At 40.0% G+C, this 144,179-nt stretch overlaps 1 protein-coding gene across 6 annotated transcripts; it reads right to left on the bottom strand.

The window, feature by feature from the left end:
* Positions 1–54,687: 54,687 nt before the first annotated feature.
* ZDHHC21 (zinc finger DHHC-type palmitoyltransferase 21) lies at positions 54,688–143,891 on the bottom strand. Of its 6 annotated transcripts, none has more exons than XM_058672432.1 (10): positions 143,753–143,889; positions 136,651–136,778; positions 132,715–132,803; positions 128,650–128,848; positions 127,033–127,131; positions 119,817–119,928; positions 116,791–116,929; positions 98,774–98,890; positions 89,365–89,408; positions 88,578–88,830 (listed from the first exon to the last, which is right to left on the bottom strand). In XM_058672432.1, the coding sequence occupies exons 4-10, from the start codon at positions 128,801–128,803 to the stop codon at positions 88,698–88,700; spliced, it is 798 nt and encodes a 265-aa protein (XP_058528415.1). In that variant the 5' UTR covers positions 128,804–128,848; positions 132,715–132,803; positions 136,651–136,778; positions 143,753–143,889; the 3' UTR covers positions 88,578–88,697. The 6 variants fall into 6 exon arrangements, with proteins under 6 accessions (XP_058528419.1, XP_058528415.1, XP_058528417.1 ...); XM_058672434.1 differs by lacking the exon at positions 132,715–132,803 and adding an exon at positions 139,676–139,725 and having other exon boundaries at positions 143,753–143,865; XM_058672436.1 differs by lacking the exons at positions 88,578–88,830; positions 132,715–132,803 and adding an exon at positions 54,688–54,916 and having other exon boundaries at positions 143,753–143,891.
* Between the last annotated feature and the right edge of the window lie 288 nt (positions 143,892–144,179).

Below are 144,179 nucleotides of genomic sequence, written 5' to 3'. Positions count from 1 at the left end.
AGAGCAAAACCTATGTGACCCACATCTGTGTCAGAGGATTTTTAAAAAATTCTTCTTGTTGGGACTAGTATACTAGTCTAGTGGCTGAAATCCTCACTTTGCATGTGCCAGGATCCATCGATTTGTGTCCTGGCTGCTCCACTTCCCATCCAACTCCCTGCTTGTGGCCAGGGAAAGCAGTAGAGAACAGCCCAAAGCCTTGGAACCCTGTACCCATGTGGGAGACATAAAAAGGGGCTCCTGACTCCTGGATTCAAATCAGCTCAGCTCCAGCCATTGTGGCCACTTGGGGAGTGAACCAGCAGATGAAGGATCTTTCTCTGTCTCTCCTTCTCTCTGTAAATCTGCCTTTCCAATATAAATAAATAAATCTTTAAAATATATATTTACAAATTTATTTTCTTTTTTTTAAAGATTTATTTATTTCATTACAAAGTCATATATACAGAGAGGAGAGACAGAGAGGAAGATCTTCCATCCGATGATTCACTCCCCAAGTGAGCCGCAACGGGCCGGTGCGCGCCAATCCGAAGCCAGGAACCTGGAACCTCTTCCAGGTCTCCCATGTGGGTGCAGTGTCCCAAAGCTTTGGGCCGTCCTCGACTGCTTTCCCAGGCCACAAGCAGGGAGCTGGATGGGAAGTGGGAGCTGGCGGGATTAGAACCGGCGCCCATATGGGATCCCGTGGCTTTCAAGGCGAGGACTTTAGCTGCTAGGCCATGCCGCCGGGCCCTACAAATTTATTTTCAAATCTTGATTTACAATAAAACGTTTCTCCTAAGTTCACCCCTTGCCTCTCCATACTTCAAAAAAAAAATCTTTCTAAAAACACCTTTTTATTTTTGGTACTTTTGAAATTTTTACTTTTGTAAAACATTTCATTATTTGAAACTCATAATTACACAGAGAGAGACACAGTTTTCCATCTGTTGAGTTACTCCCCAGATGGCTACAATAACCAGCACTGGACCAGGTTAAAGACACGGTACAGAGCCAAATGGCTGCAGGGCTTCCAAACACTTGGGCCATCCTCCATTGCTTTCCTAGACCATTAACAGGATGCTGGATTAAAGCAAAACAGGTAGGATGTGAACCAACAGCCATATGGGATGTCAGTCTTAAATGTGGTGACTTTACCTGCTACACACCACTGGCCTGTGAGGGGGTACTTTCGTGCCTGATTGAAAGCCTGAGGGGTGAGGACAGGATGGTAGAGGTAGACAGGGAGTTAGAATTGAGCCCACAGAGAATAGAAGGTGGGGACCATGGCCTCTCCTCCTTCCCCAGGGGGGCACCTCACGATGTGGCTCACCCTGATTTGAATTTGGTATTCAATTGGAGCCTGGTAAAGCCACAAGAGCAGGGCACAGGCAGGAGTCAGTCCTTCTGAGCTACTGACTAGTTGCTCACACTGTACACTGCTTTACAGATCACAGCAATGGTTTGCATGGATATTATTTTACATATCTCAGCAGCAACTCTGAGAGGCAGTTGGTGGTTGTTATTTTTGCCATGTGGAAAATGAGCCTTACGGAGTAAACTGACTTACGCTTGTGCAGCCTAAAGTATGGCAGGTATGGGAGTTAGTTGAGCTTCAGCCTTTTCAGGTAAAATTCAAGCCTTCCATTTAACTGTGTCGTTATTCCCACTCTTGCCTGGGAGGCTCTGCCATGGCAAGTGGCTAAGATCAAGAGTCACGGGCCAAGAGCTACCCAGGTGAAGCCACTGCTGAACACAGCGTGTCCCACGAGCCCGAAAGAAGTACAACTCCTTTTCCTCACCTAATAATTGAGTAAGTTGAACACTTTCTTGGAAACAAGAGGTTACACTGAAGCTGTATGAAGTTGCCATGCAGTGACAGTCATATCATAGGCAATCATCACTGTCCAGTCCAGATTTGTACCTGGCCGGCCTCACTCCTCAGTCATACTGTTGTGCTTTACATACCTCCGACTGAGGCCTCCTTTGTGGCACACTGGGTTAAGTCACCACTTGGGATGCTGGCATGTCATCTCAAAATAAAAACTCAAATCCAAGTTGCTCTGTTTCTTATCCAACTTCATGTTAATGTGCCTGGGAAGGCAGCAGATAACGGTTCAAGTATTTGGCTTACTGCCACCCACATGGAAGGCCCAAATGAATTTCCTGGCTCCTGGTTTTGTCCTGCCCCAGTCCTAGCTATCATTGGCATTTTTTGAGTAAACTGTTGGGTAGAAAGTCTATCTTCTGTGTCACTTTGCCTTTGAGATAAAATAAATAAATATTAAAAAAAAAAACCCTCCCCAGAATGTTCCTACAGGTACTAGCAAGGTCATGGTACCACAGATGTGGAAACGGAGGCATAGAGAGGTTAGGTAACATGCACAAGGTCATGCAGGGTTAGGAGGACAGGGAGAAGGCCTGGCTCTGTCTGCTGTGTTCCCACCCACATGTCCCCAAAGCATTAAAGGCGTGAGTAGAACAAAATACCAGTTAGAGCAAGAACAAGCATTCATCCAACAATGTTGTTACAAGATTTGTCTCAATCAATCTATCTGAAATAACTGGAAAATGGATGATTCATTAACAGCCAACATTACCATTCATCACACAGGGTTCATGACTACTGTAAGTTATTCAGAGAGACCTCATTCCTACTTTGTAGATAAGTTCTCTTGTTACACTTTCTTATAAAACCTCATACTGGCAAATGCAGTTTATAATTATACTCTCATTTATGATGTACTTAACATTTCATTTTTTTTTTCCACGTCCCAGCACCCTGCCCTGGAAAAAACAAACAGAAACCCCAACTCAATTAAGTCTTTCTTGAATGAATGGATGAGTGAATGAAGCATTCCTTGCCGCCCTGGAGCCCTGCATTTTTTTCTCCTCTTGGTGGGAGGAGAACATTCTTCTTTGTTTCTCCTCATGCCATCTTAGGACTCTCACGCATTTCCCACAGCTAATCTGCATGATGTTTACAGGTGCTTCTGAAATCCGCCTACTCCTGAGCTTCTAAACTCAGCTGAGCTATGTCTCTGAAATGTCAGCCTCTCCCGTTAAGTCCCGTTCTCAAAAGAAGTGAGACATTCAGACAAGGAAAGTTTTCAGTTCCTCTCTTTGTCGTGCCAATTGCATAATGAATCTGTGGGATTTAGTTTATTTCCAAATTTAAACCCTCTCTGAGTACAATGGAGGCTTCTAAACTCATCCCAGGGGATCTCAAACCCACTACTGACTTTTAAAGATTACAGATTTTTCTGAGTTTTGATGAGTGGTTGAGTGGGAACAGAAAGCTCCAGAAGACACATCGTGCAGTTTCTGCTCATCATAATCATTTTTCTTCCTTTTGTCTAAATGTAGTTCTTTAGAATTAGTACTTTCTTTCTCCTCCTCTGATCATACTCTTCAGAGACAAATGTTTTTCCAGCTTGTCAAAGTAGTTATTTTATTTCACGTTGCTCATAAAAGAGGCACAATTCCCTTAAATCCATCTTTTCTGGCTTCCTTGGTGCACAGATTTCCTTAATAGTCTCCTGTGTTCTTTGCTTCCTTAACCTTAGTATTTTAATTTGCTTCCTTTTGAAATTACCTTATTCATTAGTATGAACAAATTTGAGTCTTAATCCATATTGGCTATGCTAACTTAATTTTTTTTAATCTGAAAAAATGGACTACATACCTCTCAATCTAAGTAGTTGGGCTGGATCCTGCAGGCAGGATTTGTCCCACTGTCCTGTGCCCTAGGCCTCACTTCCCCCTGCAAGGGATACAACAAGAGCATGTGCAGGGAGAACCTCAAAGAAGAACCACATGTAGCCAAAAGCCAGTAAAATGGATCCCAACTGGAGTAGCTCTATTCATTCCTCAGTCTCTTTCCTACCCTTGCAGGTGCTGGAGGCTGTTTTAGGAGAAGAAGGTAAGAAGCAACTCAAGATGCAGAGAAAGTGACAGGTAGGCTGCTTCTGCCAGCTCCCCACACTGCTCCACAGAATGCATACACCAAACCTAATACTGGCCAGACAGAAAGGCTTCAAACTGGATGAGAAACTGAAGCTTCGATATTAAAATGAACAATTCAAGCTAGGTTCTCAATTTGTTATTCAACAATGGGGCCAGACCGATGTCAGCATTCAAGACATTTTTGATTTTTAGAAAGGGCATATGGCACAAATTCTGTCTTCAGTGGCATAAGGCAGCACCCTGTAATCAAATATATTTGCAATAACATATATTGGTATTCACACCAGATACATGAATGGCCACAAAGGGCTTCACATCAGTTTGGAATTGCCGTTCATTAAAACAAACTTCAAAAAAGTTTCAACTTCTAGAGCCCTGCAGACTTCAGTAGTGCACATAAGGGATCGAGGAAAGACTCCTGACAGTAAGAGTGCTTATTGATGCCTGAGAGGGAGCTGAGAAGATAAAGAATCTCCCACCACATCATCTGAGGACAGGAAATCTAACAGAATGGGCTGGAAGGAAGGAATGTGGTACAAAATGCTTTCTGCTTCAACCAAGTCACACAACTCTTCTGGTTAGTTGCATAGATAAATGAGCTTTATGTCACCTGTGCTTTTTCTTTTTGGACACAAGGTGACACATAAATGTTAGCTGTCTTCCCATTTCCACCAAGTCCTTCTGCTTTTTCATAAACACTAGCAGATGTGCAGACAAAGGGCGCTTGCTCCCCCAGAGGGAAGCTTATTGAAGCTTAAGCTTTAGCACCTCACTTTGCTGGGGTCTTTCCCAAGGATGCAGAAAGGAAGCAGTAACTGGAGTCTTGAGCCTGTGCAAGGAGCACTGCCATTGCCCAGCTTTCACCCTCTGAGAACTGGAGACAAGGGACTGTGGCTGGGGCAGAGGGAAAACACAGTCACCAACCCATGCTGCGTACAGGTATCACCTTCCCCTCATGGGGCTCTTCCTTCATGTAGACTCTGCATTTGACCCCGAGGAAAACTTGGAACTTCAAATCTCTCCCTATGAAACCCACTTACACTGCCTTTGGGACTTCATGGGGAGAACAGTAGGACTTGGGAGGAGGATCAAGGGCAGAAAGGGTATGGCATAGCTAGTCCAACTTTGGCAGCCTCCATAGGTCCCTGTTTTGGGATTAAAGGGCCAGAATTCTTTAAGGGTTTGGATGCCTCCAAGGAGTACCACCGGAGCAAGAATCTACAGAGAAAATTACAGATGCATCCTTACTAAAACAAGGCATGATTCAAAACTCCTCTATATGGCAAATAACATCTTTGTTGAGACAAAAATTATCTACTAACTCTATAGAATTGTAAGGGCAAGGATTTAACCTAGCAGTTAGGACACCATTTGGGATACACAACATCACAAATAAGAATGCTTGGGTTTGAGTCTTGGCTCTCAGCTCCACCCCCAATTCCAATTCCCTAGTAATGTTACACCTAAGGGAATGCCAGATGATGGCTCAGAGTTGGGTCCCTGCCAACCATGAGGGAGACCCAGATTGAATGCTCCTCTACTAGCTCTGTGTGACCCAACTATGATGCTGTGGGCATTTGGGAATAAATCCAAAAAATCAAAGATTTCTCCTTCCTTCTCTTTGTATATCTCACATAAGTAAAATAAATTGACAAAAATAAAAAGGGAGCAATGTGTATTTTAAAAAAAGAGATTATGTTACAAAATTGCTGTCATACAGAGACACAATAAAAATTATGATGCCAAGTATGAAGAAAAACAGTATTACAGAAACATGTCAAGACACACCTAAAGTCGGTTATCGCTCTGGATTTTGTGAGGTTTGTGGCACATACCAACAAAAAGAGTGAATTTTGCTGCATTTTCTTATTCAAAGTAACTATTCATGTGCATATTAATTCTGCATTTGTAATGTTTTGCTGTATAGTGAACACTGTATCATTTCTTCAAAGAGGATCCTAAATTGTGTGAGTCTCATATCTCACAAACTCTGAATATGTCCAATTTCCCAATTTTTATAATCATTCACATACTATTGCATTTTAATTCTCTCACCTTTGCTGGTTAAGGGAGAAAAGATTGCCCAACAGGCAGCTGTTTCAGAGGACAATCCATTTTGTAAAATGCAAGGCCCTGCTGTCACCATGGACAGCTTCCATGCACACCAGGGTGAAGGAGATGTTCAGGAGACTGGGAAAGGTTGCCAGAGCTCATTGCTTCAGAAGAGCCCCTTGTAGCTCAGAGAGCAAGGAACCATACTTCTCCTGATTTTTGGAGAAGAAATAAATAAGGTAAGAATTCCAGAAACAGTAAAAATGAATATCCCACAAAGATAATGAAACATGAAATTAAAAATTAGGAAGGATTTCTTTGGGGGCAACTGTGAAGGTAAATAAACATGGACACATGTGGGAAGCATGGGTCAATCAAACTTGAATATGTAGAATGGAGTCTTGGTTGCCTATCCTTACTTTTTCTTTATTCTCTCCCTTTATACTACCCTCACAATGAAAAATGGTTCAACATCAGCATAAGTTTTTAGCTGTATTTTTAGTATTTTATATTTTATTTATTTTATTTTAGTATTTAATTTTAGTATTTATATTTTATATTATATTTATATTTTAGTATTTTTCTGTAAATGGGGATAGAGCTAGGGAGTATTTCACTGAACAGGGAGAACTTTCTGAAATGGTTGGTTTTGGTGGAGATAGCTGTTGATGGGAAAGATGGGTGTAATAGGTTTTCTAAGGATAGACAAGAAAGAAAGAAGAACGGAGACTCATTCCTTGATTGGAAATAAAAAAAAAAAGGGGGTGGAGTATTGGTACAACAGTCAAGGATAGTTCATCTTAACAGACAGATGCTCCAAGGAGGAGATGGATAATGGACAGGATTTTCCTGAAGTTGTCTTTGTACAAAATGGACAGGTGGCAACACTACCTCTCTGCTGTGACACAGGTTAAGCACATGATCCAGTTTGGCTCATGTGAGTAATGTTTATGTAGAAAAAGCAATGATAACTCCCAAGTTATCATGGGGCAACAGCTGAGAATGCAGGACATTTATGGGGTTAACTGCTCAGAGCCTTCCTCACATTCTCATGAAAGTTTCCTTTGGTAGATGTCATCATTTTACAGCAACTCCTCTTGCTGGAAATTGTTGGCTAGTGGAGGAGTGAAGACATAACCAAGTCAATCTGAACAGAATTGTTCCTGACAATTTAAACTCTAAAACCAACTTTGGGAGTTTGTTTCCTATGGCAAGTACTGTTACGATATAAATTCCAGCAGCCGTGTTCCTGCATCCCATCGTGTACAGTCCACCTGCAGTGAGTGGGAATGAAGTCAAACACTCAGTCGCTAGGATATGAGCACAAACGACAAGTGATGTTTGACCTCTGGGTCCAACACGTTTGGCTTACAAGTCTCTCACTCCTACACATTGTGTTTTACATTTTTAAAAAAGATTTACTTATTTTACTGGGAAGGTATATTAGATACACAGAGAGGAGAGACAGAGGAAGATCTATCTGCTGGTTCACTCCCCAAATGGCCACAATGGCTGGAGCTGTGCTGATCCGAAGCCAGGAGCCAGGAACTTCTTTTGGGTCTCCCACCTGGATGCAGAGTCCCAAGGCTTAGGGCTGTTCTCTACTGCTTTCCCAGGCTACAAGTAGGGAGCTGGAAGGGAAGTGGAGTAGCCAGGACATAAAACAGTGCTCATATAGAATCCTGGCACTTGGCAAGGCAATGATTTAGCTATTGAGCCATTGTACTAGGTTCCATTTTTTGTTCCATGAATTAATAAAGGCATACCTTTGCCTATACAAAAAACCAAACTAGTTCAAGCCGGTTTTGGACTTGTTAGCAAAAAAAAAAAATCCTGTTTATTCTGCAATCTTATTAAGATATCTAATTAACGGATCATCCAAACTTCTTTACCTAATCCTTTTTTATAAACTAAGACTTATTTTTTTGGTATCTTGTCTTGGAAAATGGAATACACTGAATATAATGCTTACTAATTTTTTCATAGCCAACAATTCACATATCAGTTATTGAGAGAAGTGAGAAGGTAAAAAAAATCGCAGGCACAGTGACCCAAGAAAAGAGAATAGTTATTGTAGAAACCGAACACATGAACTAAGTCATTTCACTTAGTAGGCTTTCCTTGAGGGCTAACTCTGCTTCAGGCCTGAGCATGGTGCTAGGATTATGAGACCCTAAGACAAGGGACCCAGATCCCTGCCCCTGACCAGGTTAACCCCCTACAGGAGTAAGTCAGACCCTCTGAGAATAATTTAGCGTGCCAGTGTGAGCCAATTAATGTGGAAGCTTAGGCATCTTTTTCTTTAGCTAACCACATATGTTCTGCAGGAGGTAAATGGTGCTCTCCCTCCACTAGCCCCACCCAATATAATACAGCAAAAATTAGTTCCTTAAGTTCACCAACAAAGAACACCCTATCATACTATTTCTTGCTTCTGTCAAATTTGGCTCCATTTCGTTTAAAAAAAATTTGATGGTAAAATTTGTGAAGTTCCACTTCCTTTTCTCTCCAGTTCAAGTAGTCTCTCATACTACTATGACAGGCTGGTATAACCCAGCAAATTTCAAATATAGCCTGTCCCATGTGAGGAGTAACTGCACCAGCTGTACTCTCTGCTGCTCTTCCTTCCTTGGGTTGAAATCTGGAAGCTATTCTGTTTGTCAAAGGCAGTAATGATGAAACAACACCCTCTCATCCCAAACACCAGGAGGAAGATGGAGAGGGAGAGAAGGAGTCAGAACACAGAATGACAAGAAATGGCCCCACAGTACAAATGGCTCCTCATGGTTAAAATCTAGCAGGTCTGGGCAGTTTTCAGAGCTTTCTTTGTGGAAGCAGCTTCCCTTTCACAGTGGAGTTCTTGCAAATTTATTTTAAATCACTGTTATGATTGGTTGGAGTTAAAGACGGAATTATTTGCAATTAGCAATAAAATTCCTGACACAAGACAGTAACATCTTAGAGCAGACAGACATGCAATGGGAACAAAAAAAAAAATGGGGAAATGGACAAGAGGAGAGAAGGTGTGCAGTGAGATACTAGAAATGCAGCCCACACTGAAAGTTTCCTCAGGTAGTCTGGAGTAAAGTGTGTCTTTGTGATATAGTTTTATTTAAAACCAGAATCTTAAAGAATGCTATCAGACTCCCATGCATATCATCTACAGGTTTTTACACTCTAACATGTATCTCAGTTGCAGAGAACACTATAGATTTTGCCCTGTAGATTCAACTATTCTTGGTTTTGCCTTCATACCAATTTTAAAGTATTTTTTCATTTTTTTATTACGTTGCATTATGTGACACAGTTTCATAGGCTCTGGGACTCCTCCAACCCCTCCTCGCGCCCTCCCCCCATGGTGGATTCCTTCACCTTGTTGTAGTATTACAGATCAACTTAAATCCAGATTCTTTCTTTGCAAACATATACCAAGCATAGAGTCCAGCATAGCATTTTTTTTTCTTTTAAAAGACATGCATTTTCATTGTTTTCTCACTGCATAAAATTGGAAAATCTACAGAAGCACTAAAAACACTGCAAATCATATGTTTAGGCATCAGCCATTCTTGTCCTATTGTTGAGTAATAACTGCTCTCTAGAGTGTTGCCCTTCCGTTACACCTTTGGTTCACGTCTTTCCAGCCCTGGTTTCTAGGTGCTGGTGCTGCTTCCTGTGATCCCAGTAGTACTGAATCTGCCTTTCGGTCTTACTGATTGCTAGCCCATCATGAAGTTGTCCCCCACAGAACTCGTATTTCAGGTGATTCCAGTTCTGGGGATGCTGCTTCAGTTCTTTATAATCAAACCTGTGCCCCACATTCAGGAGGATTTCCTTATTAACTTGTGAAGTCCACAGATATGCCAACTTCCAGATTTTTAAAAATAAATATTGTCCATTGGATCTTCAAAGGGTTTGTGTTGTACCTACCAATGTATACTACTACCAGCAAGGTTTCAAAGTACCTGTTAGTCCTTCCCTTCAAATCACCAATTATTTAAGGATTTTTAAAAGAAAAATGTCACTCGTTAAATTTGAATTCCACTGAATGTAAGTAATATTTTTCTATGAGTTCATGGTTCCTTTGTATTTCTTTTCTTGAGTATATTTATCGCTCCTTTCATTTTTTTCCATCTTTGGAATTGATGCCTTTATTCAGGACTCTTTATAATATGTATTATTATACAAATTTTCCATTTTCTTTAAATTTGGTTATATATATACATATATACATATTTTTTCATGTAAGTCAATGTATTGATTTTCCCATAAAAATCATGATAAATATTTACTGAGTGCTTATTACAAATCAATTTCAACATTTTAAAATTTTCGAAGAGAAAGAGATAAAAAGCTGTCTCATTTGCTGAATCACTCCCTGCAGATGCCTGCAGTAGTGTGGGCTAGACCAGACGAAATCCAGGAATTCAGTCTGGGCTTCCCATATGGGTGGAAGGGATACAAGCATTTGAGCCATCACCTGGGAAGCTGGGATGCAGAGCAAAACCAGAGCTTGAATCCAGGCACTGCAGACACAGGATGCAGGTATTTCAAGGGGCACTTTAGCCACTAGGCCAAACACCTGCCCTTTACTGCTTGTGGTAAACATTGTCTCTCCACTTTAATTCCATGAATCTAGTACTATGGTGATTTCCACTTTCATACTGATGTTTCGAGAGGCTAAGGGATTTGCCCAAGATGACACAACCAGTAAGAGGCAGAACTGTATTCCTTAGTGGTTGTACTAGCCTACCTCGCACTGACAGTAAAATATATGTTCATAAAGCAAACTTCATGCAAAATACAAGATCAACAGCCCTTTCAATACTATTTCTGCTACATCTCATGGGTGTTGATACTTATGTTTTCATTTTCATTTCTTCAAAAAAAGTTTTTGCTTAGCAATTTCTTCACTGATTCATAGGTCATAGAGTAGCATCATTTTCTTTAAGAAGAGTTTTTTCTTTTTTCATTTCTTCAGCAACACACTGGCCATTCTGTAGCATGTTATTAACTTTGTTGTAAATTTTCTATTTTTCTTCCTGTTGTTGATTTTGTATTATAGCTTTTCATTTAAGGGAATGTATAGTAACTGTAATATTCCAATATGAAGATACAATGCAGTGTGCATCTCTACTTCCAAATCAAAGATGAACTCCAGATGAAACTGTTAAATATAACTTGACAATAGGATGCTGGACTCTCTGCCATTTCCCATACATATAGTGTCAGGATGCACTTAAATAGAAGAATGATGGTCTTCTGACTGCGTTTGAGGACTATACTATTGTAATAATATAGTGGAAAATAGTGGGGGGAGGGATTTTGGCAAAGGCGAAAGGAAAATCCCAGAGCCTATGGAACTATATCGTAAAATAATAAAATAAAAAATGTTTAAATAACCTTAAGAAAAGACGCAGCACTGTGATTAAAACCCACTAGCTAGTGCTGCGGAGCTCACACAGTACTTTAAGTATACTATAAGTGCTTATTAGTGCTTTGGTTTTGCCTCTGATATATGTTCTATCACTTGATGGGATTTTTTACACTATAGCCAGATTATTTTAATTATAAACCTATAACAATTTTGGTAAGTCAGTGTATTTACTCATTTTTCTTGGATCTTCTCAGCTAACTTTTACCATATAAACTTTGGAATCATTTCGTTAAGTTGGTGGCGAAAGGTCTCTTGGGTTCAATATATACAATACATAAGTTAATTTTGGAGAATATTTTTCTACAATTAAACTTCTACCTAGTACTAAAGAAGGATATTCTCTGCATTTATGTCTTTTTGGAGAGTCTCAGAAAAGTGCATTATCACACAAACCCTGCATATTGCTTGGCTGTATTTTCTTGCCCAATACTTCCCCTGATGGCCTCTGAGCCATTCCAGACCCAAGCAAGACTCTGGAGAAAGGAATCAACGATTTACACAATTAGGGAACACTTCTCAACTCCTTTGTACAAGGGCTAATGGTCGTCCAGTAGATGTCATAGTATAAAATGTTGCCCAAGTTTGGTGTAGAAATTTAAAAAGCATTTTTAGATTTTAGAGGACCTACTACTTTATAAATGATGTATGAGGAAAAATGTGTTCAACTCTCATTTGTATCAATTTTGCCTTTTTTAATAGGCATTGATCATTATATTATAAAAGCACATTCTTATTTCAAGGCATGTATTTGTGGGCATGTAACTAGATGATATATTTTTACCTTTTGAATTGTTGATACAATGAATTAAACAGAAATTTTAACAGTAAAATAACCCAATATTCCTACATAAATAACTATATGACCCATTGATTTATTATGCTGTTAATACAGTGCTTTGCTCCATGTATTAATATTTCTTAGCTTATTAATATCTCTATTTATTCTTTAAGTCAGAGTAAATATCCTTTCTTCTGTTTTTTTCTTTCCAGTCTCCCTTTCTGTTTCTCCATTCATTCCTTCCTTTTCTTTTTCAGTCATGTTTTAAAATAGGAGTTAAACTAATATTAAGAAGTGAGTAATTGAATCATTTGTCATGTTTTCTATGCTACACATATAGATTCTTCAAAATTATGTGAATTTTTTATAACATAACTGTTACAAAGTTTTAAGAACTAGAGAAAACCCTGTCAACTTTTACAAGCATTTTGATAAAATAAGTACATAGGTTTATTGGTAGCTTACATATCCTTTACAAAACGTCAACTCTAATTAGATTTTCAAATACGTCCATTCCGAAATATATATTCTTTCGTTATTAAAAACACCTGCTACTCATTTCTGTTTTATATATTCATTTGCTCTTCTCTTATTGTTCTTCCAAAAAAAAAAAAAAACATCTCTTCATTGTCAATTCCATTTCTTTGTAGATCATTAGTGGTGTTTTTGTGGATGTTTTTTAGTTTTGTTTGTTAAAGGGAGAGGGAGAGCTATCACCTGAAGTTCATATAGGTGGCAGTTATTGTACTGTATGCTCCACTTCCAATCCAGCTTTCTGCTAACAGCCTGGAAAAGAGGACGGCCTAGATACCTGGGGCCCCTGTCACCCCAGTGGGAGATGCAGAAGAGGCTCCTGGCCCCTGCCTGCAGTCTGATCCAGCCCAGACTATTTTGGCCATCTAAGAAGTGAATCATGGGGTGGGATGCTCTCTCTTCCCACCTCTGATTTTCAAATAAATAAATCGATCTCTCTTTTTTTTTCTTTTTTGTAAAGTAAGAGGCTTGTTTCCACTCCCTTTAGGTTTGTACTTTATCCCTCTTGTCTCATATACAGGCTTACTTTTCTTAAGTTCTTTTCAAATAAAAATAAAAGCTAAAAAACAATGAAATGTTTTTTTGTTGTTGTTTTTTTTTTTTTTTAAGATTTTATTATTGGAAAGCCGGATATACAGAGAGGAGGAGAGACAGAGAGGAAGATCTTCCATCCGATGATTCACTCCCCAAGTGAGCCGCAACGGGCCGGTACGCGCCGATCCGAAGCCGGGAACCAGGAACCTCTTCCAGGTCTCCCATGCGGGTGCAGTGTCCCAAAGCTTTGGGCCGTCCTCGACTGCTTTCCCAGGCCACAAGCAGGGAGCTGGATAGGAAGTGGAGCTGCCGGGATTAGAACCGGTGCCCATATGGGATCCCGGGGCTTTCAAGGCGAGGACTTTAGCCGCTAAGCCACGCCGCCGGGCCCTGAAATGTTTTTTTATTTGATTATATTTCTGGCCAAATATCCTAAGTTTGGATTCTAAATATAGCTTAAGGGTGAAAACTGCAAGCTTGGCAGATTACTTGATCTCAAATCCAGTTTCATCATTGACTCATTGTGTGACCTTGAGCAAGTCACTTGACCTTGTTATGTGTGCTTTAGTTTAAGTGTGAAAATAAGATAATAAGAGAGTCCACTTTTGGATTTCATAAGGGGATTCAATGAAATAATACATACGAAAATAATTACAGCTGTGATTGTTATGAAGGGCTAAAGTAAATGTATTTATACCATTTTACAATTTTATATCCATGTAGCTTTCCTACTGCCTCAGTTATTAGGTCCTTAATGATTTCTACTACTTGTTATATTGCTTGTAGAGCAGTTCAAGGATTTGGCTTGGGCCTGGTATGATGACTCAGCAGCTAAATCCTTGCCTAGTGTGTGCCAGGATCCTATACGGGTGCCATTTCATGTGCCACTGCTCCACTTACCATCCCACATCCTACTTATGGCCTGGAAAAGCAATCAAGGATGACCCAAAACCTTGGGACCCTGCATTCACATGGGAGACCCAAAAGAAGCTCCTGGTTCCTGGCTTTGGATTGGCTCAGCTCCAGCTGTTGTGACCATTTGGGGAATGAACCAGTGGATGGAAGATCTTTTTCTCTGTCTCTCCTCTCTGTAAATCTGCCTTTCCAATAAAAATAAATAACTCATTAACAAAACGTTTTGCTCATAAAATTTGTAGCAATGTAGCCTTTAAATGTATGAGGAGAGGAATGATACTCAATAAAAATTACTAGGCCGTGTGTGTGTGTGTGTGTGAGTGTGATCACAGCTTTCCAATTAGAGCATAGGAATCTGATGCTTGTTTCTCTCTTATCCAATCCTGCATTGTTTCAATTCTATGCTGTCCTAACATTTCTTAGGATGCATTTTATCTTTGGAACACATACAGAGTTCCACCACTTTTCTGATCTTCAACACCTGCTTGGCACTCCTCCAAAAAGCAGTTTACTAAAGACAGGAAGAAGACACTGTGGAATTCCTTAGGTCCTAAACAGGGATTCTAGCATATTCACAGATGCATTTTTTTTGAGAGAGAGGAAATTTTTTTTTCTTTAGGGTTGTTAACAGTTTCACAAAAGGAATCTTTCCTCTGAAACTTCTGCTGAGATGCATTTCTGATGAAAAACTTCACAAACAGCTGAAGAACCAAACAACATATGGCTGAGTGTTGACCAACCAGTTCATTTAAGAGATAGCTGAAGTGGCCGAGTCTGAATTTTCTCAGCTAAAATACCTTTCTTCTTGGTCTCCTTCTTTTCTTATGTTAAGGGCTTTGTTCTGAATTTTGGCCATTCACTTTTAACCACATGGGGAATTCTAAAACGTGTCAATGTCATGTCTCATCACAGCCAAATGAATCACTACTTTGTTAGATTTGGGGGACTGTAGCTTTAGATGATGGTAGCATGGAGTTATCTAGTTGAGAACCATCTGGTGAAGGCATTATATCCTCAAAGCCCCTACAGAAATGACATATTTCAACCATTTTCTGTAACCTGCTCTGAGAGCTCTGACACATCTTCTGGTATCACAGGGAACAGAGAGATGGAAAGAATAGGCTCATAGAAAGAGATATTTCTGGGAAGGCTGAGGGAAACCTTGGAGTTTGGAGAATTGGCCAAGTGCGAGTGTAAGGGTCACAGGGCAGCTGCTGCTAAGGTGAGAACTTTGGGGAGCACAAGGCAGGCTGTGGATATGGAAACACAAAGGAGCCAGAAGAAGCAGATGCATGGCAATGGAGAAGATGGACAGGGAAATAATGTTGGCCAGGACCTAACATGCATATGACACTGTACTCATGCCTTTTGCAGTCCTGAGCTCACCCAGATCTCCCAACAAACCTCTGAAGCAGGAGCTGCTGCCATCATGTTAAAATGACAAGCTCAGAGCCTGGTCTCAGACTTGCCACTAACTCAGCAGGCAAGGTAGCCTGGAGTCCATGCCTGTTCCTCTGACCAGGAGTTTCTCAGCGTGGTGCCAGGAACCTTTGCATGAGGGTCACCTGCCCCACATCTCCCGCAACTGAGCCTTGGCCTGAGTAATGTGAAAGGTAGCAAATTCTTGGCAAGATACATCCTGGAGCTCATAAGGAATGCAGACTCTGCCTCAATGGGCCTGACAGGATGCACTGCTGACAAGCTAGCTGATGAAACCAAAGCTGTGGCTTCAGTAACATCTTCAGAGTAACAAGTTCCTGCACTCTGCTACCCAGAACCTTGCCCCTACTAAGACTGCAGCCTGAATCCCAGACAGTCAGGGTTCTGTGAGCAGCTAGACTGGTCTGGACTTCCAAAGGCTGGGACTGCTCATGGCTGCTCAGTTGGCTTCCCTCCAGCGCTTGCTCGGCTGTCAGAGGGAGAAGCCAAAGCCATTGGCGAGCACCTGCTCAGAGCCCTCAGGAAGCCAGTGCTGAATTTAGCCCCACAGCAGCCGAGCTGCCGAGAGACAGGATTTACAGACAATTGCCTGCAACCACAGTCAGGCACAGGCCCCAGCACCCGGCCTGTAACCAATTCCATTTATGCCAAATGACTGGGCCTGGGAAATTGCAAGGAAAATAGCTAACCACCAGGAGGTGAGGGGAGGGAGTGATGGCTGAATCTTTTTATTATTATTATTTTTAATCAGCACGACATTTGGGATCTATTACTGTGAATTTTAGGTTTGCCCAGTGTGTGGGCTTTATGGGATTTCCCCCTCATTTGGTAGTATTTTAGATTTAGGACCTTAATTCTGTTATCTCCTTTCCCTGATCACAAGAACAAAGGCACTGACCGATAACTTATTACTCCATGTGGGAAAGAAATTGTGTCCCTCTGTTATCTCAAAATAAGGCTTGGTGCTTCCCGAAAAATTAATCACCCTATCTTTTACACATTTAAGCTCCTTGGCGTTGCATAGGAAACGATCTATTCCATGCTGGAACCAAGCAAAAGCAAGTCTATATGCCCAGCTCTTAATCTCTTTTAGTTTTCTTCCAATTAGATGCAATCTTTTTCCAATACTCTAATTAATACTTTCACATTAAATATTAGGCCTTGTAAGAGAAAAATCATCTGTAATATAGTCATATCAAGCCAAACAGGATTTTCAAGCTCTTGCCCTTAATCTTTCAATTTTCTGCCATTTAGAAACAATTTTTTCCCCCAACACGCTAATGAATGCAAATGATATTCGTGATTAGTTAGTATTATGCTAATCTGAGCCTGGAATTTACCTAAATCTGCATGGTGTTGTCTGAGCACCAGATTGCTTTGGGTTTCTGAGGAAAATTACATTAGCCTGCCAGATGTACAAAACATGATAGAGTAGAAATCTGAGCAAATAATCAAGATTACATTAGTTTTGTTTCTTAATGAACAACTGTTGGCATTAGGGATTACAGACAAATTACGGTTTCCCTCTCTGAGCTCCAGCAGCTAAGCAGCTGTTGTGAAGGTCCCCTTTTCCTGACTACCCCTAAATAGATTGGGAGCCACTAGGGCAGGGGGAAAGCATCTAAAATTTCACATAATTTAATTTGTTCCATTACAAAGTAATCATCACTCCAAGGCCCACATCTAACCTCCAAATTTCCCCCCACTGAGCTCTCTCTGGAATGTGGGAGCAATTCAAGTGAGTATCTGGGGGCAGAAACGGCGGCGTGTTTTTCTTCTCTCCAGACTTGGAGGGACATGGGTTACATGCCTCCAGGGCATACCTGCTTTCCGTACCGTGTGGGCCACTTTCCAGAAGGGTGCCTGCCTAATTCCTGCGACTAGGGTGACACAGATGGAATGCTGCTGATAAGGATTATGTAGGTAACACAGTACATCTGGCTACACTCTAATAGGCTGGGTAAACCAGAAACTTGCACAAACAGCAGCCATCTGAGCTTAAATCCTTGTCCTATGTTATTTGATCTATGTCTGTGAAGTCTCACTATAATGAAATCCTTGTCCTGCAGTGGACGTCTGGTGTGTGGAACGTGGTCATGTTGATGGTGCTGGTGGTGCTGGTGTGTGTGTGTGTGTGTGTGTGTGTGTGTGTGTACGCACAGGCGGGTAGGTAGATAGGTATGGTTTAACAGTAGATGACCCTGTTCCTCAACACCTTTCCTTGACATCAATCAGTAAAATAGCTGGGTTGCTGGTTTGAATTCCTGAGCTTGAGTACCATCACTTGTAGCATGATGCCTTCTTATGTGTGCTACTTCCAAGACTAGGGCTGTGCTTTTCCTGATACCAGGCCTTTGTGCATGTCGATGCCTATGCCTGTGCCCAGGAATCAATCCGCTCCTCTTATTCACATCTGGAGAAACTGCACCACCTTCAGGTTGAATCATGTGGCCCTGCTGTATTTCCAAGAGAGCCAAGACCTAACCCAGCAGGGACTTACTGCATAGCATTCCATACCAGATGCAAACTCCATGAAGAAGCAAGCTGGTTCTCCTTTGTTCACACAGCATTTGTTGTGACTACCTTAGAAGGATTTGTTGTCAGAATAGATTATATGTTTTCACACACTACTGATAAGAAAAGATTTGAGCCATATAGCCTTGGCAAGGTGTATGTTTTAACCAATAAGATATGAACATCAAGATCATCACAAAGGCACTGTTGTATAAACGCTAAAGCCTCAATCCGTGACCTTATGTTCTGGGGCAAGAAAGGCAGTTCACGGACATAGACCGTTCCTGACTTGCTCTAGCTAGCTGAGAAAGGCTGCCTTAAGAATTGAACTCCTTTTCCTGTCTCCAATCCCCATGCCCATGACCACTCCCCATATGTATGCCAATTAATGGCAAGAGTCTTACTCATCACCAATAGCCATTATTTCACTGAAAAGCTCAGGTTCCCCAGCTCTCATCATGTTCTCATGTCCAGCGGTGAGACTGGAGATGGACTTTGGGATAAAAAGAAGAGCACAAACACATGGAAGTAAAGAGGAAAAGAGAGCAGGTAGATGCCTGCAGTTTCTGGGCTCAAAAAAACTATAAAGAAACTCAAATTTGAGAAACTCAAGATTGAGAGCATGAAAAAATAAGTGATAGAATGAGGAAAGCAACAGAGGCACTCTTCCTCCTCCATCCCTGCCAACAATGGGAACATAAAAGAGAAATGAACCAAGCAGGAATAAAGAAGGAGTGGATGCTCCCTCATCTCCTACCCCCTTTGCACTCTCCAAGAGCCCCAGGCCAATTTCCCAGTTCTTGATCCCCCTGCCTAGATGAGACAGTGGAGTCAATGCCCAGTTTCTCAGAGGTGGGGGATTTTTACACTGCTAGAAATGGCTGTGGGGTGCAGAGGGGGAGCAGAAACTGCTGTTCTCCTGGTCCTGGTAGTCGCGAGTTATTACAGCACCTGTGTACTGTGAGTGAAATTATCTTTGACTTGTCATTTGAGGATCTACTGCACAGGTAACAAATGTATAATGAATGCCTTATAGTGAGCTTTCAGAATACAACTTTTTTGTAAACTTTATGTAAGCAGGGATGCTTCTATGTCATTCAGGAAAGACGTTTTACAAATTGTTCCTAGACTCTCAGGGCACTAATGATGGGCTAAGAGCCTGGATGTGAAGAGCGGCTCAATGTCATTCAATAAGTTTCATGCAATGATACCCTGTACCAGAGTGCAGGGAGCTCGGAAGGAAAGTTTCAAAGAAAATACAAGGCTAGGTGAGGTCAATTTCTGTTCTGCTCAAGTTTACTACTGAATAGAAGAAGCAAATGAAATAAATAACATTGGTAGCAAACAAACTGAAACAGTAGCTCAGACCAGAAATGACTTGGTGAGAACAAACGATTTGTGGTACACAATGACAGCTGGTTGTTCATTGCCCCCAAAGCAGCTGATTGCTCAAAATCATTTCCCCAAAAGGTTGTTTCAACTACCTTTTCAGTGACATAGTGACAGCTGATGTTGTTTTCAGCCTTTTTAATCTCATTCGTATATTTCCTTATTTGCATATATTATTTATGGTACAACATTTTATTGCAAACCATGATGATTCAAGGTTTAGTGTGGAAACATTAGCAAAAAGCATGTTTTTCTACAAAGTTACAGACTTTTTTCTTAGCAACTGATGGTTTTTGCCAAGAGGCTGTGATATTATTGTCCTATTCTATGGTTAGGAAAATGGTTTTGACCAAAAACCTCTGAATGCTCAACAAGTACTACTCATTTTATACATTAACACTTCTGTGGCTCTAAAAGTCTAATGAATTGTTCATCAATATGTAGGCAACAGTAATCTATATCCATGTGATTGTTTGAAATTCCCTATGGGAGTTTCAGATAAACTCAGTGTGACACAAGTGAATGTTCTCAAAGCACCTAAAAAGAAAGGCCCCTATGAGGAAACAGAAACATCCCAGCCCAGCAAACGCAGCTCTGCTGCTGGGTCTGAGCTGATTGATTGATTTCTTAATTAATTTATGATGGCGCAACAAGAATTACAAACTACTGTTTGTCAGCCAAATCACTTGTGATGAAGTCAAAGGTTCACATCTGTGCGAAGGTCCCAAGGATCGATGCATCAAATTAGCTCTGTTGGCTTTTTTCCCACTAAAAGCTAACATGTGTCATTAATATTCCAGCATTTGTGTGTGTAAACTAATTGATTGAACATTCATGCTACATAAACATGCGGTTTGTATTATGTGGGGTTCCATTTATAAACATCTTTGGTGCCAATAAAATGAATAGCCCCACATAAGATAATGAATATCTTATTAGAAAAATAAAATGGCAATTCAGTGTTACTCCTTCTATGTGTGGACAAAGAAAAGCACTGCCGTCTCTTCTAAAGTCTTGGTCGTTGTTGCTTTATTCAGTATTCTTTAAGCTTATCGCAGAGCAAACCAGAGGAAAACGGACACTAAGGTAAAACCAGTATGTTCAGGCCTCTCACTGATAGCAAGCTCCCTCTGATTCTGGAAAACTGCAGTAACTACTGTCCCCCTGCAGTGCACGTGACAGCACACGCCGTGTGTACTTTCAGTCTCCTATCCTCCCACCCTAATCTGCCCAAAGTCCCAATTGGAGAAACGCAAATTTCTTTGCCTCTGCATAATTCCCATCGGATGGGCTGTCAGCGACATCACTGAACCTTCACACTTGGTGGGAACTGTTGGAGATACCTGGAAGGCAAAGCACAGGCTGCTTATCTTGGAGTCCCAGCTCCTTGCCTGCTCCTTCAAGCCAGAGGCTCCGCTCTAGAAGGGAGAACAGTGCTTCTGGTTGGAACTGGGATGAAGTGCTTGGCAGTACGAGGACTAGCCGCATTAAAACGGCTGAAAACAAGCATGAGCATAGTGATGTTAGCAAAGGTTTCTGCTGGAAGTAGGACCTTGACTGTAGGGGGGATGATGAGTGTCTGAGGGAGACCAGCCATTTTTTTTTCCAGAGACCTCCAGCATACTCCCCTAAATCGACTTTGAAAGTGCTCCAAGTGGAGACTGAGGAGCAGGGTAGCTGGATTCCCTGGCTCTGATTTGGGTGGCAGAGGTAACCATGCATAAGCACACTGAGCTGGCTGGGAAACTCTAGGCTTGCAAACACTGACCAGGATAGTCCCAGCAGGGCTGCTACTGACAGCTCTCAGGATGACAGAGAGGCCCAGAGTTCTTCACAGGGACTTCTGTGCCATCTTTCTCACTTTCTTAAAGAACCATGCCTCTGCATCTTCTATCCTTTTCAGGTTTCAGCTATTCTAAGAACATTACCCTGAGCCCTTTCCCAAGTACTGAATGGTTACAGTGTCATTCAACAAGGGCCTTTCCAACACTACAATAAAGATAACAAACATGGACAAATAACTGAAACTAAAATGTTAAAGGGAAAAATTCTCATTCCCCTAAATACACCTTATTTCAATTAAAAAAAATGACAAAGAAGCTCATTTATCCCAAAGACACCTCAGCTGAGCCATCCATCTCTAAAAATATCCTAGCCTTTTTATTTTTTAACCTTTTCTATATGCTTCACTTTGAAACTCCAGAAAGGCTCACTCACTTTGATAAACAGGTAGAGTTGAGAAAAGCAGGGCTGACGGCAGCTCAGGGGCACTTTATTCGCCCACGATCTCACATTTAGAAATAGCCAAGAACTTGTCTGCTTGGAGCGAAATCAGATTCTAGTGGTTTTGCTCCTGTACGTTCTTGCTACTCTTTCCTTCAGTTTTGAAAATCAGGCTACTCTTGTCATCAGAATCCAGCATGTCTCCAGCCCACTTTAGTTTCCGGTTATGAAAAACAGTGGTGTAATCCTGGCTCACAGATCTGAACCCATCAACCTCCAGCCCCTGACAACATGGGTGCTCGTCGGGAGCCCCATCCCCATCAGTACAAAGGGACAGCCACATTAATGATGCAATTGAGCAGCGTTTACTAGTGGCCCTTTGTGTCCAGGATGCCATGGAGGACTGGGAAATAAGTCTTGGGTCCCCACACTCTCAGGGCTTTTGATCTTGATTGCATCCCTAAACAGCGAGACAAGTCTTATGTCCACATAAAATAAGTGCCATATAGTAAAGTAAGCTGGCATATTTTACCCTTAACAGTTGCTATGACGTTGTTATCTCCAACAGTCCCAAAAACAAGAGGGGAAAAAAGAAACTTCATTTGTAATACAACATAATGTGCTGTCCATTACATGCTGCGCTAAATCTTTCCCATTCTAATATATGTTGAATTAAGAAATTTCACTGAAGAATGATCATGGCTGTTTTGCGGTACAAAGAAAAGAGCAAAGATACCATAAAAATTTAAGAGTTGAACTGCAAGATTATAATTTGAAGATTTTACTTTATACCTTCCAATTAAATGTAAAAAATTAGAAGTTGGGGTGAACAAGTTGTTATCGTTGCTGTCGCCTGGGATGCTGGTGAACTAGTGATACATTGTTATCCAAAAACTAATCTTTTGGAATTGAGCAATAAAATTTACATCATACAATGTGTTAGACAGTCAGCATTTTCTTTGCTGCCTAGCAGAAATTTATCATTGTATCATACTGCAGAACAATGGGAAAATTCTGAAAGCTTTTCTTCACCCACCAACATCTAACACTACCAGATAATCACATGTATACTTTTGATTTGTTTTGCATCTTACAGTTTTCAAGTTGTTTACCACATCTTATCTCATCGGAGCCTCACAAGAGCTCCATGAGGTAAACAGATATCATCAAAACCTGAAAATGGAAATGTTTTACTTGCCAATTTCTTTCCAAAAGATTTCCCCCAGATGGCTTATGACTATAGCGAGTCTAATTGTCTCGAGGAAAGATGAAGGGAATCACATTTCCTAAGAATTCAGCCACCTCCGAGCTCAGAGTTTTACAAGTCTCAGACACAGCTCTAAAGTGAGTGTCCTGGCCCATTTGACACACAGGGAGGGCTGAGCCTCAAAAATAGGCAAGAAGTGAAGCTGGCAGGGCAGGCAGATGCAAAGCCGTGAGGGTAACACTCTCACCATGGTCACAGAGAATTAGTCACACAACTCAGCGGGAAGAAAGAACCGACAATGGGTTCTGGGGTAGGTACAGACCAACATGGGACTTTTGTCTCACTCTCCTGCCACATTGCTCTCTCCTTGCTGTCCAAAGTATTTCAAGTTGCCTACCCTCAGAGTGCAGTAACCCTCCTCTGTGGAGTAGGGTTGTGCTAGTATTTATTGTGCTATGCCCAATAATTTATATGAGTTATACAAGTTGCTTTCCAAAGCATCTAACACCTGGCAGATAGGACACCTTTAATAACTGTTTTTTTTTTTCTTAACCCTTAAAATCATAGTAGCTAATTGTAGAGTTAAGCTAATGGGCAACATTAGTCACTAAAGTATACAAAAATATTTCACAAGTTTCTGCTTTTAAAACATCTGCTGTAATTTGAAGTGGAAAATACTAAATTTTTATGTTTCATTTAATGTGTGTTGTATCCACAGAAATGTCTGAGTTCAGGAAAAGTTCATGTGATTATAAACACCCCACAGAAAATGTTAGCATTCCATTGAACTAACCTATTCTGTATTTTTTGAGCACCTATTAAGTGCCCAGAACTCCACCTGTGAGAATATTAATCCCTTGAATTTGTGTCATGAAACTTGTCTTTGCATGGTAATCTCCAGGTGCTTTAATACGTCCGTCTCATTCATCCTCAGGACAGGCTGGACGGACAAGTAAGGAGTGTGACTATCTGTACTTCACAGCTGGCTTTATCAGCCGTGAGAAGAACAAATTCATTTGCCAAAGGTCACTAAATCTACATTTCCCAGGATTTGGTCTTGTGCTTATAAACATATCTATTATGTTATAACCTAAGCAAATGCACTTGATCTTAGCCAAAAAGCCAAGAAGTAACAATAACATGAAAAAATACACACAGTATGTGAGAAGTTTTTTTTTTTTTTAAAAAAAAAAGCTTTCCGAATGAAGTCCTTTTCTAAAGGTATTGCATTAAAATTTGTTAGAACAATAAGAAAGGAAAATTGCCATCAAAGCTGTCCATTATGTGATGTTACATTTGTCTCACTACAGAGGATGCTTCGTGAGTTACAATAATGCTAATAATCACAACAAATATTCATTCCATAGCTTCCATTCTCTTGGCTCTTTGCTAGGAATTTGAAATGCAGTAACACTAAAAATTCTTCAAGTTAATGAAGTATTGTAGGATAGCTACTTCTTGTGAATAGAACTTCTCCATGGAACATCTCCGTCTTAACTATTTTGATAATTAAGGGTAAACAGGAGAAAATAACTTTCTTTCCTGTCCTGGTCATATTTTTACCTGTATCTGAGTATACTTTCTCAACTGCTCAGAAGGACATATATCATATGTTGTAGCAAAGAAACATACCTCACAAAATAATAATCCCAGAGAGAAATCAAACTGCCTAAAGGTTATTATTCAGCCACATTACAGAAATATGCAACAGTTCCAACGACGTTGTGAGCATCAAATAGCTCTTTTTGTTGACCAGTCTCTAAGCTGGAAAATCAACACCAGCTTTCCCATAGATAGGAGAGATAACACTCCTTGGGAACATGAACCCTTGCTTCCCAAAAAGAACTGAAAAAGAGGACAGGCAGGCATTTTTGCTTCCTTACTATCTGATTAAATTAATGACCATCTAATCACTGTTTAACAACATAGAATACAAAGGATACTTTTTCTGACCCAGAGCTTACACGTGGTATTTGGTATACCGGCACATAAGCAAGAATGAATCATGGAAAATGAAATACAAGTTCTCACAAACAAGAAAGTATCTTCGAAGAATATTAATGTAGTTTAGCCCATTTCTCCTACAGTTCACTTGTACTTAAAGATATTAAAGTGGCATGTATCTTTAAGGAATACTACAGGCCTTCAAAAAATTTGCAGAAAAGTCACAAAAATCTATGCGTGGATTCCAGCTTTTCACAAAGTAAATGCATCTTTTAATGCCATTATTTGCCATGACATTTTGAAGTACTCTCATATAGATATGGAAGATAGGTTGAGAATCATAATCTGTTTATAACAAATTTTATATAATAAAACCTACTAATATTATTTGTAGACCTTAAAATCATTTACTCAGACATCATCATCATCATCATCATATCACTGTGGTGGTTATTTTACTCTGAAACTGCTATCCAGAAAGTTAGAATCAACTAACTATTCTTTATCCATGTCTTTAAATGTACAGGAGACAACTTAAGAGTAATGGTAATGTTAACATTCACCTGTGGGTCCAAGCACATTACAAAGATGTGCTAACCACATTCCACGACACATGGCAAACCTGCAAATGTAGTATCTATGTATTCCTCAGCATGTTAGAGAAAACAGAAGTGACTCTGAAGCTTTTGTTAACATTACCGGTGTTCCCTTCGCACAGCAACAGGTCACAAGCTTGAGTCCAGAAAAAATACAGGCATGCTCTCCCTTGTACCTAGAAAGGGGACTGGCATATAGCAAGTTCTTCACAAACACTTGTTAAGTGAAACCTAAACTTTGTCATTTCTAATTCTACCAGTAGTTTCTATTTACAGACACAGTATGTATGATGTTCACAAGTTTCAACCATATTTCTCTAGTCAATCATATTTTTTAAAATAGAATTAGAAATTAATTAAATAATGAGTTTTGATTTTCAGATCTATTTGTGCATCACACCGTAGGAACTTGAATGCAGATACTAAGTTAGGCAGAAGTTTTCTCATAAGTGTTTTTAGAAATTCTTGCTTATAGTAAAATAAAAGACTGTCACATATACAATTTTACACTATTTCCAAGAAGACACATTGACTGTAGTACTGTCAGACTCCCAGCTCACCTCAGCTTCTCAAGGACTCTGCAGAAGCACTAGTTGTGACAACAGTATCTTCAACAGGATCATATGCATTCTGTGATTTGTAGCCAAAGCATTTCATTAACATTGACATTGAGAGTGACATTTGATTTTAAAGCAGTCAAGCAAGGGATATATTTTCACTGTATTAATATTGTCCTAAACTGATAAAATTACAGATAATCAAGATACAGTATTTTAACACACTGACATCTCAGAAAAAAAGTTTTTTTTTCTTTCAAGAAAAATAAAAGGTAGACTACCATTGAGTAGATTAGTTGGTGTTCAACCAAGAATGATCTCTGTGCCTCGGATCACTGAAGATCTGGTTCTGGTTTTGCGTTTTTGTGCCCATTTACCTTGATTAGTGTTTGCCAGGACTATGAAAATTCCAAGTCACATAGAGTAGTGTTTTGTTACTCACTTTAATTTTATGGATTAATATTTAAATAATTTCCTTCTATGATTAAGGTAACCTTACAAATGTTCTGGCTGGTTCTGAGGGGGATCAAAGGATTAGACTTAGGAAATTTAGAGAAGCAAACACTGTCTGGAGCCAACCCGCCCCTCCGCAGTTCCCGACAGCTAACAAAGAAGTTCTAGGAAGTCTCACAGAGAGCTTTAAGTAAGTCCAGCCGAACAGAAGGGAAGACCACCACTTGTTTGTGTTAGCTTTATTTATCGAGGCCTTCAAAAGCAGCATATAGCATCAACAATAAGCATTAACGGAATAGTGCTATTCACGAGATATGTCTTTAATACATTCCACGTGGTATTTTTAAATAATGTGAAAGGTCATCAACAGAACTCTAAATATAGCCAACCAAGTGCAATTTAAACTGCCTACATGATTTTTCTCCCTGAAAGGAGAAGTGAGACCTATGGGGGCAAAAACTGCACGTATGTAGATGACATGTAACACACACTCACACAAGCATATAAGTTTACTTTTCTTGTACTTGTTTATTTTTAGCTGTCTCAATAAAACGTTTTTCCTCCCTCTGTTTTACTAAAACATGCCTATCTAGGAAGGAAAACAGATGTAGAATTGGACAACTATGTCTTGTTTAGGCTTTTTCCTTGTCAAATAGAATCTATGATCATTGTCACACAATGGGAGAATCTAAGTGAAACAGACAATAAGTCAGGAACCAATTGCCGGGATCTTTTCACCCTGTAGCTTTGGAATTCAGGATTTGGTTACCAAAATTTCATTTGCTTAAGCCAAATAAGGATACAATATCCTTTTTTTTCCCACAAAAAACCCAGAGTAATTACATAAAAAAAATCAGTGACACGATCAGAGAAAAATCACAATAAACTAGTTTGTAAGAACTGTAAAATACCTATAAAAATATGTCTTAAACTCCCAAACAGGATAATCATGTTAAAGCAGCCCCAAATACTTTCTTCTGTCTTTATTATATTACCAAAAATAAACAACAAGTTAGCTGCATGAATTAGGTGTTCCAAAGGCATCTGTTATCCACGTTTTCAATGACACATTAAATAATCATCTCCTCAGCACTTTGGTCCCAAATGAACAAAGTTTATTAACACAGAGCTGCCACCATCCGGAAACCTGCACAATTTTCAGCTATCTTAATAAAGATTCAATAATTCTGGAAAACATTTAACTTACTTTTTCACCTCTAAACCTGTCCCTGCACACACCCTGCATATCCTCAGGAACAGAACCTTTTGCAAACGACCAACCAGCTCTTTGAAAGCAGCATCTCCAAGAAACGGCAGACAACGAGATCTCTTAGGAAGACACAACCTCTCTTTAAAGAAGTCGAATGATGAAACTCAGTGACAAAGAGTTTATCAGAGTTTATGGTGATTAGCCCACACTAGCCACATGAATGCTGACCTTTCAGCATAATTTCTTGGTTAGCCTTTTGACTTTTTCCCCAACAGAAAACATTCGCATTGGTAAAAGCACTGATTTTTCAAACTTCTTAGAATATCTTAACAGTTAAGAGGCAGGGTAATTCTAAAGCCCACACTAACAAGTGCTGCTGTAGTTACACCAAACAAATCTTTTTTGAACATTTTGCAACATATTTCCCCCAAATAACTGCCAGTTATTTTGAGTAGACTGCACAGAGTCAGGCGCAAGAGGGAAGTTTAATGAAAGAAAGAGAATAGTCCCTGGTAAAAACCCTCCACTGCAGTTTCTGTCACTCATAACCACCTCCAACTGCAATGAAAAAGGAGAGAGAGAGTAAAAAGAAAGACAGAGAGAGACGTTTCTATCTCCTGGAGGAACTGGTTTTCATTTCTGAAGCGGACTACTGGAAACAGCAACAAGTAGCAGCGGCAGAAGTTTCCTCCAGGCGTCCACAACTCGCCCTAATGAGAGAGCGCACGGAGCACGACAGCTCACAGTGAGCACTGTGTGAACTCCATGTGTGTGAACTCCGTGCACACTGAGCTCCTAGGAGGTGCCTAGGTGCCACAGCCCCCCATCCACCTTTCAGGAAAGTCCAACGTGCCCAGTGAAAGCATTCTGGGCTAGCAGTACCAGAGCCAGGACTCACAGGAAACCATGCCCACAGGCTGGGCACTGCGGACACACTGACCACCAGGGCCAGCCGCACCCCTCCCCACCTAGCATAGAGTGCCCATTGTCTGCCGCTGTGCTAATTGTGAAAATACAGCCCTTGCTGTCTGCGTAGTCATTAGGAAACAAGCAGGCAAAAAAAAAAAAAAAAAAAAAAATCAAAACATAAATGAAAGGGGCCAAAAAGGAGAAAACAAAATGACAAAAGAAAGCAAATAAATGCTCAGATGAATTAACACAAAGGTAAATTTAACAGTCGTATTAACCGCTTGCCTGTGGAAGGTTTCACCATTCTTGTCACGACTATTTCATACAACAGACCATTGTCCATGCAACAGAACTCTGAATCTTGAAATTTATTATGGAGCATGTTTTGAAGTGCAAGGTTTTCTTTCCCCAAACGAGCATTCTGACTAACAAAAGTTAGGACTGCACTTCTCCCAATATGATTGTTACAGCTGAATCACAGGATTCAGCGATGTCCTGAATTTTTTATGCTTTTTTTCCCCTCTCTCTTCCCCACATTTGCAGCTGGACAAATACGAGGGGGGAACAAGACAGCACCAACAAACCCACACACATTTGCCTGAGCAAAGAAAAATAATGAACTGAATATGCATATCCTCATTAACTAAATTTAATTACACTGAGTGGCATAGTAATCAGTGGTTGCTCCAGTTACAGTATTCATTGAAAGGGAGGTGGATTCCAAATTAAGGCAAGGCGCGGGGGACAGTCGCATACTGATGAGGGAGCCGCACACAACGTGATACAATACACTATCTAAATCATTATTCAGAGAAGCTGCAGAAAGGAGTACATTGCTGTGTTTTAAGGCCAACGCAAGAACAATTAGCCAAGGAGGCTCCAGTCCCCTATGGACTACCCCACCTCAATATATTTCATAGCAACCAGCCTGGGACTGTCCGTACCATTTGCATTTTTTTAAAGTGAACAAAAACTCACGCTGCCTTTTTAAAAAGAAGGCCTAATGCCCCTGGCCACAATAGCAGGGAAATCCTATCTAGCACACTAGTGAACAGAGGCACCCCGTGCTCCCACAACTTGAGCTGGAACTTTCTGCAGGCAGCGAACTTTTATAACATGTGCATGGAACAATAAAGGAGGAGCTCAAAAGAAAGAAGCCGGCGGGGGGGGGGGTGTTGGGAAAGTTTTGGGGGTGGGTGAAAAAAATGTTATCACGCCAAACTTACCATCCACCAGGTCCTGGCTGACATGTCATAACAGAGCTGCCATTTGATGGAGCTGTCCGACGTTTTCCCAGCCATTATGCTGTCAGCAACCTTCATCAGATGCAGCTCAATGGAAGATAAGACACCTAATCAAGAAATCATCAGTGGTGCCTTGCTGGACTACAGGGAGGCCAATCCTTATCACACTGCATCATGGGAAAAAGCTCCTTTATTACCAGGAGGAGCTGCAACCTCACAGATAGAAAGACAAGGATCAGTTCTTTTGCCTTTTTTTTTTTTTTTGGTCTAAAGGGATTGGTGAAAGTAGCTAGCGTTCTTTGTGTATCATGTGTACAAGAGTTAAGTATCTTGCAAGTGGGCGGCTAACTGCTTTGCTGGGCAAGGCAGACTAAAGTTTATTTGCATTCTTCTCTGTTGTATATTGTTTGACATGGTCCATGGTCCTTGCTGAGCAGATGAAGGGAGGGGCGGGGGGTGGGAGGGAGTGAAGGGAGAGGGAGCTGTAATTGCTCAGAAGTAATATTCCCCCCAACAAAGACATAACAGTTTCATTGACACAGTCGGAACGTGGTTCAGATGTCACTGCATACGCAGGCGTGTGAGAGTGCGTTCAAGCACACGCACACACACACACACACACAGTGGAACACACAGGTAGCAGCTGCAGCTGGATTCAGCTGAGGTTGCCAAAGGGTACAAACCCCATTCTCATGCTGGGCATATGGAAACAGTTTAACTCTTTGAAATCACTGCTCAAGAACAGCCTGCATCCTGAAGGAGAAACCAGCCCCGAGAACAGTGTCTGAGGCAGGAGGCAGCGCCCGCTACCCACGGACTCTCTGAAGGCGGCCCACAAGCAGGACTGCCGTCACCCTGGGCAGCCCGGAGTCCAAGGGGATGGGGAAGGCAGGGTTTCTGTGCTGACTCTCCAAGGGAGGAGGAGGAGTGTCCTCAGACTTTCTCCTGTTCTTGGAAGTGGGCTCATTTGCTCTCCTGCACTGACCATATCTGCTTTCTCCTGGTCTTTGAAACAGTTCTTCCCAGTAAGCCAGAGGGCAGGCACAAACATTCTTTGGTACCGCATCTGTTCCGCACAGCCTTTATTTTTCTCCAAAAACATGTGAGTACGGAGGGAGTAACTTACAGAATCCTGCCACCGCGATGAGAGACCCCAGCCCTCTGCTCTTCCTTTGAAACCCAGAAAGGCAAGCACATTTCGACACAAGGTGCTGTGGGTTTGCAGGGCCCCATACCACACCGTCTGCCCAAGCCTGGCCACCCCTTTCTGTCTCAGCATTTTGTCACTCTGTCCTCCTGTGTGCCCTTTTAGCCCTCTCGAAATGACCTGGAGACGAACGGCTAACATCTGCTGCACACCACCTAAAAGGACAGACTCCGGGTGGACTGAGTGAAAAATCAAGGGAAAAAAAAAAAAGATAATGGCAGCTTTACCCATGTTCTTTCTCCTCTGCATGCAGTGTTTGTGAGGTTGCGAGGGCAGCCTGCTCCTGCCCGTGAACTTGGAGCCGTCCTTCGGGTATTTTTATATTCACCTGGGCAGACATGTCAGCCACAGTCTCAGACAGGACCAGAGCTTAAGGTGACCTGACTCGGAGCTGCCAGCTGAAGAACTTGGCCTTTGCTCAGCCAGCTTATCCTCCCATGCCTGGGGATTCCTCTCTTTCTGCCTCCTGGTTACGTTACGTTACGTTACGTTACGTTACGTTACGTTGCGTTACGTTACGTTACGTTACGTTATGTTATTTGATTTGATTTATTTTTTAAATTCTCAGGCAGGAGGGGTGGGGGGATTTAGAATGCCCCACGCAGGCCCTCTGCTTCTGAAATACCCCCAAGATCCTGATGCCTTCTTTTTTTCTCTCTCTCTCACCCCTTTTTTAAGTGTTTTTCTCCTGAGCAATGATGGGGTAACCACAGTTCTCCGTGTTGGCAGTACTGAATGCCTACTGCGTGCCAAGAATCACAGTCCACGTGGGGGCCGAAAGGATAAGAGATAGTGTCTGGCTCTCACTGTTCTCGTCAGCGTGTCCATCCCGTGGTCGTGGGAGGCAGTGGCCGAGGGAGGGAAGAGACGGGCAGCATGGTCTCCCTCTTGGGTACTTCCAGGGCGCTCCGCTGGAGCGACTCCCGCGTCTGGAGGTGAGGCCAGCATGGCGTCCTGGCTTCCTCCCACTCCCTGACTCGGCGGGGCCTGCGGGACCTGCCGCTCTGAGGAGCTCTAAAGGCAGAGAGGACCCCCACTTACCTTTCTCGGCTGCGGTCCCTCTCAGTCCTTCTCAAACTCGGGGCGAACTGGGCAGTCAGTCCGCTGGGGGGGCTGTCCCAAGAGGTCATGACCCTCATGAGCCCGCGAGCGCCACCCTGCGGGAGGAGTAGGCAACATTTCCACACAAGGGAGTGAAGCCTCCGGAAACCGAGACAGGGAGGAAATGGAGAAAATCTGGGTTGTTTCTCATGGGAGCTGGGATTCGCCAGAAGACGAGGCACTGGCTGGCACTGACAATGGTTTAAAAAAAAAGAAATGCAGCAAATTCAGAATGGGTGCTGCACCTCCCAGGAGGCCCTCCCTTGCCCAGCGCCTCCCTCTGGGGTCCTTGGGGGAGGATGGGGCCCTTTCCACTGACAGTGGAACTTTCCAGTTGTCAAACTGTTTTCAGCCCAGGCAGATCTGCCCAGCCCCACGCACCGGAAGAAGTCGGCTCCGAGGAGCTATTCAACAACTAAACTCACCTGGTACAAATCAAATGGCTACATTCATGCGTCCAACTCCAATAGCATTCTGAGGCCTTGCTTTACTGATACCCTGGGAGGCAATTCCATCCCACCTCACGTTTAATGCCGCCATTACCCAATTCCCCAAACCCCAGCTCTTTTCTCCAAACCCCCATCCTCGGCAGCATCTGCCCTTGCCTGGAGTTTTCCTTCTCCACTCTCCTGGGCGCACCTGGCCAGCCACTGACCGCCAGCTGTACACACTTCACTCAAGCGGAACAGAAGCTAGGAGTGCGGGAGCGCTTCTGCTCCAGCAGTCTCTGATGGTGACTCGGGTTGCCCTGGTTCCTGTCCTGACAGGAAAGCGAGCTTCAGGTCAACCTAGGGCTGCATTTGGGACTGGGAAGGTTTGCTGAGAGGCCTGAGTTCCCATTGCTTCCCAGCATTCAGCCACCCCCTCTTTTTTTTTTATTATTAAATTTATTCATTAATTACATTGTGTTGTAATTACATAGAATCTGGGATTCTCCCCCCCACCCTCCCCCCATGGTGGGTTCCTCCACCCCGCTGCATAACCATAGTTCAAGTTTAGTTGAAATTCCCTCCCTGCAAGAATTTGCCAAGCATAGAGTCCAACATCCCCATAGTCCAGACAAGTCCAACTACTTATTGGGAAGACCCTCTCTGGTCTGAGGGCAGAGTCAGCAGAGTATCTTCCCAGTCAAATAAAAGCACTAATATACTATCTGCAACAATTAACATCATTATGGATTTAATTGACACGATATTGAGCAGTCAACATGTTAAAAATAAATGCTATTTCTTAACCACTTTCTGTGACCCCCCATTCACAGTTCAATTTTAGTTCATATACTACAAATGACATAATATCCATAACATAACATGATATGCTTAACATCATATCATATTAAATTAAGGCAAACATGTGGTATCTAACCTTTTGGGATTGGTTCATTTCCCTTAGCATTATGGTTTCCAGTTTGGCCCATTTGGCCACAAAGAACTGCATTTTGTTTTTTTTAATAGCTGAGTAGTATTCCATGGAGTAGATGAACCATAGCTTTCTTATCCAATCCTCTGCTGATGGGCATTTTTCAGCCACCCCCTCTTGCAGCACGGAACGTGAGCCAAGAACAGCGAGCAGGCAACTGCCAGTCTCAGAGTTGTTACCTACTAGCTATGTGACTTCCACAGGTCTTTATTCTCTGTGCCCACCATTTGCCCCCAGACTGGAAAAAGAAGAAAGCTGAGAAGGAAAGGTTGCAAGGCTGGATGAGGGGAATGTTTCACTTCTCTTTTTTGAAAAAAAAAAAAACAAACCAACAAGATGGGTGTGATATAATCAGAGAAAAAGAGACGGAGAATGCAGATAAAGACAAAGGGAGAAGGAAAAGGAGAGGAGGGTGGGAAGAAAGTGAGCATGAAGTCACTTCACAGGGTGTGGGTTGAGGCCCCGGTCCCTCCAACCTCCCCACCTTTTTATTTCTGTCTCCGTTTTTCTCTCTCTCTCTCTCTCTCTCTCTCTCTCCCTCTCTCTTTTTATTGCACTTTCCTCGATTCTAGCCTGCTACTTGCTAGCATGTGAGCCTCACTTAGCCTCAGCTTCCTTGCCTATCAAAGGGGACTACAGGTCATGGTATTCTTGGGGTTTCTGTGTGGATTGGCTAAGATCACGCATGGATACATTTATGGCCTCTGTGATGGAGATGGTTTCTTCTTTCCAAATTCATCAAGTTCTATCCATTAAATACATATAGCTTTTTGTATATTAATCGTGCCTCAACAAAGTTTGCTGTCTTAAAAATCAAAAGCCTCCATCAGGCTGACATCACAAACGTTTTCTACATCTTGGGCCTCCTCCCCAGCACCTGAGGCTACCACACACCCAGCAACAGTCCCAGGCTCCACCCTCACTGGCTCATCTTGATGAGGCTGTCTGGAGGCAGTCAGCAGGCACTTGATTGCTGCTTTGGCCAAAGCCTGGGCTGAGTTGATCTGCATTGGGGTGAACTCAGAAGAGTTCACCTCCCACTGCCTCGCCCAAGGGCTCCCCCAGTCCATCCTCATCTTCAGTGATCTCCCGCATCCTTAACGGCTCCAAAAGGGAGGCTCAGAGCTATGTCTAGCTTGAGACCTGTAGCCGGTTTTCTACCTGCCTAAGTAGGAGATCAAGCAAGAAAGGCAGGGAGACAGCTCTTACAGTGGCTTAACACGCACTGGTACCAATTGGATCCGCCTCCAACACTTCTTGAGGTGTTTGTTTACAGCTAGGGATAATTTAAAATCAGCACACAGCCTGAGTTTGTTGTTTTGTATTGTTTTGTTTTGTTTTATTTTATTTTATTTGTTTAATGTTTTTTTGAGAAAGGATCTGGAACTGAAATGTGCTCTCCCTTTTTTCTTTTTAAAGATTTATTTATTTTTATTACAAAGTCAGATATACAGAGAGGAGGAGAGACAGAGAGGAAGATCTTCCATCCGATGATTCACTCCCCAAGTGAGCCGCAACGGCCGGTACTGTGCCAGTCCGAAGCCGGGAACCAGGAACCTCTTCCGGGTCTCTCACACGGGTGCAGGGTCCCAAAGACTTGGGCCGTCCTCCACTGCTTTCCCAGGTCACAAGCAGGGAGCTGGATGGGAAGTGGAGCTACCGGGATTAGAACCGGCGCTCATATGGGTTCCCGGGGCTTTCAAGGCGGGGACTTTAGCCGCTAGGCCAAGCCGCCAGGCCTGTGCTCTTTCTTAACTAGCAGTATTGACTGGAAAATTTTTAAAACTGCCTTACTTTCTGAAGTAAGTTTTAAAGCCTTTTCTCACTAGTTGTGTGGCTGCTTACCAGAATGTATGGCAGCCGTGCGTGCTGACACTTACTTCAGTAGAAAAGATGGCTGAATAACATGATTCCGTTTATGGGAAGAAGATGTTGGGACATAGGCTCAATTATTTCGAGGAGAAACACTCACTTTCACACTCTGACATTTTGTTATATTTATGCATTTATCAATAAGAACAAAAAGTAAGAGAAAAACACATAGAATCTCCCTGCATGGATTTTTGTTTTTGCATTTCCTATAAATCACAACTACAGACGGTCGCTGAGGTATGAGGATTTTAGTTAAAAATCTCTTGTTGCATAGAATGTTAAACTACTGTGATGCCAGCATCTCGGGCTCACGTCCTGGCTAGCCCATTTCTGATCTAGCTCCCTGCTAATACACCTGGAAAGGCAGGAGAGGATGGCCCAACTACTTGAGCCTCTGCCACCATATAGGAGACTCAAATGGGATTCCTGGTTCCTGGCCCTTGCGGCCATTTGGGATGTGAACCTGTGGAAGGATGATCTTGGTGTATATGTGCGTGTGTTAGTGGTTAGTGTATTAGTGACTATGCCTTTTAAATAAATACTTTTAGACAAGATTTCTTGACTTTATGATGGGATAAAAGCAATTCAGTTTCAATAGAAACCATAACTCCAGTTTTGCATTTTGTCCTTTCCCTATGCTCACGATATGTGGCAGGATGCATTTTGAGTGATGTCAGTGGCGGCCGTAGCTGCACCTGCCCATGAGCCAGGTCATCCTAAGCACGATCAATCCCTGCTGTGTCATATGCTGCTGAGCTGTGACATCCAGTAGGCTCAGCATCCATGCTGTGTGGTGTGCTGCTAAGCTATGAAGTCTGGTAAGCTCAGTGTATCAAATGGATTTTTGACTTAGGATATTTTCAGCTTTTGATGGGTTTAATTGTGGGACACTGGAAGTCAAACAGCATAAGTGTTTCAATTTTTTTTTAAGGGAATTAAGTACATTTTCTCTCCTAATTTTAAAGTTCTGCATGCTAAAATCAGCGAAAGGCTCTCTAACAGACTACCTGGTGCTAATAATACCCTTTGGTCATAACAGTATTCTCCCACCATGCTTTCAGAGCACAAAGGATGAGATAAAAACATGAAAGCTGTGGAGCCGGCAGAGTAACACTATACAGCCATGTTGCCACTTTCTGACAAGGCAAATCTTGCCAAAAGATAGGCACGTTTTACAAATAAGGATCCTGAAACCACTCAGGGAGACTGGTGCAAGTTCAACATGTGAGTAACACAGATAAACATGAAACCCCCAAGAGCTGATGGTGAGTAGAGATAGGTGGCCTGGAGTGCCCTCCAGTGTATAAGTTCTTAGGAATCAACAAAGACACTGCAGATTTCCTAATGACTGTGCCAAGTCTCCTACTGTCGGGTTGCTTAAGGGCAGGGTTATCTCCTAGAGGCCATTAAGAGCCCAAATCTCCCCGTGTGCTAAGAACAATCCCTCCCGTGCCCTCATGCCTCTTCTCTAATCTTTCACCACACATAGGTAGTACTATAACAAAGATTCAGCACCAACCACCCCAGAGAAATGACAAAAGGGAGGAAATACCAAAAGTAACCTGGGCTATATATGTGGGTGTGTGCGTGTGTCTGCATGTAGCTGCAATGAGAGAAGGGAGGCAAGGTGGTGAGCAGTTTTATGGTTTCCTTTGTTTTGCTCAAGTGGGAAAGCAAGTGATTACAATAAAAAATGACATTCATCAAGTAGTCATCACTTTCGCAGCAACTATTTATGGCCTATTTGCCTTGTACTGTGTCCTCAGTATGCACTGGTAAGCAAAAATCCACATGTTTCTAATGTTCCCCCAGCCTGGAGTAACTTATAGTGTAGTAGGGGCCGAGAGGGGTGTGGAATGGCATGAGTGACAGATCTGCACAAGTAAAAACAAACTTTCTCAGGTTCGGGTGCTTTGCAGGAGAAGCACCATGAAAATGTGCAACTGGGAAGGCAGCTGGCCTGTAAGGAAAACGGGGAGATTCGCCTGCACAGATGCAGCGACTGATGCAGAAAGCTCAGTACCATTCCCTCACAAAAATACATTCAAGGCATGCAAGATTCTCTTCATTTTACAAAACCAGAAGTCAAGACTCAGGAGAGTGTCAGAGCTCAGAACGAAAACAAAAGGCTGTCAGTGTCCCAAAGCAATGATTGAAACTGGAGGTGACGGTTTTCATCTCAAGAACCAGTTTCTGTCTTAGCTGCTGGATTTTCTTAGTACAAGCAATAAAGTGCTCGTCTGCTGGCGCTGGGAGAAGACAACAGAATAGTCCCACACCACCACATTCTAAAGACAGTTCTGCCTCAAGAAAATGAAGACCAGTTCTGGAAGTTTCCGCTAAGGGCCTTTCAATGCTACTTGCTTTACAATGTGCTGAAGAGGCCATTACCTGTAAGTATAGGGTTCCTGTTGCCAGGTAGATGATCTCAATAGCTTTTATTGAAGCATGGCTTATTCATAGTGTCCTGGGCACATCTTAAATTTACCCACTATTGTAATACTCACCCTTACTAAGATGCAGAACACCTTGAAAATCCTGAATGACTCCCTGTTGCCCACTCCAGGTACATTCTGTCCCACCCACCAGAGGCCAGCCACACTCACTGTTCTGATGTCCATCCATGAATAAGGTACCTTGCCTAGGAACTGACAACAGTACCTGTCCGTTTGTGTCTGGCTTCTTCACTCCACATACAGCTTTTGATATTTCTCCATATTACTGTATGTTAGTAGTTCCTTCATTGTTATTGCTGAGTCACATTCTCTGATATGATTATACATACTTTGTTTACCCATTCTCCTGTTAATAAGACATTTGGGTTGCTTCCAAGTTTATGTGATTATGAGTAAAGCTGTGAACATTCACAGACAAATCTTTTTGTGGGCCTCATTTTATTTCTCTTGGGGAAAATACCTAGCGGTGGGGTTGTTGGCCATAAGACAGATGTATAATTAGCTTACTAACAAGCTCCCACTTAGGCTTCCTGAGCATTCAGACCACTTTACACGCCGGTGAGGACCGCAGGAACATTCTGTTTGTGCAGCTCGTGGTGTTCTCCATCTGTTTGACTGTGGCCTTTCTGTTGAGTATGGAAAGATGTCTCATTGAGGTGTAGCACGCATTTACCTGACAACTAATAATATAGAGTCCTTTTCTTGTTCTCATTGGTAATTTAAATTTTCTCTTTCGTGGAGTGTCTATTTAAGTCTAATTTCCCTTTTTAGGTTGATTTCTCCATCATACTATTTAGGTATAGAAGTTCTTTATAAATCTTGAATGCAAGTTAGATGCCCATGTGGTGAATGTTTCTATAGGTTATACTTCTTACTCATATTCCTTATACTATTTTTAATTTTGTGAAATCCAATTTATCAGCTTTTGACTTATGGTTATTGCTTTCTGTTTGCTATCTAAAAAATTCTTGTTTACTTGAAGAGTGTAAAAATTCTTCTAGGCTCTCTTCTAGAAGCTGTATAATTCTAATTTTCATGATTGTATTTAAGTTTGTTAGCCATCCCTAATTTGGGGTAGAATATGAGGTAGGGATTAGTGCCAATTTTTTCTTTCAAAAGGACAGCCTTATTGTTCAAATAATATTTATGGAAAATAATTTACATTCCTTATTTCATTGTTTTTGTACATTTGACAAAAATTAGTTGGCTTTATACCTGGGATCAATATCTGGGCTCCATGTTTGTTTGTTTGTTTCCATTGCTAGATTTGACTAACCTTAAATCAACACTGTCTTGAAAATTAAATAGTATAAGTCTATCAATTTTATTTTTTTCTCAAAAAATGTTTTGAGCATTTCAGATCCTTTGCATTTCTGCTTTTGTTTTCATTGTGATTGCACTGACTTCAGATTACATCAGAGGCAACTGACATGTTTCCAATTAATGAATAGAGAAAATATTAATATTTATTTAAATTTTTTTCAGTAATGCTTTGTATTTTCCTTGTAGAAATGTTTGTAGAAAGCCTTGTTTTGTAGCATTCCATGTAGAGATCTGGGGTTCAATTTAAACCTCCACATACTTCATCTTTTTGTTTTTTTTATTGCAAATTAAACTTTATATTTTTTATTTTCCAATGTTACTGTTCAACTGCATAAAGGCAATGCTTATATACTGATTTCCCACTTCCAACTACCTTATAAAATTTGCTCATTAATAATATAGTTTTAGTTTAATTTTGATTTGTGGTAGACTCCACTATATTTCCTTTTGTACACATCATGTTATTTGTGAAGAAAATTACGCTTCTTCCTTTCCTAGATGTATGCTTTTATTTCTTATCACTTACTTGTTTCAGTAGCTATAAGCTGCACAGAAAATACTGAGTAAGAGTGGTGAGAAGTATACTCTTACTTTTTCCCATGATGGGTGGAAAATTTTAAGTATTTCATAATTAAGAATGATGTTAACTACAGATTTCTTATAGTTATTTAGATTTAAGGAATTTTATTTCTAGTTTATTTTGTTTTTTATGTTTAAAGTCATGAATGTAAGTTCAGCTTTGTCAAACCTTTTTCTACATGTGCAAGATAATAAAAGGCTTTCTCTCTTTTAGCCTGCAAAGGATTAATAACTCATTTTTGGAATATCAAACACCAATCTTGCACTCTTCTGATAAACTCCACTTCGTGAAATATTATCCATTTGTATACACTGTCTGATTTGATTTGCTATTATTTTATTAAGGATTTTGTACCTTATACGCGCAGTGATATTTATCTGTAATTTTCTCTTCTTTGTAAGATTTATTTATTTTTATTGGAAAGGCAGATCGGATTTATTGAAGAAAGAGAGGTAGAAAGAAATATCCTCCATCCATGGGTTCACTCCCCCCAAGTGGCCACAATAATGATTGGAGCCAGGAGCCAGGAGCTTTTTCCGTATCTCAAAGCTTTGGCCCAGCCCATACTGCTTTCCCAGGTCACAATTAGAGAACTGCAAGGGAAGTGGAATGACTTGAATATAAACTGGTGCCCATATGGGATCCTGGAGCTTTGAAAGGTCAGGAGTTAGTTATTGGGCCATTGAGCTGCACCCTAAAATTTTCTTTGCTTTGAATAGTGTTTTCTGGTTTTGGTATCAATGTAATGCTGGCCTCTTTAAATGAATATTCACTCCCTTTCTACTTTCTGAGAAGTGGTATGTGGAAGTGTTGTTATTTCTTTCTAACAGGAATCACAGAACTCACCAGTGAAGTTATCTGAGTCTGGAATTTCTTTCTAGAAGGGTCATAGTAATAAATTCAATGTCAAATAATAATAATAATAATAATAATAATAATAATAATAATAATAAATTCTATGTCCTTAAGAGCTATAGGCTACTTAGATTTTTGATATCTTATTGTGTCAGTTTTATAAAATTCTAGAGAAATTTGTCATATTATTTTGTCAGATTAAGCAACAAATTGTTTATAGTATATCATTATTGTTTAATACTGTAGATCTGTCATAATGACTCTTCTCTCATTATTAAAATTGGTAACTTCTTTTTTATCCTTGATCAAAATAACTAAAGTTTTATCAACTTTAGAGATCTCTTCAGACAGCTAACTTCTTTCTTTGTTGGTTTTCTCTATTGCACTTACATTATTTCTTTTTATTTTATTTCTTTTCATGTCTATTTCTATTTATTTTATAATTTCCTTTTCTTAAAAATTAACTTTGGATTTAATGTGCTCTTAATTCTACAAGATAATTATTTTATTTGAGAAGCAGAAAGAAATCTTCCATCTGCTAGTTCACTCCACAGAGAGCCACAACAGCTGAGTCTGTGCAGGCCACAGCCAGGAACCCTACCAGGTGAGCTACCACCTGCAGTTTACCTGGGGATACCTCCAGGGGTCATGGAGCAAGTGCAAAGGACTCTCATCAAAGAACTCCGAAGTTTGACCAAAGAAGGACCTTTCTGGTTTTCTGCTTCACACATTTGCCACAAATTCTGCAATCAAATAACACTTGAAAGGGGAAAAACCCCAAAACTTTTCCTCCTGTGCCCTGTCCCCCTAAACCAAAGGCATTCATCAGACTAATCTGGGCCTTCAACACCCTTTCCCCATTAACTGTTAAGATCAGTGTTTCTGAGGGAATTAACCTTCTCACCCCATCTCACCCCCAATCCAAGCCAATGGTGGAGGAGACGGATGGCTCAGTACAACCTGGTTTTCAGCGCTTTGGAGGCCTGTTTTGCATGGCCTTCATCTTAGCATTTGTGACTTGACATGGAACATCTTGTCCCTAATCCTACTCTACTGTCTTTTGTCTTTTTTCCACTATCTGCTTTCGCCCACCTCTGTTTTGCCCTTCACAGACCATATTCACTGGGAAAGAATAAAAACTTCCCACCCCACAAGAGACATCTCGTCTTTACAAGTACAAAGCGAAGGTGTTTTGTTGTTTTTGCAAAAGCAGCACAGCCCAGTCAGAACCTAAAAGATGCCAGAAACAGGCTGACTACAAAGTGTTTTCTGCTTCCTAGGGGCCATTGGATAATAGAAAACGCTAGAGCCGAGCCATAAAGCCCTGCTTGCTCAAACAGCTGGAGACCCAGGTTTCTAGACTTCACCCCTGTGGGCGCCCATCCAGGCACTTCCTCTACAAGTGAGCATGGTGAGCCACAGTATGATAATGCTGATGGCTATCACATAATTAGTACTTTCTAGATATGAAACTTTCTCCATGAGTGACCTCACTAGTATTACTACATCTCTACCAATAAGGACGCAAAGGTTGAGTGTGATCGAAGGAGTCTGCCCAAGCACACGGGTCGAGTGTTCTGCTGGAGTGAGGGTCACGTCCAGGTCTGCTCCAGTGCCTGGCTAGGAGGCTTTTGTGTCTGTCAGCACGGCTTCCCTGAGGACCCCGTGACCTGCTCCTGACTCATCAACTAGCGACACGCTGGCTGCACACGCCTGCTTTCCTCCCTGCTCTCCACGTATCTCATTGCAACACTGCTCTGCCAACCTGCTAGTGTCTCCAGTTACACTCCAGTCAGGGCCTAGAGCATATTTCTATGGCAACTCCCACCTCCTCCACCCAAAGCTTCAAACTTCTCTTACAGGGAGAGGAGGGGAAGAAGTGGAAATGCCCAAAGCCCTGAGCCTTTCCTGTTCTCTGATTTAAAATGGGTGTTTAGCTCAGACAACGCTCTGTTAGGTTGGCAGTCACGACTGTGTTCGTTCAATATATTTGGACCCCACTGTGATGTTGTAAATACAAACAGCCAGAAAAACACATGGCCCAATAAGATGTGGATTCCCAATGAAGGACAGAGAGCTATGTACACATTTTAGAGGGTACATTTAAGAGAAGAATGAATATATACAGCTTTGAGGAATTTATATCCTTATTGCATCCTGTTTAAGAACCCCAACTACATAAATCGCTGGTAACTCCAAGAAAGTGGTTCCACTGTAATTATGGATTAACACACACTCATAATTAGTAGTTGCTTCAGTTCAGGATCTGTGCAACTATTTCCACTGATAATATATTAAACACTAGTGTTTCTTATTCCTGGGCACAGTGAATAACTACCAGGGCAGGATTACCTTCCACTAAGTAGATTGCATAGCTTGAAGCTTCTAATCATTTGTAACCATTAGGGAAAACATGAAACTGAACCAATTAAAAAACTAAAAACTATCCTGAAGCTCACAAAATCACATAATGGCATTGCATCACTTAGCATTTTGATTGCTAGCTTGGAAAAACGGACACAAATGTTCTGAAACTGCCTCCAAATGCCTCAGAAACATGGTGATGTGCCCACTGGTACTTGCTTAGATATTTCTGTACCATGATAAGTACACAAGGAAAGATGCATACATTGAGACAGACACAGGTAGGAAGGTAGGCAAATACGATTGCTATCTACCCAATCTAAATCCATCAACTGTTGCTTTTTATTTCTTATTCTTTTTACTTTTAAAGATGTATTTTTATTTAAAAAATTATTTTTGTTTTTCAGAGCTTACACAGAGAGAAGGAAAAACACACAAAGAGATATCTTCCATGCACTGGTTCACTCTCCAAATGACACGGTGGCCACAGATGAGCTGATCCAAGTCCAGGAACCAGGAGCTTCCTCCAGGTTTCCGACATGGGTGCAAGGGCCCAAGGACTTGGGCCATCCTCTGCTGACTTCTCAGGCTATAAGCAGGAAGCTGGATAGAAGTGAAGCAGCCGGGACTAGAACTGGTGCCCCTATGGTCACATAGGATACTGGTGTCACGGATGGAACCTCAGCCTATGACGCCATGGCACTAAGCTCTAACTGTTGTTTTTAACTCATGTCTTAAATACACAGTTTCTTATTCTAATTTAGTTTATGTTTTAACAATTCTATTTTATTTATTTGAAAGGCAGAATCACAGAGAAAGAGAAGAGAAAGAAGGAGAGGATCTTTCACTGGCTCTTTCACTCCCCAAAGGTCCATAATAGGCAGTTCTGGGCAAGGTTGAAGCCAGGAGCCTGGAACTGCCTCCAAGGTTCCCATTTTGGGGTGTGGGGATGGGCATCTCCTGCTGCTCTCTTAGCCACCTTAGCAGAGAGCTGGCTTGGAAGCGGAGTAGCCGGACTCCACATCGGTGCTTCCAAATGTTTGTGCACATACCAAAATGCTGGCTCCCCTTTTCCTTACTGTTTGTTGCTTGGAAGCTTGAAGTCCTTCTCACACTGATAAAAACCAGAGTGGGGGCTAAAGCTAGTGTCTCCTCTGCTCTAAGATGCACCCGTCATTTTGTTACTTAGTCTTGCAATTGGTAAAAAGGGCTCAGTCTGCTCACATGAAGATTATTTGGAATTTAAAAAAAAATTGTTAAAACCTGGAAAGTAGACTGAGTGCTTTAAAAGTCTTAACAAAAAAAAAAATACTGCCAGAATCGTGCTTTGATTGCATTCACTGGGCATGAAAGCCATTTCCCTCATGCACCAGCTCAGCTGTCTCCCGCCCCATCTCAGAACCCTCCTTGGCACCTGGCGACATTCATTCCTTCCAGGTTTTCTCATGTTACTCTGCCTGCTGGAAACACAAAAGTATGTTTGTAGCCAAGTGCTCTCTGGTCTCATTCATAAACACAGGTCCTTCATGGGAACCCAACGGGAGACAGAATAAAAATACAATGACTGCTACATGAAGATTCTCCCATGTCTTCCCGCTTTCTTAATGGTAGTCTCATGCTCTACTGTATACATGTGTGATATTTACTAGACCTATACTCTTACATCCAACAAAAGGAACTTTTATGTCTTTTCTGGGAGGGGGCGATAAGAATATATACATATCGCAGTTAAAAATAATGCCCCCATGGAGCTGGTGCTGTGGCTCAACAGGTTAATCCTCTGCCTGCTAGCACCGGCATTCCATATTAGTGCTGGTTTGGATCCCAGCTGTTCCACTTTCAATCCAGCTCTTGACTTATGGTCTGGGAATGCAGCTGACAATGGCTCAGGTTCTTTGTCCCTGCACCCATGTGGGAGACCCATAAGAGACTCCTGAGCTTTGCACTGGCTCAGCTCTAGTCATTATGGGGAGTGAACTAACACATGGAAGTGCCCCCCCTCCTTCTCTCTGTAAATCTGCCTTTCCAATACAAATAAACATTAAAAAATAATGTCCCATAAATCATTTTTCATTTTATAACAAAATACTTCATCTTGCATATCTAAATAGCTTTTTCTTTTCTTTTAAGCTTATGATTCTATGAAGAAACTGGGAAAGCTAGCACAGCTAAAATGATGGGGGCCTCTTTTTCCTCCAATGAGGCTAGTCTGGGCTCTTTGACTTAAGTGGCTTCAGAGTCCCAAACAGCCAAGTCCCAACCTACAAATGCTGCTCAAATCTCTACTTATGAGATATTTACTAGTGTCTCATTGGCCAGCCTGGGTCACATGTCCAACCCAGATTCAAGGGGGCAGAAAAATGAGCTGTAGGGCTTGGTGAGAAAATCTACACTGTCTTGCTGCAAGAGATGAGTGTGGAAGGAGGAAGTTTTGGGCATTTTGTCACACTTCATAAATGTACTAAATGTCATCTCATCTAATTCTGTGAACATTTCCCTATTTCTATGAGATAAATTCCTAAAAGAGAAACTGTTCAGTAAATTGTGTGAACATACTAGCCTATCAATATGTATTGCTGAAATTAGAATTTGTACTCCTATCCACAGATTTTCAGAAGGACCTGGTACCTGGAATAATGTTTAGCATCTTACACAGTGAATATGAATTACATGAATGAGTGAACAAAACTAAATATACCAACCAACTGAAAGATGTGTAAATCAATACCTGACTCACGCTGAATATCGATTTTCAAATATTTTTCCACTGACAGGCAAAACTAGAACCTAATTTTAACTTATCCTGTAAATTTTCTAGTAAGTATTTTATTTAACGACTCATGTTCTTGTTTGAATATAAATTGAACACATATGAGTGGTTCTATTTCTGAGATATCCATTTTGTTTCACTGTCACTTTATTTGTAAATTACAGGTGTTTAATATTCCTACCACATTGTTTTTGTGATTGCATTAATACTCTGTTGCATGGAAATACCATCATTTAGATCATCAATAGTTCATTTATAGATAGTCATATTGTGCCTAGTCTTAGGGAAGTCACACAAAGCTCGAATGAAAATCCTTTATATGCAGATCTTTATTGATAAGTGCAACTGTACCCTTAGGATAAGTCCCTAGAAAGAGAACTGTTAGTATGTTCATTTCAAATATCAGTATATGTGATGTGAATGCCTTCCAATGAAGTTTCAGTAAATTCTATTTTTTCCACCAGTGGATAGATGTGTCTGTTTTTCTAAACTGTTACATATGCATGTCAGATCTTTGCTTACCTGTTTTGTGAACTAACTTTCCTGCTTAAAGCTTATATTATTGTTTGAATTATCATAAATTTAAAAAGTTTGTACAACACTGATATATTTTTTCTATTTTGGTTAACTGTTTGCAAAGTTTTGATAATTTTTCTAACGGATTGTCATTTTCTCCTATTAATCCAAAGAGCTTCTTCTAACTTAAGAACATGAACCTTCACATTTTCTATTCACTTTATCCACAATATAACTGTACAATAACATAAGTCTGCATAAATGATTAAGTTGACATGGTCACATTTATTAACTATTTCTTCACTGTTTCTGGGCCATGAGTCCTTGATATAAAGGATTTTACACTTCATTCTTATAAAAATTGACTTTTCATATTTTCTTTGGCACTTATATTTAAGCTGTTGAGCTCTCGAGAACTTATCTTGGCATAAGAAATATTGTATAAATTTTTCCAAAGGACTAGCCAATGTACTTATTCTGAAAAAAAAGAAAGGTATCTATCCCTCATGACTCAGAATTCACTTCTGTCGTATGGCAGGTTTGTACATGCATGTGGCTCTATGCCTTGTTTCACTCATCTGCCTATTCTGGTAACAGTATAATCATTTAAAACTTTCATCTTTTTTTAAACATGTTTTATTACTGGAAGAAATAATTCACTTTTATTTCTCCTTTTAAAATATTTTTCCCAGTTTTTTTCCACATACGTATATTTGATGTACACTGTAGAATCAATATATCCACTTTTACAAAAGACAGATTTATAAATTTAGTTTTACATGTTAAGTCTTCATATTTAGAACTACTCATATCTCCAATGATTCCCATCAGTTCACGTCTTGGGCCAAATTTTCAGCTTTCCTTTATCCAGATGTTCAAAGTTTTGATTAATTTCATTCTAAGTACTTTTTTTTTTTATTGTTAATTATTTTGCATTATGTGACAGTTTCATAGGCTCTGGGAATCCCCCCCTCCCTCCCCCTCCCCTCCCCCCGGTGGATTCCTCCACCTTGATGCAGTATTACAGTTCAAATTCAATCAAGATTCTTTCATTGCAAACATATACCAAGCATAGAGTCCAGCTACTTATTGTCCAGATGGGTTGAACAGTTTCTTGGGGAGACCTTTTCTGGTCTGAAGTTTGAGCTGGCAGAATATCATCACAGTCAACTAAGAGTCCCAATATAACATCAACAGCAATTTGCAATGTTATGGAATTGACATGGTTTTGAGTAACCAGTGTATTAAAAAAAAAAAAAAAAGGAAAACAAGTCCTAGCCACCACCTATGATTAGCTCATTGACATTTCAATTTTAGTTCATATACAGGACCGGCTGCTCTATACCTTAAAATGGCCATAAGGCACCATTCAGCTGTTTCGTGTCCATTTCATCTTAGTATTTAGCCAGTTGTTGTGTTGAAGTAAAATTTTGCTGATCTTGGCAGATTTTAGGATAATCCAGACTGGCTTGTAACTCTAACAAGATATATGTCAACATTTTAGGTGCAGAACATTTTTTTTGGGGGGGGGGGGTGCAGGAAAATCCTCAACACCATGGTGAGGAGTAACTAATCTTTGTGACCCACCCAGCGAGGCATGAGCCAATCCATGCCAGCTCTTTCCTGTCAGATTTCAAGTTCTACTTTCTGTTGTTTATTTATTTTAGGTTTTTTTTTTTTTTTTTTTTTTTTTTTTTTTAGTTTGTATGATTGTTTGTTTGCTGTGACGGGTTTTCGAAGCGATCCCGATGGTCATTGCGAGGGAGGGGGGGTCCAGAGGTGGAGCCAGGCTCGGACCAGAGAAAGCTCTCCTCCCTGGTCCCGAAGGACGTTTATTGTTCTTCTGTTTCTGCAGACCACTCAGGGCTTCTGGTTGGTTGTCTTTCCGATGACGTTGGTTTCTGCACGGTAGTGTTTGGACTTCTTCCATCCCCTGTGGAAGCTCCGGTTGGGGGTGGGTGACCTCAGAGTACTCGGCCTCCGAGGGCATCCAATTCCTTGTGGCCTCCTTGGCAGTTGGGATATAGTCCTTGTTGCTTGTATTAATAGTTTGTGGTGAAGGTCTGGGAGTCTTCATGGTTGGGATCCAAGCTTCCTCCTTACCACCTGCTCCACTCTGGAGTGCTCCCCTGCTCCACGCACATGACCTCCTGTTAAGAGGTTGTCAGGATCGCACCCGATTCCCCCCTCATGCATTGGTATAGTAGTTTTATTGTTGTTTAGTGCCGCTTTGAGTCTGTTGTCTGTGAATTACCAGATTTGATCTTGATAGGCTATATTGTACTTTTTTCTCACTCTTTTTATGGTCCTGAAAGATTTCCCTGCACTCTCCCCCATTACAGGTTAACATAGCGTATTGAGGGTATAGTAGGTTTTACAGTTTTTCGATGTAGATCTTAAGTATTCTGACATTAATTGTTGGTTTATAGATTATATCGTGTTATCTTATTGCATTGGATACAGGTTATAAGAGATTGCACTAATATTACATTATACAGGTACTATTTTCCAAGTTGTTCTCTTTTCATCTCAGATTAAGGCAAACATGTGGTATTTAACCTTTTGGGATTGGTTCATTTCTCTTAGCATGAAAGCTATGGTTCATCTACTCCATGGAATACTACTCAGCTATTAAAAAAAACGAAATGCAGTTCTTTGTGGACAAATGGGCCCGACTGGAATCCATCATGCTAAGTACTTTGTTTTTAAAAGTTATATATAAGGACTCGGGCTCGGCAGCGTGGCCTAGTGGCTAAGGTCTTTGCCTTGATCCCATATGGCCGCTGGTTCTAATTCCAGCAGCTCCACTTCCTCTCTATCTCTCCTCCTCTCAGTATATCTGACTTTGTAATAAAAAAAAAAAATAAAATAAAAGTTATATATAAGGACTGACATTGTGGCATAGTGGGTAAAACTGGCAACCCAAGTAGGTGGTGGTTTCAGTCCCCGCTGCTCCACTTCCAGCTCCGTGAGAATGTGTCTGAGGAAGCAGTAAAACGTGCTCCAAATGTTTGGGTCCCTGTGCTCAAATGGGAGACCCAGAAGAAGCTCCTGGCTCCTGAATTTGACCCAGCCCAGGCAGCCTGCTGCTGCCATTTGGCGAGTGAACCATTAGATGAAAGATTTCTCTGTCTCTCCTCTCTCTCTATTTTTGTCATTCAAATAAATCTCTTTTTTTTAAAAAAAAATTCAATGTAAATTTAAGATTCTACTACATTTTTCCAATGATGTTTATGTATTACTGGTCTATACAACCAATTTTCCTACTAGACAAAAATTTCTCACATTTCTAATCATTGTTATTTTCTTTTTCAAGGCTTGTTAATTTTCATTTGAAAACCAGATTTAGAGATTGGAGGAGAGAGAGAAAGTTCTTCCATCTTCTGATTCATATCCCAAATGGCCACAATGCCAGAGCTGAGCTACCCCCAAACTGGGAGCTTCTTCTGGGTCTTGCACATGGCTGCAGGGCCCAAACGCCTAAGCCTTCCTCTGCTGCTTTTCCAAGTTGTAAGCAGGGAGCTAGATCAGAAGTGGAGCAGCCAGGACATGAACTGACACCCATATGGATGTCACCACTGCAAGGGAGGATTAGCGTGCTATGCCACAATGGCGGCCCCACATTTCTAACAACTTTTAAATTGATCCGCTGGGTTTTTCAGATACTCTTGGGTCATTTATAAATAGCTTTGTGTTTAAGTTTCCAATTTTTATGTCAAACTTTTAAAAATGCATCTGAGGAAATACATGGAAGTGAAATGACTTCTTTGCATTTGAATAATGCATACTACAGTTTCTGATTTTAATATATTAACTTTTTAGCTGTACAGTTCAATGTGTTACCATCACCATGATCTACTTGCAAAACTCTTTTCAAGCTGTGAAATCAAACTGAATTGTACTCGCTCTCTGCTGTCTTCCTAACTCGGGCAGCCACCTTTCTCTCTGACTTGATGGGTCTCTGTGAGAATTCTAGGTGACTCCTGTGAGTGCAATAATACGATATTTGTTCTTTTGTGGCATTATACCTTAATGGAATATCAGAATATTGGAAATAATATGTTCTGCAGAAAATATTCACACCAGTTCTTAATCTTTTCATTGTGTTAGGCATTCAGAAATCAAATAATATTGATTTTATAACCAAAAACACACACAAAATAAGCACTGTGTTATACCCACTCTTTATATGTTTTACATTCAATTTTTTGGCTTCAGGGTTCATCTTTCTATACTTGTATCATAACTAAGAGGTCTTTTCAAATCCACACTAATGCACAGTTGTTTTTAATGTAATCATTTGGACCTGGAAGGTAAATTAGAGATAATGTTACCTAATGTGCGTTTTCTCAGATGGAAATGCTGATTCCTTGAGAAGATAGCACAACCATTCTAAGGAGAAAACTGAAACCTAGGGATAAGAATCCAGGACCTTATGAACTCAATTTCAAAGGCACAGAGGGAAGTAGATATCATGAAGTCAGAATCCCTGGCCACACTTTTTGAGGAATCCTGGAGAATGGTAGAATTTCTGGAACACAGGGCTAAGCATATGAACTCTATTTGAAATGAAAAAGACAAAAGAGAAACACAAGTATTTTAAGCTAAAAGCCAATCAAAATCATCTTCACGTGAGTAAAGTTGAGAACTTGGAACCATCAAATGTTTGCTAAAAAAAAATGACATGTTAACTAAATTCAGTCACTTTGTTAAACTTCAACCACTTTCAAATTCAATGGAGAAATATCATTAATATTTAGATCAATTCAATACCATATATATACACACATATATATTTATAACATAATAATTTTCCTCTGAAACCATTTTAGCAGCCATGCATATATTTCACATAGCTATGACCAAGATTTTCATAATTTACTTTCTACTCATTCAACTGAATATCACTTTAAACAGATTTTTACTTATTTCAAGGTCGGCTATGGTATGCTGAAGGTTCTATGTTACTCAGAAGTGGATCTGCTAAATTGGCAGAAGAGGAGGCTCAAATTAAAATGTATTTACTTGTGCAGATTCAGGCCAAATCACACAGGTCTCTAGGACCTCAGGGAGCAGAAAGCAATGCAAGGAGCATAGCTTTGAGCTGGAGAGGTTTGGCCAGTTCCTGGCTCCAGCAGCAAGCTCAGGCCCATGGAGGGAGCTCAGCCTGGTGGAGCTCAAGTCTCGGCATGGCGGAGACTCTGTGGGTCCACCTCGTGTTGTCTGGTTCCGGCAGTCAATGTATAAGCACAGAACCAATGGCACAGGAAACTGTCAGGACACTTTACAGAGAGCCCGCATGGCTGGGGTCCAAATCACCAAGAGCCAGAACTGGCACCTGGAGAGCTCCCAAGGAGTAGCTGCTAAGTTAATGACATAGGGCTACAGGAGTGGAAGGTGAGAGGAGGGTCAAAGATGTTGTGCATCTCATTTTGGTAAGCAGTAGATACATCACTGACTATGTCCTATGGGTGGGAGGTACAACTTGGCTAAATGTGCTGTTGTGTGCATTGCTACCTGACTGCCCACATGTACCACTTTGGATTTAAGAGCCATAACAGGGCTCTGTACAGTAGCCTAGTGGCTAAAGTCCTCAACTTGCACACCCCAGGATTCCATACGGGTGCCGGTTCTAATCCGGGTGGCCCTGCCTCCCACCTGGCTCCCTGCTTGTGGCTTGGGAAAGCAGTCGAGGACAGCCCAAAGCCTTGGGATGCTACACCCGTGTGGGAGTCTCAGAAGAGGCTCCTGGCTCCTGGCTTTGGATGGGCTCAGCTCCAGCTATTGTGGCCACTTGGGGAGTGAATCAACAGATGGAAGATCTTCCTCTCTATATAGCTGACTTTCTAGTAACAACAAAAACAAAAAAAAAGAACCATAACAACGGATCGTTTCATTGGTTTGTCTGCTTCCGTATTTTCAACAACTTGAGGTTAGGTTTCTGCAAGATATTCCTTTAAAAAAAAGTTTGAGAGATCTTCAGTGTTTGGCTTTAAATTATTCTTATATAACACTAAAAGCACACAAAAATTAAATGTTTCTTATGGCTTTTATACAATTGTAAAACCAAAATTTGAAAATAGAAGTAAAAACTTTTTAAGATTTATCACATTTTTTTGTTTATTTTTTAAGATTTAGTTACTTTTAGGCCCGGCGGCGTGGCCTAGCGGCTAAAGTCCTCGCCTTCAACACCCCGGGATCCCATATGGGCGCCGGTTCTAATCCTGGCAGCTCCACTTCCCATCCAGCTCCCTGCTTGTGGCCTGGGAAAGCAGTCGAGGACGGCCCAATGCATTGGGACACTGCACCCACATGGGAGACCCGGAAGAGGTTCCTGGTCCCGGCATCGGATTGGCGCGCACCGGCCCGTTGCGGTCACTTGGAGAGTGAAACATCGGATGAAAGATCTTCCTCTCTGTCTCTCCTCCTCTCTGTATATCCGGCTTTCCAATAACAATAAAATCTTTAAAAAAAAAAAAAGATTTAGTTACTTTTTATTAGAAAGTCAGATATACAGAGAGGGGGAGAAGAAGATCTTCCATCTGTTGATTCACTCCCCAAGTGGCCGCAATGACTGGAGCTGAATCGAACTGAAGCCAGGATCCAGGAACTTCTTCTTCCAGGTTTCCCACATGGGTGCAGGGTCCCAAGGCTTTGCGCTGTCCTCTATTTCTTTCCCAGGCCACAAGCAGGGAGCTGGATGGGAAGTGGTGCTGCCGGGATTAGAATTGGTGCCCATATGGGATCCTGGTGTGTGCAAGGTGAGGACTTTAGTCAGTAGGCTACTGCGCCAGGCCCAAGAATGATTTATTTATTTATTTATTTAGTTAGTTAGTTAGTCAAATTTTTATTTTGAATTTTTGATTTTTATGGTACAATTTCATGTAGTCTGGGATTCCCCTCCAAACTCCCACCCCCGACAGATTTTCCCCATGTTGCTACAATAGTATACTCCTTCATAAAGAGTCATAATTCCATCAGATTTATTTATTTTTATTGGAATGGCAGATTTACAGAGAAGGAGAGACAGAAAGATTTTCCACCTGCTGGTTCACTCCCCAAGTGGCTACAGTGGCCAGAGCTGAGCTGATCTGAAGCCAAGAGCCAGGAGTTTCTTCCAGGTCTTCTCTGCAAGGCTTTGAGCTGTCCTTGACTGCTTTCCCAGGCTACAGGCAGGGAACTGGAAAGAAAGTGGAGCAGCCAGGACATGACCCGCATCCCATATGGGATCCCGACGAGTGCAAGGCAAGGATTTAGCCACTGAGCCATTGCACTGGGCCATGAAAATAAAACTAAAAACCTGTAAAAGTCAACTGAAAATCATCAATGTGACATGTACTGTTCTTTGACTAAGGGGAAATCACCGGATAGTGCACACAGCCCTGCTCGTCATGTTGCTGAGCTCCCTGTGGCTACACAGTGAATGTGATGACATCTGCACAGTTGTCACTTCACAGTCTGATGAGACGTCCTCAGGCTTTGCTTGGAAAATGCACATCACATATGCACTAAAGTGGCATCTTTTCCTTTTTCAATGGCTTGTGCACTTGCCATGAGCATAAACGCAAAACCTTAATGCAAGTCTATGCAACAAAACAACATACCCATGTCTCATGATCCCTATAATGTTTCACTTTCTATATTGTCATCGAAAAGAAAACAGAAAATTAAAAGTTTCCATAAATAAGCCTTTCAACAGGATCTGGCATGGTAGCTTAGTGGCTAAAAGTCCTTCTCTTTGCACACTGGGATCCCATACGGGTGCCGGTTCATATCCTGGCTGCTCCACTTTCTATCCAGCTCCCTGTTTGTGGCCTGGGGAGGCAGTCAAGGGTGGCCCAAAGCCTTGGGACCCTGCACCCAAAAGGGAGATCCAGAAGAAGCTCCTGGCTCCTGGCTTTGGATCACTCAGCTCTGGCCATTGCTGCTATTTGGGGAGTGAACCAGAGGACAGAAGATCTTTCTCTTTGTCTCTCTTTCACTCTGTAAATCTGAGTTTCCAATAAAACTGAATAAATCTAAAAAACAAAAAAGAAGGAGCCTTTCAACAGTAATGGCCAAGGCTCAACAGGCAGCAAGGAGTTGCTGGGTGGAGCAGATATGGTGATGTACCAGACAGAGCACACTCTTGGATTCACAGAGAACATCACCTTGACTGGGAGAGGCAGCACTTAAAAACAGAACCTGGATCACACAGAATCTTTACACTGTTACTCCCTTTATACTATCTCCAAATTCTTATCACTGTAGACTTTTTAAAATTGCAAGTGAGTCAAAGTCTTCTTGCACCGGCTGAACCGCTCAGCCCATTCCCAGCGATCACCATCGTGTCAACGGGAACCCTGCAGGCCTTTAGGGAGAAGGACAAAAATGGCCCCCGATAAAGTCAATTTCCTGACTGTGCCTCCAGCCTTCTCCATCTGGTAGCGTTTTTCTAAAAGACGTCCTCCTTCTTGCGGATCAGACTCCTTCTGCTTTGGAGCTCACATGGGTCACCCAAACCAATCGCGGCAACACACTTTCATTCCAAAGATTCATTACATCATTCCAAGCCTTGTGAAAAGGATTAAACTGCCTGCAAAACACCCAGCACAGAGTAGGTACTTAATTAGAAACAAATGCGTTGAGCACGATTTTACGCTCACACTCGTTCTTGAACCATTACCGGTTTTTGCAGTTGGGATGTGCTGTGTCTCGATTGGGAAGGGCTGCTCGTTCTTTTTCTGACCACTTTAATTAAAACTGTCCTGTAATGAGGTTGGCCACTGGGGATTATAGCTTTTCATAACCACTCCTCTGTTGCCCTTCTAGTTAATAGAATACCTCCTTGTCCTCGTGGAGGACATGTGGAAGGAGAGGTGGAGGTTTAGTTATTTGAAGTGAGACAGGGTGTTGGTGTCAGGACTGTATTTGGTGTCCAACTCTAAAATCTAATTTCCTCAGAACTGTGTTTAACAGTTCTACATTTACAGCTCAAGTTCCTGGCGTCCCACCCCTTACCTAGGCTGCATCACTTAGGTAATGCTTGGAAAGTACTTTGAAGGAAATGGCCCAGAAGTGCTAAGTAGAATTACATGATACAAATCGACAGTGGGGAGCCACATGCACAGATAAAATCTTCTGTCTGCACTACATTTCATTTTCTCTGGTAGATTTTATAGAACCCTCATGTGTTACCCTGGAAATAAAGCAGGAAGTCATATTTTTATGGGTAATATGTATATAAGTTGAATATTGAAAAGAATAATAAAGTAGTGGGATGGAATCTTTGCACTAGGCTGCATACAACAAAAACAGTCAGAAAACTTAGGATCGGCCACTTTCCACTATGCAATTTTTTTAAAATTTTTATTTTGAATTTTTGAATTTTATGGTATAATTTTGTAGAGTCTGGGATTCCCACCCCCACCTAAAATCCCAACCCTGACCGATTTCCCCACGTTGTTACAATAGTATAGTCCTTCATAAGGAGTCATGATTCCATCAGTCTGTTAAGTATGCCGTGACAATGCTATGAGATTTTTTTAAAAAATAAATTTTTTAAATGAAGATATAAGTAGGTAAACTATGAAGGGAATAGCTTGGAATAGATTTTCCTATTTGAGGAAAGTTCTAGAGAACTGCCAGGGTCTTGGTCTATGGATAAAGTTTACAGAGACTGTGCATTAATCCCTACGTGGATTTCTTTTCTCATTAAGTAAACTTCTGTTAACTACCTTCCCAGGGCCATGCACTATCCCAGATGTTTGTTTACACAGCGCTGACACATGCTATTGTGGAGGCAGGCTTAGTCGTGTCCTTTGTGGAAAACGAACAACAACAACAAAATCCTCCAGGAAAATCACAGGAAGTAAAGCTTGGGGAGGAGACATCTGAATTGCCCTAAGTGTGAAAGGAAGGGACAGGTTTCCTGGCAGTAGAGAGTGGTATTTGTGGGAGCCCAGAAAAGACAAGGCAGGGGAGGAAATGATAACAAAGTGTGATGTCCCAGAATGGGCAAAGTGCAAGTAGAGTCTCTGACAAAACAGAGAGGAAAGCTAGCTCTGATTTTGCAGAATCGTTAGGTGTTGCTTAACACACATCTTATTTTCCCTTCTTTATGGAGAAAACACATGCTGACATTTTTGTGGGAATCTTGGGTTTCATGCAGTAAAAATTCAGCAAACACACTCTAGGAATAGAGATGTGAATAAGATCTCCATGACCTGATGCCCACAATGCAGTTGGCATCCATTCTTATATTCAATCATTTGTTAGTCTAACAGTGGGTCCCATACTCCAAGGTCAACAGCAGACACACACAAAGGCTCACACACGGGGCTTTTGGGTCAGAGCTCCTGGGTTCACCTCTTTGACCTGCCGAACACTGATTGTGTGACACTGGGCAAGCTGTTAGTGTCTTTTCCTTTTTAAATTGAGAGCAATGACAGTTTAACTTCATTGGGATGTGGCCTACAGTAACAGAGACAACAAAGGTACAGCACTCACTGCAGTGCCGGCAAGTTCTAAGTGTTGATGGAGCGTAAGCTACCTGCAAGGACACATTAGCTATGTGGCTGTGTGACACTGAAGAACCATGTGGCTTCTCAGTGGTTCATGTGTAACAAACCATCAGGCCAATGGCTCTTATCCTGCAATTGCTTTATGTCCTTTGCAAACACACATACAAGGCATATAATTTGGAGATGTTTACTCATTATCTTCTGTAGGGTCATTATGGTCATCACCAGCAGTGCTATCATTCTATCATATACGATGGGATGTCTCTTACAGATAAGATACAGACAAACAGAGCTCACTCCTTCTGGTTCACTCTTCAAATGCCAGCCTCAAACCAGGAGCTGGGGACTTAATCAGATTCTACCAGGTGCAGGGCAAGAACCATCATGAGCCATCACTGCCTCTTCCTGTGATCTGTATTGGTGGGAACTTACTCAGGAACCGAATCGAACCCAGGCACTACCATGTGGACAAACGCACCTTAACAGCTAAGCTACACGCTTGCTCCCATCCCTCCATAAATTGATGGAGAAGTCTACATTTCACAGTTACTGCTCAGCTGCATCTATGTAGAAACAAGCTAGGGAGAGAACAAAATGCAAGCCGTGTAATTCAAGAGGCCATGTAATTCACACATTACCTTGACATAAGAAATAAATTGACAATGATTCTTTAACAAGATAAAATGGGTGGAAATGACAGCTGGAGAAGGCATTTTCTCTTCCCTGCTAACATTACAGTGATGTAGATGTTTTGCTTCACAGTGCCTTCTTTTAAAATCATCTTCATTCTCCCCAAATTGAAAACTCAGATGAGAGGATGGGGGATTCCAGAACATGGATCTCCAGAACATAAATAAAAAAGATGGAATACCTGACATGTGTGAATATATTGAAGGAGTATTTTAACTCTGGCAATGAACTTAGAATGAAATAATTGCTTGGTATATAGAAAAGTAAACAATTGAAAATCAAGACAGTTAACTTACGGGAAAACAAAAGATATTCAAGATGTAGCCAGAATATATGATATTGCTTCATTATGGAAAATGTTCTCTACATTAATGTGAATTTCAGTCTGAATATGTATGCTTATTTTTTTGTGAGATTTAACCATTTTTATTTGAAAGGCATATTTACAAAGAAAATGAGATTGAGAGAGAGAGAAAGAGAGAGAGAGATTCTATCTGCTGGCTCACTCCCTAAATGACCACAATGGCCAGAGCTGAGCTAATCTGAAGCCAGGAGCCAGGAGCTTCCTCCAGGTCTCCCACAAAGATACAGGGGCCCACGAACTCAGGACATCTGCCACTGCTTTCCCAAGTCATAGGCAGAAAGATGGAGCAGAAGTGCAGCAAGTGGGACATGAACTAGTGCCCATTATGGGATGCTGGGGCTGCAGGCCGACTAGTGAGCTACATCACTGCACCAACCCTGAATATGTATTCTCCAACTTATGTAATATATACAGAGTATAGGAGAAAAAGTGTATTGTGAAGCAATCCAGAACAAGAAGAGAAAGTAAGTGTAAATGTTAAATCTAAGAACTCAAAAGAGGACATTTGAACATGTTATATGGAAGTATGGAGGCAAACACAAAAGATACAGCTAAGATACATGTTTTTTCACTGTATTAACTGTGTGAGGGACAGACATTTGGCTCAATAGTTAAGTTGCAGCTAGCACACTTGCAACACCTGTCTCCAACAGCAAAGTGCTAGGTTCATGTCTCAGTTCCCTGCTCCTGATTCCAGCCTCCTGCTAGTGCAGACCCTGGGAGGCAGCAGGTGATGGCTCCCATAGTTAGATCCCTGTCACCTGCATAGCCAGCCTGGATTGGGTTCAGGATCCCGGCTTTGCCCAGGCCCAATCCTGGCTGTTGTGGACATTTTGGGAGTAAACCAGAGGGTGGGAGATTTCTCTGCCTTTCAGCTGAAATGAAAATAAACAGAGAAAAAAGTTAAAGTACTTGCGTATATGGAGAGTTGTGTATATACAGAGTTGGAAACAAGTATACCTCTTAGAAGCTATGAAAAAAAATGGTATTTGGTTTGACACATCTGCGTCAAGGCTGCATGGGGAGGAGTATTAACTTATGAGACTTTTGGATGTTGGCCAATCCCTTTATGCAAAATAAGAAAAAGATGTACTTTTAGAAAACTCTTATTTAATTATCAAATACTTGAAAGAAGTTGAAAATTAAATAAGAAACAGAGAAAAGAGAATCAGGAATCAGACACACACACACAGAAGAGAGAGCTTTTATCTGTTGGTTCGTTCTCCCAAACACTCCCCCCCCCCAACCAGTCAGAAGCCAGGGGCTGGGAATGCCATCTGGGCCTCTCGCACCGGTGGTAAGAGCCCAAGCACTTGAGCTGTTGTCTGCTGCCGCTCCGGATGTTCCAGCAAGAAGCTGGATCTGACAGAGTTGCTGAAGGCTAACAAGCACACCCATAATGGTACATGGGCCTCTCCAACAGCTGCCAACCCACTACAGCATGATTTACATTTTTAGGCCAAAGGGGTCACAAAGACAGAGTGCACTGTGCAAAAAATCTGTGAAGGCCCAGTGTGTCATCCTAGTGGTTAAATCCTCACCTTGCATCCACTGGGATTCCATATGGGTGCTGCTTCGTGTTCCAGCTGTTCTGCTTCCCATGCAACTCCCTGCTGAGGCTTAGGGAAGCAGTAGAGGAGCGCCATAACCTTAGGACCCTGTCTCAATCTCCTTCTCTCTGTGTATCTGCCTTTCCAATAATAAAAAAAAATCTTTCAAAAAATTATGTGTTTGTATTATATGTATACACTGATAATTTAGAAATTTAGAAATACATAATATTTAGAAATACATAATATTTAGATAATTTAGAAATACATCTAATAGTTACTTTACTATACATATACATATTTTTAAAATAACTTCAGGGAGCAGGAAGAGTTTTTAAAAAGTAGGCCAGTGTGTAAAACTTTGTGCATACACTTGACAAGCAATGACAGTTTGCAGAAAAAAAATCAGTGGACATGGCATTGAAAACACTGCAGGGATCCAAGTGAAATGGAAGACATGGGTTAGCTTGTGGTTGTTGGGAGTGCGGAGGGCAAAGTGAATATGTGCAGGTGCTTGCCTTGTAGACTGAGGGGATATGGACAGTGGTGCCAGGGACCAACAAGGAGCTCCAAAAGGAGAATGTCTCCAGCGGTAAGACTGGGCAGTAAAAATGGGTGCCTGTTTCTGTATGCAAAGGTGCCAGTGGGGGAGCCGGAACTGCCTCTCAGGGAATCACAATGCAGAAAGGGCTGGATGGCAGACACAGGAGTCCCAGGCTTGCATGAGGGCAATTCAAAAAAGCGTGGATTGGCTGCGGTTGTGGCACAGAGCCCTGGGCCACTGCCTGTGAGTCTGACACCCTATAGTGGAAGCTAAATTGAGACCCAGATGCTCTGCTTCAACAAACAATGTCTCACTACTTGGAGCCCTGCCTCCCCCATGTGCGAGACCTGGATGGAATTTCTGGCCCCTGGCTGTGGCATGGCCCAGCCCCAGCCATACAGGCCATTTAGGGAGTGAACCAAAGGATGGCAGCTCTCTCTTTCTCTCTCTCTCACCCTTTCTGTCATTCTTTCAAATAATTTTTTTAATTCATGGAAAATAGAATTACAAGGTACATTTATGTCAGTGTAAGATATTTTGAAATCTACCCATAATGTTTGGGTAACATGAGAACACAGTTTTCATTAAGTTTTTCACAACCCCTTTTATGTGATCTCTGGAGACCACCACAATACCCAGAGGGTGTGAGTCAGGGAAAAGACCAGTCCTGAGGAATAAAATCTTAAAGACACAACCGACAAGGTGAGGACAAAGATAGTGATGTGTACACAGAGAAATAAGAGAATGAGGGTTGGCAGAAGACCTGCGTTCCCCGCCTTGCCCTGCTAAGCCACAACAGATTAAGGTTTCTAAGAATATCATTCCGATCAATTAAAAGCCCCAAAGTACCATCAACAAAAATTTACAACATTATGGAATTAATTGACATGGTATTGAGTAACCAATATGTTAAAAAAAAAAAAAACCCAAGTTCTTAACCACATCCTGGGACTACTTCACTGACATTTCAATTTTATTTAGATTCAGAACCGGCTGCATAGGAGTCAGAGAAGGCTGCGATCATCATTCCTGCTGCACAGCGGTGCACGACCCGTGGCTCGGCTCCTCTGTAAGATTCTGAAACTGGAACTAAGAGCAGCTGGTCATTTCTCTCGCATGGCACTGTTGACAAGATGTGGCCCTGGGAAGTGTCCTCAGTCACATGCCCAGCTTGGTGGGGAGTACAGGATGAGTGGTGGAAGCCACACTGAGAAAAACAGAGGCAGGCGATGGACAGCAAGGGCCTTCTCCGGGGACCCTGACAGGAGGGCTCAGGGCACCTGAATGATCCTAGGGTACCCCTCCTAACACCTCATTCTCAACTCTTTTGGCTTTCACTTCAGTTCTCTGAACCATCCTGGTGGGTCATCACTCCTCTGTTTACTTAAACTCATTCAGGTTGTGTCACCTGCCATTTGCTACTAAAAACAGTAAGCAAACTGAAGCGAAGGCAGGTTAGCGAGTGAGGGACTGAGTCCAACCAAGAGACAGACCTGCAGCACGCATGAGTATATCAAAATACTTTAGCTACCAAGATGTAGGGATGTACAAATAACAGTAACAGCAAGGAAGCAGCACTGAAAAAGCTGGCCAGGTACCGGATGGAGCTAGCAGGTAAAGAAGGCTGAGCTGAGAGCATGAGCCCAGGGGAGGAGCCAGAGACTAAGGAGAGAAGTTCAAGTGTATGGGGAGCAGCTGGAAGAAAACTCATCCTCAAGCCACATCCCACTCCGCCCTGTGGAGTGGGATCAAAGCTTGTTTTTGCAAAGTGAGGCAAGATTTGAAGGTGAGTGACTTTGAAGGGGCTGGCATAGAGTTCAACCATTGTGGGACCCATGAGAACAAAAGCTGGCTGGGAACAAGCAAGTCTTGGCTTGCTCACTTGCCATCATCACACGCTGGCCTGACAAGTAACATTGGTGGAGGTTACCACTTGCAAACTGTTATTACACAGATGCTGTATTCACTTTGTAACCAGGACTCTCACATTTTCAATGAGGCAAGGACTGGCAAATTTTCACTGTAAAGAACTCAGCAAGTAATGAGGCCAGAAGTGAAGGCTCAGTGGCTAAACCCTTGCCTTGTACGCAGCAGGTTTGTATCCCGGCTGATCCACTTCCCATCCAACTTGCTGCTTCTGGCCGGGGAAAGCAGTGGAGGGCAGCCTAAGGCCTTGAGACCCTGTACTTGCACAGGAGACCTGGAAGAAGCTCCTGGCTGCTGGCTTTGGATTGGCTCAGCTCTGGTCATTGGCAGCCACATGGGGAGTGAACCACCAGAAAAAAGATCTTTCTCTCTGTGTATGTCTTTCCAATTAAAAATAAATAAATAAAAGTACTAAAAAAAAAAAAAGACTCAGCAGTAAATGCCCCCTAACTGTGGGGACTGTATACCGATTAAGCCATTGATGGGTGTGGCAGTAGTATAACAAAACTTCACTTACAAAAACAGGTCACTAGCACAGCTAGATTAAAAAATGGGCAAAGGATTTGAATGTATACACAAAGGGCTCATATGCACAAAAAAACACGTGCAAGACAAAGGCAAATCCAAGCCCCAGTGAGACAGCACACTGCACCGGTTAGAAGGGCTGCCACCAAAAGCACAGCCAGTAACATCTGTTGGTCATGTGGAGAAACTGCGGCCTTTGCGCACGGGGAATGCCCAATGGCTTAGGCACCGTGGAGAAGAGCGCGCTGGTTCCCCTAAACACTGGAAGGAAAGAGAATCAGCACAGTATTCAGCAATGCCACTCCTTTGGACGGAGCCAAGGATAGACACGGCAGGGGGTTGGAGACTTCTGAATACATCTATGTTCAAAGAAAAATTCACAGTGGGTGGAAGCCACAATTACCAAAAAACAAATGTATGGAACACACACACACAGACACACACACACGAACGCTATTCAACCCTGAGGAGAATGGAAATTCTGGCACATACTACAGCACAGATGAAACTCTGAGGACAGTGAAAACAAGGCAGGTGCTGTGTGATTCCGTTTATGTGAGGTCCCTGGAGTATTCCAAGTCACAGAGGCAGAAGGTAGAACGGAGGCAGCCAGAGGCTGAGGCAGAGGGGGACGAAGTGTTCAGGAGTGAGAAGTTCAGTTTCTCGTTAGTTATTCTCTGCACAAACTCCAAAGAAGGTTGAGCCCAGAGTGAACCCACCTGGCAGGAGGAGAAGAAGGGGGACAATACGGTGTCCTTGAGAGGAGAGCAGTCTCCATGACACCAAGGCTTTCAGTGGCAGGGATGGAGAGGGACATGGGAGTCCCAGTGGCCCCAGTGGGGTGCGGAGGGGGACACCCGAGCTGTCAAGAAGCCATCCTAGCCACTCCCTCCTCTTAGCGGCTTTGTGTACCACACTGAGTTTTAAGCTGAAATATTTTGATTGAGTCTTCAATTAGTCTGCCAGTGTGGTGTTTCAAAGCTGAAAACCAGAGAACAAACTAAAGTGGCTTGTGACCTGAAGGCCCACATACACACAGTCTCTAGGGACCAGGTGGGATGGAGTAGGAGAAGGGTAGAGAGGGAGCCCCCGGACTCCCTTGCACGCCAGCGCTGGCTGCGATCAGTGCTCAGGGAGAGCAGTTGCTCAGGCCTGGCCCTCAGGACTACCTCACAGTACAGTAGTCCGAGGCTGCCCGAGCACCTCCCCTAACGTCTGGAAATGGTTTTAGTGCGAAACGGAGAAGGGCATAAGGTCATCCAATTATCAGCGGGCACCATAAAGGGCTTTCTGGAGCCTGTAGACCCAATGCCCAGCCTTCCTTTCAGTCAAAAGGCTGGGCAAGGAGCTGAGCAAAACTCAAATGAACTTTTAAAGCCGAAACCAGCTCATATTTTATAAGGTTAAATGTTGCAAGTGAAGGTTTGATTGTTGGCTCTGCGAAAAACGGCAAAGGAAGAAAAGGGACAAAAATGTGGTTTTGCAGGGTAAGACTTTTCTGTAGAGCAGGTACATGGTACAGTTGCAAGCTGTGAAACAAAGGGAGCCTTGTGTACCTGCCCTCCCCGCAGTTCCCTGTGATGCTGTGAGAGCAGTCGAAGAACCCGGGCACAGCTTTGTGTGTGTGCCCTGAAAAGAAAGAGCAATTCATGGGAGCTGCAAACGGGGGGCTGTGCTCCGAGCTGCTCCCACAGGCCCGGCCAGGCCTGCGCTCAGGTTTCACCAGAAGGAAAGGAGGCTGAACCCCAGGGAGGCTAAGGTTCGCCCTGCTGCTGAACCGCAGGAGGGAGGAGGCAGCACCCCCCCCCCGCAAACAGAATCAGAGCAGAAGTCCAGGGGTCCCCTGGGCAGGTTCTGTTGGGCTGGGGTGCCCTGCCACGAGGCACAGGTGATCAGAGGCTGGCCTACTGCCAACAGTCTGTGTGCTGAGAAGCTGGCAACCAGCAGGGCCCTGTCCAACACGGCAGCCCTCAGCAGTGATGGCTACCAAGGACCACAGTGTGGCTGATCAGATGCGGGGCGTACAGAAAGTGTAAGAAGCCACAAGGCATTTTCAAAGACTGAAAAGAAAAGAAAGGAAGTTGAAACACCTCACTGATCATCTGTACTGATTGCATGTCGAAATAATAATATGTTGGGTGTCTTACGGTAAACAAAATGCACTATTTTACTTAGTGCTTTTTACTTTTAAAAAAGAACTTAAATTTTCTATTTATTTTACTTAAAAGGCAGAGAGACAGAAATCTCTTTTGCACCAGCTCACACCCCAGATCCCGCCCACCACTGGGACTGAGACGATGCTGAAGGCGCGAGTCTGAAACTCCATCCAGGCCTCCTGCGTGCATGTCAGGGACTCATGCATGTAGACCACCACCCGCTGCCCCCAGGGTGTGCATTAGCAGGAGGATGGAGTTGGGAGAAGAGGCAGGACTTGGCCTAGGCTCTCTGATGTATGCCATGGGCATTTCAGTCACTGCTGCTCTAAATACAATCCCTGCTTTTTAATTTTTTTTAAAAAAATATGATTGCTAGGGCCCAGTGCAGTAGCCTAGTGGGTAAAGTCCTCACCCTGCACGTGCCAGGATCCCATATGGGCTCCAGTTCTAATCCCGGCAGCTCTACTTCCCATCCAGCTCCCTGCTTGTGGCCTGGGAAAGCAGTCGAGGACGGCCCAAAGCCTGGGACCCTGCACCTGTGTGTGAGACCCGTAAGAGGCACAGGGCTCCTGGCTTCGGATTGGTGCAGCACCGGCCGTTGCAACAGCTTGGGGAATGAGTCAACAGACAGAATATCTTTCTCTCTGTCTCTCCTCCTCTCTGTGTATCTACCTTTCCAATAAAAATAAAACAAAATCTTAAAAAATATGATTGCTAGAATTTTAAAACTAATGTCAATTACATTGCATTTCCTTTGTACGAGGCTATCAAAAGCACATGGATTTCTGACATCCTCAGTATTTTGGGGGGAAGCGGCATTTGGATAAGGGAAATATGAAACTTGAAATTCCAGTGGCAGATGAATTAATGGCCTCAGAGTGAGACTGCCACCTCTTCTCCCCCATTGGGTTGAGCTTACACTGTGTTCCTGGCACCTGACCTGCCTTGGAAGGCCTCTGCACTAGTTCAAGGGGTGGATGTGGCTGCAGGGTTTGACCATATTCACCATGCACAGGTTTCTCCACAGTTCTCCATGTCTTCTCCCAGTTCCAATTTATGGAGAAAGACATCTGAAAATGAATAGGTAGCCATGCTGCTTGTCATCGTTGTCCACTGAGTCTTGGGAAATATCTGTGTGGGAAAGAGTGAAAATCCAGGTGAGAGGAGTGAGTCAGGATTCGCTTTGTCTTCAAGACGGTGTGTGCTGCGAAGCGGCCAAGGCTCTCAAACTCCTGCGCAACTTCACTAACAGGAGTCATGAGTGTGTGACTCGGGTTTGTGGGACCCCAGTTTCCTTTCCTGCCTAACAGGCATGCTGATTCTTTCCCTGACTTCCAGTTCAAAGGCAGTCAAGGATGGCCCAAAGCCGCGGGACCTTGCGCCCACTTGGGAAACCTAGAGGGGGCTCCTGTCTTTGGGTTGGCTCAGTTCTGGCTATTGCAGCCATTCAGGGAGTGAACCAGTGGATGGAGGATCTTCCTCTCTGTATATCTGCCTTTCCAGTAAAAATAAGTAAATCTTTAAAAAAAATGAATAGAGAAAAAATCTTCTAAGGCATATGTTGGCGTTTAGAACAGGAAAGAATTAATGCAAATTAGTGTCAAGATTCTCTTGGGTTAAAAGAACAAGAAGTCACAAGGGTCTCAGTGTTTCCCTCCGAATCCCCATGTCTCCCATGCAAGTGCAGGGTCCTAAGGCTTTGGCCTGTCCTCTGCTGCTTTCCCAGGCTACAAGCAGGGAGCTGGATGGGAAGTGGAGCAGCCAGGATAGCAACTGGTGCCCATATGGGATCTCGGCACATGTAAGGTGAGGACTTTAGCCACTAGGCTGTTGCGTTGGGCTGAACGTAACAATTTTTATAATATGATTGTTTCACATTCTATCATTTTCTAAACAGAGAACTCTTCAGAACAGAACAAACAGGAGTCTCTTAATTTGTAAGGGCCTAAAGTACAAACACAAGTCAGGAGGGAGCATTTCGCTGATTTCCTGATTCTTTCCCTGAGAAAACAGACAAACCAATCTAGAAGCATTCACATGTCAAAATCATAAAACACTGAGACTTTAATGACACCTGCAAGAAAGGCAGGTTCTATTACCTCAATAAAAAAAACTGGAATTCCCTAACTATACTAATTCAGCTTCTCTGTGTGTATGTGTGTGCGCATGTGTGTTCTGAGGTCACAGTTAAGTATGGATGAAGTGGAGTTGGTCATTTCTTGGCATAACCTTTGATTCCACATATACATCATAGAACTACCACATTCAGCTGATGAACAAAGAGCTTGTAACATCCTTCTCAAATCTCCAACAGTGACTGAACTTTTTCGAAAGGACTTTTTAAATTTTGTTTTTGATGATGTTTACACAGTTTATTAAGGTGGGAAGGGTTGAGGATTAGGGGAAAATGGGTGAGACATAGTTTTCAATTTTCATATTCTTCCTCCTGTATCTGGAGGAAGATGCTTGTATAAGGCAGGAACCACACCCAGCCTCCCAACCACCTCATACCTGGAGATGGAAAATGGCCACCCGATGTCATCCCAGAGTCCACACCCAGACACAGCACTCAAGTGGTTCCGCAGGTGCCAAGACTTAGCTCACCCTATCCTACACGGAGCCTGGCTCTCACAAGTATTACTGCGTGCTGGAGCTTAGCCCACTCTGGCACACCCCAGACTCAGTACACACCCATACCAAGGGACACTGCAGTCATGTCCAGCCAAGATTTCCACCCCTGTTCCAGTTCTTATCCTCACCAATGGGAACCACACACCAGCTTGGGTGTCCCCTTAGCACCAATCCAGGCCTGTTCCCAGCCACCGATGTTGCATGTGCCAGTAGTTGCTCTGACCCAGTTCTGCAAAGCCCAACTCTAGCCTTGGCCTTTGCCATTGGATGCTGCAGCCTGGTCTGTCCTCACCCTCCCCCAGCCCTAACTCACTGGCAGGTGTTGCAGTCTAGCCCTGCCCACTCTGCTTCCATCACTGGCTCATGCAAACCAGAAGGTGTGATAGCCTAGCTTGGCATGACCCACACTCCAGCCCAGCTCTTGCACATGCCAGTGGGCTACCCCCCTCTAGAACGAACTCACACACTTGCCAACAGGTGGGGCTACCTTGTCCAGCCTAACATGGTGAGCATGAACCACATGCTCACCAATAGGAGCTATGACCCACCAGGGTTGTTTCCCAAGTTCCCCCAGCAGGCCCACTCCCAGACCCAGATCTTACATGTGCTGGCAGGGGATAGGCCCTTACTTGACATAGTCTGTCCCCTCCGTCCTAGCCTTTGTATGAGCTGGTGGATGTTGCAGCCCAACTTTGCCCACACCTCATCCTTGGGTGCGCCTGTGGGCACTATAGCCTAGATCAGCCTGGCCTGTTCCCAACCCTAGTGCATGGTCACGCATAGCTCAGCACATCATCACCTCCAGCTCTTAAGCGAATCAATGGAAATTTCAGTTCCACAAGGGTGGGTCCACAAATCCCCCACTGAATTTGCCCCTAGACCTGGTTCTCTCACGTTCTGATATCATGGCCTAGCCTAACTACCCTTCTCCTGTTCTCTCAATAGTGGATACTGTGATCTAGCCCTGCCAGGTAGGCCCCGGGCCCTATTTTAGTGTTCCCTGGTGGTTAGTGGTGTTTCATGCTAACTAGCCCAGCTCAGGTCTCCCACATGGCCTGGTGCATCTATCTAACCCATTAAGGTCTTCCAGCTTCCCTCATCCAAACCGCTTGGTCTCAACCTCTCTCACCTGCCAGTGTGATGTCCTTGTTGATGGAAATCCCTCAGAAGTCAATCCTCACCTGCAACATGCTCCCTCCGTGGTCCTCCCTTCCACACATTTCCTTACCCACTTCCCAGTTCCTGTGCCTGGGAGCGCATGGTTCCCCCAGCCCAGCCTTCTGAAGCCCAGTCTTCCAGTGAGGTGGTGGGCTGGCCTGGAGCTCTGCCCACCCGCTTGGGACCCAAACTCCTGGCACATGTGCTGGCCTGGAACCTTACCTTTCCACCCTCCACATACTCCAGATCCAGGCCCATTTAAAGTTCCCCAAGCCTGGTCCACTAGCACACCAGGCCGGCTTGCTAACCTAGGGCTCTTCCCTTCTCCCATCCCACTCAGGACCAAGCAATGTGGAAATACCAAGGCTTGCTCTGCCTGCCTGGATGTGAACTCTCAGGTGACCACAGGCCCCCGATGGTGCCAACCCCCAGGTCCCCTGCAAGCCTGCACCCTCAGATCCCCATGAGCCTGAGGCCCCCGGGCCACACCAGGTGCAAATGGCGGCCAAAAGGACTCATTTTAATTGGACCACCACCAACATATGTTACAGAGACAGAAGCTTGCTAAATAGTAACAGTATGGAAAAACAGAAGATGGTTGTATTTTTGGTATAATCTGTGGGAAGAGATGAGATGATTGCTTTGAAATGAAGTATTTAATAAGAGAACTTGAGGAAGTTGCCTTGTTTATCTTTAAGATAAGAGCCACGGATAGCCAGGTGCATTCTAGCTGTTTCCAGAAACTTGATGTCTGGACTGAAAATAGAATTGAGTAATGTTTTTTCTCCCAGGGGCTGTGGTTTTCTCTCCTCTAGTTACTAGTGGAATGTTGTACGAAAGCCAAAACTGTGATCTTTTCTTAAATTGTAAGTTCATTTCTATCTTGTATGGCTATTTTTCATTTCTCCTCTTTAGCAGAACTTAGAAATCTGTATATTGATTTCTTTCAACAACATCTTTCATTTTCATTTTCTTTGAATCTCCTGAAAATACAAATACTTGCATTAAATGGACTTTTATCTCTTTGACTTGCACACTGTGTCATTTAATATACAAAACAGAGTTGAAGTAGCATGCCTCTTGACAAGGCTTTCAGACAGATATCTTCAGTTAGCTGTCCATTCATTTTTCCTGGCTCAGCTCACTCACCTAATTCACTGCTTTCCTGATCACCCTGCCCCAACACAACATCATCTATCTTTCCCTGCTCACAACCACTCTGTGCTCAATATTGCTCTTAAGATCTTTCTTGATTTCCACTCCCTGGGCTATACGTCACATTTCCTAAAGTCAGTCATTCCTTTCTTTACATCCTTTGGGTTTCAAGAACACTGGACTTTGTCTTGATACTCCCCTTATCTCTAAGCTTATGTCCTCACGTCCTTCTGGAGGCCTTCTTTCATTTCCTAATTCTATTAAGACAATATAATTGTTTTAGGAATGTAGGTTCTAACAAAGAACCACATTGGATATTGCACACTGTGGTCACTAACATCTACACTGTTTTTTTTTTTTAATTAATGTATTTTTTTATTGGAAAGGCAGATATACAGAGAGGAGGACAGAGAGAAAGATCTTCTGTGTGATGATTCACTTCCCAAGTGACTGCAATGCCCAGAGCTGAGCCCATCCAAAGCCTGGAGCCTGGAGTTTCTTCTGGATTTCCCACGTGGGTGCAGGGTCCCACAGCTTTGGGCCGTCCTTGACTGCTTTCCCAGGTCACAAGCAGGGAGCTGGATGGGAAGTGAGGCAGCCAGGAAATGAACCAGCGCCAACATGGGTTCCTAGTCCTTGAAGGGGAAGAATTAGCCAGTTGGGCTTTGTGTTGGGTCCAATCCCTAGCCTCTCCCATCTCTCCCCATCCACACTCTCAAACTTGGTTCAGATTTCCTTTCTAACACAAGGCGTGTTTCGGTGATTTTCTCAAGTCTCAGTGCTGCCTGCCACAGTGGGTCTGCTTTTAATGTATGCTTTGGACCACAGCATATTCCTTGTTGCAAACATTCACTGGTTCCCCACCCTTCCCCCTCCTAGGAGGAACCCTTCAGCCTTGTGAGTGCATAGCCTAGTCTCCTAATACATCCTATGTGCTCCCCATAATGCTGTACTCACACCACTGTATTCACTGCTGTCTGGACTCCTTTTGCTTTGTACTTTTGTTCATTCTCTTCCATACACAGGAAATGTTCCTCTTAGGTATTTATGTTTTTACCTAGTAGGCCCAGTTTATGCTTCATAAGACTTTCCTTATCCCATCAGATTACATATCTGAGATTTTCCTATTTCCTTTCCAATTCTGCCTTTCATACGATCATTTATACATGCGCTTAATCCTCGTCATCAGAAATGTGTCATTAGAAGATGGGAAGCTCATCCCAGCCTGTCTGTGATAACCGGGGTGTGTCTATAACCGCCTTTGATCTTTGACTTGCTCAGCCAGAAAACACATGTGATGATGGAAGAGGGATTAAGACTCTTGGATGGGGAGCAGGAAGTCCTAGAGGGTAATTTTGATTTCATCGCCGCCACTTACTGCAAAAATTTTATCTGAAAAATATAAATATGGATAAAATCTACTTCTACCTTAATGATTAAGGGAGGCATTGCATAGTGCCTGGAACATGATATGTAAATGCTGCCATTCGCAGGGACTAACTCCTTCATAAGACTGCTGTGACAAAACAAAAAATAAAAGCATTTTCTCAGCATCATGGGTAACACAGGCAAGGGTAATGAGCAGCTCAGGGATTAGGGACAGAGCAGTTCTGGATCTCAGACCCAACCAGAATGGGGAATGTAGATACGGATAGAAGCTCTTTCTGTTTCTCCTCTCCGTTAATCTGCCTTTTCAATAAAAATAAATAAATCTCAAAAAAACCCACAACCAACTGCCACATGAGACAGTATTATTACCATCCTCATGTCAGAGATTTTGGATACATGAACAAAATAAGGCACAGAGAGGCTTAGTGAATCACCTAACATCACACAGTTAAGTGGCAAAATCAGATTTGGAATCCCAGTTCGAGACAGTCCTTGTAATTATTACATACAAAGGACACATTCTTAAAATTATTTTCAACTATGCAATAGAAAATTTAAAATATATGTGTTTATTTGAAAAGCTGTCAGGAAGATCTTCCATCTGCTGGTTCTCTCCTCCAAAAGGCCACAACAGTCAGGGCTGAACCAGGCTGAAGCCAGGAGCACAAGACTCTATCCGGTTCTTCCACATGACTGACAAAGCTGGCAAGAACTCAAGTACTTGAGCCATCATGTACTGCTTTCCCAGGGGCATCAGCAGGGAGCTGCGCTGGAAGAAGACCAGCTAGTGCACAAACCAGCAATCTGATACGGGATACAGGGTATTCCAAACACCATCTTAACCTGTTGTACCACAATACGCACACCAGAGAAATGTACACTTAGTGTCACATTTAGAAAGCTTTCTAGTAGTGGTTACTACCCTAACTGTATATCAGAATCACCTACAGAGGATGCAGGGTCCCATATACCACCAAATGCTGTTTAATAGCCAGTTGAGTGGATTCCTGTGTATTTCTGCAGGAATCACCAGAAAATCTGGAAGGGTGGAGAGGAATGGTCCCAAGGTTTAGCCCGCTGCTTCCAGAGTAGGACTAGCCAGCGACTCCTTCACTACAGGTGGCTGTGGAGCTTCTCATGGTTCAAAGCGGAACTCCACCAGGCCAGTCCAACTCACCACACACACATGTCCTGTGAAGGTGCAACGGCCGTGGCTCCAGAGCACGCGTTGGACACAGCACACACAGAGAAAGGCCATGCTGGGCATTCTTCCCGTGCCTACAAAAACCTGCCATTAGCACTTGTACTAGCCAAGAGGACTGTGCCAAGTCCCTGCAACAGAGTTCAGACGCAGGCAGACTACAGATGCTGTGCGAGGTGCTGCCAAAGTGGGCAGCCACCATGTAATCCTCCTCCCTGACTGTCCCTTCAACACCATGTCTGTGCTTTTATGTTGGCTGGGGATTTTTTTTTCCTCAGGGGGTGGAGAGCAAAAACTGGAAAGAGTTCTCCTTTCTATATTGCTGCTCCCACAGAGGCAAAGTTGAGGGTAACTGCCAACAGCTTCCCCTTTCTCTTCTTTTTGTTCACTCCATCTGTCTGGACCAATGCACAAGGAAAAAAGACAGCCAGAATGGCCCTCCCAAGTTACACTCTATGTTCAAGCTGATGAAGGATGTGTTTTCCACAGCTTAGGACAAAAATATATTATAAAGTGCCTGAGCAATTAAACAAATGCTATTTGCAAACATCTGCTGTCCAGTCCTGTTGCCTGTGTTCAAACAAAGCCTCACAGTGTCTTTGGCAAACCAGAGTGAGAAAAGCTGGGTGCCATTTGCTGAATGAACTCTTCCAGATTACCATTCTGCGGCCTGAGGGAATTAATTCAAATCCGCATGGGGAGATGAATTCCCAAAGAAGCAGTCAGTCCCCAACAGAACAACCAAAGAAACGAGGACCCAGAGTAAAGCTGGCGGTGCGCCAATGAGGGTTTTATTAACCTCTACCAAATCATATTTATTATTTATGACTGAATCACAGAAGGCTGCAGTTGGTTGCTCTGGGGAGGAAAGCAGCCCTCCGGCTGAGCTAGCTTCGTGGAGGCAAGTGCGGCCCTTCAGCCTGTCCAGTTGATGCAGATGAAGACGCAGCAGACGACAGACATGCACAACAATGCCAGCTTCCCAAATGCACAAGGTGGGAAACAATATCACGAGCAACGGAAAACTCTAACCCTAGGTCTGGCCTTGCACTTCACTATGTCATAGCCGAGTGACCTTAATTTTCTTGCCTGTAAAGTGGAGTTCAAAGCGACAGTTGCATGGGTTTTTTTGGGAGGTTAGAGAAGACAATGTTTGCCCTTGTCTCGGCACTGGGGTGGCATGTGATATGCACTCAGGAAATGTTAGCTCCTGGTAGCACATTTCATGGCTATCACTGCTGTTCTTATACAACAGGCTTCCACTCTACTCCCTGCCAGCCCCACAATGCCCTGGAACTGGAACAAATGCATGAAGTATGACATGGGTATTTCAGGTTTACTGGCAGGGGCAGAAGGGGCTGGGTTCAGTTTCCCTCATCCAGCCAGCACAGGTGGGGGACAGGTCTACCTTGCCCCTACCCCTGGAGGCCAACACTTGGTCTTTCTGCTCCTGGAAGCCAAGAAAGGGAAAGCCTAAGTGAAATTCTAATTACTGGAAGAGTTCACCACTGCCCCCTCTTCTTTGACCAGCAGATTAATGATCACCCCTTTCTTCTGAAAGCTATTGAGTCACTGGGCCAGCTGGATACCTAGTATTTTCCCTGGGCTTGGAAAACCAAGTGGGAAAGATAAGGTAGAAGTGAGGGAGAGGTAGCTGAGAGGCAGCTCAGATTTCCGGTGTTTCCTTAACAGGATTGCAAGAATTTTCTAGGGATTTGGCTGGACTTTTTCATTTTCCACAATCCTCAAGCAAGAGCCCCATTGACAATGTGAAGCACCCAGCTGTAAGCGGCTGCTGGGTGCACTGGCACCAAAGTGAAAGGGCAGGGAAGGAGTTCAGCTGATAGATTGCTTAGATCAAGGAATGTGCAGAGGGTCATGTAATTTATCTCTTCCACGATTCCCCAGAGACCATGAAAGAGCCAGCAAGAGCAAATATGCCCCACATGGCCAGCTTATGCCAGCCTGAGAAACAGGCCCAGCTAACAAGGACAAGCCCAGCTCACTCAAGGGAAGCAGCTTGGAGGTTTCAACTCCAGCCTCATGCAGGGGTAGGGGTGGGGACAGAAAGAGCTTTGAATTGGATGGAACACTAAGTATGAGCAAAGCTTCAATGCAACAGTAAATCTCTTTTTAAAAAACCTAATACACTGAAAGCATATGAATAGAGCGAAATGTTATCGAGAGACTATGACCCAGTGATATAAAGAAGAGTTAACAGGGCATGAGTACGTAGAAAGAAAGGGTTCTTTCTTCCCCAAATGGATCGAGACACCTCAATGAATTATATATAATGATGAGGAAGAGAAGGAGGCGGCGGCGGTGGTAGCTAATGAGGTAAGACTGAAAAAGAAATATCTATAGAAGCTTAAACTCACAACTGATTCTGGCTTTCCATTAGGAAATACAAACAGCACCCAAAAAGAGTTCCACAAATTTCCACCATGAACCTGCCAACTCAGATGACTAAGACTATGCTCCCCTCCCAAAATGCAGTTATAGTCCCTCTCGACGCAACAGGAAATAACCCATGAGCATCATCTTCCCGGTAGTAATCTTTCTCAACATTTTCTTATAACCAAGCAGGTCAAACACAACTACCAATAATGTTAATGTGATCTTGGCTCAGAAATCAGAGGGCATGCCTTCTGATATTGGTGGCCCACACTCACAAGCTCTGGGGATGAGACAGATGGAAAGAGACTCAATAGACACACATTCTAAATCAATCTTGCTCTGTGCCCTCACTTGGACCAGCACATTAGATATTCACACACTTGGTAAGGAAAAAGGGCAGCATATGGCAACTACATTGCTGTTTTAAAAGGAACATACAAGCAGGTGTTTGGGACATGGCACGCCGTATCAACAGTGTCTGGCTTCAGGAGTGGATCACATGGCTCTGATCCCTTCCTTCACCGATGGGTTTTCTATTTTGAAGAATGCCGCTCTGAACACAAACATGCAAAATCTTGTCAAGATCCTACGTCCAATTTGAGAATGAAAGTATCCAGAAGTAGGACTAAAGTACCATTCCACTACTGTATCTTGGAATCTTAAACAAATTTCTATACTACTTTTTTCAGTGGCTGCAACATTTCACATTTCCACCAAGTGTGAGCTAGAGTTCAAATTTTCCACAGCCACATTAATGCTTTATATTTCTGGCTTTTTCAAAAATATAAAATGGCTATTCTAAATGGTGTGAGATGATACCTTACTTCAATTGTGCTTTTGTGATTAGCGGGATGAACCCTTCTCCATAACCTGTGAACTGCTTCCGTTCTTATTGAGAGAAAGGCCTCTTCAAGTTCTTTGCCTGCCTTTTAACTGGATTGTTGGTTTATTTGCAACTGAGTTGTAGAAGCTTCTTATATATTTTCATTTAACTGACATGCGGTTGGAAAACAGTTTCTCCTGTTCGTAGGCTGCCTTTTTCACACTGTTGACTGCTTCCATAGCTGTGTAGAAACGTCTTAGTTCAAAGCTGTCCTATTTCTGTTCGCTTTGGTTGCTGCTGTGTTTGGTAGCATTTCCAGGAAATCATCGCGAAGGCTGATGCTAGACACTTTTTCTCTATCTTTGGTTGTTGTTATTGTCTAGGAGTTTTAAAACTTCAGGTTTTATGTGTTGGTATTTTATTCATCTGAAAAAAAGTTTCCCACTATACACTAATTCCAAACCTGTTTACATAAACACCTATGTTCATAAAATTACAATGGAGTTTATAAACTCCAAATACATTCTACAGCACAATACGAAGGAGCAAAATCATCAAAACTTTTGAAAAATAAAGGGAACTAGATAATCCTGATTTAGGCAAGGCCTTGTTAACAGAACCTCCCACTGAGTCATTATGGCTAAGCTCTCAGTGGAATAGAATAAAGCTGTGGTCTCCCTTTTGAATTCCTGAGCCAGAGCCATGGAACCTGGGGCCTTGGAACCTGATTAGCTGTTTAACATCACTAAGTCAAGGGATGTCGCACAAGATTGGTAACCAGAACAACGTTATCAATGAGGTGTGAAGAAACCTGGGCTGTGTGATGTGAAGAGCTCTAGAGAGCCAACAGTGGGGAAGACACAGGAACTTCCTTATGAGGTTTACAGAAATTCATTTTTAAAATTTTTTTAAAAGATTTATTTGTTTTTTTTATTGGAAAATCAGAGATACAGAGAGGAGGAGAGACAGAGGGGAAGATCTTCCGTCCAACGATTCACTCCCCAAGTGACCGCAATGGCCGATGTTGCACCAATCCGAAGCCAGAAGCCAGGAACTTCTTCTTCGAGGTCTCCCGTGCCAGTGTCGGGTCCCAAAGCTTTGGGCCGTCCTCAACTGCTTTCCCAGGCCACAAGCAGGGAGCTGGATGAGAAGTGGAGCTGCCGGGATTAGTACCGGTGTCCAGGGGCCTGGTGCCATAGCACAGTGGTTAAGGTCCTCGCCTTGCATGTGCCAGGATCCCATATGGTCGCAGGTTCTAATCCCGGCAGCCCTGCTTCCCATCTAGCTCCCTGCTTGTGGCCTGGGAAGGTGGTCGAGGAAGGCCCAGAGCCTTGGGACCCTGCACCCACGTGGGAGACCTGGAAGTGGTTCCTGGTTCCTGGCTTTGGATCAGCGCAGCACCAGTCACTTGGGGAGTGAATCATCGGATGGAAGATTATTTCTGTCTCTCCTCTATGTATCTGACTGCAATTAAAAACAAACAAACAAACAAAAAAAAACTGGTGCCTATATGGGATCCCCGTGTTTTCAAGGCAGGGACTTTAGCTGCTAGGCCATCGTGCCGGGCCCCGGTTACAGAAATTTAAAGACTGACCGAATAGAATCTCCTAACAGGTGTAGATCACCCCAAATGCCTTCATATCGGTTATTTCTAGATGGCATTAAAATGTCAGTCTGTACCTGGCCTAAACAGATATAGGTTGTAAAATTTAACGATGGGGCCGGCATGTGACAGAGTAGGCTAGGCTTCTACTTGTGGTGATGAGATCCCAAATGAGCCAAGGTTCGTGTCCCAGCTGCTCTACTTCCAGTGCAGCCCCCTGCTTTGGCCCTGTGAAGGCAGCAGAGGATGTCCCAAAGCCTTAGGACCCTACGCTCATATCGGAGACCCAGAAGAAACTCCTGGGTTCTGGCTTAGGATTGGCTCAGTTTTGACCACTGAGGCCAAACTTGTGAACCCAGCAACCAAATTTGTTAATCAGCAAATGATCTCTCTCTTCTCCACTCTCAGTTACTCAATCTTTCAGATAAAAATAAGATGTTAAAAAATCTATTTAATGGCTTTCAATAATTTCATGGTCATTACCAATTTGTCAAGGATTAGCTATCAATACTCATTTTTAAAAGGTTAGTTTTTATTTGAAAGGCAGATTTTATATATATATATTCTAGCTGCTGGCTCACTCCCCACATGCTCACAACGGCTAGCGCTGAGGTGATCCGAAGCTGGGAGCCAGAGCTACCTCCCAGTCTCGAACACGGGCAGGGCCCAACTTGTCGCACCATCCTCCACTGCTTTCCCTGGCCAGCAGCAGACAGCTGGACTGGAAGTAGAGCGGCCAGGATGTGAATCAGAGCTCATAAGGGATGCTGGTGCTATTAGGTAGAGGATTGGCCACTCTAGCTATTGAAACCTGCAGTGTAAAACTATCATGTTCCCACATGATAATAAATCCAGATTAGATGCATGGAATATTTTTAATTTGAAAATTAATTAACTCCAGCATTAAGAATGAAAAATCACAATTAAATTTACTACTAAGTCATCTCAAGTTTGTATCTGCAGTAGCATCTGGATGGAAAGATTGGTGTATTTCAAGCTCCCTATTTCCAACATATTCTGGCTTTTCTTACACGTAAAACACATTGCTACTAATGTCTCTGATCTTTGCAGACAGACTTCTTTATTTGCAGAAGAAAACTAATTTAAAAACACCAGGTATCCAGAGGCTACACAAAAAATGTGCTGTGACAGATACAAATATTTTTTTAAAGTAAGCCTAGCTGTATTTCTTTTTTTTTCTTCTTCAAACCAACACACATCCTCTATCCTTCCTAAGTCCTGTTTGCTCAGCTGGATGTCCACAGGGTCCAATTTTCCCTCCAATTGCCCTTGCACGCTAATATAATTGCTCCTCATACGGGTAATTGGTCAGGCTAGAGCAGTATTTATTCATCTATACTATCTGGCAGCTTCACAAATGATTTTGCAGTCTTATATTACTGGCATTCACTTTTTTTGTCTTTTTATAACAAGGCTAAGTTAACATGAACTTCCAAGGATCTTGCATTTAAAGTTCTCAAAAGTTGGAGTACACGGATACAAAATCTTTTTAAAAGCCTATGTTTTCTCCTCACTTATCAAATAGAGTAAATGAACTCAAGTCTCAAATACATACTATTACTTCTTACCTTTTCCATCACATTCTTTCCCAAACATAACCAAATTAACTAAACTCAGACTTAAGCTTAAAAATGACTTTTTATCTTGACAAAGCAGTAAAAACTGTTAATTTTATTAAACACTGTTGTCAATTTTTAATTACAAAATTTTAATATTGTAAAAAAGAAATGCACATGAAGCACTTAAGACAAATTCAGATTGCTTATTGAGGCAAAACATCTGTTCAACTATTTGAGTTGCAAACGGAATCAGCCACTTTTTTCCTGAAATGTCATTTTTTTCTTAAAAAACCAAACAAAACCGAGGATTTTAATTGGAAAGGCAGATTCACAGAGAGAAGAGACAAAGAAAAATCTTCCATTAACTGGTTCTCTCCGTAAATGGCCTCAATGGCTGCAGCTGAGTCGAGCCAAAGCCAAGAGTTTCCTCTAGGTCTCCCACGCAGCTGCAGGGTCCAAAGGCTTTGACCCATTCTTCACTGCCTCTACAGGACACAAACAGAGCTGGATTGGAAGTGGAGCAACAAGGACACGAACCGGTGTCCATATGGGATTCTGCCGTTTGCAGGTGGAGGATTAGCCAATTGCTGAGCCATTGTACTATCCCTTGAAATGCCATTTTATAGAATAACCGGAAAATTCTAAGCTTTTTCAGATCTGGATATATAGTAAATACTTTCTCAGAACTGAGTTGGGTAACTTGCCACTTCAAGGAAAATTATGACAATATGTGATTACCACTAATTCAATTTAGGGTTTCTAGCAAAAATGAGATTTCTAGAAAATCTTGGTTTAATGGTTTTTCAAAGCTGTATTTTTCAACAAGATCAATGGAAATATTGACAAATTTTATTTTGTAAAGTTAATTTAACTTTCCAAGGGGAACAAGAGACGAGTGGAGCTTAACTTATTCAATATACAAAGGTCCCTGTAACTGTTGGTTACACACTGCAAATAAAAATACTTTAAAAAACCATCACGAAATTTTTATGGAGCATCAGAGACTATCCAGTTACTTGAAAAGTATGAAAATACCCTTTCCAATTACACTATCTGCATATAGTCATTTTTCAAGATACTTCAACCCAACAATGCAACCAATTAAGTGCTGCAACAGCACAAGATGCTAATGTTTGTGTGTAACAGATGATGTAAGAGTTTTGCAGGAACAAAATCCTGAGTTTCAAAATTACCATGAAATGAGATTGTTTGAATAATTATTTAAATGATTAATACTCATTTAACCTTTTCAATTTAATTTTTAATTTGGTAAACATTCATGAACATAGGGGCTGGTGCCATAGTGCAGTGGCATAAACTTCCATTTGTGGTGCCACATCCCATGTTGATATTGATTTTAGTTCTGGCTGCTCCACTTCCCATCCAGCTCCCTGCTTGTGGCCTGGGAAAGCAGAAGAGCACGGCCCAAAGCCTTGGGACCCTGCACCCGCATGGCAGAGCCTGGCTCCAGATCAACTCAGCTCCAGCCATTATGGCCACTTTGGGAGTCAATCAGCAGACGGGAGATCTTTCTGTCTCTCCCTCTCTCTATAAATCTAACTTCTACAATAAAAATAAATAAATCTGAGCCCAGCGCAATAGCCTAGCAGCTTGAACATGCCGGGATCCCATATGGGTGCTAGTTCTAATCCTGGCAGCCCTGCTTCCCATCCAGCTCCCTGCTTGTAGTCTGGGAAAGCAGTCAAGCATGGTCCAAAGTGTTGGGACCTGGCACCTGCATTTGAGGCCCGGAGGAGTCTCCAGGATCCTCGCTTTGGATTGGCTCAGCTCTAGCCATTGCAGCTGCTTGGGGAGTAAACCAGCAGATGGAAGATCTTCCTCCTGTCTCTCTTCCTCTCTGTGTATCTGCCTTTCCAATAGAAATAAATAAAATCTTAACAAATAAATAAATCTTTTAATAAATGTTTTAAAAAGAATGTATTCACACAGAGAGTTTATGTAAAGAAAAACTGGTGTCTGCAATAATTTTTACTTTTAAAGGAATCTGTGACAAAAAAGTTTGAGAAGTATTATTGTTTATCATTGCCAACAAAGCATGATTATTACAAATGCTGCTTAGAATCCAAACAAAGCACATTGCAAAGGGAACAAAGCCAAAGTTATACTCGTTTACAGCTTTGTTTGCGAATCTACTAATCATCTGCTAACCAACATACTTACCACAATCATGCTTCTAGTAATAAAGATTCAAGAAACAAGTTTAAAGTTAAGTCCCTTCAGAGCAGTTTCTATTCTTTACTTAGACTTGCTGATTTGTCATTTTCAGAACCCTAGACATGCTTAATTTAACCAATTCATACTAATTTATACACACTTCTCCTTTGCGATTTCTTTATATATACAAGTAAATGTGGTTTAGGTGAGTCTTAGGAAATTTGTCAACAAGAGACGTTATTAAGCACTTTTAACCCCGTGTGGGCACCAGCTTGAGACCCGGCTGCTCCACTTCTGATCCAGCTCCCTGCTAACGTGTCTGGGAAAGCAGCAAAGGATGGCCCACCTGGTCCCCTGCACCTGCATGGCTGACCTGGATGAAGCTGTGGACTCCTGGCTTTGGTCTGGCACAGCCCCAGCTGTTGCGATCACTTGTGAAGTATGCAGAAGACTGAAGATAACTTTCTCTCCATCTCTCTAACTTTGCCTTCAAATAAATAAAAATTAGTATTTTTTTTAGAAATGTGGTCCACCCTACTTGTAATGTTGACATGCAGCAAATGGGTTAATTTTGAGAAATGAGATAGAGGAAAACCAGTCCTATTTTACTTAAAAATATTTATTTAAAAATAAGATATCTAAAAATACAGTACATAATACATTTCAAGACAAGTACAAACCCAACAAATTAAATTAAAATAATCTGCAAAGAATATAGACATAACAAATGAATAAAAGCTAAGTCACTAAAATAAATTAAAAAAAAAAACTTGTTCTGAAGGTAGATACATGCTTTGTTTTCATTTTGAGAACCATTGCAGACTTTCCATTTAAACAAATACATCTCAGATACATGGTCCCAGCTGTCTTTGTCACCCATTTTTCTCCTTCCTCTATTATTCTTAACATCTCTCATTTACTATTTCCTTAGTACCATTAGCACTAGAACTGTTAAAGGAGATGTTCTCTGAATTCTCTTAGTGGAATAAGACAAGAAAAAATAATCAAAAGACACAGCATTCAGATTTACACATATTATGAACTGAATGAAAAATTACCCGACAAATTTTAAAATAGAATTTTCATCTGACTCTACTGAAAAACAAAAAAGATTTTGGTTGACACAGTATTTTAGAAGCCTCTAACACATTGTGCCTATTTGTTAAACTTGTCAGACGCTTCAGAGGTCAGTCCCGGGGATGTAAAGCACACCCACCCGGCAGACTCCATGTGTGCCCGGTGCTTCCACGACCATGTTTTACCTCCTCCACACAGACTTGAAACTCCCTTCTCCTAGGATCTCTGAGAAGGCAGAAAATTTACCTGTCACATCATTCAATTGCTTTAGTCTACCTATGCTAAAACAGTCTTTGATTTTCCTTTTTAATATTCATCTGTAGGTGACAGTAGACACTGGTAAATTCTCTACTATCTAATAACTTGGAAAAAACCCTGCATTTCAGCCACATTAATTTAAACTATGTACAAAAAAGCCAAAATATTCAGAATAAATACAGTGGCAATACAACCTAGGTCATACTATGGGTAGATTAAAGACAGACAAAATGGTATTTCCTATTTAGATTTCTAACAAATTTTGCTTTCACCTCTAATGATGTGTGCATTGGATTTCTACACATCATTCAAATGAGTTGAGATCACATCTGAAGTTTCAGATTTTTTTTCCATTCAGAATTCACTGCAAAATCATATACTGTATCTGCTACATTCAAGAGGTTGATTTTAGCTGATTACAAGTAATACAAAACATTTTCCAAAGTGATTGTCAACCTTCCCAACATGTACCCTGTAGCCTTCTTGAAAGATGGTTTAAGTGTTCAGCTATTGTTACAAGGACACTGCACGAGTGTTCTGACTTAGTGTTTAGTGGGAGAACACAGGACGCTGGCACGGTACACTCGGCAGAATGGCATGTGCACAATTTCAAGGACATTTAAAAGGTGTTTCTCTCTTCTGTAAAATGAATCAATCATGCAAATTTAGTTCTATATTAATCTTACTGTGGCTTTTTACAATAGCCAGACAACATTCTTTTTCTTTTTTTTTTTTTTTTTACTGTGGTGAAGTTAAAATTTTCTATGAGCAGTGCTGCTTATTAGATGGATCCACATTTGCACTGCCACTTGGGAAAGTGATTTATGTACACACACACACACAAATTCCTGATTTTGATGAGATAAATCCTTAACATTTGATTTTAGCATTTTGTTTCAGTAGTCATTAAAAGTGCCCAATAAATTTATAAATTTATAGTCATTTACAGAAACAAAAGTACTTTTTATTTTTCTTCATTGTTGCAGAAAAAAATCTTGTGAAAAGTGCTTAAAATTATTTTTAAATTTCAGCCTACTAAACTATCTTATAAAGTAGCCAACATACATTAGCATACAAAATTAAAATCCACACTAACCTGCCTAACTAAAAGTTATTTAAGGGAGAGACATTTAAAACACATTAAATCAAGGTAGTAATTGTAACTTCAGTAACATTAAATTCTGCTTTATAAACACAAAGATGTGAGAAGAAAACTCTCAGTCAACCGAAAAGAAAATTAACTCTTTGGTACAGGAATTAGAAACGTCACTCAATGCTGAGGTCAATAGCACCAGATGCTTTAGTTGTTGAGGTTGTGAAACACTCTTCAGGCACCAGTAGGTTAAGATATCTCCATGCACACTGGCAAGAATACACAGCCTGCAATACGCTGACGTGTTTTCCTTTTAGTTAAGAGACTACAAACAGTTAAGTGCCTGTATTGATCAATCAGGCAGACAAAGCCACAAAACGAAGCACACTTTTTGATGCTGCTGTTTCCTCTGCATCCCTGTGTATATCTAAAGCTATCAGTACCAAAAAGATCAGACAGCCGAACAAGTGTAGTAAGCACTGCCTTACTCGCTGCACATGCAAGGTACATTGCACATTACCTGCAAGGTATCAAGCACTCCAAAATACCCAAAGTCTAAAACATGAAAACCAGCCTTTATATGTTAGATTGCTGATACCTCCTCAGGCAACACAATTTCCAAAAATATTTAGTGTCCTGTCTTTGCAATAAGAGTCTCAGGGGAGAAGAACCAATTTTTCCAAACTTTGGGCAACCTATTAGTTTCTCCTCAGCTTCAATAAAGACAATTTTATACTAATAACACTTCATGTAAACAGTGCTGCAATGCACAATTATGACATTGAAAGTTTATAATCCTCAATGGCATCTGAACAACTGAAGAGAAGCAGCAATATAAATCCCCTAGCTGAAAGGAACTGCATGCTTGCATGCTTTAACAACTTCCTCTTGGAGTAAAGTGGTACCAACAAAAGTCAAGCCTGGACTGATGGCCACAGGGATGTTTCCAGCACAGGACAGGGTCAATCTATCAGCTGCTGCTCTCCATTTTCATTAGGCCCCCAACTCTACCCACGTGTTTGTTACTCGCTACTCATTTGTACCTGTTCTCTACGGTAAAGGGTTAAGGGACATCATAAATTAAAACTGTTAAAAAAAAAGTAGAGTGGCAATGAAAAATAGTAACATCAATTACTTAAGAATTTTAAGTATCATTATTTTTATCTCAAATTAGCACTGCCAGTCAATATTACAACTTTTGAAAACCAAATATGTAGTAAACTTCGTTGTTTAAAGTTACACAATAATTAAATAGGTCAGAAAATTAACTTTGTGGAAGTTGGATAAATCATCGTTATACCAAGGATAGTGGAACTGCTAAATATTTGTTAGTGTATGCAATAGTAACACTAGCTCAAAATATCTTACACAAGTAGTATCTAATACTTCTCCCACATTTTACTGTGGAACATCTCAGAATTTAATTGAGAATGGCACATGTCATAATGAAATTTGTGATATACAGACAAATTCAGACTATGAGGATAGACTAGGATAGAAGGTAATAAATGCAGCAATTAAATAATTTACTCATTCACTAGCTAATGATATACTAGCAAATAGAACAGATCAAATGTAAGTCACCTAACTAGCTACACTTGCAAACACATTTTTAAAAGCATTAACAGAAGAGTTGGGTGAAAAGCTATTATTTATACCTACTACTTAGATATTTAACGTTTGTAAGCATAAACTTTATTAAATAAATATTTATCTATATATATTAGAAGTCATGCCAAAAACATACTTAACAAAGCCATTAGAGCTGTAAACCTGAACTAGGTAATCAATGGATACATAGAGCACAAGTAATCACGAACGAGCAGCTCTACTCATGAAACTGGTGTCATATTAAACCACAGTCAGACAAATTGTGATTTGTATAACAAGACAGGTCAAAGCACTCAAACTGTCCAATGATGTTACAAAAATTCCTGTTACCATAATATAAATTCTATGTCTGAAGTATTGTCCCACCTTAAACCTCATGATTAGTATTCAGAATATTTAAACTATTTACGTTCATGGAAGTGCCTTGAAAATCTACTGAATAATAGTTACAATCAGCTACTATAGTTAAAGAAAATCCCCTCTATGCCTTAGCAAAACTACACACATGGTAATGTTCACAAGTTTTTATTCAGTCATTATACTGAGTTTTATATATGCTTATTATGTTCTCTACTTCGTGTTATCAGAAGTTAACTATATTTAAAAGATTAATGTTACCTATCATCCTAAATGGTTACTAATCATAAATATTTTAAGACAACTCTTAAATAAAACAGTCTTTTCATTATAATAGAATATCAGCTAACAATCTTTAAGTTACTCTTCAGCTGAAGACTGCTTAGGGGACACTGACCCCCATCTGTCTTGGGTAGCAGCTAGGACCGAGCCCAAACACACCCTTCTTTGTAGCAAACAACCACAAATATGCTTTCTCAGGAAGTGTAATTTATCTAAGCACCTAAGCAAAAACCTGTGCTACCCAGAAACACAATAAATTACCTTGCTGATGTGGAATATCTTTAAGGATTTATTTTGTCCAGAATTAAAACAATTTTTAATAAACACTTCCATCCAATAGATTTTTTCTAAAGCTCAACATGCTAATCTATTTCCTTGGCCATCCAGAATATATAGGAAATTGGCTATCTCTAAATCTGTAGTCATACCTGATTGAAAGTTTTTTAAAAAGGTAAAGTATAGAACTATTCATCTCTTATTAGTTATTTTTGAGGCAACAATTATAAAAAACATTCAAGAATTGAAACTTTAAAAAGTGTACTAGATATCTGGATACCAATGTGCAACTACAACAAATATACTAGATATCTGGATACCAATGTGCAACTACAACAAATATACTAGATATCTGGATACCAATGTGCAACTACAACAAATATACTAGATATCTGGATACCAATGTGTAACTACAACAAATATACTAGATATCTGGATACCAATGTATAACTACAACAAATTTCTGTGATTTACAATAAAGTGGTAATCTGAAAGGAAGAGCTTTCCTACTGTTAAGCAACATTTAAAAATATATAAAATGGCTTATGTTGATTTATACTGATCTGACATAAATTTGTGACCCACATTAAAAAGTATGATACCAGTGAAACAAAGTAATGATTGCATTCATATGCATTAAGGAGCATAAATCGTAATTTTCATTTTCATAAAATTTTACATTTTTTTTGTATATATCCTCCTCCTAAATTTGTACCTCTGACAGGTTCAAAATTTGGGACCATTAAATCTCTAGTCAGTATAATTACACCAATTAGCCAAAAGAGGGCGCAGAAACAGCATCTCCAGGAAACTGCCAATGGGCTTCCCTCCAGTTGTCTCAAGCATTACCAAAACCACACCAGGGGCTGAGTGGTCCAACTTGAGACTGCTGTGATCACAATGTAAGTATATACTGACATGCTTTTACATAAATTTTTAAGCAAATATGCTATTTATCATTTCTGCCATAAAAAAATAACCATATGCTTGTCTAGTGTCTTAGTTTATAGCCCAATTATGGGTATAGAGGGATTGGGATGAAGAAAGAAAATAAGAAGGAAAGAGAATGTGTCCTAGACTTTACCGTGAGAAAGAGACCTCACCTGTGTTTTTAGCACAGCCACTGCTCCTAAATACACACACGTTCACCAGAGCTCTGATGGAGGGGGTAGTTTTTACTTGGCTCTGCTGTTTTCTCAAGGTCTTTACTTGAAACAAAGGTATACAACAAAGCATTCACCTAATATTTACCTATATCCTCTACACACTACTTCCTTTTGGCAGTTCCATCACCAGGCCAAATTTGATAATCTGGCACAAAAGTTAATCCCTTCTCCAGACATAAACACAATAATTTTGTGTTCCTTTAAGCTTTATAAATACTTTTCTTATATTAAATTTACTATACATCTTCTCGGCACCAATAAATACTTTATCTGTCACTTCTAAGGTTTTAAACAATAAAATATTATAACCATAACATGAAAAACATAGTGTTAATGTATGAGAAGAGCTTACAGTTATGTCAGAATATTTTCTATGATATTTACAATTTCTGAATGAATTTACCACAATTTAGCAAACTGTCTGAAAACGGTAACTTTCCTTTTCACTGTTTCCCAGGAATGATCTGTTACTTTAAAATTCAAAGGGTTAAATGTGAAGAGAATCCAAGAACAGCAGACACTTCCCACCTTCTTTTTGAGGCAGACTAAGAGTACAGAAATATTTTACAAAGATATATGAAATTTTGCAGTATTCTCATGGAAAAAAATTGGAAGCCGAACTTTTTTAAAAGTACACGTAATGTACTTTCACACATATTCTAAGCTTTCAAATAGACCATTATTACTAGCAATTTACATCTGTATAAGTCTAATGATAAATAACACAGATAATAATTTCTTAAGGTCATTTCATAATTGTATCTTCTAATATGAGGTCTCTTAATACACATTCTTGTTGCCCAAAATTTCAATTTAGTGATTATAGATATACAAATATTAGCGACTTACGAGTAGCTTCCTAAAAATAAAATTTCAAGGAATTGGCCGCTATCTCTCTATGTAAACCTTCAACGTGTAATTTTAGATCTACCAATACATAAATAAAAGTAAAAAGCATATTATTTCAGAAGCACAATATTTCTCTTCATTCTATATGTTATATATTATTTAGTAATACTAGCATTTAAAAATTATGCATTCACTATAACCGCACTAGAAAAAGTGTGGAATTATTGTAAAATTTCTGCCCTTTATGCTCATTAAAATCTTAGGGTTTACAGGAACACCTTCCCATTGCTCCCAAACTTCTTTTGGGAGCACATATTACAGTAAGGGGAAAATAAATGAATAAATTAAAAAGAGAAAAATTCTTTCCTTTATAGTAAAGAAGGTAGTTGGTATTTTATTTTAGTCATGCTTTTATTTTGGTTCTGCTAAAGGAAAAAAGAAAAGACAGCAGCAGGCTGCTCCTGCTGCTCCTCACTCCCATGTTGCTGTTCTGAAAACAGCACATGAAAGAGGAAGTATTAAGTATTGTATTTGTATAAGTATTAAGTATTTTGTTTTATTTGAAAAGGAAAATTCATATCCTCTGTAAGGATATACATACACTTTTGCAAAAATAGTAATTCAACTCAGACCTGGTAAGCGTTATTTAAAAATGAAAATTCCAGGAAACATCTGAAATTTCTTTTAAAATCTGTAACACTGTCAGTTCTAAAAGAAATTATGTACAACTGTTTCATCCAAATCACTGCCTTTTGAGTTTACTAACAAAAGCATTTAAAGAAATCCCTGTAGAAAGCTAATTTGAAAGTTAACATGCTTTAAAACTTTAAATATAGATCTTGCATTAGTCCCACAACAGGATCAAGATCACTATTAAAATAAAGCCTGGGGCACATTATGATGCCTAAGATTGGTGGGTGGATTTTAATTGACTTGAAGACTGTCATAGTTCTATTATCATAAAACCTGTAACGCATTTCCAGCATGGAGGACCCATCTGTGCCCACCATCCATCTGTTTAGACATGATTGGCAAAGTGGTAGGGAACTCGCAGTGGTTGCCTCTGCCTGAAAGGAATGAACCACAGGATCTTCCAACGAGTGCCAAAAACTTCTGAGAAGGTCTGCTGCCACGGCTTTCGGGGCCTCGATCTACAGAAGACAGCATTATTAGTGAAAGACAGCACTCCCAGGGTGCACTTCAGTCAGCTAAAACAATACAGGTTGGCTGGGGATCCATTACTGGACTCTGATGAATTGTGTCCCAGCATCACAAACACAGCTTTTCTTTCATTATGGCATGCAGCTGAGTTGCAACTCTGGATAGCAGATATTGTATCTGTGTCGTCAATCAACCAGGACAACTTTTGAAGCAGACAAGAGTCTCAGGATTAACAGAATGTGTGTCAACAACACAGTAGCAGAACTCCTTTGATGTATTTTCAGGACAAATAATTTAACTTACTTTCGACAAGGAACAAGAAAGATCAAGTATTCATTTTGTTGGAAAACTATCAGGGCGGGAAGACCCCTACTGCAGGACTGGAATATGCTTATGTAGCTCCGGACTCAGAGAAGGCACCAAAAGAAAGCCATCATTTCACTATCATCCCACCAAATGCACATATTTCTGATAAACAGATGCCAACACTACAGATTTTACATGCATACCACTGTCATACTCACATTTCTTCACAGCAGTTTGACATCTTTTCAATAGATGTTGTATCCTATTGAAAATAAAAAATTATACTCAGATACAACAAAGTTATCAAATCTTTATTCTATATTTTATGATGTTATAATCCTATTCGGAGAATATTTTGAAAATGTACGCAGTTTCTATTTGTGTGCTAAAATTTTTACATAATCTGCATATACACTGGGATTCCCTTGGAAAAAGAGAAACATTATGCCAAAAAGATTCAAATCTGAAACCTTACAAGAATTTAAGAGTACTACCTCATTAAACTATAACCATTTATTACATTGGTTTTCTTCTTAATTCTTTTCAGAAGCCTAGCGTTTATTACCAATTCAATTATCAGGGAATGTGCATTAAAAATAAATAACAAAATGACACATGAAAGATACTAATGAATGTAAAATTCCAAGAGACAGTGAGTTGGATTTCTGTAAACAGTAAAATTCAACAACATAATCTATGAATTTTCCATATTACAACAGCTACAGCTCTGGAAACTAAAGTTAACTGAGTTGGTGTTCCTTGGCAAAAATTATCTCCTTTCTTTAACAGAAAAACTACTCTTCATAATCATTCAGTTTTTTAATTGTGCATTTTCCATAATGTTATAGCACAAATACATGAGGAAAACAATTCAACAAAGATAGCTTCTAGAAGTGCTGGTTTAATTCATGTCAACAGAAGATAAGACATTAGATTGACAACTTAATAATATCCAAATAAAACATGAATCACATAATCTTATTTTTAGTTATTTATATTTCACATATTTTAAAGCAGCAAAAATAACATATTTCATCAAATATACAAAAAAGTTACACACATTTCTCTCCTCTTATTCCTTTACCCCCTACCTCACTTCCATATGGTACAAAGTGAACTGTTATTATCATGCAGTATTATACGCACACAAACTTGGATTACAATTCAAATGCCAAGAATTATTTGGCCGTTGTACTTTTTCCCAATAATACAAATAAACTGCTTCTTCACTTTTTTTCACGAAAAAAGTCTTTTGAGTCATTACATGAAAAACTCCTAACACTAAATTCTCACGCATGAATACCTGAATAACTGCATTAGAGAAAGTGAATCTGCATTGAAGGAAATCAATCTGTATTTTACATGACTAGAAACCAATTACACTTTCATCTGCAGATTTTTCAGGGTTCTATAAAGAAATTTAAAATTAGTTCTACATTCCATGTATATTATTTTTCCCATCATGTTTTGGAATTCATGGTATCTAATGACAATGCTACAATTAACCTTTCATGGCCCTATTGCCCTCACAATGGTTTCTTATAGTCGAATGAAGATGAGTTGTTCCAAAGTCACTGAGATAGTGTGTACAAAAGTACAAAGAAAATATTTAGATAAAAACAAAAAAATCTGTATTAGGAAAGATGAGTGGTATTACAGTACGGTGGTGGAAAGCACTTAAAAGTTGGAAACCAGGGTTGGGCATTTAGCCTTGTGGTTGGGGCAACCACGTCTCACCTCTAAATGCGTGGATGTGATTTCAGGTTTCTGATGATGCAGGCCTTTGGAGACAGTGGTGATGTTCATGTAAATGGATCCCTGCTGTTCACCTAAAGTTCTGAATTTTCAGAATCTGGCCTAAGTGCCAGGTGCAGTCTTGGCTTCTGAGCTTTGGGGCATGAAGGAGCGGAGCTCTCTTTCTGTGTGACTCTGCCTCTCTACCTGTTCCTTTTTGTCTCTGCCTCTCAAATAAGTGGATAAAATTTTAGGGTTTTTTTTTTAAGAAACTATTTCAGAATAAAGAAGGCAATGGAAAGGTCAAACTACCAGTCTGTAATAAGGGAAATTTTTATTGTGCATAAACTTGTCACTTGACTATAAACTTAAGGAATTTGTGGCATTAAAGGAACTTTAATAAACTTCAGACTTCAGATTTCACATGGAAGAACTTCTCATTTTCAAGTGATTTTGACATTATCCTGGAATCTATTTCAAGACAAAACTAGAACTATACCTATTAAACTGTCATAAGCTGAAAGCTATTCTTTCAAAAGATGTGATGTTCACTATCATTTCATGCATAATATTTAGTTACAACAGTTGATACAGGCAATTCCATGTATACGAGATTTCACACCTTCAGCGCTGATCAGGAAATAATCAAAAAGATAACTGCTATCCTTCAAAAGTGCAAATATCATTTATAAACCATTGGTCACTTATAAAACTCAACCATCCTGAAAAATTCATTCTTCCAGGATTTATAGTATTTACTATATGTTACCATTATTTTGCCTTGATTATAGCATAATGACCATTATATCTAAAATGCAAGTTAGTCTTCATAGTTAAATGATATAAAACAATCCTTTACTATTTCAAACATTGAAAATTATTTTTTTAAAAGGACTAAAGCAGTAAGATATACAGAAATATAGGGCTTACCTATTTCATCAACCAATACACCACTTTTTGGTGATGAATGACGTTACCCTAAGAAACGATCTTTCAGGCTCAGTGTAAAAACTATGTCAACTAATAAAAGTACATCTAGAATTGGGAAATGGGAAGAGTGTGATTACAGAGAAGGAAGGAGACAGATTTATTGGTTTAAAGATAGAAAAATGGAAGCAGGAGGTAAAGGAGCGAACATGTAGCACCAGAAGTTTCCTGCACAGACTGAGGACCCAGGTCCTTCTGGCCCAGGATGTTTGATGGGAAGATCCACCCAACTCATTCATCCTGCTTTGGGTTCATTCTCACCTCGCAATACCAGCACACATCATCATGAAGGAAAATACTGTGCTGAAAAGTCCTTTGGCACGATTACTAGTCATCAATAAAGGAGTAAGTGGCAATCCAGTTATGAGGACTATCTTTTTGGAATCTGAAATTTAAAGAGCCACAGCCATTGCCTCTGGGTATAATTAACTCTGGAAACAGTTTCAAAATGGAATTTCCAGATCTGCAGATGGCTCCAAGACAATTCAATCTAACCGCAGCTATCACTTGTTCTCTAACTCTACTGCATATAGCTTCCTAACTCAATGACTATATTAATATAGTCTAAAAGACTGAAAAGTTTTTCACTATTATATATCTATTCTATCCATTACTACTTTCTACTACTTCTAAGCAAGATTTTTCACTTCTCAGCATCTACGGCAAGAATGATTCCTCACATTTCATTTTATTCATAATACAGAGAGAAAATGTGCTATGAATTCTAGCAGTCCTTTGAAGCCAGACTATTTATACCCCTTTGAGATGAATGGTTCTTTCAGTATCCATCTCCTACAAAGGACTAACCAGCAATTTGAAGGTCATATAAATATTTAATCCAACATGGAACTAAATGAGTGGCAGCAGATCTGACGTCTGCGGCCACTGGAAATCTCTCTTATCTCTAAATGTCTTCTCAAATCATTGTTTAGCTATGGAATCTTAAGAAAATTCCTAAAATTCTGCAGTTCAGTTCCAGAATAATACCTCGCTCATAATTTTAGGCTAGTCAAATGAGTTGACACATGTTGGATCCACTAAAATTTCTTAATAAACAATAATCCTGGTTTCTGCTGATATTTCTGATCCTAAGAAAGGGTTAAAACTTTGCAGTTACACCAAACTATAACATTAAAACACTGTTGTTCAAATAAGCAGCCATGTAGATTTTTATCATTAAAGATAAAATGACAGGGACTATATGAGACCATACAAATAAAAATCCTGGGTGCACAACCTACTGGAAAGAACTAGATCTAATTGGCTCAACAATGATTCTTCTATTTATCCACCTACCAAAAATTTGCTAACTACCTATTACAAAACAGTCTTTAGCAGTTTAGAGTCCAATAAAAGCTGGTGAATATACTCTTAAAACTATACAAGAAAAGAAAAACTATATAGGAAGACACAAAATAGGCGAGAAAGATTGAATATACACAATAATGTGCTATATAAGTTTTGTACTAAGTTATACTATGTAAAATAGCTAAAGATTTTTACTTACAATCAATACTAAAATTCAACCATTCTTACATCTTTAACGCCAAAATTATGCTTCTGACAGAATTTTTGGTTATCGGTAGAAGATCGGCATTCAATGTGTCCCTTTGGCAGGGATCTTACGGAATAACCAATTTATCAACATAATGTGCCAGAAACATGAATCACTGTGGCAAAAGATCACAAGTAGGCTATAAATACACAAATCACTGCCTTCACCAATCCCAGGATGCTTTGTAAGTCAAATTAAATATTCATGAGATATTGAAATCAATGGGGAAAATCACAAGTAAATGGAAATTTATAACTGTTTAGCTTCTTTATTTTAAAAAAGAAATCTACTCAGCATTAAAATAATTAGCAATGCCTTCAGAAAAATAAAATGCAGTATTTTACTGAAAAATTATAGAAACAGATTTAAACTTTTAATTATTTTTCATTTTATCAGAAATCCTTTTAAGTAGTATACTACACTAAGCAAAGAGAAATGATGCTGTATACAACACACTTCTATATCGGAACATGTTTGTGATAAAAAGGAATCCAATTCCACACATAACAGCTTTGATGCCAGCAGTAATTGTGATGATCATTCCTTTCTAAAAAGTTTTTATAGTCTACAAAATATACTCAGTACTAAAATTAAGGTCTTGTTGAGGGGGAACCTAGTGGCTGTCATGTTCCTTATTCTATCCTAAATCCAAAGAAATACTATCTTCAATATTAATATTTGGTATTTTAAGGCATATAAGAAAAGGTAATATTTTCGTGACTTTTTTCCATACTGTTAGTAAGCTACTGGGAAGACACTTCACATGACAATTAAAAGGGCTCTTGGTTTGTTTGTATTAAACAAAAATATAATTCAAAAAAGAAAATAAAAATGCTACAAAGAACTCCCTAAATAGAAATATAAGTGAGCTGTGTTCAACATAATTAGTGATCATTTCCATATCCACAATGATTTGCTGAGTTGAGTACATTGAATGTAATTTGTGTAGAGACTGCAATGAAGCCTGCTAATTCACCACAGTGACTCAGACCATACTTGGAAAATTTAATTATAAGGATTAATAATCTCAGGTCCACATTTCTGAGTACATATTAAAAAGCAAATAAATCCACTAATTGATTAATGAAATGCTATTTAACACATAATCTCCTTTAAAAGATTTAATATTTTGAACATAAGATACTTTTCATTGCATAAGGTAATCAAGTTAAAATTAAGTCTCCTCAGATAATCCTTTACTTTGCAAATTTAATAGAATGAGCCACTCTTTATGGGGAGAAAAACATTTTCCTCTTTTCAGATAACATCCAACAATAGTATTTATGAAACCAAACATCATGACTTTTTTTTAATTTAAAGCTTTTTATAAAACTGCAACTAAATACACCTTCCTCATTCCAACCTCTACTCAAAACAGAGAAAACCACTAAGTTCCAGGGACACCATCAAAAGCTTGTACTAGTACATGAACTCCACAATACCCAGAAAACAAAAATGCTTGTATACAACTTTTAGACAAACTGTCAGAGCAGTATCACACTATACAATAGCTGTCAGACCTCACCAGAATGCCTTATGCCAGCTGTTATACCACTTCTTGATTAACACTCTCCAAGTGCAGTGAGTGAAATCATGACTAATACACTCACCACTGTAGTATTGGAACCCATCAAAATGGACATCATCCTTGCTGTGACTGAATGAACTACTGCTCAATAATTCTGACATCTATTAAATTAATAACAGCACTATCTACTTTCATTCAAACAGACTAAATACATAACCCAATGAATAATTAGAATAGTTGTGTCTGAAATAAAAATTAATGCCTCAAAGCAGACTGTTTAATTGTAACTTCAATATTAAGTTTAGCAAGTATACATAAACACATCTATTTAAATCCTGTGTAAAATTAATTCTAAAAACAATCAAGGTAATCTTTAAGAACTGGGCTTCAGATTAATTTATAACACAGAAACATGTGGATATGCTGAGATCTTTTAAACTTCAAAATGAGATCAGAAATGCACTATTTTAAGTAATTTCTAATGATTTTATCTGGGTCACAGATAATCTACTCTTGCTAGGTCCAAAATGACATCAGATTATCATTGCTTTGATTATCCTGTTACCTTCTAGTATCAACAGAAAGAAGGGATTTTCCCTGTTAAACATGATAGAAATTTTTATTTATTCTTAGTAAAAGCGAATACAGGGAAAACTTCCAGGAAAATAATATTCTGCTTTCTTGAAACCTCATGCTAAATCTAAAGAGACGCAGCCTTTGGTTTTGTTTGCTTGTGTCTAATGGGTTCCACAATCAAGTTATACAATCATATAGTTCACAAAATGCAAACCTCTTCCATCACTGGAGTGCATGGCTTGGATAAAGAAACATTTCAGTGGAAGGATTTGGTGTTTTGATTCCTTCTCCTACTTCCTTCCTTTCTTACACCAAGCACCAAATTCATTTTTCTCATACTAAATGGATAGATCTATGGATTCAAAGTATGACAAAACATATTCAAATCTAAAATTTCTTGTAGATAATCCTAGTCTAATCATAAAATGAACAGCAAGCATATTTTCACAAAGTATTATTTTTAACTTAGAATAACAAATATAATTTTACTTAGATCTACCATCAAAAAATTAAATGTCAGGAGCATTAATAACTAAATAACCAAGCCTTAAAACCTTAAGTGAGCAGGAAGCGCAGCATATTAAAGACATTTTTTGTACTCCAAACAAAATAGATGCTTGAAGTTTAGTATGAAACTAAGTTTTAAATAAATTTTAAAATTTACTGTAATTTTTGTCTGTAAATTTGAGGGTATTTCAAAAAGTTTATGAAGGAATAAAATTAAGATTCTACTTTGGTTTTTATAGTTCTGAAATTCATGAACAGCTTTTTCATAATACACACTTTCCATGTCCTTTTTTGAAGACCGCAAACATGTATGACTTCCAAATTCTGCTTGCATCAAATAAAGTCACCTTTTAATTCCATATTCCACAAAGTTCCTGAAATATTCTTCTGTTTGCATTCAAGAGCAGACACAGTGACTAGACTAATCAAAAGATTATATTCACCTTTCCTTGCTTGCTTACTTTCTTCTTGGATGTTTCACAGAAGTAGTTACCCACGCTGGCTTGTACAGAGGACGCTGAGAGGCTTATCTATCTATCTGCTACATATATATACATATATATATATATATACACACACACAGAGATATAGATATGTGTGTTATATAAAGTATGTTATATATATACACACATAAACCATAGATATATACACACAAATACATATACACAAAAATACAATGTATATATGCAAAAAGAGATTAAACTTTTGGGAGAAATCATCGTTTGACATGTAATACCAGGACAGGAACCGGTGCCCAAATGGGATCTTGGCACTTGAAGCAAGAAGATGTGGACATTGAGCCATTGTGCCAGGTCTGTCTTATTACTTTCTTAACTAAGTGTTTTAAAGTACAGCAGTTTGCAATTTTAATTAAGTTTAATATTTCTATTTTTCAACATTGCCTATTATGTTAATAAAAATACTCCCAAGTTTGCTTACAAGTTTTATTACATTAGCTCTCCCATTTAGGACTATTAACCATTTGTAGTTGACATAATTTTTATGTAATATGAAGTAAGAGCACAACTTCATTCTTTCGCATTTAACTATCCTACTGTCCTAACACCATCTGTTTCAAAAAATATTCTTTTCCCTAGTGCAGACTGTGCCACCCACATTCATACAATGCACACAGAACCAGCTGTCCACAACTGGGGTTCCACACTCATGGATTCAAAATATCTAAGAAAAAGGAAAACTGCACCTGTACTGAATAGCCTTTTCTTGTCATTATTCTCCAATTATTCTCTAAAGAACATGGCACAGCAATTATTGGCAAAGCACTTATAGTGTATTAGGTAAAGCAATATAGAGATGATTTAAACAAAATGGGCACATGTGCCCAGGTTACAAGCAATTACCACACTATCTGATGTAAGCATCCAGAGTTATTTTTGTATCTGTAGAAGGTCCTAGAACCAACTGCCCACGAACACTCAAGGACAAAAGTATATTTCTCAACTCTCAATCCTGTTTCAGTGATTCATGTGTCTATTCCAGGTCAATATCAAACTTTCCTGAATAGCTACAGTAATATTGAAATACTCATTCTTAACTATACTGTTCCACTGTACAATGCCCCCTCAACTTTTCATATACATACATGTCATATATAATTTATTTTTAGACACAGTCCTTTAGTATTCATATTTGAATACACATGGGTAAAAATATGAACTAAAAATGCAAAGGTTGGAGAGCTGTGCATCTGAAATTTTGATGGACGCTGTCAATTTGTCCTCTGAAAAGGCTATACTAGTGTACATCCCCATTACATGTGAAGGCCACTTACTTTACACCTTCTGCAATACAGTACATTATATTTAAAATTTGTATTTAATATAACTTTTCTCACTTTAAAATCTTTCCTATTGTGATAACGCAGCCCAATCTGGCTAATAAGAACAAAAGCTGGTTCTGCAACATATGTTTCAATCTTACCACTCATTACCTCTATGCCTACAATCTCAAACTGACCCTTGAAACTCATGAAACACATATACCTAACAGAATATTAGTACCTACTACAACACTTCTGTATGTTTGATACAGTTCTTCCAAATTAGATGGTGCGAAAAAAAAAATGGCTGGGTTCTGTGTAGCTAATAAGAAAAACAGGGCAGAAATAAGTAAATCTTATTCCTAAAAATATTATGTATGTAATAATAATGTAACAATTTTAAATTATTTCAACGCATTTCTAAAATCAGAGGCTGTCAGTCAAACTTTTAGACATTCTATATAAACAATGACAGTCACTTGTTAAGTTTGTTTGCACATCAATAAATACATGTCCAATGAAAGGAATTAATTACTAATGAAATGTTTCTGTCAGCAACTCCATTTTTAAGAACTTATCCCAAATAAAGAGGAAAGTGAGACATTGAAAGTTTTGTTGTGTCAATACAAAAAACAGACTGCATGTTAGATGCTGAGTAACAGCATCTAAACACAGTAAACACAGTACATGTACTAAACACAGTACATGTAACTATCATAGGCTTTAAACAACATGTTTACAGTCATATAATAATGCTTGTTAGTTTTAAAAGGTACATAATTGTATATAGTTTTACACTTGATCATAACTACTTTAAAATTATACATGTATAAGAAAATGGAATTATAAAAAATGAATTAACATCTCTTTTCATTTGTGAACTCATAACTGCTGGAAATTAAGTTCATACTTAGATAATACATTCATAAATATATCAATTTACATTAAAAATATACTTACTGTAATGATGCCAATCAGTTGTGTATAAAAGAGTCCAGTTATTCCAACTAACATAGTAATGCCCATAAAAGCAGCCAGTCTCATTATTGCCAATTCATGTCTAACAATAAAGAGGTCCTATTAAAACAAAGAAAAAGTCTTAAAAACTGTTTGAAGAGTTGCTTTGAGTTCTAGTAACCAAAACTTGATCTATAACCTGTACCCACTGCTATTTTAAAAGAAAAACCAGTTTTATTTTTATTCTGCAGGATAGTTTTGGCTAGTCGTGGTCTCTTGTGTTTTCAGATGGACTTCTGTATCATCTTTCCTATTTCTGAGAAGAATGATGTTGGAATTTTGACTAGGATTGCATTAAATCTGTAATTCTATATTTACAGCAGCACAATCTACAAAAGCAAAGATACAGAAACAACCCAGAGGCCTACTGAAAGAGGAGTGGATAAAGAAACTATGGTGTATCTTTTCAATGGAGTACTACTCAGCCATTAAAAAGATAAAAATATCTACCATTTGCAACGAAATGGTTGCAACTACAGACCATTATGCTCAATGAAATAAGCCAATCTCAGGTGGACAAATATCATAATTCTCTCTTATATAAGGCAACCTACATGCAAAATACAAGATCAACAGATACAGAGGTAAACATGTATCTACATATAGTCATCTAGAGGAATGGTATAACAGGAACTATCATCCCGAGAAGTAAAGATACATTGCAACAAGCATCTCTACTTCTGGTAAAAGATGGACTCACAAAGAAACTGTCAAATACATCTTGACAATAGAATGCTGGCCTTTCTACCATTGTCTATACCTACAATATCATGATACAACTTAAACAGAGGAAACAGAGACGATCAATGGAACAAAGTTTTATGTCTTTACTTTTCTGCAGTACCCATTCTGGCTCTATGCTTAACAACAATAATGAAGGTAAACATCAATGCTTTGTCACTAAACTTGGGGGTAAAAAAGTCAACATTTCACCGTGGCAAACTGCGGCTAGATGGGTTTTTTATTTTTGCTTTTTAGAAATCTCTTATCTTTATGACTATAGAAGTTTTCCCCTAATTCTGATTGCTAAGAATATACAATATGAATAATGTTGATCTCCATCTTTGTTTTTATACAATGAGATACTCACTTGAGTGCTTTCTTCTGTTGTGATAAAACTGATAATAATGATAGATTTTATTTATTTTATTAATTTGAAAGACAACATGAGAATGAGACAGAGAGAATGAGCTTCTTTCTATTCACTGGTTGGTTATTCCTCAAATGCCTAAATAACTGCCAAGACTGAGTCACACGCAGAGCCAGCAATGGGAACATTACCTAGGTCTCCCACGTTTATGACCAGAGCCCAATTACTGCAGCTATTATCACTATCTCCCACTATCTTACCTGGCAGGAAGCTGGAATCAGGAGGCAGGGAGAAGAATCAAAACTAAGTACTTCAGTGAGAGCCACAGGTTTCAATCACGGGTTTAAACACCAGCTCCCTACTAACAGAAACTCCCATGCAAATACAACCTTTATCCCTAGGATAAACTCAACTTGGTCAGGCTGGTTGTGTACTTAATCAGATTCAGTTTGCTAATACAGTAAGAGTTATTCATCAATGTTTATAATCAAATGAACACTACAGTTTTCCTTTTTCATTCTATTTTTCTTGATAGGGTGCATATGCATGATCAACTAGTCACAAAAAAGTGAGCTGAAGCAGGCAACTCCCTCTTTTTCAATGATTTGAAATAGTTTGTGTGTTACAATCAAAAGCAGCTACGTTTTACAGAACAAGAACTCACCGGGAAACCTATAAATATTTTTTGCAAGGAAGGCTTTAATTTCTCATTTATGGTTATAGGACTGCCCAGGTTTCTAATCTGTTATCAAAGCAATTTTCTTCTGGTGCTGTCTTCGGAACAGAAAATGATGTACAGATGTCAACTGACCAAAATGACACACAGAATGAATACAGCCCTACTAAAAGATCCCCCAAACAGCAGAGCTCACACTCTACAGAGGAACTTTTTGTTCTGCTTTGTTTTTGGTCTGTATTTGGGACCACTTTGTTCCAAATGGTAGAATTTTGTTCTTAATAATGGCTAAATAGTATTCCATGGAATAGATTTAAAAGTTTCTTTATCCATTTCTCTCCAAATCAAATACACACACATACACACATATACGATTTAAATTAACTCCTGTTATTCTCGAGAAAGCTATGTTAAATAATTGTCATTCCTCCATCACAACAGAAAAAACTCTAAATTTGGAGATTTCTCTGAGGACTTATATCTAGATCTCCAGAAGCTATTCAATGAGAACATATGATATTTGTCCTTCGGAGATTGGCATATCTTACTGAGCTGTAAAATTCAGAGAGTGGCATAACCAAATTACATACAAAGAAGCTGGCAGGAGGATCTGTTCCACTCCATTCATGCTCAACAGGGCCAGCATCACTTCTAAGAGGGAAAAAACTGGTTCTCGGAGAAAAAAAATCTTAGCTAGAACAATAGTTTATGGCCCTACAAAACCCAGTAGATACTGTTCAATAAAATTTTATGCCTTAGTAGTTAGCTGTATGGAGGAGAAAAATGTTTAAAAGAGTTACTTCTTACGAAGATAATGAAAAAAGGTTGAAAATATTGTTTTGCTGGAGAGCAAAATGTACTATAAAACTAGTTATCATGACAGCTTGGTGTAACCAAAGGAGAGACAACAGATAGGAACATGAGGGAAAAACCAAAGCAAATACACACACATATGAATTTTTATTTATAGTAAAGACAGCACTGAAAATGGAGGGGTAAAGATTTCTATTTTGGGAGCCAGTATTATGGCTCAACAGACTAACTCTACCTACAAGTGCTGACATCTCACATAGATACTGATTAGAGTCCCACCTGCTCCAAATCCAATCTAGCTCTCTGCTTGTGGCCTAGGAAGGTGGTGGAGGATGTCCCCAAACCTTGAGAACCTGCAGTCCTGTGGGAGACCTGAAATAATACCCTGGCTCCTGGCTTTAGACTGGCTCTGTTCTGGCTATTGTCACCATTTGGGAATTGAAACAGCAGATGGAAGATCTTTATCTCCATCTCTTATTCTCGCTGTAAGTCTGCCTTTCCAATAAAAAATTTTAAAACAATTATATTTTGTATAAATGATGCTAAATGAACTGGAAATTCACCTGTGAACAAATGAAACATTATCTCTTATACTAGCTCATAGCATCACAAAATTCAGTTCCAGGCAGAAATGTGAAAAAGATTGTACCTACATGGCAATATGGGAGAATCATACTGATGATTTGCACATGTACAAGAAACAAACAACGTTGCTTATGGGTGGCATTATTTCTAACAGATCCAAATTTAAAACAACGTAAGTGTTAGCCAGGAGAATGGATAAACTGCTTTACATCAGATGAAAGACTGTGTATTTATAGCAACATATACATTAATGACATTTACTTACATCTATTTTAAAAAAATAAGTCAAATATTTCTAAAAGAAAAAAGAAGCATTAGGAAATTCACTGAAGTATGCAGTTTTCAATTTTTTTATATTCAAGAAGTTGAACTAGAGGCTCATCTGCTGGTTCACTCCCTAAACACCTCTTAGAGTTGGAACTAGGCTGGATCAAAGGTAGAGGCTGAGAACTCATTTCTGTTTCCCACATTGGAGGCAGGGATCCAATGACTTGAGCCATCACCAGTATATTCCAGGGTCCATGTTGGCAAAAGAAGCCAGACTGGGAATCAAATGATATTGCATACAAGCACCTTAACCAGCACCCTAACTGCTAAGCCAAATGCATACCTCTTTTTAAAATTTTTGTGCAATCTTCCATATGCATATTTCATGACAGAAAGAGTACTAAAATGAAATAAAGCAAAAATATAGAATACAAGGATACTTCAACTATAGAATAAAAACAGAACTCTTCAAAAATCCATAGTAAAATGCAAAGTCTAGTTACACAGGGTTAAGAAAAGCAACACAAAAACATGTTAAAAAAAGATACAAAAGAGAATAACAAAGAGGGAGTTAAGGATCACAGCATTCTAACCTTATCTACACTTCCTGTTCACTCAGAGCCCATCACATTAACCTGGCTATTTCTCAAATGTGTCCAGCAAACTCCCTCATTAGGGTCACTGCATTGGTTCTTTCCCAAAAAGTCTTTCCCACTTATGCAGATGCATATTCTCTCACTTTTTTCAGGCCCCTGCTCAAATATCACTTTATCAGACTTTTTTCTTGACCAAAGCACAGTAAAGTTGTCTGTGATTTTATCTATCTATCTATCTATCTATCCATCCATCCATCCATCTATCTATCAGACACAGGCAGCACTGCTCAAGCTGAGACAACTAAACATGCCTCCAGATGCCACCTCCCCGTTGAGAAACATTGTGGCATTGGGAAGCCACTTACCTGTTTTCTGTTTTTCAAGAAGGAAAACAGTTTAAATTGTATCTGAGATGTATGTATGTGACTTTTCAAAATGACAAAGTAGCCAGTTCAGATGCTGAGCATGTGCTCATGTGGTAATTACTCTTCCACTAAAATGAAAAATATTTCTTTAATCATAAAATCCCATAACATCTCTTTGGTTATCCACACCTTTTCAAATGGACCTTAGCTTAAGTTTACTAGAGTCTAAAATGCCAAAAAGTTACAAAGCTATTCTGTACCACTCTCCCTACTTCTCCAAGACCTTACGTAAGAGGTGTTTTTCCAGCTTACTACATCCTAATGGAAATTTATATCTGAAGGGGAAAATCACGGTGCATACTGTTTAATGGTTATTATCGAAGGTTTACAAGTTTTTGGTGCACTTACATATGCAACTGTGCCACACAGTAAATTTCATTGGCAACTGACTGCCTAGCTGAGGGTAAAATATTTCAGAAAAACTTTTTTATCTGCCTTACCATTTTGTAGCAGTAAAACCTTAAAAGGTTGGGAGCAATTCAGTAAGAAAACAGGCAACATATTCACTTACTCAACTTACTATTTAATGCAGTGCCACAGTATTTGGTAGAAGCACAGGAATGAGACAAAGTGCTGCCAGATTTTTAACCATTTTAACTCAAAAAGAAATAGTCTTAAAAAAAAGAACTATTAATCTCACAAGTGAAATGCCTTGTAACTGTGACCAACATCTTATGTAAGCATGTATAATGATGACATATCTTCAACCTGGTATTGCAGGGCAAAGACAAGAGTTACTCGTCTCTGGTTTTCACTTGTCAGTGAAGGCTTGGGACTATGTGACAAGCAGAATTGACAACTGCCAGAAAATTGCACCCCTAAACTAGTTTTCTCTATTAACGTAAGCTGTGTACCTGACATTACTTCTCTCAGGAAACATAAAAGTTGTCAAAGCACAAGATTTCTATCAGTATTTCAGGATACATGAATCAAAACCCAGATTAACTTCCTATGTACTTTCATACGTTTTTTTTCTCACATTGATTTTAATTACTCTGTTCATTATCCATGACTACTAGACAAACCACCCCAAACCCACAACACTCTGATAAATATTTCAGCAATTTTATCCACTTTTCAGTGACTGCAATAAATAAATGACCTTTGTAGATATTTAAAACAAAGGTTGAGAAAGCTGAAAATACTCATCTGAAATGCAAAAAAGGAGCAGAAATACTCCATTTCAAAACATTATATAAAAAGGTAAATTATAAAGAGGTTTACCAGTGTCCAAAGCTACCTGCAACCAAACCTTGTATTTCTACTCTTCTAGCCAAAAGGCTAGGCAACTAGTTGTGCAGCACACTTCCACGAAGCCCTAGCAACACGAGGAGACCTCAACCAGTTGGAATAATAATAATAATAATAATAATAATAATAATAATAATAATGTACCTGCCTAGGAGAAGAGTTGGCTGCACTGCTGAACATTATTTATTTTCCTGTTCTGAATATTGGCAGCATGTCCTTTATCAAAATTCTCCTTCCTCTCCTTCCCCTTCTGCCACCCTATTCTCACAGTCTTAAATGCAGTTACCAGGTTGGTTGTTGCTCTTCATCTAAGAAAAAATTTGATTCATTTAGAAACTATCCAATTCTATTTAGCCTGAAAGTAATGTAAAAGATGCAACTTTAAACCACAATTGTATGTCACAAGTGATTACTTGCATAATCTCTAACACTAATGATTTCAAATAATTCATTTTTTAAAAGACCAAGATTTTCTCAAGTGGAGAAGTAGTAAACATTGCCTGTAATGTGACTGCCAGCAGGTATGTATTTCAAAAACCCGTCTTCACAAGATGTACAGTGCAGTCTTCAAATGAGACAATCTATTAAAATGGGTTGTTCCAGTGAAAACTGAAACAGCAAAGTATGATTCTAGCAATCAGGGGGTTCAATGAGGTTTGTATGATTGCTTTTTCAATTGACTAAAGGCACAGAGAGAGGGGACAGACACAGTGCCTGACAGGGTACGGATTCACTGCTTCACGCCCCACATGCCCGCCACCAGCCAGCACTGGGCTCAGCTTGGAAACAGGGACTGAAAACTCAACCCACATCTCCCATATGAGGGGTAGCAATCCAAGAACTTGAGACAGCAGTTTGCTACTTCCCAGGATGGACACTGGCAGGAAGCTGAAAGCCAGAGCCAAAGCTGACAACTGAACTTAGGCACCAACAACAGATACATCTTAACCGGCAATTAACCAGTAGGCCAAATGCCTTCCCTCTGCAATAGTATATTTAAATTTTGTTAATACTAAAATAACATGAAGTGACTTCAGAAGATCATTGAAAATTTGAATTTAAAAATGTTTATTTAGGTGCAAAAAAAGAAAAAAAACCCTGCTGAATCTTTGTATTTTTTTCATAACATGCATTTACTATGAACATTTTGAGAACCCCTGAGTAGTATTTTTTAAGGTGGTCCTCAGCGAAAAGTTGAAAAGCAACTTGATAATGCCACAGACAGACAGAAATGGCCAAATCACATTTCTACCAGGTGGTTAGCACGTGGTTGGACAAGTTACTGTACCTATAGGAGCCTCATCATTTTATCTGCAAATGGAAAACCACACTACTTACCCTTTCAGCAACAGTTCTACTGAGTAGAGACTCCTTATTAGTTCAAATAATACACAAACATGAACAGAAAGCAAAAATTATGAAATATATGACTAATCATTCATGGATCAACATGTAACTTAAATTATAATCTTCAAATATATGAATTTAATATAAAAGCCATAATTTTCAACTACTGGTTTTGTTTAAAAAAAAAGAAATAGCAGGCAATATTTACTATAATCTGAAAATATACCAAAGGATTGGGCATTTGTTTATAATCGTTTACAATGAGTATGTGAAGTTTCCAAAAGATAAAGGTTTATTTTCTGCTTTGCCCATGTATTCCATTCATTTAAAATGTCAAAACTTGCTCCAGTTAGAGGGTTTGAAAACTTTGCAATCATTTTAATCCCAGCAACTACTCAAAGTCAGTCATTAACTTTCAGAATTGACATTATATTGCTATGATAAATGCACACCATAGTTAAATTAACTAACTTAAAGCCTAACATTTAAAAAAGTTTACAAATATCTCAAATATTACAATCTTTATTTAGTGATTCTAAAAAGAAATGTTTAATTCAGTCATTAATTTTGAATGAAAATTTTTGTTCAAATTTCAGTAATTTTTCTAAAAGAAGGAAGTAAATACTAATTATTTTTTCAATCTTGGGGCCTTTCCTTAGTATAGACACATAATTCAAATCTTAGGGGTTCAAGTTCAGCCTAGGGGTTAAGATTTTTGTTAACGGGCCCAGCAGCGTAGCCCAGCAGCTAAAGTCCTCACCTTGAACACACCGGGATCTCAAATGGGCGCCGGTTCTAGTCCCAGCAGCTCCACTTCCCGTCCGGCTCCCTGCTTGTGGCCTGGGAAAGCAGTCTAGGACTGCCCAAAGCTTTGGGATCCTGCACCGTGTGGGAGACCTGGGGGAGGTTCCTGGCTCCCGACTTTAAGGCATGGAACCGGCCGTTGTGCTAACTTGGGGAGTGGATCATCGGACAGAAGATCTTCTCTGTCTCTCCTCCTCTCTATATATCTGACTTTGTAATAAAAAAATATTTTTGTTAAGATGCCCGTGTAGAGAACCAGAATGCCTGTTGTGTGTGGTTCAGTCATTGTAGGTGCTGGGCCAGTGCATGACTCCCTGTCTCTTCTTGCCTCTCCAACGAATGAATAAACACTTCGGAAAACTTAAGGAAAAGACATCCGGCACATAGGTCAGGTGAGACTGCTTCTGATAAGGAACTATTGGGGTGTAGGTCATAACTACACTTCTGATTCCACCTTCCTACCAACGAGCATTTGACAAGGCACCATGCGATGGCTCCAGGTCTTGAATCCCTGCCACCACTACGGCACATCCAGAGTGAGTTTTGGGGTCCTAGCTGTGGCCTGACCCAACCCTGACTGACAAGAGTATTTGAAGAATGAACTATCAAAGGCTCTCTGTCTGCTTTTCAAAAAAAAAAAAGCAATCCTAAAGTTTTGCACTGAGTCATGATGAACTATAAAGTCATTAAGCTTCCTCTTGCTCCTTCTTTTCCTGAGCAAAGGATACATTCAAATATTTCTTCAAAACTCCACATACAAAAACTTTTGAAAGAAAAATGTATAAATCATTGCATATTCAATGACAGACAAATATTTTAACAGTAAAGAGTAAGAAAAAATAAAAAAGATTTAAGTTACTGTTTAAAAGCAGGGTTGGTAGGAACTTATAAGATTATGAGAGAAGAGAAACATGAATAAAAATCTGATTCCCAAACTGTTCATGTGTCATGTCCTGGAACTTTCGAGTAGCCCACTCTCAACAGTCTTCCCCTTTACGGTAATCATAATGTACCCATGTTCTACTAAATACAAGTGCTATTACAGTATCAGAGGGAAATGGTCTTTTTTCTTGCTCAGTCAATAAGCACCTTCACCGAAATAAAGCATAATAAACAGTTCAAGGTTGTTAACATTTCCTTTCCAAACCAAACTAAAAGCATCCAGCTTTGGAATTTCAGGGTGGGCTACAGAAGAGGCTTTGCTGCCATCTGTCTGACTGAAAGGTACAGAGGATCTTCTCTTCAGCTGGCCTGACAGAGAACACGGGGTCAAAGGCCATGACACTCCAACACAGAAGATGCAAAGCAATGACTTGTCTTTCAAGTCGGGGTAGAAACTTCTGGACATCTTTATTCTATATCCTGAATAGCAGCAGAGAAATAGCAACAAGGACAATGAATGAGGTTTCTGATGTTATCTGGCCATCTTTATACACATACTCAAAATCTGAATACAGCTTTTGCTTGTACAGAACAATGAAAGGGACACAATCAAAGAGTTATGAAAATCCAATGTCACGCAAGATTACTTGCAGAGGATTACAATGTAAGTAACTATTACCTCACAATGTCAATGGTAGTAATAGTGAATTTTTAAAGTTTTTTGTTTGTTTGGTAACAAAGAGGGAGAAAAAAAAAAGGGAGGGAGGGACAGACCTTTAATCTGCTGGTTCAATCCTTGGTTACCTGCAATAGCCAGGACTGGGCCAGGCCAACCGCCAGGAACTCCAACTGTACCTCCCACATCTGTGGCAGAAACCCAAGTACTTGGGCCATGATCTGTTGTCCCCACCCCAGGTGAGTTAACAGGAAGCTAGATCAGAAGGCAAAGGTGGATCTGATCCCAAGAACTCCAGCAGAGGATAACGATGTCCCAGGTTTTAGCTTAACCCACTGCACCAAAACACTTGCTTTGTGGGTCTATTTTCACAATTTTCTATCTTTATTTTAACAAACAAAAAATCAAAATAAAGGTCACCTCTGAATAAGAACTGCTACGGTAACAATAATTTTTCATCACATAAGCCTTAGAAACACTTGCAAATCTGACCTTACACACAGTTATTCCTTACTGCCTTAAGCCTTTTGTTCTTCTATCCAGCAATAACTGTTTCCATCTTCCTGTTTGGTTAAGTTCTATTTCACCTAGAAAGTCCACAATGAGTTTCATTCCCTAAAGCCAAACAGCTCTTGAATCTAACAACCAAAGAAGTTTCATATGTACAACTTGACAATTATCATCCACATAGACAAAGACATGAATGTTATCTTCTGGAGTTGTACAGTTTGGTAGCAATGATTAGAAACATCCACGAAGAAATTTTTAAACTAAATGCTATTGACACTGATATCTATATAGAAATAGGCTGTGTGAGACCAATCTTCCCTCCAAGAACATCATCAAAAGCCAGATAAAGTCTAATTAACTACTAAAGAGCTGTTTGAAGATACTGGACAGTAGCCAAACTAGTTAGAACTTCAAAGGCCAACATCCCCAGGTGGCACAGGTGCACTAAGGTGAATCTTACATGGTCCCCTGCTTTTCAACCTAGGCCACTTGCCCATTCACAAGCAATACTGTACGAACAGCCAAGGAGAAATACAGGCTCCAGGCATCCTGCATCTTCACAAGATAAGGGAAACAACAACTGAAGCGCACAATGCACAGGAAACACCCGTTTTTCATCTGAAACCTCAAAAGAATGGCATAATATGCATAAAAGCAAACTGAAACCAGTCCTGCACAAAGACATAACCAGCAATCATAAATCCTTACACAATATCAATAAATGTCATCTTCCAAAGAACTTCTGCATTAAGACCAATATTATGTTATTCAACATTAGAAACATTGGTTATGGGTAGAACACAATGGCTCAATTGGTTAAATTCTTCCCTTGCAAGTGTCGGGATCCCATATGGGCAGTACGTAATGTCCCGGCTGCTCCACTTCCCATCCAATGCACTGCTTGTGGCCTGGGAAAGCAGTCGAGGATGGCCCAAACCTTTGGAATCCTGCACCCATGTGGGAGACCCAGAGGAAGCTCTTTGATCCTGGCTTCATATCGGCTCAGCTCCAGCCACTGCAGCCATAGGGAATGAACCAATGGATTGAAGATCTTTCTATTATTCTCTCTGGAAATCTGCCCTTGCATTTTAAATAAATAAATAAATAAATCTTTTTTAAAAATCGGCTATACAAACATGACTAGATTAAGATAAATCTTCTCGGGCCCGGCGGCATGGCCTAGTGGCTAAAGTCCTCGCCTTCAACGCCCCGGGATCCCATATGGGCGCCGGTTCTAATCCCGCCAGCTCCACTTCCTATCCACCTCCCTGCTTGTGATGTGGGAAAGCAGTCGAAGACGGCCCAATGCATTGGGACACTGCACCCGCGTGGGAGACCCGGAAGAGGTTCCTGGCTCCTGGCTTTGGATCAGCGCGCACCGGCCCGTTGCGGCTCACTTGGGGAGTGAATCATCGGACGGAAGATCTTCCTCTCTGTCTCTCCTCCTCTCTGTATATCTAACTTTGTAATAAAATAAATAAATCTTTAAAAAAAAAGATAAATCTTCTTATACATTATGCCAAATAAAAGAGTAAATCATATCTGGAGAAAGGATGAATCATTGAGATTTTCTAAAATTTGTTAAACATAGCTGACAAATATTAAAAGAAAAACGTTAACATTCATGTCAGACTATAGGAGCAATACAGAGACTAACAAGACAATAAGAAGTTAACAGAAATGGATCAAGGTTGTCTCAAAATTGAGGTTTTCATAGACATTAAAGTAACTAATATGTTCAAAAAATATATATGCCAAATATATCTGAGATACCACTATAGTTTTAATGATCTGTAATTATTTTGAAATTTACTGTCACCAAGTGAAACATTTTCTTATTTGATTCTTGTTTCTAGTGCTTAGCTATATTCCTACTGAGCAACGGCCTTTTCATGTTTTTACTCAAATTCCTTTATCTAATGGCGCAATCGGTCTTTGACTACAACATAAATTCAAAAATTTATCTCAAAAGTGAAAGAGAATGAGAAACAGGAAGGAAAGCAGGGAATATGTGAGAAATGAACTGAACTATTTGAATTCTCTCTATGAGCCACACTGAATCTGTTCTTTTATATTAATAGCACATTAACTTGAGAATTAAAATTGTGTTACAGTAATTATCTCATAGCTGCTGTGACTTTGAGAATCAAATGTATTAATAAAAACATAAAACTGGATAGCAAAATGAAGAATTTCACCAGAAAAGTGATCTATGAAAGAAGTACCATGTGGAAATTCTAAGTAAAAGAACAAAACAAAACAACAATCAAATTAAGAATTAAATAGAAAGGCTTAACAGTAGATCTGACAGAGTTGACAGCTGGTTCGTAAGTCAGATGATCAGTTAAGAAAAAACATCCAGACTAGAGAACAAAGCGGTAAAAGGGAAAATGCAGAGAAGACAAGACATGTTATGCAAAGAGCCCTCATAAACATGTCGTTAGAATTCCAGAGCTGCATGGGCCTGGCACGATGGCTCAGTGGCCAAATCCTTGCCTTGCACACACTGTGATCCCAAATGTCCCAGCTGCTCCACTTCCCATCCAGATCCCTGCTGGTGGCATGAGAAAGCAGAGGATGGTCGAAGGCCTTGGGACCCTGCACCCCCGTGGGCAGAGTCAAGCACTTGTAAACTCTGCAGCAAGAAAAACGGTAACAAAACACTACAAAGCAGACCACAGAATTGCTGCAAACTCACAAATGTGGAAAAGAAGTACAAAAGCAGCCAGGAGAAAGATAATCATTGCATGGAGTATCAGTAAGACCAACAACTGACTTTACAACAAAATGATGGAAATCATAAGACAATGTAATAATGTCTTTTAAAAACTGCTGAACCGCTGCTTCTGTGCCAATCAATAAATTCTTCAGAACTGAAGGAGAAATAAAAGATATTTTCAGGCAAACCAAAACTGAAAGAATTTTTTCGATAAGGTTTGCAATAAAAAAATACGAAAAAATAATCCCAGAGGAGGTTTAGACACTTGTGAAGACATAAAGGACTAGAAAAAGCACCACAATGTGAGTAAATCAAATGTATCCACAATATATATTAATAAATGCATTATAACACATAATGCATGTTACAATGCCCGTTGTCATGTGTATTATAAATATCTATTTTATATCCACATCTATGTTGTTTCTCATAATAACGAAGGTTATTAAGGTGGGAGTGTTCTAGAGCCACTAAATTCATTATGTGAGCAAAGGCCAAAGCACTAACTTCATAAACAAAGTCAAAGTATAAGGAGCTCCCATCTAAGAAAATAATAAAAACAGTGAAAGTAAGTCATCAGAAGTAATTAAGCATCTTGGATCAAAATTCCAAAACTGGCAAGAAAAGAGGAAAATGGGACAAATAGGAAATAAAGAGAAAGATGACAGAATTAATACTAGTGCTAGTAAATAAAAATTGACTATTCCAATTAAGAAAATGTTTGTTAGACTAGTTGTTCTTTTTGTTTTTAAAGAACTATCTGCTATTTACAATACATTTATGATGCACTGGAACTAGTTAAAAGCTAAAAAAAAGTTAAAAAAAAAGTTAAAAAAAAAACTTTTCAAGATTTATCACCAAAAACAGTAACAAAAAGAAAGCCGAAATATCTTAAGCTAACAATGAGGGGGGGAACTATTTTAAGACACAAATTGTAACTACTCATAAATAAGTGTATTTTATAATAATAACAACCTAAATCAATTTACCAAGAAACTACAATGTGCCAATAATGTATAGCTTCAAACTCTTAAAAAAATGTTCATGGAAAAATAGGATTAAAGATAACGAATATTCCATAAACTTTGTGAAACTGTCCAGATATGAAAGCACATCATTCAGAGGCTGATCATGACAAAGTTAACAAGCCCTAGGTTCCTCAACAGGGAGCAAAATGATCTTGGAAATGATATAATAAACTTTGAGAGTTTATATTTCATTATCTCTAACATGACAATGCCACATACTATATGATAATAACTATAAAAATATTCCACTTAAGATAATGACACTACATAAACTTAGGCTAAGAGATTAATTTTAATTCAGTACCACTGAACAAGTAATTCTCTCCTCTCTCTCAAATTATTCATAATCTATTTATTATGTATTGCTTATTCCTAAAACAAATTTGTTCTTTATCATCTGCAGGTGACTGCTTCAATGACCACCCACGGATACCAATCAGCTGGAGCAGTCCTTGGATATAGAACCCTCTAAAAAGATAACCAATTGCTGCCTTATTTCAATCAACTAGGATTCAATCAATTCTGATTTTTTTTTTAATTGACAATACTGCTGACTAACACATCCAATGACTTATGTTGCTTATAGACATGGTTAGTGTAAGGAAAATCTGGTCTGAGTTTTCAAACGCCACTTTGTACTAATTTTCTACGTATTTCTTTAGCATTTCTAATCTCTCAGTAAACTTTCGTGCTACTGGTAGTTGTCAACACTCAGTGTGTGTGGTTAATACAAACACACATATGTAAAATGTCTTAGTCCTCAAGTATTAACATGTAAGTGAAGAGTGACTTACAATTTTTTCAGACCTTTGCAAATATTTATTTTTTCATGAACTTTCTGAAAATTCCTCATATGTATGTATTTCGAATTTCTGATACAAAAATAAACTTACTTTTATTTTCAATTTCCAATTTGAAGTACTCCATATTCACACATCACCTATAATCAAAGTTTCCATTTCTCCATTTTAAAAAAGTGACTCTTCCCTTAATTGGCATTAATTTCTTCAGAGTTCCTATCTTTCATTTTTACGAGACAAATTGGGTCATACTTCCAAATTTCCTGACCTTCTGGTTAAGTATTAGTGTTAGTCTATGAGCATCGCATCCTCATTTGATGATTTTACCTTTCTCTATCATCAGTCTCTCAGTAATATTGCTAAACAGTCTGTAAAGACTTATAAAATGTAATAGCCCAAAGAAAAACTGTTCTTTACTAGAGTTTTCACTAACCTTAAATGAAATATAAATGGAATATCTATTATATGCCATGTACTTTTACAGATATTATCTCATTTAATCTCATTATTATCACTTAAAAAAAAAGAAATTATAACCCAGGAGGTGAAACAATGTTTCAAAGGTTACAATTGTAATTAGCATAGGCAGGCTTTGAGCCTCCCTGTTCTACAGGTGTCCGCTTACAAAAAGGCCAAGATTTTTCCACTCAGGATTGGCAAAGTGAATGTGAGAAGCCAGACAGTTAATACCTCATGCTTTGCCGGCTGAACAGTCCGTCTCTACTACTCTGCTGTTGCAGGACAAAAGCAAGAGAAAACAGAAGACGACAGCTGCTTTCCAGTAAAACCTCATCCGCAAAAACAGGCAGAGGGTTGAGTTTAACACAGGATTCATCGTCTGCCAATCTCTGTGTTATAGCTCAGTGTGTGCCTTGTTACCCAGCTTCTACATAATTAACACCCCTAAAGTTTCTCTTTCACTTTTTAACAAAAGTATGACCATAGGGCCCGGTGCAATAGTCTAGTGGGTAAAGTCCTCGCTTTGCACACACTGGGATCCCATATGGGCACCGGTTCCTATCCTGGCAGTCCCACTTCCCATCCAGCTCCCTGCTTGTGGCCTGGGAAAGCAGCTGAGGATGGCCCAAAGCCTTGGGGCCCTGCACCTGTGCGGGAGACCCAGACAAAGCTCCAGGCTCCTGGCTTCAGCTATTGCTGTGGGAAGATCTTCCTTTCTGTCTCTCCTCTCTGTATATCTGCCTTTCCAATAACAATAAATAAAAATTTTTTAAAAAGTATGACCATAATCCTACCCAGCCACTTTAGCACTATTCTCATGAGAACCAATCAGGGTAGGTTACTTATGGTTATGGTTTCTAACTATAACAGCAATTATATCACAAATAAGCCTGTACATAAGATGAGGCACTCCTAAAAACATGGTATTCCTACACTCTCATTGTGTAGTTCTGTTACATACTTAGGTTTAAAATTCTCCCTTATGAACCTTTCCTGTTATTAGTATACAGTTTTAATTGCTCAAGTTATATTTAATAAGCAAAATCACCATAAAGCCACCCCATAACCACAAAGTCCTTCTAACATATACAGTCAGGCAACAACTGCAAATATTTTCTTTCAATTATTCAAAATGATCATGAGCAGACATTTGCCTGGCAGCTGAGACATCCGCTAAAAGGCATGTGTCACATTGGTAGTGCCTGGTTTGGGCTCCCACAGCTCCAGCTCTGATTTCAGCTTCCTGCCAACACAGATCCCAGGTGGCAGGTGACGGCTCAAGTAGCTGAGTCCCTCAAGCAGCTATTCTTCCAGTGGGAGATCTATATTGTGTTCCAGTCTCTCGACTTCAGACAAGCCCAGTCCTGGCTGGCATTTGGGGATTAAAATCAGTGGATGTCAGCAATGTCTGTCAATGTGTGTGTCCCTCATCTCTGTATCTCTTGGGGGAAAATGCCATTTTATACTAAGTAGACATAAAATGCACACAGCTTAAATACTTTCTCTCACTCTTCCTCTCACTCCAAAATACATAACCATAATTGAACATGCTATTTTCTTCAAGTAAAAGGTTTAAGCAGTTTCACCTGGTACACACAGTAAAGCATTACTCCCCTTCATCCGCTCTGCACTTCCTTCACTCTCTCCTTCCCTGGCATCCTCTCTTTCTTCCTTTCTCTCACTCTCTCTCTCAAAAATGCACACAAGGCATCTTGAAAACATGTAATTCAAGTCCAAATAAAACGGGAAGACTGATAAGCAAGAAAGACACAGGTCAGTTCAATACTAGCTCTCCAATTCAAACAAGCTGAATAATCATTTCCAACCTTTGTGCCTTCAGTTCATTATTTAACTACTTCTATACACTATTTCTTCATCTAGAAAGATGGGGGAAATATCTACCTCACATGACTGTGGTGCACATCAAAGTGAAAATTAAAATGAGAGACTCAGCATTGTTTCAAAAGCGTCAAGGAATGTAAGAAGCTAATTTTCTGCTGTCATCACCCCCAGCACAACATGGCAGTGTGGGCACGTGGTAACATTTACTGTAGCTCCTCTACAAAATGGGGAAAGCACTGCCTCAAATATTATCTGTGTGCATGAGTACATGACAGTACCTGAAAAGTTTGTGGAAAAGTAAATTGGAAGTTTTGGTGTTAAAATGGAAACTCACGCACAATTTCTACATAGCATTAATTATTCAAGAACTTTTTGTGTTCTTGTACGTATGGATTTCAAAGACTGTTTCACAAAAACAAACATATTCAAAAAAATTTTTTTTCTTTGAGAGGCAGTGAGTGAGACAGATGCAAAAGCTCCTATTTGCTGGTTTACTCCCCAAATGTCTGCCATTGCCAGTGGGCCAACGCCAGGACACAGGTCTCCATCAGGTCATCCACACCAGCACAGCCTCCCCGGGGCTGCCTTAGTAAGAGGCTGAAAGCAGCAGCAACAGGCAACTGTTGAACCCACTACCCTGAGGCACTATGGGGGCAATCCAGACCACATATTAACTGCTGGGCCAAATGCACTAATTTTTCACCCTTTTATCCTTTGAAAGGTAGACAGAAAGATAAACTCACCTTTCAATTCTATTTTCCACAAGCTTTCTGAAGTATATATGTAATGAAGCATACATGTAACAAATTTTTTTAAGAATCTTTTCCTTTGAGAACATCTACTTAACAAGAAAACTAATTCCATGTTATTTTTGAAAAAAAGAAAGTTACTCTTTCCCACTGTTTTTCATCATTTCATTCTGTATGTTATTACTGAATACAAATATGTTGTTATTAAAACACAAATATTTCTGAAGAGTGCCACACAGCATCAATGATCACGAGTGGATTTGTCTACAAGGGCATGTCAGGATAGTATCCACTTTCTTAATTCCAATATATTCTAAAACTTGCCATTGAAAGTTTATTCTAGCTCTTTGTTGCTTTAAATCCTCTGCGCTTAAAGGAGCCACATATTAATAACTACATACTTTGGCTGCTCTAACATTAGTGGATATAAACAATCCTTACCAAATTACGCTTTTTAAGTGGAAGAAAATAGTAGTAGTGGCAGAAAGAAAACATCAGTGCGTAGCAAGTAAGAATCTCGGTGTAGAAACACAGCTGCAGAAAAAGCCAATGGTTATCTTCACCAACACAATTGTTAATCCTAAGAAAAAATGAAAAACAAACAATATTTTAAACTTGCCAAGATGTTCATTTCAGGATTAGCAAGACTAAAAAAGAAACATTAATATCCTAACAAAGACAATTAACTTACACAGGAATACACTAAAGCTTTTCAACCAGGAAGCTGACTGTACAGAGCAAAGACAAATATGCCACCTTGTATTTGTAAAGCACTTTCTACTTTCAAAAGGATATACATGGATAGGATCCCTTTCAACTCACAAGAACCCTGAGAGGGGAGAACAGATGGTAGCCTCCTCGTTTCACTGATAACGAAGGAGGAACAAAGGAAGTTAACACACTTGCCTGAGAATCAACAGCTAGAAGAGCCAGGAGCCAAACAGTAAGAACATTCTTCTGTATGTTGTGCTTCTGTTCCAGCATTCTAGCTGTTTTCATCAATTTGAATACTTTGAAATAAAATAGTTTAAGTTTGCTACTTGACATACTTACTAGGCACTCATATTTTTTTTTATTTCAAAAATCTACCTTTGGTTTCTAAAATTAAAAACATAATTAAAACTATTTTATATATATCTAAAGCTATACTTTCTCTAATACAATAGTGAGTCCTAACCTGGTCAAACAATTATTACTACCCTAAAATTTTCAAGGCTAATTGAAGCTAAGCATTTTATGTTCCTTCTAAATTTTCAAAATACTCCAATAGTCCAGCAGAAAGTTCAAAACTAGAAATTGACTGGCATAAATGTTCAGTTCAATATAACATTACGCTGTCACTCAAAAATCCATACCGTTTCAATTTTTATCTTAAATGTGGCTAATATGTGTCACTACCTATTTTTTTCTAATCAAATACAGAACTAACCTATAAAACCTTGCATGCTTTGTAAAGAACACAATTCATTATTTTGTTATCCGTAAGCAGTGCTGCAAGAAGGGGGTTTACATGTGCATTCTAGATGTTCCTTAACAACTTTTGCTTAAAAAGGATGCTTTCTCCTTCTCAGAACGGAGAAATCTGAGAAACAACTACTGTGATCACAGCATCTTTCTTAGCCAGAGAATGTCAAGAAGCACCAAGGTACTCAAAATATAGGCAAGTATTCTTTTGGTAACATTGAAACTGCTAAAGAAAAAAAATGAATAGTCAGAAATACAGAAGAGATTGATGCAATCTGAGAGTTGACCTCCAAATTTAAAGCCATAACATAATTAAAATATCACAGTATCTGAAAACATCAAAAATTCTCTTTGCCTCTGATTTTCACTGCACATTTCCCTCACTTTGAACACCTCAGCAGCACTCCCTTAGGAAAACCAATCACGGAGAGGTCTGTGGGTCCCTGGTCTACCATCCTTTCCAATCCGCCAATCTTTTCTACTTACCCCACCATCCAATCAATATTTGTAAATATTGTGAGGTTGACCAAAATTGAAAAAGAGGCCTGAAATGGAGGTATCATTCCAAAATTAGGAGTCAGGTTAAACTGCACCTTATGTGGCCACACACAAGCCAGTCTTAATCACTCACCAACAAATACCACTAATCTCTACATTTGCTAGTTGATAATTTTTCAACTATTGCATTCTCTGGAAGTAAAGCACTAATATCAAACTGTACTAGAAACACTACATTTTTAATCAGAAATACTAAAATAAAAAGAACTAAAAAAAGTGAGCTTTTCAGTGTGACTGGCATTTATCTTGAAATATGTTTCACCTAGCTTTTCTTACTTTATTACTAATGTAATTGCAAACAGTATTGAGGTTTAGAAATTTACTTGGGGATTAATCTGCTTAAATTCAATGCACACTTTCTGAACACCAACTATATGCCATACATTAAACCTTGTGGATGAACTTAAAGCAATTTAATTCTTATACACAAAAAGTACACCTTTAGCTATAATACTCTCATTTTCCCTAATCTTAGTAAATTGCATTCTAGTTAAATAAACCATGAAATCAAGTGAGTTACTATAAGTTGATTACCATTATTAGCTGAGACTTTACTCTTGAGTCTTTAGATAAATGTAATTCAAGAAGCTTGTTATGCAGTTAAACTTTTTATATATGCACACATGTGTGTACAAACATAAATATATATGTATATAGATATATTTATGCAGTGCTACACTATACCAGTTTAAATATTTATACAGAGATCCCAAGCTTGGAAAACAAAATTAAATACAATGTCTTGTTCACAGATTTTTGTGACAGCTTTGAAATGAGATACAATACAGAATTCTCACAGCATTTGTTTTCAAAAATTTTTTCCAACTTAACATTTACTTTAAATATTACAAGAGAGCCCCCTATTGACCAAAAATGTTAGTAGTTCAGTAGAATCAGTAATTACCACTTACACACATCCAACATGAATACACCATTAATACCTATCTCCAATATACAACATATAAAATGTCCTAACTGGTATGTGAACATGAGGAGAGGCGAATCATAAAGGTATTTGAAATGTTACACTTTATTACACAAACAGAAGCAGAAATAAACAGTGGGGAATATATGGGTTATTATTTTATAAATAACAGCTTCTATTTCAATGCTTCCTACGTGTCACATACTAAAACAAACTGTTTCCATCCATTGCCTCATTGAGCACCAGCACTTTGGTCCTCTTGACTATCTGGGTGCATGTTAATTCTTACTTTTTTGCTCAAACATCTCCTTATATTATACGTTGCCAAGATAGGATCTCTGTGGAAACAGACTTTAGGAACTGGCACAACCACATGATCAATTAAATGCATCCTTATTAAAATACTTTTATGAACTGTGCAACTTTAATATCACTTGTTTAAGATGCTAAGGTCTAGGAGAATTTTTTTAAACTAGGTTTCTGTTCTTTCTTAGGTAAAAGCAAATTAGTCTTTTCTTACCATGGACAGTGATGATCCATTCTCCTTACGCAGTGGCCACAGCGACTGCAGTGATGGGAACGCTTTGGTCTCATCAAATTACATTTGTTACACAATTCCCAGAACTCTCTTTCTAAAGAAAGAAATTAAAATCCACTTACTGCAGGCAAATAAATACTGCTGAAAAATTTTAATAAGTGTTCAGATTTTATTAAAAGCCTTCAACATATATCTCTGAAAGATATTTTTCTTCTTCTAATCCTCTAGAATTGCTGTTCTTATTTTTACTTTTTGTGTTTCTAATCATAATCACTATAAAAACAAGACACTATTATTATACTCCAATAAGAGACAGCAAACAATGCATTAGGCTGTAGACACTGCTAGAATCTAAACCCAGTGACAGATCCTTAAAGTTTAACCAATTTGTTATAGTATAATATGATTTTATGGAAACAAATTAACTTCTACAAATCTTGTTTCCTAAAAGCTCTGCAGAAATAAAGCTGAATCTTTATTTCAATTAGTAAGTAGAAATCAATCCTATAAACACACTGGGAAAAGAAAAGACATTCCTCTTCTTGCTTTCCCCAAACATTTTCTTTTTCCTTTTAAGTCTGTAATTTATCTCGTGTAATTTATCTCAGCATATGTATGGGAGTAGGTCTAACGCGAATCTCAGATCAGTACAAGAGATACTAGAATAGTTTCAATAGTGAAGATGCTTACAAGATTACTATTTAACAGATATAAAGAAATTCTTGGGCCCAGCAGCATGGCCTAGCGGCTAAAGTCCTCGCCTTGAATGCCCCGGGATCCCATATGGGCGCCGGTTCTAATCCCAGCAGCTCCACTTCCCATCCAGCTCCCTGCTTGTGGCCTGGGAAAGCAGTCGAGGACGGCCCAAAGCTTTGGGACCCTGCATCCGCGTGGGAGACCCAGAAGAGGTTCCTGGTTCCCGGCATCAGATCGGCGCACACTGGCCCGTTGCAGCTTACTTGGGGAGTGAATCATTGGACGGAAAATCTTCCTCTCTGTCTCTCCTCTGTGTATATCTGACTTTGTAATAAAAATAAATCTTTTTAAAAAAAAAAGAAAAAAGAAATTCTTGGGAAAGTGTTACTGCACAGCAGAATTAACCCAGTGCCTATAATGCTGGCATCCCCTTTGAGTACTGATTGGAGTCCCAGCTGTTCCACCTCTGTCTAGCTCCTTGCTAACGCCTCTGAGAAGGAAGGTGGCACACATAGTTAGACCCCTGCCAGCCACTTAGGAGACCCAGATGGAGTACAGTTGGCTTAGGTTTAGCCCAACTCCTGCCATGGGGAGTGAACCAGCAGATGGCTATTTCTCCATTTCTCCTCTCCTCCCTCCCTCCTTCCCTCACCCTCTCTGTAAGCCTCCATTTCATATAAATAAATAAACCTTGAAAAAATCAAAATAAATTCTATATAAAACTAGTCTACCACCAAGGAACAATTTTCCTTTAGCTAGCTGATAGAATGAACACCTAAGTTATATGCTAAAATTATAAAATCTGCATAAGTGAAAAGGCTTTTTTTTCATTATAAATTGTTCTCATCAGGTTCAAATAGGCTATGGGAGACAAATCTTCAAAGATGATTGTTCTTCAAATTATTGTTCAATAATTTGGTAGGAAGTAAAGTTCTGGAAAAAGCACGTATGTGGAGATGTAATAAGCAAGATCTTAAACAAATAAATTTATTTATTTTTTATTTTTTTGCTTCTGGCTCAACACATTATACTAGTCCCACAGGAAATACAGTAACAATGTGGCATCATACAGTTTCCACCTAAAATAGGTCCAGCGGCCTTCTGGCCTTCTTGCCAGGTTCTGGCAAGACCAGCACTGCCAACAACCCAGTAATTTAGGACAGCTGGTGTCTCCCTAATCTTAGGCACTGCTCAGACTAGGAGTGGGAGAAAGGCTGTGCAGGCAATGGTGCACCCATAGCACAGGATCACAGAGGGCTGAGAGTAGTGAGCCAGGAGCAGGGGCTATGGAGAACTGGGTGAAAGCCTAGCACAAGGGCCCAGAACTGAAAAGTGCTAGAGGTTGTGGCACAAGCAACTGCAAAGAACCAGTTACTAAATGTAACCAGTAAAATCGACCTGTAGAATAGTGGGCAACACAGCTTAGAAGCCAGCCCTAAAAAGAAGAATCTGCCAGCCAGAATTGCAATGGGCAAGAGCAAAAGGAAAGACAGAGGCACAATAAATATTACTGATGCCTCCCCAACAAAGGAGCAAAAGCCTTTGTCAACCTCAGAGTTAACTCAGGAATACATCAAGGATATGGGGGAGAAATAATTTTAAAAACTTGTTACAGAGCTCCATAATATCAATAAGAAGCACATATAGGAGTTCAAGGAATTTAAGGAATTTGTCCTACAGGAAATCGCAACACAAACAAAATTAAGCCATTATGAAGGACAAGATGGAGCAAATTAAAAATTCAGTGGAAAGCCTCAATAACAGAATTAGTGAGGAAGAAGAAAGAATATCAGAATTGGAAGATATTTCTTGCCACACTAATGACACAATCAAAAAGCTAGAAGTGGAACTGAGTCAAGCTAAAAAAAATACTCAAGAATTAATTCACTATTTAAGAGTTGCGGGAACCCCAGAAGGCCCAGAAAGAGATGCTGGGTTGAAAGATGTATTCAATGAAATAATAAACAAAAGTTCACTAATATGAAGAAAGAATTGGGAAACAACATACAGGAAGAATACAGAACTCCAAATAGCGTTGACCAAATGTGATCTTCACCACAAAACATGATAATCAAGCTCTCTTCAGTTGAACATAAAGATCCTTATATATGCATATGAAAAAAACAATTAACATACAGAGGAACTCTAATCAGGCTCTGACCAGAGGAAACTCTACAGACCAGAAGAGAATGGAATCACATATTACAGATTTTTCTCAGTCAAAAAGACAAAAAAAACACAACTAAATCAAACAATGAACCCATTGCTAAAATGACAGGACCAAATTAGTACCTATCCATATCAATCCATAATGTAAATTACGTAAACTCATTACTCAAGCTTCATAGATTAGCGAACCAGATTTAAAAAACACTTGATTTTAGCCAAAACACCAAGAAGAAATTGAATCAAAAAACAACTCTCATCTATCTGTTGCCTACAGGCGACACATATCACTAACCAAGATACGTGGAAACTGATAGTGAAAGGATGGAAAAAGTTATTCCAGGCTAATGGAAAGGAAAAAGAGGCTGACATAGCCATTCTTATATCAGATAATATATATTTTGACATGAAAAACATTAAAAGAGATGAAGAAGGACACCACATAATGATCAAAGCATCTACTCAGCAGGAAGAGAATACCATAATAAATCTACACATCTATCAAATGCCTGGAAACCTAGCTACATGGAACAAATATTAATAGATTGAAAGGAAGAAATAGACTCCAACACTACAATAGTGACGGACCTTAATACCTCATTAACATCAACGGACAGACCAACGAGACAGAAACTCAGCAAGGCAACAACAGAGCTAACCCAAACACTACAGCAAACAGACTTAACAGATATCTAGGTTGCCTTTTTTTTCCAAGGTTATATTTTTTTTGCAAAGTCAGATATACAGAGAGGAGGAGAGACAAAGAGGAATATTTTCTGTCTGACGACTCACTCCCCAAGTGATTGCAAAGGCCGGTGCTGCGCTGATCCAAAGGCAAGAGCCAGGAACTTCCTCCAGGTCTCCAGTGTGGGTGTAGGGTCCCAAACCCTTGGGATGTCCTGGACTGCTTTCCCAGGCCACAAGCAGGGAGCTGAACGGAAGCGTAGCTGCTGGGATTAGAACTGGCACCCATATGGGATCCCATTGCATGCATGGTGAGGACTTCAGCTGCTAGGCTACCGCACCGCGCCTGATAAGCTACATGTTGAATGAATTTTTATTTCCATTCCTTTCTCTCCCATTTACTTGAAAAAACAGAGTAAGCAAGTGAGAGAAAAAAAAAGAGAGAATTTCAACTTGCTGATTCCCACCAAATGGCTAAAATTGGACGGCAGGAACACAATGCAGGTTTCCTAGGTGGGTGACAGCGATCCAGCTAATTGACCCATCACCACTGCATCCCATTTTTCATATCAGCAGGAATCTGGAATCAGGAAGTAGAGCTGGTTATTGAATCCAGCATTTGATGTGGGGTGCTATATCATTAGCAGTCATTCCCAATTCGTTTTCTTCTAGATTCTCTGGAAACTGCTGATCAGTTTTCTGTTTACACAGAATTTATTTCTCACATAAGAATTAGGCTGCCTGGGCCCGGTGCAATGGCCTCATGGTTAAATTCTCACCTTGCATGTGCCGGGATACCATGTGAATGCCAGTTCATGTCCCAGCTGCTCCACTTCCCATCCAGCTCCCTGTTCAGGGCCTGGGAAAGCAACAGAGGATGGCCCAAGTCTTGGGACCCTGCTCCTACATGGAGACCCGGAAGAAGCTCCTGGATCCTGGCTTCTAATCTGCTTAGCTCTGATCATTGCAGCCATTTGGGAAGTGAACCAGCAGATGGAGGATCTTTCTCTTCATCTCTCCTTCTCTCTGTAAAATGTCTTTCAATGAAAAAAAAAAAGAAGAAGAATTGGGGCTAGCATTGTGGCATAGCTGATATAGCCACTTTCTGTGATGCTAGCATCCAACACTGAGTGCCAGTTTCCATCTCAGCTGTTCTACTTCTGACCCAGCTCCCTGGTGGGAGCCTGGGAAAGCAGCAGAATACGGCCCAAGTATTTGGGTCCCTGTAACTCAGGTGGGAGACCCAGATGAAGTTCCTAGATCATGATTTCAGCATGGCCCACCCTGGGACTGTGGCCATCTGCAAAGAGAACCAGTGGAAAGAAGGGCACTTTCTCTCTCTCTTTCACCCTCCCCCTCTCTCTCTCTTTTGGTTTCTGCCTCTTTCTCTGTCTTTTAAATAAGTAAATATGCCTAAAAAAAGAAGAGTGCTACAATGAGAAAAACCCGAGAATTCTACAGTGGACATCGCAGACCAGTCTGCACAAAATATCTCAAAGTAATTTAACCAAAATGTGGTTAACATCATCAAAGTACCAGAGCTTTACATTTCCTATTCTGAAGATTCAATACTCAACTTCCAAATACTCATGGATTTATTGCATTTTTAACTTATTTAAAACTATATTTACAAAAGAATTGGGTAGAAGTACATTAGGAAAAATACTTGATTATTTTAATTTTCCCCAAAAGTGAATAAAGAGTTAAAACATTCATCTGTATATAGATCTATGGGGAAAAAGGCACAAGACCGAGCTCCAGAACAGCAGTCCCGTAAGAACAGAAGCCAAACCCACACTCCTGACTGTGCCTACCTGCCTCATAAGTAACAAGATGAGTAGAAGCATTAAAACAAAAACATGTGTTTTTCAACTGGGTAAGATAGAAGTTGCTTGAACTTAAAAATCATGAAATTCCTCATAAACATTGGAACTTTCCATTATTATCCTCAAAAACCTTTAAGATCCAACATTCAAATGACAGAACAATTCCTCTGTGGCTGAGCAGAGACTACTGTATTTAGGTTCACTGTGGGATTTCCAGTAGGAAAAAGCTCCTGTCTGCCCCTTTTGCCAACTGCCAGGTCCTGGCATTGGCATTTGCAGACATTTGAGTATGATGAACCAACTCAGAACTGGGCCCTAAGTTAGAGGAGCCTGCTGCTTCGACATTTTGGGGCTACTAGATATTACAGTTGAAATGGGTAACTCAATGAGGCAGTATTTTATTACTTTTTGGTCAAGCCAGCTGGGAAAAGGGATTTGAAACAGAAGGCAAAGTAACAATTTCCCAGTCCCCTCACCAATATATAAACACACACACTCCACAAGTTAATAAAACTATTAGTCACAGGGTTCAGGAACTACTATACCTACACCAATGGTGTTATATTTTCACTTCATCTCTAAATTTCCAGGGGAAATTTAAGCTCCTAAATGATGAGTCTCAAAAAGCAGCCATCAAGACCCACAGGAGGCTTTGGAAGCAACTTGCCAATTAACCTAACTTCGCTAGGAGTTACTACATTGGTTCCCAAAGGATGCCACACACTGGAACCACCTGGGTTCAGAAGTAGCTGGCTGGCTCCTACATTCTGATTTTAATATGGGGCATGATCTGGACTCTGAAATAGTTTTTTAAGGGATCCCTAGGTGATTCTAATAGGCAGCAATTTTAGAAGCCACTATATTAAAATAAGAAGTATTCTGGTTTTGTAATGCAACACAGGACATACAAATTTTATATTAGAAAAATTGTTCAACAAGTTCTTAAAGCCTATATACATAGCAAGTAATCCTAAACTGAGACTCAAGGGCAGCCATTTGTTCAAGCAGTGAAGATATCCAAGACCCCAGATTCCTGTCAATGTAGATCCTGCAGCAGCCACAGTACTGTTTCAAGTGACTGGATTCCTGTTCTTCATGTGGGATAAAAGAATTGAAATCTTGGCTTCAACTGCTGCATTTTGAGAGCCAACCAACGATACAAGTTCTCTATGTTCTTTATTTCTCTCTCCCTGTCTCTCAAACAATTCTCTTTCTTTCTTTCTCTCTCTCTCTTTTGAGAATCAGATAGGAAAAAGAACAAAGATTATTATACTGTATCTGGTATACAATGAAACAAGGAATATATTACTGTGGTTTGAATGGTTATGCAACAGGGTAACCAAAAGTCACTTTCAGTTAACACTAGAACAAAAAGTGTTCAAACCTATCACTGAATTATTTGAATTTGCAGAAATACAGGCAATAAGATCCATAACTACAAATATTTACTGAAAGCTATATTATACTTAAAATATCATGAGAGAAGTTGCATCACAAAGAATTTCATTATTAAACAGAATACAATTGCTCACTGAGAATTTCAATGACAGGAACTTTTCTGGACATCAAAATACAGCACTGAGCAAAACAAGGGGAAAATAATGAAAAGTCTGCATCCTTACAGAACTTAACACAAGTCTATAATGGAACGAGACAAATAACCAGAAAGAAGGGCAGAGATGTAATGGGTTGCATTTTAAATAAAGTCTGAAAGGAAACGTGAGAGCGAAGACTTGGAAGTGACTGCTGAGTGATATAGATGAATGTAGCTAGGCTACATTCAAGGCAATAAAATGCATTAGTAAGAAATCCAAAGAATACCATACCTCCATGGGGGATCTTAGGGTTCTCAGGCAGTCTTCCTGGATCAGTTATCGAGGCCCTCACTAAGGCAACCAGGCAAAATATGGCAATGCCATAGAATACTTAGAAATAAATAAAGAATTAAGTTAGTCACTCACTATTTGAAGCATTTTATCAACAAGCACATTTAATTTTAAAATGCATTTGTAATAAATACCATCAGAATAAATAATATTCAAAACAGCAAGAAATGAAATGGCTAATTCACTTCACTTGTCAAACTGCCGAGAGGATGATTTTCAATGTATTATACTTTAGGTATTATTATGCATGATAACTGATAAATTTATGGAAACCATAGTTTTTAACATAATTTTCTACCAATGACGATATAATTAAATAGACTACCTTTAATTACTATGTGTACTAAATTTGAAAGAATCAAAAACCATTAGAAAACTGTACAATTAGGGGGAGGCAGTGTGGTACTGGGAGGTACGCATTGCTAGAAACAATAAGTGTACCAGTTCAAGTCCCAGATATTCTGCTACCAGGCTACCTTCCTGCTACTGCACATGGGCAGGCAGGGAATGATGGTCAAACTACTCAACTTCCTCACTCCCCCACAAGAGACTACAACAGAGTTCCTGGGTCTCAGCTTCGCTCCAGCCCAGCCTCACTCCAGCCCAGCCTCACTGCGCAGGGCATCTGAATAATCAATTAACAGAAAATCGCTTGCTTGCTCACTCACTCACTGTGTGTCTGTGACTCTGCCTTTCAAATACATAAATCTCTGAGGTAAACATCTTCATTTATTATATCTTCTAAGTTACACTGAGTTAATGATGTTCAATCCTTTTATTTAAGATACTTAATTTCAGAATTAAGAATTAGAAACTTCTGAGTCTTCAAATGAACCACAGCAAGTAAGAGAAGGGGAGATTGATTCACCACAGTAAGACGCAGGCATTTGTTCATCGAACAAAAACACCATCCTGCACATATAAAAGGAAAGCATGAGAGTGCTCACTTCAGGACTGAACAGTTTCATCATCTGTATAACAGAGACTGTATTTCCCACAGCTCTGGAGAGGTCACAATAAGGCAATGCACATAAAAACCTTACATGTTATATAAAATTTATCATCTTGACCTTTTAATCATAAAAAGCCATTATCGATGGACTATAGTTTAAAAATAGTTACTCAGCAGCTCAAGACGCTATCATAATCAAGTTAGGACTCAATAATTTTAGTATCATGATTCATATTTAACACATAACATATTCTTCTCAGGAAACATACACACTGTTATCACTCCTAAGGCTTTCATCTGTGCAACTAAGCGCAAAACAGGAAGATTAAGAATATATGCAAATTGTCAATGTCGGGTTCTATTTTAAACAAAATGATCTTTACATATTTTCCGAATAAATATGGAAATAGCACTTTTATTTAGCCTTGCAAATATTTAAAAACTGCATTTCTTAAATGTCTATAATATAGTAAATAACATTAGCACCACTAAAACAGTAATATAATAAAAGTAAGATTATCAGATTAGCAATATCTTTCAAAAACATTTGCAAACAGGAAAGTGTTTAATTATACAAGGTAACAAAGATTTACAAATTTACTTACTTATTATTAATATGCCTGGAATATGTCCTTCTTCATAGTGAGGAAAGAGGACAATTTTGGGAATTATGACAATATTGTATAACCAGACAAAGACAATCAGACCCATGCAGCACCAACCATGTGGGTCAACAACAAAGTGAATCCGGAGACCCATCTTACAGTCCTATGACTGGCTGCCAACCCACAAGGGAAGATGATCCTAAGAAGCAAACAAGAAAAAAAAAATTACTAACACAGAATAAACTAAAACAAAACCGCGTTTCTAGAAACCATAAAATGACATGCATGCAATTTTCCTTGCATAGATGTTTAAAATAAACATTATGGAAAACAGAAATTCCAAGTTAATCAAACTTTACCAAAGGTTCAAGTAATTTAACTTTTTCAGTGTAAATGATTTTAAATTTGCACTGTGTGCTAAACACAAAGTTGGTCCTTAAGGGAGCAACAAATACGAAAATCTATGAGAAATGACTGTGTGGTCAGTGAAAGGTAACTAAAATTTTTATTTGCTTTAATTCTAAGATGGTCATTCAAGTCAGTATGAATGGTTATCCTGTAGTGGAAGAGGTGTGCATTAACTGAAACATGACATTAGAAAACTTCAGAGGGTCAAAACTAGTCTCTATGTTCACTTGAGCAGGATGATGGGCATAATCAGATACATGTAAAATTTTACTCAACTGTGTACTTTTACAATCTACATACTTTACTTTTAAAGCATAAAACCAGTCTTTCATCATCTTGGAAAATTTTAATGAAAGTGAAAAGTAATTACAAATCAGTAAAACTACATTAAGCTTCACAGAATGAAGCCCAAGAAATCTCATTACTATCACTTCAGGAAGGTTCCTGTCTAACTGGAATTTTTTTTTCTCAGTTGAGCACCAAAACCTTTCACAAGCCTTTGGCATGGTGAGAGAAGTCACTGCTTGGGATACCCACACCCATGTCTGGGTGCCTGGTTTTGTCCCGGCTCCTTTCCTCCCACCCAGCTTCTTGCCGCTGCATTCCCTGTAAGGCATCAAATGATGCCCCAAGTACTTAGGTCCCTGCCATCTCATGAATATCCCGATGGAGTTTTGTGCCCCTGGCTTCTGCCAGAATCCCAGCTCTGGCTATTGTGGGCATTTGGGGAGTGGACCAGCAATACAAGATTTTCTTGTTTCTCCTTCCATTCCTGCCTTTGAAATTAAGCAATGAAAGTAAGTTTTTTTTTTTTTTTATAAGTATAGTGATTTTTTTTTTAAAGATTTATTTATTTTATTACAAAGCCAGATCTACACAGAGGAGGAGAGACAGAGAGGAAGATCTTCCGTCCGATGTTTCACTCCCCAAGTGAGCCGCAACGGGCCGATGCTGCGCCAATCCGAAGCCAGGAACCAGGAACCTCTTCCAGGTCTCCCACACGGGTGCAGGGTCCCAATGCATTGGGCCGTCCTCGACTGCTTTCCCAGGCCACAAGCAGGGAGCTGGATGGGAAGTGGAGCTGCCGCGATTAGAACCTGCGCCCATATGGGATCCCGGGGCATTGAAGGCGAGGACTTTAGCAGCTAGGCCACGCCGCCGGGCCCGAAAGTAAGTTTTAAAAATCCAAAATTTTCGCAGGATGCCAAATGAGACATTGGATGGAATTAAGATACTTCTACACAATGTGGTATCTAAAAGTGACTTAAATACATATCTATACTTCAGTAGACATTGAATTTAAACAAAAAATTACTGTATAAAGGAAATTTAATTTAAACAAAATTTAAACAAAAAATTACTGTATAAAGTGGAAAGGGAACTTTCTAAATAAAATAATGTAATAAACAAGGACAAGGTTCTCAAAATTAGAAGCAAATCATAACCAACTGCAGAGCTTTTTAAAAATATATGTTCCCAGGTTTCACTGAATCACTAATTCTTCACAAAGTTCAAAATCAATAAAATGTTTTAAAATGCTGATACCTTCTGGTACCTAAGCCACTATACTACAGAACTCTGGTAAGATATCAGTGTAACAATGACCTAACAAAGGTGTACTAAGCCTCTACTGTACATCAGACACTTGACAGACATTGCAGATACATCTGTGATCATGATACAGTCTGTGTTTAAAACTGACAGTTAAAAGGGTTTAGTAGCATATGACAAATACCACATTTCTAGAAAAATTGTAGGTAGGAAAAAAGACAGGAACTATTTATACCAAGGTTTAGGTAATAGCTCCTGTAAACGGTGAAACCGGAGTTTGATCTTCAAGGCAAGAGGGACCTGCACAGTGGCATAGCAAGTAAAACTGCCACTTGCAATGCTTGCATTCCTAATGGAGGCCAGTTTGTGCCTCAGCTACATCACTTCCAACCCGTCTCCCTACTAATAGCCTGGCGAAAGCAGCAAAAGATAGCCCCCAAGTGATAACTCCCCTGCCTCTCACATAAGAGAACCAGCTGAAGCTCCTGGCCCCTGGTTTCTGCCTGGCTCAGACCCAGCTGCTGTGGCTATCTGGGGAGTAACCCAGGGGATGAAAGATATCTCTCTTCCCCGCCACCCCAACTTTTTTAAATAAATAAATAAATAAATCTTTAAAAACAAGGAGAGTGAAAGCAAACCAAGAAAAGGAAAAGTGACAATACTGCAAACAGAAGGAAGAGCAAGGCATATCACAAATTTCTGGGGGGTAACATAAACTACTAGTCCAAACCAAAAAGCTTGCTCTGCAGAGTAGGTGGTGAGAAACACAGGACTCCATCACGAAGGACTAAAGATGCCGCATTAGAGCACTAAGGCTTCATTCTTTAAGTTTCAGAAAGACAAAGAAGCAGAGGTCAACATGATGAGATCTATGCTTTATATAAACTATTGAAGCTGTGGTATAGGAGAGAAAACTAGACAGAGATCAGCCAGGACAACAGAGGACAAAATTCAAAACTTCTCATGGAGAAGAGACTACAGAATTAAACCAACTGAGTATTACTGATGAATTAGGTGCTAGGGTTTAGAGAAGAGTTCCCGATTTTCATTTTACATTCCATATTCTTCATTCTAATATCAATTTATCATAAACTAAAGAGGAACAAGACACAATTACTTAACAGCCACATTTATGTTCTTCAAAGCCATGAAGCTACCAATAATAAATAATATTTTACTTTAAAATAACACACGGTTCTCTCACTCCCTAGACTCTCTGAAACCTGAAGTGCAGAGAAGATCTCAAATACAATGCCATCTGACAGTTAAGTCAGGGATGGTCCAAACCAGTACCTGTGTAAGGTTTCTCACATGGGGGGTGATAAGCACTTGGCACAGTGATTAGGACGGCACTTGGATGCTCAAGTTCCCTACCAGCTGCCATGGATTTAAGTCCTGGCTCCACTTGGAATTCCAGCTTCCTGCTAAAGCATTCCTTTGGGGCAGAAGAAGCTGGATCAAATAGTTAGATCCCTGTTACCTGAACAGGAGTTGTGGAGTGTAAATTCTGGTGCCAGGCTTTAGCCTTACCCACGCCTGGCTGTGGCAGCATAGGTGGAAATGAATCCATGGGCAGAATATCTTGTTTTTGTCTCTTTGCCTCTTTCTCTTTCAAATAAACAATATTAAAAATAAAGCAGGTTAGTACTCACGCCTTTTAAGAAAGTGAAAGTTGAATGTCACCATTTTTAATTAGAAATTGAAAAGACTGGTTAGTATCATTACAGTGAGAAAAGTCAGAGAAAATAATATGCTGTTTAATTTTATACATATCATCATTTTTTTAACTAAAAGAGTTCAATTACAAATGGTAAGCCAACTGCCTTACTACAATACAAAAGATAAACACAAGAGTTTTAACTTTCACAGCCTGACCAGCCCAATCAAGTGTTGAAAGAGATGACAGAAGGCTATCTCCCAACATGTTTCATATCACTACCTTCATTTCCCTGTTAGTGTTTGAGTTTTATCTGAGACCAAGAAACAGAACATGAATCAAAATCAATATAAAAAATGGGGCAATTTTATTACATATTTCTAGATATAATCTGAAACAGAAAAGCACACAACTCAGCAGAGCAAGCGGCAAAATGATCAAATACTTACCTGTTCTTTGAACTCTTTATTTTCCTTTACCAGAGAATATGCATTTTTTTAATCACAGAAATAAAATCTCACAAGAGAAAATATTACAACTAGAACAGAATTTAAAATATATCCATTTGTCCCTAACATAAATTACACATCGTAAAAACCAAGCCTCCCCAAGAAAACACTTAGAATAAACAATGAATAAATAAGACATTAAATTTTCTTTTAAAAAAATACCTGATTTGTACAAACTAGTGCCACATCGTTCTTATAATGGGATGGCAGAGGAGAAAAGAGTGATCTTCCAAGAGCTCCAAATCAGATTACAACCATGAATGTGTAACTACAGAGCCACAGGATCACTTCACTCAGCTAACGTCTACCAGCCAAGGCTGATGACTGAACAGAAACTATTACACAGCTCAAACCACAACCAAACAACACAGCGCTGCTGCTTCGTCTTAAGGACGGCATCTGTAAAACACTTTCATTGGCTGGAAGTTTCAACATACTAATTTGCATATTAAATGGTGAGCCCATAACTCAAACTTTGATGTATAGTGGACATACCAGTACTCCAACATTTTTTTAAGATTGCTACTTGAATGCACTGACTAACTTCATAATACTGTAAATTACTATAGCACAAATTACTTTTAAACAATAATTAAATCATAAATCTTTGTAATATTCAAAATATTCCAAGGGGCCTCTGCAATGACTGCACAGGCTAATTCTCCACCTTCAAGCATGGCATCGCATATGGGTGCCAGCTTGTGTCCCAGCTGCTCCATTTCCCATCCAGCTCCCTGCTTACAGCATGGGAAAGCAGGAGAGGATGACCCAAAGCCTTGGGACCCTGCAACCGTGTAGGAAACCCAGAAGAATCTCCTGGCTTCAGGCTTCAGATCAGGCTCAGCTTCAGCCACTGCAGGCTTTTAGGGAATAAACTGGCAGAAGATCTTTCTCCCTGTCCTCTCCTTTCAAAAGAATGCTCCCTTTCCTTTTATACTATTTCACTCAACTGCATTTTTCCATGTATTTTACTCAGGAATAATAGTGAAGTCCCTATTGGGAAAAAGAAAAAAAAATGTACTATGCAACAGAAAACTACTACATCAGAACAGACTTTAGGAAATCACAAGAAACCAAGGCAAACAGGCCTCTCTGAACTTCACAACTTTCTGATTCTCCATGTCAACTGAAACAGTCATATAACTATTCCATATGAAAAACAGTGTAATTTCTTGTGTCTGAAATGTCCCTAACACTTGGCTTACTTAAATTCAACTCATACTTTAAGGTCAACTGGAATCTCATGCTCTAACTGTAATTTTTCCTGGAACGTCAATTCACAGTGATTTCCTTTTCTCATCCAATTTTTAATAGGCAACAAAACTACTAGAAGAAAACAGCAAGTAGTTTTATACAGTTGGAATGAAGCAGGCCTTCAACCAAAACCCATAAAAGCCATGCCCATCCACATAAAAATTAAAATAACTGAAGCCCAAAACACATAAAAAAACAAAGTTAGATCAATCTAACAAGCTTCTGCACTGCAAGGAAAACAACTCAACAAGGTAAAGAGGCAACGGAAAGAATGGGAGAAAAAAACTTGCAAAATTGGCAAATGATAAATAATTAATATCCCAGATACAGAACGAGCTCACAAAACTCAACAACCAAACAACCGAGATCCAGTTAAGACATGGACAAAAGACATGTTCAGGCAATTTTCAAAGGGTGAAACACACACAGCCAACAGACACACTAAAAGCTGTTCAGGATCACTAGCCACAAAGGAAATGCCAATTAAAATACAGTGAGGCTTCACCTCATCCCAGTTAAAATGGTCATCATCCAAGTATCAAAAATTAATGAACGCTACAAAGGATACAGGGAAAAGGATACTCTAATGAAATGTTGGTGGGAATGTAAACTAGTACACCTCACTCCTGGAAACTCACTCAAAAGAAGTGAAATTAGTAACTGAAACATTTTTTTGTACATCCATGTTTACTGCAACTCAATTCACAATAACAGAAATGGAAACACTCCAGGTGTCCATCAAATGATGGCCAGATAAGGAAAATGTGGCTTATATCCACTAAAGAAGACTAATCAGCCATAAAAGAATAAAACCTGTTTTTGGCAACAAAATGGATGCAACTGAAAAATAATACACTTAGTAAAACAAGCCAGTCCCAAGACGATAAATAATCATACTTTTTCCAATATGTAGTAATTAACATATAAGACAAAAAATGTATAAGGATGAAATAGACATCTTGTGATTTCACTGTTGTTTCTGGCCCTTGCTTATACTCCTGAAGAACTGTGGCATTTCTACTTTCTACTTGTTGAATATTATAGCTAATGTTACTTACTTATGCCTGTGATTATGGAGTGAACTAATACTTCCGTAAAAACTGAAGGAAATAAAGTGAAGAAGAGGACTGAGAGAGAGTGAAGGAAAGAGGGAGGTACAGCTATCTTAGGTACCTATGAAATACATGAAATCTCTTGTCTTTATACTAATCAGAAAATCTAAACAGACAAAAGCACCCCTGGCGAAAAGCTTCACAGTGTATGACTGACAAGATACATACAAACTAAATATATCAACAATACAGAAATATGAAACAAATCTAATTACTAATCATTGCTGACCATAAAAATGTAAACTAGCAATATTAATTTTCCCCATTCTATTTGGTTTTTAATTTATTTATTTGAAAGTTAAGAATCACAAAGAGAGAATGACTCCATGCCATTAGTAGGCAGCTGGGTGAGAAGTGTAGCAGCCAGGACACAAACTGGTGCCCATACGAGATGCAGCACTACAGATGGAAACTTACTCTCTGTGCCACGATGCAGGGCACACTGCACTGCATTTATAAGCTTTGAGAGGGATAGCTGACAGCCAACACGGAGAGGGCACAGGAGAAAGGACATGCTCGCGACCCTGGTGTGCGTGTGAACTGACACCAGCCTGCTGGAAGAGCACTCTGCCAACGTGGAAAACCCTTCACCAAGCAGTTTTATTTTTAGGAATACCTACACAAGGATTCAAGAGTCTACAAGTATTATACACAGACAAGGATATAGAGCAAACAGAACTTTTTTTGTAATCATGAAAATGTGTCACAGTCTAATTGTTCATATAGCAGTAAGGGGAAAATGAAATAGTCATCAGGGCCTGAGAACGGAGAGGAGCGAGCAGGAAGACTTGTATTTTATGTCAGCATTTTGTCCCTCTAAATTCCTTTAAATCATCTATAAAACAGGGATGACCTAAGGGACACTAACAACCTTTCGAACAAAAAGCTTCACCCTCTCTTTTCACCATCAATGTGTCTTACATAACTTGCTTTTAGAACTACAAGTTTTAAAACAAAAAGTAGTGTGAAAGCATCATGTGTACAGCCACATAAGATTTACAACTTAGAAAGATGCTCTTGAAAATCAGCTTCTGAAATTTTTATTTAAGATTTAATCTGGAAAAATATTTTTAAGATTTTTTTTTTTTATTGGAAGGGCAGATATACAGAGAAAATGAGACAGAAAGATCTTCCTTCCTCTGGTTCACTCCCCAACTGGCCACAATGGCCGGAGCTGAGCTGATCCACAGCCAGGAGCCAGGAGATTCTTCTGAGGTTCCCACGTGGGTGCAGGGTCCCAAGGCCTTGGGCCATCCTCCACTGCCCTCCCAGGCCACAAGCAGGGAGCTGGACAGGAAGTGGGGCAGCCACCCATGACCATATGAGATCCCAGTGCACGTAAGGCTAGGACTTTAGCCACTAAGCTACCACACTAGATCCTAATACAGAAAATTTTAAATGAACGTGAAATAACTACATTCACTAATGAAAAACAAAGCACATCTAAACGTGAAACTCCATGCCACATAATTAGAAACCTATCTCCACATAAAAGCAAACGCAAACTTACCGCTTGCAAACTCACGAAGATGTGCTGTAATTCTTCCAGTGCTTGCATTTACAAGTTTTGTCTTCATTCATTCTTTTAAAAATTACATCCACCCAAATCTCTCTTCAGCAATAGTTCTTCATGAGAACCTATTAATGGTTTAGCAAACAATGATCTCTTAACACAGATTAAAATTACAAGCAGCTAAACACCATAACTGTGAAACACAGTCACAAATGTTTTAAATTCAGAAAGCAAAGATGATTCAATTTCACCTCATTTTGAGCTTTCATATCCTACCAGTCCTTTCATACTTTGCATCTGATTACCATTATGCAAATTTGGTCTCTCCCCCTCCCCATCTCATCCCTCTTTCCCTTGCCTTGAGTATGCGGTTGGTAGAAATCACTAAATTCCCATAAAAGCATTATGTGGCCAGCATCTGTACTTCTTTAAACTTGCTTGATCACAAAATAATAATACATGTGAAAGATCATGAGTGTGGAAGAAAGAGAGGCTGAAACTGGCCCATCACAGCTAATACACAGAGCAGAGTTTAAAACAAAAATGTGATGTATCTCAAGAAAAAAAAAAATCCTACTACAATGAAACAATTCAGAATTAATCATAAAAGCAGCTTCCAGAATTACATGCAGCATATATTGATTCACTATTTTATTAAGTCAATTAACAATGGGCAACTACATACTACATTCTGGCCCAAGAACTAAACGCAGATAGACCCTATGCTCAAGCTAAGATACAGGGCATAGGGCTGGAATGTATCTCTTAAAGGTGGATTTGGGTCCAGGGAACTCATTTCAGATATTCAAATACTTCTGTGTATACTGAGTAGCGTAACACAATGTGTTTCTTACGGTGATTTGCTATCAAGAAAACACTTCTGGAAACAGGAAAATCTGAGAGTTAGCTAAAAAAACAGTGGAGGCTTTTCTGACCAAGAGGACAGAATCAATGAGGGTATACAAAAGGGTGGAGAAAAATCTAAGTACACTGAAATGACCAAGAAAATCACTGCATATGTAAGATTAAGATATGCCAAACTCTAGACCACAGTCAACCTTAAAGAGTATCTCAGTGCTACCAGTACACAGAAAAATGTGAGTAGCTGAAAATGTTTAGTATTTATCCTTACCACACATAATGCACTGTGATATCACCATTTTATTCATTTGCTTTAATAAGTTAGAGAGTGATTTTCAGACTGAAGAACACGTGACATTAATGAGTCTGTACTTCACCCTGAACACAGTGCAAATCCATGCAGGGAAAGCCAGTGGAACTCCATGATGTAGGCTGCATTTTCAGAAAAGCAACAAACTAAAAAGCTGGATTTGAAAGACGAATAAAACACTGGGACTGACTAAATGCGACAAGTGAGGCTTAATGTCCCCTAGATGAGAAATGATGACAAATAGTAAGTGTGCTCAAAATGCCAACTTACAAGGCCAATAGTGTGTACACAGGAGGAAGTGATACTTAGCACAGATAGCATGCTAGAACAGGCAGACCCCAAATCTAATAAGCAAAGTGGTCAACAAGAAACAAAGGGAGGATTCCAGAATGACTTCCAAGTCTCCACCTCAGGGACTAGATGAAGGTGCTATCATTCAAGTTATGCGCTGGGTGAGCATATGTCTTACATGGGAAAACTACTGCAGAATGACAAGGCAAAAACACATCAACATCATTATCATTACATTCCCATCTCACTAACAAATGTGGGGGTGTGGTGAAACCACCTGTAGTTGTATGTTATCCCAGGGTCAGTACTTCCCAAGGTCCATGAAACTGGAACATCAAATGTAATCTTTGTACCCTACCTTCTTAGGCTGCATCTTTGCTTCAGAGACAAAAAGTAGTGCCGCAAAATTCAAAATCAGCTGCTCAAACAGCAAATGAGCCAATTCTTCCAGAAAAATGTAAACCCAAATTACTTGTAGCCCAAACTGTTTTGACACATGGCCATAGTCAGTAACATTACTATGGCTCTAGGGTGGCTTCCTACTGCTGCAGCAAAACAGTAGTTTCAGTAACCCCGCACAAGGTAATCAACATGAGTCAGACCTCAGTCACTCACTGGCTTCAAATGAATGGAAAACAATTCACTTTACACTTACAGTTACTGAAGATAGACTGCAGACAGAGCATCGAAAACTGAGCATCAGAGCAACATGATCACCACTGCGGTAGAAAGTAATGCTAGACCCCTAATGCCAAAAATGCTGGGACAGCAAATACTATCTCAAGGTTTCAGAACTCTAGGATACAAGCAAATATTTTTAACATTGTTATGGCTGAAAGAATATAATCAACTATTTACTAGGTCAGTTTTCAAATGAGCCACAGTAAAACTCTTCCCACACAGCAAAGAGAAAAATGGCTATTAAGTACGTGAATATAAGCAATGTGGAACATAGGGCCCGGCGTGGTAGCCTAGTGGCTACATCCTGGCCTTGCAACTTCCAGCATCCCATATGGGCTCTGGTTCATGTTCCAGCTGCTCCACCTCCCATTCAGCTCCTTGCTTGTGGCCTGGGAAAGCAGTAGAAGATGGCCCAAAGCCTTGAGACCCAGACCCATATGGGAGACCCAGAAGAAGATCCTGGCTCCTGGCTTCAAATAGACTCAGCTCTGGCTATTGCAGCCACTTGGGGAGTGAACCAGTGGAAGGCAGATCTTTGTTTCTCCTTCTCTCTGTACATCTGCCTTTCCAATAAGAATAAATAAATCTTTTTCAAAAATGTGGAACTTACTAATTGTAGCCAAGAATAATTCAGTAAACAAGCCTTTTGAGATATATATATATATATATATATATATATATATATATATCTTTAAACATACTCACAGCTAAATCACTTTACATTAGGTAAGTTATCCAACTATCTATAGCAAATGAGCCAATAAAGTCATTCAAATCTTTAGATATCCCCTAGATACTCAGTTTATTATCAACAGTGTAGTAAATTAATCCTGTACAGATGTTAAAAATAGATTCTTGTTCAAATCATTATACATTCACTTCTTACGTTCTTCAAACTTGAGTTTCTTTGCAAGTTTCAGCTGTATCGTCTGTAACATGTGGAGGAAAGCGTTCCTTAATGAGAAACTGGAAAGCAACAGCAACTTAAAGATGTTAACTCTAAAAGGACAGTGAAGCGAGGAAGAGGAAGGGAAACTTGAAAGTTAATCAGTTTTATTTCTAGTTTTAAGGAAGTCCAGAATGAAATGAGGTTTCCGGCTTCCCATCACTCAAAGTTGCCATGCAATTGTCCTTTATCTCACCCTAAAGTCAAAGAAAAGCTTTCCTGTGTGCAGCTTTTCTACTTGAATCCTATCATAAGCATGCAGGATCTTATTATAATATGTATTTCTACATGCTGCCCTTCTTATAGGAGAAACTCAAAATAGAGATATGACCTAAAATAAAGAGACTGCACTAAAGCCCCTGAGCTAAGTCTCTTTCAATTCAAGACAGAGGATACTGAGCTACGGAATGAAGTGTGGAAGAGAATCAGCACGTGATTTCAGAAGTTAATGAAGAATGCATAACCAAAGCAGGAAAGTCTGAATCAACTGAATTCTTGAGGAAGATTTTGTAAAACTATGGGTGGACAAAGCGCCAAAACAGAGCAAGCTTCCACCGTCAATGTCTTCAAGAATCCACTCTGCAGAACGAATCTTTAAATTATTACACTATGCAAAACCAACAGAAGCTATCACTCTTCCCAGAAACTTGCTCTGTACAAAGTGAACGCAGAGGAGGAATAAATATCAATACTGTACCCCTCAACTTTACTCTATGCTGACACACTTCATTAGCCAACAGAGCAAAAAGTGGGAATGGCTTGGAAAGGCTGGACAATACTAAATAAAAACCACCAAGGGTTGTTTCAGCCACAATGAAATGTCTATGTGGGAATTTTCATTTAAGGCAAGAGGAATATACAGAGAGGGACAGAAAAGTCAACATGAAAGGCAGGCTTCAAACAGGCAGCAACAATCTTCAGTCCAAAAGTGGGAAGCCAGAAAGGCCACAGTGATGCGGGATTTCCCGAGCATGAATCAGCATGCTCTTCCAAGCAAGGGACACTTTCCAGTCCCCACCGTCCTGAGACAGGAGAAGGCAGAGGGCACGGCGACTAAACTGGATTGTTTTTAACACCAGGTAACAAAGCAGAAATGATTTTAGAATATTAACACTAGAAGAAAAGTCTGTGCTGGCTAGAGCTGAAAATTCTTTAGTCAGTTTTAAAAAACAAGTTACTCATTCCATGATCACAGATAAAAGGCTTGAAATCAGAAGCTTGGATGACATTAACCTTGAGCATCTCAAGTTAAAGTGACCAGTGATTGCTAAAATATTAATTTTTACCTAAGCGGCTCTTTTATGAAACGAGTGGCATACAAGTGAAGAGAACAGACACCTACACAACATTTGAGATGGGGAGGAAGGCTCACGCACCCTGAGCCACACCACACAGCACGTAAGAAAGGTGCGAAGGGCAGACAAACTCGGAACAGCTCTAACAAGCAAAATGGGCAGCAAGCCGCCCTTCACGATGGCCAGGGGCTCCGGGCCGTCGCTGTCAGTACACTCCAAGCTGCTTCCGGTGACCAGGAAAGCTTACTTCTTCAACTGCAGACTGATGAATTTACCCGGGGATTCTTAACAACAGACTCACCATTCTGACAAACAAAAAATATATTCCATTTTTTTCCCCTCTCCTCTTGTTTTTCACTTGAATTTTTCAACTTAAACTACTTCAAACATCTTCAAATTTAGTAACGGGACTATCTAGCACATGCTAACCGGTCTTTTAATACCAAGCACTTTTGAAAAAAGTGAAGTCTGATTCATAAAGTGTTATTAAGTCAATATAAAATCGATATCCCTTAACATGAAAGCAAAACTAGATTTTAGGGAACACTTTTCTAACAATAATAAATAGCTCACGGCCTTCCCTGCCAATCCCAGTACTTTTGACTCTGCCTCATGTAGCTGGCTATGCTGAAGACCTCGCTGACACACACGGTTCCCACTCCAGGAAACAAAGCTGCACAGACACATCACCAGGCTTCTCAACTGGCGTCTTCACTTCACCGAGCCTTTATTTTATTCCTGTGCTCTTCCGTAAGCTCTGAATCAGACACTATGAATCAAATCGGGCAGCGGGCAAATAAACAAAAATTATATGATTCACCAGTTACCCCTTGCCTTAAAACCTGCCTGTTATGCTAATAGTGATATACACATATTCTTTAAATGCTTACATTTATTTCCGTAAAAGCAGACATCAGGCCTGGCATCCCGTGTCCTTCCCAGGACAGCTTGGCTCCAGCGCCTTTCAGCTTCCTGCTCTGTAGACCCTGGGAGGCAGCAGGCTGTGCCACAGGGACTTGAGACCTGAGTGCATTTCCAGGGCCCTGTTTCGGCCTTGCCTGGACCGGCTCAGGCAGCTGAGCAGGGAACAGGAGTGTATGTTTGTTCTTCTGCCTCTCATCTAGTTTTGCTTTTGATCGTTTTTTGTTAAAAGACCAGAGATAGGTATTTTAACACAGGCCTCATTATTTTCTTTAAAATGTGCACCATTTCATTCATTCTTAAAACGTGTGGAATTTCACAGAAAACTTCAATGATCTGAAGGCCCTAAAACAAACAAGTCTGTTGTCTTACATCTAAAATGATGAATTTTGGAACTCATAGGTTCTCATACTACATCCAAAACAACAGTTTTGAAATTCTGCACCTCTCAGTTCTATTTGGATATTGCAGCAAACTTTGTAAGGTACATGTTTTACATATATCCTCAACGTATTAAAGGGGCTTCATCACTTGCAACCATGGCATGTGCCAGGTAAGCATGGTAAAGTCAAAGTAAGACTCTAAAAACAAAAGAAATGCAGTCTGACACCCTTGCTGTGTAGCTGAAAAGCAACAGGGACGCCTTCCTCACCTGGCCCTGCCAGAAGTGGCGACTACCATCTGGTTTTTCCTTCAACACCAAATCTTACTCGGCTCTGTCCGATTTATTTCTCACCTCAACTCTTCATCAAAAAGCATTTTGCTATTAAAAGACAGCACCCTCAAGGTAAGACAGAGTAAACTCACCAGATTTTATCTTTGAAATACCAGGAATCTAAACAGTTGGACGAACCAAATGAGACGCTTATAGCAATAGCCTTTTAACCCGAGAATGACACATACTAAGCAGCCAACAAATGGTTAACTATTATAATTACCATGATTTTTACCACAAGGAAGGTAGTGAATTTTTAAAATGCACATAACAGCACGAGCCCATGGAGGACCTATTTAAGGCATCTTCTTAACTTGCATTTAATTATTAGTCATCTTCACTTTAGACTGTAACTTTACCCTATAATTTATAGACGCACCCACAATGACCTTGATTTTTTTTTCCTCTTGCACTTTTATAGACTGCTACATCTTGCAATATTTTCAAGTAATAACTGGTCAGGTCCTCTTGGCCCTGGAGACACACACTCTTCCACACTGACTCAGAAGGGATCTAAAATATGACCCAGATGCAGTTTAAGAAACCCCATAATTTAAATGACCTCTCCCCGCGACTTATTGTAGTGAACGGTAACAGGTGCAAACTGCTGCCCTCCATAAGCCATTCTCTGGAAACCCCTCTTGGATCTGGGGAGAGGAAGGGAGGGCGGTCAATCAGGAAACAAAACTACTCTTGGGCTCCCGAGTTCCCCCTGCAGCTTCACACCCCAAGTCTGTGAATGAATGAAACGCTCCTTTAGGCGTAGGTCTCCGGGGAGCTAGGAGGAGCAGCTTGTAGAAGAGACTCTCAGGACACCAGCAGCTTTGGGGTTTGTTTGTGTTTCTACTGCCCCCAAATCACCTGGACCGGAGCAGGAGCCCGTGCGCCCCCGGGGAGTGGGAGGGGCACGAAGGCCCAGGCCTGGGGAGAGGCGGACACCGCCAAGCCCAGGCCGGCGCAGGTGCGGGAACCGGCCGTGCTAGGCACCCGGAGACGGCTCTCAGACAGGTGAGGGGCTGCCGGGCGCCGAGGAGCCGCGGGCGGGCCTGCCGCTTCGCCCCACGCCCGCACACACTCACCGGCGCCGGCTGGCTCGTCTCTCGCCGCCGCTGCTCTCGCGACGGCCAGCGGCTTCGCCCCCTCCGCCGCCGCCGCCTCCTTCTTCTTTGGCGCCGCCGCCCAAGTCGGGCCGCGCTGCCCTTCCGCTTCCGGGAGCCCGAGCGCCAGGACCGGCCGAGTGGGTGTCTGCATGCCCGTGCGCCCGCGCGCCGAGGCTCCGGTTGCCGCCGTCGACCTCTCCACTCCGCGCCGGGGAGCGGCGATGGGAGCCGCCGAGGGCCGAAAGACCAGAAATCGCGCCGCGGCCCCCACGCCGTCAACCCCTCGGAACCTGCATCCCCGGAACGCTCACACCTGGCTCACCTTGGCGCCCCCGCCCGCCCCGGCCTTGCTCTGGCGGCCTTCTCCTGGTGGCCACATTCCTATCGGTGCCCTTCTCCGGAGGGG

This window comes from Ochotona princeps, chromosome 14 (assembly GCF_030435755.1).
Source record: "Ochotona princeps isolate mOchPri1 chromosome 14, mOchPri1.hap1, whole genome shotgun sequence".
NCBI lineage: Eukaryota > Metazoa > Chordata > Mammalia > Lagomorpha > Ochotonidae > Ochotona > Ochotona princeps.
Note: the sequence above shows the minus strand (reverse complement) of the source record. Positions and strands in the feature narration are given on the sequence as shown.

Excerpts from the sequence above, each read along its gene's own strand:
- ZDHHC21 (XM_058672432.1), bottom strand. The coding sequence starts at position 128,803 with ATGGGTCTCCGGATTCACTTTGTTGTTGACCCACATGGTTGGTGCTGC. Across the intron at positions 119,929-127,032 it reads CCCTAAGATCCCCCATGGAG|AAAGAGAGTTCTGGGAATTG; the intron begins GTATGGTATTCT and ends TTCTTTCTTTAG. Across the intron at positions 98,891-116,790 it reads CACTTAAAAAGCGTAATTTG|GACCTCTTTATTGTTAGACA; the intron begins GTAAGGATTGTT and ends TTGTTTTAATAG.